At 41.0% G+C, this 105260-nt stretch overlaps 1 protein-coding gene across 3 annotated transcripts; it reads right to left on the bottom strand.

The window, feature by feature from the left end:
* Positions 1-31481: 31481 nt before the first annotated feature.
* LOC140272420 (paired box protein Pax-7-like) lies at positions 31482-99738 on the bottom strand. Of its 3 annotated transcripts, none has more exons than XM_072367866.1 (9): positions 99588-99738; positions 98829-99064; positions 98188-98341; positions 97822-97950; positions 79365-79564; positions 58482-58641; positions 57730-57929; positions 40798-41065; positions 31482-31717 (listed from the first exon to the last, which is right to left on the bottom strand). In XM_072367866.1, the coding sequence occupies exons 1-9, from the start codon at positions 99670-99672 to the stop codon at positions 31602-31604; spliced, it is 1548 nt and encodes a 515-aa protein (XP_072223967.1). In that variant the 5' UTR covers positions 99673-99738; the 3' UTR covers positions 31482-31601. The 3 variants fall into 3 exon arrangements, with proteins under 3 accessions (XP_072223967.1, XP_072223968.1, XP_072223969.1); XM_072367867.1 differs by having other exon boundaries at positions 98197-98341; XM_072367868.1 differs by having other exon boundaries at positions 98212-98341.
* Positions 99739-105260: the final 5522 nt, after the last annotated feature.

Raw genomic sequence — 105260 nt, 5'->3', positions numbered from 1 at the left:
CAACAGACAATGATCCTGAGCCCATGCAGTGATTTCCATGACACTTTGTCCCTATCACACAAAGTGGTGTTACGTGGCACTGTAAAAATCCTATTAATGGCTAAATTACAATAAGACTGAGTTATTAAGTTCATATATACACCTTAGTTTGATTAAAAATTGGACCGAATCGGGTAACTCGCGGTTGGATTAAGACCCAAGATAACTTGGTTGATAGTCACACTAAGCGTGCATGTAGACTGTGAAGCACGTGGTGAATTGGATCGAGCGTTCTGTGCAAGCTCAAGATTTTTTCCCGGGATCATCACCCGGAAGTCAAAGGAGAAAATATTACTGTTTCTGTCGGCACCGTCAGAAAGAAACAAACGACGCGATGGAGAATGCGCCGTTGTGCATCGTCTGTGCCATAACCAGCTTATCACAGATGTAGAGGGACGCAGCTTCATCTCGCTCTTCGTTCGCCATTTTTCTCGAATGACTGAGTTTGTTGTTGTTGGTGGTGAAGACGTCAACAGGAAGTGGCTCTATTAGCGATAGTTGAAATGGGTACAGCGCCACCTATCGTACCGGGATATGACATGCTTTGTGCCAGTGATTTCATTCATTCACCGCCATATATCCAAGGATAATTACCCTCAGATAAGGAGCTTAACTCAACTATAGCTATAATCCAGTTAATCTCATCATGTAGGCCCACTGACTGAGATGTCTCCAGATTCTGTGAATCTTTTGATGATGTTATGTACTGCAGATTTTAGAATATTCAGTCTTTGGAATGTCATTGTAGATTACTCTACCCAGCTTTATAGACTCTGATAGACTCTGCCTCTCTAAGATGCCCTTTTTAATACCACTACTTATCCATAATTTTGTTGCTCCTGTCCCAACTATTTTGTTTCTCATCAAATTCGAGATGAGCTGATATTTTTAATAGAAATTGTAAAATATCTCACTTTAAAAATCTGATACGTTCTTGTGTTTAGAATATTGGTTTATAAGATTTGCTAATCAAATTCTGTTTTTGTTCACATTTTATGGGGTTGTTACTTGGGGGTTGCCGCTGGGTACAGGAGGGGACTCCTGGGAGCAGTGGAGGGTCGTGTGCCTGTCGATTCTTTCTGTTGAAGACATCGAGGATCTTTACATATTCGGAAACATGATAACAGGCTTTCTGCTGATTGGATTAGGCATTGCCCTGGTGTATCGCAAAATTCGGAAGTCGGAGACATTAGTCACAGGCCCCAAGCTGTCCGGCATGTTTGAATCGGTGGGCAGAGCTGTTGGCGCTCAGACTGTGGTCATTAACCGCAATAACGAAAACATCTTGGAGAAGCTGGTGGCTTTGCAAAGTTGTATGGATCGTTTTTGTGACCAGAATGGACAAACAGAGTAAGTCGTGTCCATTGAAAATGACTACTCGCCCTAACCAACTATCATAATCTAATCTGCATTCCTGCTCTTCTGGCAACGGCCTTGGCCAAGGCCGTGCAGCTACTGCCTCTGACATCACAAAACCACTACCTGAGGTACTGGCAAAAAACCAAGGGGGGAAACAGGTGATTGCAGTGGACATCAGAGAGAGTCAGTCTGAAATCTTACAAAAAAGACATTGAGAAACTATTTGAGAGTCTTGATAAAGTGGCGATACCAACGTTTTTAACTGAGACATGGCGCGACAAAAACACAGCTGATGCAATCTTGGTTGAGTCTAGTCCACCTCACTTCAATTTTGTGTCTGAAACATGAGAAAACAGAGGGGTGGGGTGTTTGTGCCATGTTCAGGGACAATATACCCACCCACAAATTGTAATTTTGGGTTTTTTCATCATTTGAGTATGTGCCATTCAAAATGGAGATAAAACAATCTTCCATACTTTATCTCACCATTTACAAACCTCTGGAATCTCTGGTAGTGCTTTAAACTGTCCTATCTCGAGGACAGGAAGAATTTTGGTGAAATTGGTAACTCAGACCAAATAGCTATGACCTGTAGGGTTCCCCAGGGGTCCATCTTGTTTGATGTAATGATTTTATTTGCCTTCTTGTGATTTTATGTAACTGTAAAGCACTTTGGATTGCCTTGTGTACGAATTGTGCTCTACAAATAAACTTGCCTCGCCTTAATATACTGTTGAAATAAATAACAGTAGTTGCATTGTAAAATAACAGTGAAATACTGGCATCCCTACTACCAGTATTTCACTGTTATTTAACAGGGAAATTCTTTACAGTGAATACAATATAAAATACAATGTATCAAAGTTTTACAGCACATGAACTTAATTAGTCCAAATTAGTTTAATATATATTCTGAGACAAACAACACTTCTGTAACACTCACATATAACAACCTTTACGGTTTTATTGCTATCTATATTCTGGAAGTTGTTATACCGATGTTAATTTTTGGATTGTCTCTATGCAGTCAGAAGAAGAAATAGACAGTGTATGCAACTACTGAATTCACTGAATGGATCATGGCTACAAAGCAGGCCTGGAGTGGCTAATCGGGAGGACCGGGACAATTCCCGGTGGCCCGGTCTGATGTTGGGGCAGCAAGGTGTTCCCAATGAATTGTGTGGCATATAACGTAACGTTATATAATTTAAATAATAGTATGATGCAACGCCACATAACTGGGAAACTTTGTGCTGTAGTCCCTCAGAGCCTCAGCCATGAGCCCACAAATCCAGAGTGGGCAGGTAGGATAACTCACTGAGTGAATATTATTAGAATTGATATCGTGAAAGTATGGCGTAGACCTGCTCTATATGAAAAGTGCCCTGAGATGCTAGATGATTCAGCACTACATTAATGGAACTAATCAGAAGGCTTTGTAAAAAGGGGACATTTGTGCTGAGAATTGTGAGCATTTTAAAAATGTGATTTAGTGTCAGAAGCAGAGCCAGTAGTGATGATGGGACGGCTTCTGTCAGTATGGAAGGACCAGGTGAGCTGTTGTAACAGAGTGTGTGAACAAGCAATCATTAGTTCCAATATAACCACTTTCTATACTCAAACAATAGTAGTGACATTTTATTTTTTATCATTAAAAGTAAGATAGTAAATACACAAAGCCCACAACTGAAAGGGAATGGGATGAAAGTAATATGAAATAAACCTGCATATTTTGACATTGAAAATATCTTAAAATGTGTTTTCCATATCAAATGTAAGGTTATAATTACAGGATTTTAATAAGAGGTCATGATCTAAAGTGGGTCGGTCTGAGGCATGAAACTCCAGGGCTGAAAAGGAGTGCCGCTCCGGCCCAACTACAAAGAGATTGAAAAGTTACATTTCATTGTATATAAGAATGACAGTCATTTTTTAGTACATTTATTTACTATTCATCACCATTTCAGAGGACTCATATTGTCTATTACTGACGGAGCTGTAACTTCACATTCACAATAAGTGGTGGTGTTAGTAGTGTTAGTAGTGTTAGCAACTGCAGCTCTGCTAGCATTTGTAGAATGAACTTTTAAATTTAGGGACCCCTACTGCATCATTCACATTTGATCCACAGTCAGCTGCAACATCCAGTCATCATCTGGCTCTTGAATGTCCAGACCTGCAAACCTGCCAAAGATCAATATCAGTCATTTTGTAAATAAAAAAACAAAACAAGTATGACACAGAACAATTATATTCAATAGCTGAACATTCTGGCTTTGTGAAACTTTGTAAAATGCTTAAAAAAAATTCTATAGAATTGTACTTTTTTGCTTCGTGTTTCTCAGATGAAGATGAGGAAAAATAATATAGAATCACGAGCCAAAAGGTTAGAGTCAGTGGTTTGTTTCAGCTCCTCTGTCTTTTCTACCAGCTTGAATTCTTTGAGCAGTTCACTACAGAAAAAGTCAGGTTCCATTTTTCTTTGTACAGCAGCTGATAGATCAGCTCTGCATGGAGGCTTTTTTCAGTTTCCTCTAAAACTCTGAAGTCAGATGGAGATTCAGACTGTTTGCTGGCCATGTCATTCATGTCTGCAGTCACTATTTTTTAACGCACACTAATTTGCACACTTGTGTTGGTATTTGTCTTAGAAATACAAATTACAAATTTATTGCATCATTTTATTCTCAACAAAATATCAAAACATTTTTTAAAAATCAAATTTTTTAAAAATCTAATTAAAAGTTTTTTAGACATGTTTTACAAAGCCAGACTGATCATGTCTGTGTTTTGAGCAGTCATCGGGCGAGAGGCGGGGTACACCCTTCACAGGGCCACACAGAGACAAACAAGGCAAACGACCACACTCACTCATAAGCACTCCTAAGGACAATTTTAGAGTCAACACAGTCACCTAACATGCTGTGTTTGGATGGTGGGAAGGAAGCCGGAGTGCCAGAGAGAACCCACGCATACATGGGGAGAACATGCAAACTCACACAGAAAGGCACCAGCTGGGAGTTGATCCTGGAACCCTCTGTTGTGAGGTGACGGTGCTGACCACCACACCACCGTGTAGCCTTTGCAAATAATCATTATGTTTATATATACATTTTGGAATTCAGACGGTATGTTAATGATTATCTGTTCTAGATACTGTGCTCCTGCTCACCAGCAGATGGCTCTGTAAGCTCGTGAATAAGATAGACACTGCTGCTGACAGTTGAGAAGTAGAGTGGAAAAGGAGGGAAAGCAGCTGCTTGTCATTAAGCTAGAGTATCTCTTGGTTTTTCTCTCTTGCATCGTTTCCAGGTATCTTAGCTCTTAGCCCGTTTCCCCTCAGTCGGGAAAAGGACAGACAACTTTAAGGAGAAATTCAGCCTTACTTCCTCAGTCTCTGCTCTTCATGCAGCTTTCTCTCTCATCGCTCCATGAGGTCTATTTAGGGGCTGGAAAATCGCTGAGACTTCAGCAAAGAAATGTTTTCCGTCTGGCACACTTTTTTTATACTGATTTTATAATCCCAAAAATGCTCTTCAACAGAAAAGTTATGGGTGAAGAAACATAGGTTTATTCCATTTGGATGTATTTTGTTAAAAGTTGTGATGTCAAAATGCACAAGAAATTAAAAGTTTGTTCTTGCATTAAACTAATGCAATTGAAACAAAAATTTCTAAGAAGGCATATATGGCTCCTCTATCTTTCCATGTGTCTATATCACACTGTCACCTGACAGAACATGAAAATCACCAGTGCCCGTGCCAGATCTTGAACCAATTACAATGCTGATTGTTGTGTCTGGGTATTCGGTGAGGTAACTCAACAGTTTGTCTCCTCCTATGATTCAGTCACAACTTTAAATATGATGTAATATGTTCTGCCCATTTTCATTTTGGCATCCAACATTAGCTGAATATATCAACTAAAACCCCACAAAAATGGAATATTTAGAGTGGAATATGAACAAATGACTGCTATACTGATCAATAGTGATTTTTTTTCCCCCCGCTGGAATTAAATCAGACCTTTTCTTTTGTACACTGAATGAACCATTCATATGACTATGCAAAAGTGTTCAGAGGGCCACTATCTGATATTGACATTATTCGTTTTTCTTTTGGGATTAATATTTTGTCATCTAATTTGATTTTTATTTCATAAGTTTCAATCGGTTCAGTTCAGTTCAGAGCTTTATTGTCCCTCCAGGGGAAATTTGATTTGCAGGGACAGTGCAGCTAATACAACAACAATAAATGGACAAACAGTGACATAGAATAACTTGATATGAACAATCCTAAACTAAGTAAGAGTATAATTGTCAGAGAAGTATATCAGAGAGTAAAGTGTATAAAAGATGCCACAAAAACAGTGCATTTAAGGATTGTGCAAATTGAGTGCATTGATTGCACATGGAACAAAGGAAAATTTATACCTATTTGTTTGTGCCCGAGGTAGTTTATATCTCCATCCAGACGGCAGACGCCAGACGGATGAATTCCTCCAACAATGGGTGATCAAGGCTAGACAGGATGGACTGAGCCTTCTGTAAGACTTGTCTGTCAAAGATCTCTGCGAGAGAGAGCTGCTGCATGCCAATTATCTTAGCGTCTCTCACAATTTTGAGCAGACCAGTTTTGTTTTTAACCGACAGATTTCCACAAAATGAGATTAAGCAAAAGTTAAAACTGAAAAAAGATAAAAGATAAAAGATCTATAAAACAAAAACATTAAAGACTTATCAACATTAACAGAATTTAGTCTGCGCAGAAAGTATAATCTCTGCAGGCCCTTTTTGCAGATTGTTGGGGTATTTAGGTAAGTTTTTATCAATTATTGTCCACAAATATTTGTTTGAATCCACCTTCTCCACTGCTGCACCCTTAATAATGGTATGTGGTGTTTTTCCTGAGGTCAATGACCATGTCCTTAGTTTTTTGAACATTTAACTTGAAGAAATGGCCACACACCACTCCACAAAGTCAGTCATAACTGGCCCATTGTCAGCCTCTCCATCCTGGAGTAAACTGACTAAGACTGTGTCGCAAATTTCAAGAAATGCCTGTCAGTGTGGTGACTCCTGCAGTCATTTGTGTGTAGAATAAACAATAGAGGGGACAGAACACACCCCTGGGGTGAATCTGTAGAAGTCATCTTCTTTTGGGATAAGACATTATTTATCCTGACTAACTGAGGCCTACCTATTAAAAAGTATGTGAGCCATTTCACCATTCCAGGATCAAGACTAAAAAGGACACTAATTTATGGTATAAGATGAGTGACTGAATTGTATTAAAAGCTGAGGAAAAGTAAATAAAAGTAGTGGTAGCATCCTCCAGTCCTCTAGTTGACTGATAAGCAAACTACATCGGATCAAGCAACTCCTGTACTTTGTTCATCAGAAATTCCAATATCAATCGCTCAAAACTCTTCATAACCAATGAAGTGAGAGCTACTGGTCTAAAATCATTCAGCTCTTTAGGTGATGCACTCTTGGCCAGAGATACTACAATGGACTCCTTCCACAGAAAGGGGACCTTCACCTTAGTAAGAGATGCATTTGTTACCGGTACCAGACCTAGGGGAAATCTGGACCAGCAGCAAGGGTTACACAGGCTAGAGAGCACTGCGTAGCCAAGGTATACATGTACTAACTCTGTGAATTAAGAAGGAGAGGACGAGAGTTAGCGTTGCTCATGCTAGTTTATTTCTGAGCTGCGCATGAGCGGAGCCAGGTAGCTATTCTCCCTTGTGAAATCCACAGTAGCACTAGAGCACCACCTATGGCGTAACTATATACTACTTCGATGTATGTGAAGTGTATTAAATGTCAATTGCAAATACATGCATGAATAATTCAATTATTTACAAAAAAAATAAAGGGTGTGCCAGTTTACATAAAAACTAAATATAGCATTTTCCTACCTATTACACATTAAATATGTCACTGAAAACATAACATAGTTGATCTGTGCAGACTTTTAAGGGTTTTCCAGTGATCATCTGGCCCTGGGCTCTTCCTGGTATTGCATCTAAAGAGCACGGATCTTACATTAGAGGCAGTGATAGTAAATGGAGAAGTTAGACTACATTCATATGTATAATTGTTAAAATATATATATTGTCACCTAATCCAATAAAATCAATAATTAAACGTATTTGTAAATAGTACAGAATGTTGTAAGTGACTCTAGTGAGAATCAAATTTTGCTCTCTGCTAAAAACATATATTCTCTTTCAGGCAATCCCGTGGTTAGCGTCAAACCTTCTCTTTGATTAAATGGGTGCATGATGGGACAATGGAGATAAGAACTCCATTTTAACAGAAAGAAACCTTCAGCAGTACCAAACTCAAGAAGGACGGCCATCTGCCTTGACTGGTTGAGGGCTGCTGAGAAATATGACTTAAACCAGCCTAATGCAGTTCCTTTAATCCCAATAACATGTTCAAGTCTCTGTAACAGAATGCTGTGATCGATCGTATCAAATGCAGCACTGAGATCCAACAGGACAAGCACAGAAACAAGTCCACTATCAGAGGCTAAGAGGAGATCATTGGTAACTTTCACCAGTGCTGTTTCTGTGCTATGATGCACTCTGAATCCTGACTGAAACTCTTCAAACAGATTATTTCTATGTAAATGATCACAAAGTTGAGCTGCAACTATTTTTTCAAGAACTTTAGACAAAAAAGGGAGATTGGGTATAGGTCGATAATTAGCCAACACTTCTGAATCAAGAGTAGGTTTTTTAAGTAAAGGTTTAATTACAGCAACCTTAAAAGTCTGAGGTACATATCCTGTTAACAAAGATCGATTGATCAAATCCAATATGGAAGTGTCAATTAAGGGAAAAACCTCCTTGAACAGTGTGGTTGGGATTGAGTCTAAAATACAACACACAGACACAGAACTAATGTTTACACCACTGATTCTGCCGGAGTTTGCATCTATATGTAGCAACACGAGGCGTGATGTACGAGTGAGGGCAGTTTAAAGATTCTAATGTTGCCAGACAACGCCACCCTAGGAGTTTCACACAGGGACATATTTGAAATCTTCTCAACCCAAAAATAAGAGAAAGGGAAGCACTCAGGTTTGTTGCAAATGAGGCAGAGACACAGTTTAGAATACAAAATATGATTGCATTGATTCCAATCTACTTTTAAAAAGGGTAAAACCTTACTCACTCTGAGACGATTGAGGGGGGAAACCAATCACGGCTGAGACTTGCAATGATGGACCGTTCAAAGAGAAAGGGACCCAAGGAGCACCAAATGTGAAACAACTAAAATAAAACAAAATCAAACAACATGCAAAACACGGTTGTTGTCCGTATAAACGACACATTTGTGACCCAACAGGAACTCCATGAACTTTTCAGTCATCACCCACTTGAGCACCAAAAACTCAAATTTTATGGAGCTATAATTGCTCATGTTGAACTCAATGGGTGTCAAACCACCGCTAGCATAGGCTATGGGCCTTATCTTACCATTTTGCTCCTGGGACAACACTGCCCCAAGACCACCATAGAATGAATGGGAGGGTAAAATCAGCATATGCCAGCACAGGTGAAGAGATGAGTCTGGCTTTCAATGCCTCAAAGCTCTGGTGACACTCTGCTGTCCAACAACCAGAGACTGCTTTATCGACCCGCTCGGACTTATGGCCTGCCAGCTCTGCCACCAGCTTATGCAGGGGTGCAGCCAGCTTTGCAAAACCCTCCACAAAGTGGCGGTAATAGCTGGCAAAACTAAGAAATGAGCGCAGCTCTGAGAGAGTGGTAGGAGATGGCCAGCGAGAGACTGCATCAACCTTGCTGGGGTCTGTAGAGACACCTTGGTCGGAGACGACATGTCCCAAATAACACACTTCCCGCTGGAAAAAGGCATACTTATTGAGTTTCACCTATAGCCCTTCGTGCTGCAACCGCCCCAGCACCACACCCAACCTCTCCAGATGTTGCTCAATGATAGAGGAGAAAACTACAATGTTGTCAAGGTAGAGCAGCAAAGACTGACACTGCTGGTCACCAAACATCCGCTGCATCAACCTTTGGAAGGTGCTGGGCGCATTGCAAAGCCCAAAGGGCATGCAGTTCCACTCAAAAAGACCAAAGGGGGTAGAAAAAGCTATCTTGGAATGATCACACTCCGCCATGGGGACTTGATTATACCCACTAGCCAGGTCCATGGTGGAGAACCAACACGCTCCAGTCAGGACATCCAAGGACTCGTCAATGTGTGGCAATGGAAAGGCCACTTTCGGGTCTTGCCATTAAAGAGCCTATAATCCACACACATATGCAAACTACCGTCCTGCTTCTTAACCAGCACAATTGGAGAGGCGTAGGGGCTGCTGCTCTCCCTAATAATATGTGCTCTGAGCAGTTGATTAATCTGGTCTTTAACGACCTCATACTCTGACGGAGGAATCCGGCGATACCGTTGCCGCACCAGAACATCGTCCAAGATGGGACCAATCACTGCAGACTGCCACATATAGCAGAAGCAACAGAGCGGAGCAGATGTTGGCAACAGCAACAAACCGAAGCGAAGCATGATAGTATTTCACTCAACTGGACAACAAAGTCGAATGCACATTATGTGGGCTGAAGCTAGCTTATCATGGTTCTACCAGCACAATGAGGACTCACTCACAAAATTGTCACAAAAATGTTACACATCAAGAGCAAAAAGACCAGAGTGAAAGACAATGAAAAATTACTGGTTTATGCTGGATCCTATTCCAGCTGCCATTAGGTGAAATGCAGGATACATCCTTGATGGATAGCCAGTTCATTACAGGGCTTGTATGAAACAGCTATACAGAATTCTACAGAATCTCATAACATAGGAGGTCTTAGTTTGTCCTGGTGTGGGGAAAGAAGTTGGTGAGGATGTGTTAAGGTCCACGAATAAGGTGCAATGTGACAATCTGGCAGTGTGTCAGGGAAAATGTGTGTCCATGGAAGGTGTGGGGTGTATGTGACTAGAGGCAGGGGACGAGAATGTTGAGCATTGCTCTGGACTAAGCCTATTGAAAAACATGTGCAGCTCATTGGCTCTGTCCAGACTGATCAGTCTGATGCCCCTTCACCTTAATGCTTGTGACTTTTTTCATTCTCAGCCACACATCTCTCATGCTGTTCCACTGGAACTTGCTTTCTATCTTATTTCTCTACACCTCTTTGTGCTTTATTATCTTTTGTTACAGTTGTTTTTGAACACTCCTCAGCAATTCCTTGTCTCCATCCCTGAAGGCTTTGTTGTTCATGTTCAGCAGCTTTTTCATTTCACTCATAGGCTTCTTATTTGGGAAGTACCTCATTGTCCTTGTGGGGATGATAATCTCTACATAGAAGTCACATCAGTTCATGGCTTCAGGACCATCTCTGAACAATGGTTGTACAAGTGGGGGTGAAGAGGACCAGATTATGGTCCTATTTTCTTTACAGGGGATAGGCAGGAGAGCATTATGCATAATTTATGTTTGTATCACCATGAAAATGTTTGAGTGCTGTATTTGTAACCTGACATTGACTGAGCTGATGATGGAACACACAGTATTAGCAGTGCACTGTAAGGTACACTCCAACTACTCTGACACACATTTGTTCTCCAGATAATTTGGATAGAAAAAGTTTCATGTTCCATGCACATATCCACTCCTTCACAGCAACATGTACAGGATTATGCCATCTGTTGTTAACAAGCACTGCATTGCCTCCACCTCTGCTTTTGTCACTTCTGTTGTCTCTGTGTGCCCTAGTAGTCTGAAAAATGTGTAGAGAAGCGTTGAGAAGCAAAACACTTCATACTGCATTTCAAATGTTCTGCTTTTTCTTTAGTGCTCTAAGATCATCCATTTTTCTTTGCGAGTTGTCTCACTTTCCTCAAGATGAGCAATAAACTTCCCCCTCTTGATCCATTTTGTACCTGTCTTACATCCAGAGAATCCTTGGAAAAGACCTAAAGCTACATTGATATACAAGCTCTCATTTCTAATTGATATTATTTATATCAGTTAGAAGGCACATGTCAGGTTTACTAATAAGTCCTCATTACAGGATTTGTCATAGCTCTGTTGAATACTTTACTCTTAGTTCCTCTCATCTAAAGTGAAAATCACTAAAATTGTTGTGTTTTGTCAACCTCTCCTTCGTGTGAATTTTTATCTAAATTCTCAGATTTTTATGTCACTTGTTGCTGAGAGCAGATACAATCATTGTAGTGGATGACTTTAACGTTCATGTAGGTGAAAGTGACAGCCGTGATATTGTGTTTAATTCTATATTAGATTTTACAGGATTTTCTCATACCTCACACAGACCAATTCACTCTCTTAGTCAGGGCAGCTACCTAAAATTTACTCCTGCACAGAGCTTGACAGAACTTGACAGAGCTACAGCTTCAGTGTGTACTACACTTTACTATGTTGCCCCTCAGAAAAAGAAGGTAATCAGTCAAAAGAGCCTGTCGCCTTCATTTAATTTACAGCTGCATGTTAAGGCAGACAAGAAAACTGGAAAGACAATGGTGTTCAACTAAGAAATTTCCTTAGTCTAGAAATATACTTTAATAACATATCAGATAGCTCTAAGCAGAGCAAGACCTGCTTATTATCAATCATTGTTGGAGGAGAACAAGTTTCTTTTCAGCACTGTAGCCAGGCTGCCAGAGACTCCGAGTTTGAACCTTGTATTACTTTAACTCACAATAGTAACAAATCCATGAACATCTTTACACATAAAATTGTTTTGATTTAAGAGAAAATGTCACTTCTAGTAAAGCCAACGTATCGTGGACTCTAATGCAAACACCAATGGAGATGTTTAAAATGTAACAGATTTATTAGATAGATAAGTTTGAAATCCTGGGATTGGTCCAGTCACAGGGTCTGAGACTCTGGAGGAGAAGACAAGTGCACTATATTGCCAAAAATATTCACTCATACATCCAAATAATTAAATTCAGGTGTTACAGTCACTTCCATAGTCACATGTGTATAAATTCAAGCACATAGGCATGCAGACTGCTTCTACAAACATTTATGAAAGAATGGGTTGCTCTCAGGAGCTCAGTGAATTCCAGCGTGGTACCGTGATAGGATGCCACCTGTGCAACAAGTCCAGTCATGAAGTCAGCTGTCAGCGGTATTATAACAAAGTGGAAGGGTTAGGGAACGACGGCAACTCAGCCACAGAGTGGTCGGCCACGTAAAATGACAGAGTGGGGTCAGCAGATACTGAGGCGCATAGTGAGCAGAGGTCACCAACTTTCTGCAGAGTCAATCGCTACAGACCTCCAAACTTCATGTGGCCTTCAGATTAGCTCAAGAATAGTGCGTAGAGAGCCTCATGGAATGAGTTTCCATGGTAACTGCATCCAAGCCATACATCACCAAGTGCAATGCAAAGCGTCGGATGCAGTGTTGTAAAGCTGCCGCTACTGGTCTCTAGAGCAGTGGCTGCTCTAGACACAGGGTTATAGTGTGGGGTTGTTTTTCAGGAGCTGGGCTTGGCCCCTTAGTTCCAGTGAAAGGAACTCTGAATGCTTCAGCATACCAAGAGATTTTGGACAATTTCATGCTCCCAACTTTGTGGAAACGGTTTGGGGATGGCCCCTTCCTGTTCCGCATGAATGCGCACCAGTGCACAAAGCAAGGTTCATAAAGACATGGATGAGCCAGTTTGGTGTGGAAGAACCTGACTGGCCTGGTTCTGACCTCATAGAACACCTTTGGGATAAATTAGAGCGGAGACTGTGAGCCAACATCAGTGTCTGACCTCACAAATGCACTTCTGGAAGAATGGTCAAAAATTCCCATAAACATACTCCTAAACCTTGTGGAAAGCTTTCCCAGAACAGTTGAAGCTGTTATAACTGCAAAGGGGGGGCTGACGTCACATTAAAAGTGTGTGTGGGAGGGGGGCAGGCAGGCAAGTAGATGAGGTAAGTAATCCACAGAGAGTCTTTCATTGGAGCTGACTTGCATAAAAGAGACCAGTGGAAAGCACAGGTGAGCAAGCCACTTATTGACCAACAAGCAAATATTGGAAGCACAGGAGATAGTCTCTTAGCACAAGAGAATTCATTACAAAAGGAAGCGTTGTGAAGTGACCTGGTTTACGACACTGTAGAAGCTGACAATCTGGCGGAGACTGGGTGCAAAAGCTGGTCCTAAGAGCTACTTCAATGATGAGGCTTATGAATAACAGATGCAACAACTGGACAGAAGAAGCGCAGATTCCAACCAGGAGGACAAACTGACAGCCTGTCCAACCCAACCTACAGCTCAGACCAAACCAGTCCGGTTTAAGTCATAACCTTTGCATTTTCGAGTTTCTATCAAATCATCTGACCAAATATCTAATTAAAGAATTTATTTGCCAAAGTAAGCAGAAAGTGCAACTGAACTTGATCAAAAACAAAAAGTGCTGGGTTTGCACAACAAATATCAACCCAGGGCTACAAAAAATTTGAAATAGGGATTAAAAGCTTCCATGACTAAACTAGCAAGCTAGAAAATGTAAGACAAAGACAAAGACAGCCAGCTGCTCCTGCATGAGGAGGGGAGGTTAGCTCCCTCCTTTAGACACTCAGGACCGGGGTGTAGTTAGGTGTGATCACTATACAGCTCTGCAGATTGTCTCCACCTGGGAGTGACACAAAGCCTGGGGGAAAATCCGCTGATGATTTGCGGTAAGACGTATTGCATCACTTCCTGTTACCTTGATTGTGTTCTGTAAGGAATTTCTTGCTCCTCTTGGACTATTAAAAATCCCTCAAGTTCTCCTTTTTTCTCCACATTTTTTGCATAGTTAACTCTATCATATACTTGTTCTATTCAAACACTCATTCCTACAGATATTTGGAGTTTATTTTAAATTTTTAGTGGTTCTCTAGCTTAGCATGGTTACCAGTTCTCTTCCTCCATCTCTTGCTTTCACCTGCTCCATGTGTCAGATGTTTAGTTACTCCCCTGCCTCCTTTAGTGACAATGGTACATGTAACAAATGCAGCCTTTTTGTAGTTTTGGAGGCGAGGTTATCTGAACTGGAAGCTCGGCTCTGCATCGTTAAAAACCACCCAATAGCTAGCTAGGTCCCTCAGTATGGAGCCACCTACCGTAGCTAGTGTAGCTAGCCCCATTAGGCGCCCCTTAGCAGAACCCAAGCAGCTGGGACCCCAGACTGGCTGGGTGGCGGTCAGGAAGAGGAGACACGACCCTAAAGTCAAGCCTGTGGTTCACCATCAACCTGTCCACGTTTCACAGAGATTTTTCCCCACTCAGCAACACACCCGCTGAGGACAAAACCTTGGTAATTGGCAGCTTTATAGTCAGTGGCATTAGAGACACCAACGACCACAGTCAAATGTATTCCAGGGGCCAGAGCAGGCGACATAGAATCCTATTTAAAACTGCTGGCTAAGGATAAGAGTAAATACAGTAAAAAAATTATTATTCATGTCAGCGGTAATGACACCCGGTTACGCCAATCGGAGGTCACTAAAATTAATGTTGCATCGGTGTGTAATTTTGCCAAAACGATGTCAGACTCTGGACAATGACTCAATGAGTTTTCTCTGGACCCCTGCCAAATCTGACCAGTGATGACATGTTTAGCCGTATGTCCTCATTCAATCGCTGGTTGTCTAGATGGTGTCCAGCAAACAATGTGGGCTACATAGATAATTGGCAATCTTTCTGGAGAAAACCTGGTCTGATGTGGAGAGACGGCATCCATCCCACTTTGGAAGGAGCGGCTCTCATTTCTAGAAATATAGACGAATTTAATAGTCATCCAAAAACATGACAACCCAGGGTTGAGACCAGGATGCAGAGTTGTAGTTTACACACTTACAACCCTAACCCTCTGCAATGGAGGAGAAATTAATTATTACGGTCTCCGGTTTCACAGAGCTAAGCTAAGCCTATTTGTCTACAGAGACAATAAAAAATGATCCAGTCGGAAATAGCGCTGGAAACAAACATCATCGAAGTGAAGCTCCTGAATCAGCCGGTGAAATTCTCCGTGGAGAGGCCGATTTCTCAGGACGTTATGGACCCAGATGGACCAACAGCAATGGGTGCAACACAAAGAAGGCTGCCCAGAGTGCGATCCATGGTGAAAGAGGGAACCAATGTATATATGGATTATCATATATGCCTGCTGTTTGAAAGACCCGCTCCTTTGGTCGCTTCGGACGCTTTGTTCGCTTTGGTCCCTCAAGTTGCTTTTGGAGTGCAGTGACTGCAGGCGACACATTGGGAGCGACCTGAGCGACCACAGGCAATTATGTCACTTTTGGTGTGAGCGCCCAGATACAGAAACCTGACTGCAGCAGGAGGATCATGGTGGATTAATGAATAAACTTCCTCTGACTATTTAAATGTTCACTTTCCTCGTTACTAATCAGTCCTAGACCCAAGATTAGTTTTAGCTCTTTTTAATCTCTGATTCTCAGTTTTTCTCAAAGTGGAAATCACAAAAACCTCTTGTGTTTGTTGTTGTGTATCGTCCACCTGGCCCTTATTCTGAGTTTCTGTCTGAATTCTCAGAGTTTTTATCCCAGTTAGTGCTGAGTACAGATAAAGTCATTGAAGTTGGTGACTTTAATATTCATGTAGATGTTGAAAATGACAGCCTAAATATTAACTTTAATTCTATATTAGACTCTATTGGATTTTCTCAAAGTGTTCACAGACCTACTCACTGCCTTAATCATACCCTTGACCTTGTGCTGACTTATGGCATTGAGAGTGAACAGTTAACAGTGTTCCCTCATAACCCTGTCTTGTCTGACCATTTTTTAATAACTTTGAATTTACGTTACTTGACTACACGGTTTCTGAGAAGAATTTTACATATAGAAGGTGTCGGTCAGAGAATGCTGTAACCAGAGTTTAAGAGTTAATTTCATCATCCTTTTCTTCACTGCCATGTGCAGATATAACAGAGTACGGCTACTTAAACTTTACTCCAGTAGAACTTGACTCTCTTGTTGACAGCACTATAGCTTCAATGCGTACAACACTGGACAATGTTGCCCCTCTGAAAAGGAAGGTAATCAGTCAGAAGAGGTTGGCTCCTTGGTATAATTCACAGCTGCGTGCGTTAAAGCAGACTGCAAGAAAGCTGGAGAGACAGTGGCGTTCCTCGAATTTAGAAGACTCCAACAGAGTGATTTGTCTGTTGTCTCACTGTTGAGGGAGATGGGTGTAAGTGGACAGAGTGTGAGGAAAATAGTGAAGGAAGTGTCAGATGAAGCAATAAAGTCCAGTCAGTGGATTTGGATTAGAAGAAGAAATAGTAGCTAGGGGCCCAGCAGGGGGAGCACTTAGAGTAAACAGACACTTGGGAGAAGCAAGGAAGGAATACTGTATTTAAGTGAAGGGTGTGGCACGTGTGAACCTTTTGAAACCAGGCGGTGTAGGACTGTTGAGGCGAGTTTGTCTGCTGAATCTGCCAGAGTGTCTTGTCTAGCCCTCACCTCTGGCACCCTCTATACTTTCATTACCCCCTACCCGAACCAGGGTTTGAATCCCATTCCTATTTACCTTTACCTCTTCTATTTCTACCCTCTGTCCGAACCAGGGTTTGTATCCCCACCCCGCTATGACTGGTGTGCAGTTGGTGAGAGGCTGGGGTAGCTTGTGGTTGTTGAAGAAAAGATGGTTGTTGTGGTGTCAGGAGCAGTGATGGTTGGCATTAGGGGAGTGACTCTGGGGCACCAGTGATCACTGTCTAGCCTTCTGGGGGTCATGGGCCCAACTAGATGAAACACTGATGAAAGGAGGTTCCCACCTGATAACCCCAATGACATGTTGGCCAGCACTGCTCACTGGACTATATAGGGATTATAGGGATCAGGTGGTTCCTTATGAAGTACTGAGCTAGTGTTAGAAGGTTAATTGTTGAATTTAGGGAATTATTCAATGAGTATGGTCCATTTTCTTGTGTTTACTTTGAATTATTGTATTAGCTATTAAACACTTCATAAAACTACACCCATTGCTTTCAGAGGTTTTGGCGACATGTAAAACACAGGAGCATGTTGGACATGAATAGACAGGCTTACTGATAAGCTACCAGTGAACTATGAAATTTTTATCATTAAATTTTTATGAACCTTTTTATCAAACACATTTTTACTGAGGGCAGAACAATTAGAAACTTAAAAAAAAAAAACACATAAAGCTCAAAAGGCTCAAGTCTAACTGAATTCGCAAGTCATTAATATTAAAGTCTGCGTCGAGTTCAAGTCCTTTATGACTCTATCAAGTCAGAAGTCATTGAAGTTATGACCCGAGTCCACACCTCTGGATAATACCCAATACCAACCTGACTATTTACCACAGCTTTTAAGGTTTCTTTTAAGTGCTTGGGTTGGATATACATCACATGCATTCATGTAAAATACATCTTACCCAGCATTAGATGAATATTAACAATTATACAGGGTTGTAAATTATTCAAATAATTTATAATTTATTATTCAAATAAATTCAAGTTTGTTCCCTACTTGTCTACTCGTTGAGGTTCTTACTGAATGATACTGACCAAACTCCTAAAATACCTATTTTCTTGCTCAAAATAATATGGACCAGCTACCATAAAATGTCCTAGTGCCTGTCAACATACAAGGTGACACAGACACACTGCACCTTGAAATGCCTTGGGTACGAATTGTGCTCTACAAATAAACTTGCCTTGCCTGTTGTAGCTGCTTTCTGTTATTGGTGATCATTCTCCTCTTTCCAAGAGCCTTAATGTCATAAAGAGGATGCTTCATATATCTCTCAAATGACATCTCCTGTGTGTTTTTACATGATTCTCATAGAATCAACTAAAATTAAGGATGCAGATTAATAATAAAAATGTATTTCGGTATGTTAATTGCATTGTGGTGCTATGTGTGTATCAGTGACTCATGTTGTATTTTAACAATGTTCGGAGCAGCTGTCATATTGACTCAGAAGTAGTGAAGCATTTTCCATAATGAGGTGGCTTGATGATCGGATGTCAGAAAAGGGGTTAGTAAGACACTCGTCTTCATCCCAGCTTAATTTCAATGTGCTACAGAAGTGAAGAGATTAGAATAAGAGGAGTGCTGTGAGTGAGGAGGCAGGTTGTAAGAGCAGGGTGTGGAACAACAGAGGTTTTTACAGAGCTCAGTAATCATTCATCCAGGGGACTGCTATGATAAGACATAAAAGACATTAGACTTAAGAAAAGACTTGACAGTAAATGAAAGAGGATGGAGTTGATGGCAGCAGCAGCAATCAGTCAGGGTGGGGATAAACTAGTTAAAAAAAGATAATGTGTCACTTTCTTTTGTTATGAGGGAAAGCTTGAGCTAAATAAGATGGATTGGAAACAGCTGTCAGAGAGGAGGTAGAGAGGAATCTACCATTTATTCACTTTTATTCTTGCGTCTGATTCACACTGCGTAGTTACACTACTTACAAGCAGATATTGTTAGCCAATCATAACAATATGTCCCCTGTAAGCTTACTATAGAGGGGGCAATCTCCTTACTGTAGTGCTCAGACAGCTTTGGCCCAGGTACATATCTATCCTGAAATAATTACAAGATTTAAGAAAATATCAGGCTTTCATTGTGAGAGTTGAGAGCGTGACATAGTTCTACTCCAAGTGAACAGTAAGCCTGTGCTTCATCTGTATGGGTGGTTGAACATCTACAGGCAAGACTTTCAATCACTGCTCTCGTCATAGCAACGTCTTTCAGCCAGAGTAATACCCTTTTCTCTTTCTGCAAATGTCATTGTTGTCAACATTTTACCTTGGTCCTAGTGTTAAGATGTATTGCTAAAAAATTTTTTTTAAAAAAAGGGTTATTATTGTTATTCTGGGATGGACTGGCAAACCGTCCAGGGTGTACACCTTCTCTCACCCAATGACAGATGGGATGGTCTCCGGGCCCCCCCATGACCCTACTTTGGATAAGGTGGGTATAGAAAATGGATGGATGGATTATTGTTATTTGCTTAAATGCATTTAGATATCCTTTCTAAATAGTATTTTGCTCTTTTTTTTTTTAGAAAATACACACAGTTTTATGTGTACATCACATATATAGAATTTGTGATTTTTAAGTCAGAAAGAAATCGTGAACTAGAAAATTACATCATTTTAGAATTTGATTGAAGAATATTAAGATTGATCTGTTTTCCTAAACATAGCAAACATTGCAGAATAATACATGCAAGAATATGAGTCAGATAAGTCAAATGAACACAGATATATAAAACTTCAGAAAAAGGCTGGCAAAAAGACTAGAGGGTACATTCTCAGGTATTATGGGAGAATACTGTGAAGGCCTCAGGACACAGGACACAGATGCAGGGTCATGGTTAAGCTAGAACTAAGGAATAAATTACAAACAAAGGATATGCTAGTGTGAGCGTGTGTGGTTGTTTGTCTCGTTTGTCTCTATTTGGCCCTGTGATGGACTGGCGACCTGTCCAGGGTGTACCCCGCCTTTTGCCCGACGACTGCTGGGATAGGCTCCAGCCACCCCCCCTGCGACCCGACTGACGGATTGACGGTATAGAAAATGGATGGATGAAAGGATATGCTCTGCAGGGGGATCGCTACACTGCAAGCTCAAGGAATCGATAGCTGTGGATACTGTGGATCAAGGACGCTAGAGTGAGGCTCATAACAGAGTACAACACACTGGCACAAGACAAAGGAGACGCAGACTATTTGAACCCATGAGGAGCCATGGGGAACAGATGGAAACACTTTGGGAATCAGGGAAAACAATCAGACACTTGACACAAGAGGAAGGGCAAGGTACCTGAAATGAGAGGAGCAGTTAGTGTTTCAAAATAAAATAGGAAATGATGAGACAAGACATGAATAAAAGCATAAATCGTGACAGGTCGTGGTCAAATTATTCTTGGTAGTAACAGTCAGGGTCATGCCTGGAACCACAGTCGGGGTCGTGGCTGGAACCACAGTCGGGGTCGTGGCTTGAACCACAGCCGGGGTCGTGGCTGGAACCACAGTCTTGGTCATGGCGGCGTCAGCGGAGTGGTGGGGCAGGACTGTGGCAGCGGCCAGCTTGGAAGTGGCGGCTGGCTGTGCGGACAGCAACACAGGAGCAGAAACTGGGGAGGCAAAAGGAGAGGTGTAAATCTGGTGGAGCACAGCCTAGTCCAGGCCGAAAACATCCATCGCAGCCGCAAAATGGATGTGTCTCGCGGCCTCCCAGGTTTCCTGGAGTGTGGGGATCTCCATAACTAACCCCTCCTGGAATTCCTCCAGGAAGTCTCCGGACACTCTCCTCCGGGCGAAACTGTCGGCCCCCTCGGCCACGCACTTGTACAGGGCTGCGAGCCGGCTCTGGAGAGCCTGGAGAACTACTGGGTCCATTCTGGCAAAAACCCTCTCTGTGGGTGAGACTAGACCCTGCTGCGTCCTCACTTGCCAGTGTGTACTGTCAAGGCCTCAGGACACAGGACAAAGATGCAGGGTTGTGGATAAGCTAGAACTAAGGAATAAATTACAAACAAAGGATATGCTCTGCAGGAGGATCGCTACACTGCAAGCTCAAGGAATCGATGGCTATGGATACTGTGGATCAAGGACGCTAGAGTGAGGCTCATAACAGAGTACAACACACTGGCACAAGACAAGGGAGACGCAGACTATTTGAACCCATGAGGAGCCATGGGGAACAGGTGGAAACACTTTGGGAATCAGGGAAGACAATCAGACACTTGACACAGGAGGAAAAAAACAGGAAATGACGAGACAAGACATTAATCAAAGCATAAATCGTGACAAATACAAAAATGTTTTTACCTGAGTTGTCACCTTATCGTGGTGGGGGAGTTTACGTGCCCCAATGAGTCTGGGAGCTATGTTGCCCGGAGCTTTAAGCCCCTGGTAGGGTCACTCAAGGCAAACAGATCCTAGATGAGGGACCAGACAAAGAATAGCTCAAAAGACTCCTTATGATGAAAAATAAATTTGGACCTCGTCATCTCTTGCCCGGATGTGGGACACCGGGCCTCCCCCCTGGCAGCGAGCGCCTGGTGGCCGGGCCTGTGCCCATGGGGCTTGGTCGAAATCATGACGTGGGTCCCCCTTCCGACGGGCTCACCACCCGTGGGAGGGGCCAAGGGGGTCGGGTGCCTTGTGAGATGGGTAGCAGCCGAAAGCGGAGGCCTTGGCGGTCTGATCCTAGGCTACTGAAGCTAGCTCTTGGGACGTGGAATGTCACCTCTCTGTTGGGGAAGGAGCCGGAGCTGGTGCGCGAGGCTGAGCGGTTCCGGCTAGATATAGTCGGACTTACCTCGAGGCACGGCTTGGGCTCTGGAACCAGTCCTCTTGAGAGGGGTGGACTGTCTTCCACTCTGGAGTTGCCCGTGGTGAGAGGCGCAGAGCAGGTGTGGGCATACTTATTGCCCTCCGGCTGTGTGCCAGTACATTGTGGTTTACCCCAGTGAACGAGAGGGTAGCCTCCCTCCGCCTTCGGGTGGGGGGACGGGTCCTGACTGTTGTTTGTGCCTATGAGCCAAACAACAGTTCAGAGTACCCACCCTTTTTGGTCCCACGTCTCTGGGGGAGGCACTGGAGAATGCTCCTACCGGAGACTCCCTCGTTCTGCTGGGGGACTTCAATGCTCACGTGGGCAATGACAGTGAGACCTGGAAGGGTGTGATTGGGAGGAACGCCCCCCCGATCTGAATCAGAGTGGTGTTATGTTGTTGGACTTCTGTGTCAGTCATGGACTGTCCATAACGAACACCATGTTCAGGCATAAGGGGGTCCATATGTGCACTTGGCACCAGGACACCCTTGGCCGCAGTTCGATGATCGACTTTGTGGTTGTATCATCGGACTTGCGGCCGTACGTCCTGGACACTCGGGTGAAGAGAGGGGCGGAGCTGTCAACTGATCACCACCTGGTGGTGAGTTGGCTCCGCTGGTGGGGGAGGATGCCGATCAGACCTGGCAGGCCCAAACGTATTGTGAGGGTCTGCTGGGAGCGTTTATCAGAATCCCCCGTCAGAAGGAACTTTAACTCCCACCTCCGGCAGAGCTTCAACCATATCCCGGGGGAGGTGGGGGACATTGAGTCCAAATGGGCCATGTTCCGTGACTCACAGTCAACACTGTGTACGGTGGGGACGGGACTTTGCTGACCTCAACTAGGGATGTTGTGAGTCGGTGGGGGGAATACTTCGAGGAACTCCTCAATCCTACCAACACGTGCTCAGAAGAGGCAGAGTCGGAGAGCTCGGTGGCAAGGCCCCAGGGGTGGATGAGGTCCGTCCTGAGTTTCTCAAGGCTCTGGATGTTGTAGGGCTTTCTTGGCTGACACGCCTCTGCAGCATCGCGTGGACATCAGGGACAGTGCCTCTGGACTGGCAGATCGGGGTGGTGGTCCCCCTCTTTAAAAAGGGGACCGGAGGGTGTGTTCCAACTATAGGGGTATCACACTCCTCAGCCTCCCTGGTAAGGTCTATTCGGGGGTACTGGAGAGGAGGATCCGTCGGATAATCGAGCCTCGGATTCAGGAGGTGCAGTGTGGCTTTCGTCCTCGCCGTGGAACAGTGGACCAGCTCTATACCCTCGGCAGGATCCTGGAGGGTGCATGGGAGTTCGCCCAACCAATCTACATGTGTTTTGTGGACCTGGAGAAAGCGTTCGACCGTGTCCCTCGTGGAGTCCTGTGGGGGGTGCTCCGGGAATATGGAGTGCCGGACCCCTTGATAGGGGCCGTTCGGTCTCTGTATGACCGGTGTTAGAGTTTGGTCCGCATTGCCGGCAGTAAGTCGGATACGTTTCCGGTGAGAGTTGGACTCCGTCAGGGCTGCCCTTTGTCACCGATTCTGTTCCTAACTTTTATGGACAGAATTTCTAGGCGGAGCCAGGGCGTTGAAGGTGTCCGATTTGGCGACCTCAGAATCGGGTCTCTGCTTTTTGCAGATGATGTGGTGCTGTTAGCGTCGTCAGGCCGTGACCTTCAGCTCTCACTGGAGCGATTCGCAGCCAAGTGTGAAGCGGCTGGGATGAGAATCAGCGCCTCCAAATCCGAGATTATGGTTCTCAGCCGGAAAAGGGTGGAATGCTCTCTCCGGGTCGGGAATGAGATCCTTCCCCAAGTGGAGGAGTTCAAGTACCTCGGGGCCTCCGAGTGAGGGACGAATGGAGTGTGAGATTGACGGGCGGATCGGTGCGGCGTCTGCAGTATTGCGGGCTCTGCACCGACCCGTCGTTGTGAAGAAGGAGCTGAGCCAGAAGGCGAAGCTCTCTATTTACTGGTCAATCTACGTTCCCATCCTCATCTATGGTCACGAGTTGTGGGTAGTGACCGAAAGAACAAGATCGCGAATACAAGCGGCCGAAATGGGTTTCCTCCGCAGGGTGTGTGGGCTCTCTCTTAGAGATAGGGTGAGAAGCTCAGTCATCCGGGAGGGGCTCGGAGTAGAACCGCTGCTCCTCCACATTGAGAGGAGTCAGATGAGGTGGCTCGGGCATCTGGTTAGGATGCCCCGTGGACGCCTCCCTGGGGAGGTGTTCCGGGCACGTCCCACTGGGAGGAGACCCCGGGGAAGACCCAGGACACGTTGGAGAGACTATGTCTCTCGGCTGGCCTGGGAACGCCTCAGGGTCCCCCCGGAAGAGCTGGAGGAAGTGGCCGGGGACAGGGACGTCTGGGTTTCTCTGCTCAAGCTGCTGCCCCCGCAACCCGACCCCCGGATAAGCGGCAGATGATGGATGGATAGATGGATGGGTTTGAAAATAAACGCTAAAAGGACTCCATAATGTGGGGTGCATTCATAACATACTGCATAGCCAAAATTAAGAAAAAAGATACAGCAGATGCAGAGAAGGCCTTTGACAGGATGGAGTGAGCTTACCTTAGATGTGGCAAGATTCACCCTGATGTCTACTTTAGTACCCATTTTCTAATTCTAGTCTTTAAACCAGTCAGTAGTGATAAGATCAACTATGAGGATAAAAGGAACTGCAAATGGCAGCAGACAGACACATTTTATTCTTAAAACAATGAAATACCTCCATACCAGCATTGTTAGATCTAATCAGCCTGTTCGGAAGAATATCTGGAAGTAAATAACCGACCTGCATCTGGCTCTGTCTAAACCTTAATAACCAAGCTTGATTTTTGAAGGATGGGTTTAAAATAGGACATTTAAGGAGATACCTGGAAATATACATGTGAAAAATTTCAAACATCCACAATTTCTAATTTGATATTATTTAGATATAATCGGTTAGTGCAACTCCTTTCGAATTAAATAAATACAACAATAAAACACCAGAGACTTTAAATGCATGAGGCTCAATGAACATTTCTACATTGCACCTGGGAAATTGAGTAAATTAAAATGTTCTCAAAAGAGGTGATCATTAGAAAGAAGCTAATCTTTTCTGTGAATATTCCACTGGACTTCAAATGGATTTGCTTCTCTTGTATTCAACACACCTTAATCTGCAACCCTGTGAGCGTAAAATTTATTCATCTTTTATATTGCAAGCAAAAGGGTCTCAGCTGTGGAAAATTGTTTACTTGACTACTTGGTTTATTTCAGAGCTGTGTGCATTAAAGCAGACTTCAAGAAAGCAGGAAAGACAATGGTCTTGCACTAATTTAGAAGAATCTCACTCAGCCTGGAAAGAAAGTCTGATAACATATAAACCCTTCATAAAGCTAGAATTGCTTATTATTCATCATTGCTAGAAGAGAATAAGAATAATCCCAGGTTTCTTTTCAGCACTGTAGCCAGGCTGACAAAGAGTCCGAGCTCTGTTGAGCCATGTATTCCTTTAACTCTCAGCAGTGATGATTTCATGAGATTCTTTATCAATAAAATTGTTTCTATCAGAGAGAAGATTGATGGAATCCTTCCCACTATTATCACTGATGTATCATCAAGTAGAGCAGCTTTAGAAGTATCTTTAGAACCTGATTTGTATTTAGACGGCTTCTGCCCAGTTGATCTCTCTGAGCTAACAACAGCAATAGTCTCTTCTAAACCATCAACTTGTATTTTAGACCCAATCCCAACCAGACTGTTCAAGGAGATTTTCCCCTTAATTGACACTTCCATGTTGGATTTGATCAATCGGTCTGTGTTGACAGGATATTTACCTCAGACTTTTAAGGTTGCTGTAATTAAACCTTTACTTAAAAAACATACTCTTGATACAGAAGTGTTGGCTAATTATCGACCTATATCCAATCTCCCTTTTTTGCCTAAAGTTCTTGAAAAACTAGTTGCAGTTCAACTTTGTGATCATTTACATAGAAATAATCTGTTTGAAGAGTTTCAGTCAGGATTCAGAGTGCATCATAGCACAGAAACAGCACTGGTGAAAGTTACCAATGATCTCCTCTTAGCCTCTGATAGCGGACTTGTTTCTGTGCTTGTCCTGTTGGATCTCAGTGCTGCATTTGATACGATCGATCACAGCATTCTGTTACAGAGACTTGAACATGTTATTGGGATTAAAGGAACTGCATTAGGCTGGTTTAAGTCATATTTATCTGATAGATTCCAGTTTGTTCAATTCTTTTCATTTTATACATGCTTCAATTAGGTAACATTAGACAGAAAGGCATGAAGAAACTGTCTTGCTATATAGTTATTCTAGATGGTATTTCCTTGGCTTCTAATTCTACAGTGAGGAACCTTGGAGTTATTTTTGACCAGAATTTATTATTTGACGCACATATAAAACTGGTTTCTAGGACTGAATAGAATAGAATAGAAGAGAATAGAATAGAATTTAAGATTCTTCTCCTCACATATAAAGCTCTTAATGACCGAGCTCCATCATATCTTAAAGATCTCATTGTAAGATATTTTCCTAACAGAGCACTTTGCTCCCAAACTGCAGGTTTACTTGTTGTTCCCAGAGTTTCTAAAAGCAGAATGGGAGGCAGAGCCTTCAGTTATCAGGCCCCTCTCTGTGGAACCAGCTGCCAGTTTGGGTTCAGGAAGCAGACACCCTCTCTAAGACACCTGGCTCAGGTGATCCTGAAACTGCTGGGGGAGTTCCCATGATGCACCTCTCCTCCCTCTGCTCTCTTTACTCTCCATGAACATGTGACATTATTGTGGTTATTAACTTGTGTTTCCCTGTTCCAACAGGTATCCTTTGAATGGTGTTATGGTGTTTTTCCCCCCTCTTTTCCCTCTTTTCTGTCTTCTCAAACCCCAGCTGGTCGAGGTGGATGGCCACCCTTCCTGAGTCTGGCTCTGTCAATTAGTGTAGTATAAAATGGCCTTATCTGGATTTTTAATACTTTGACTTGTTTAGGTTATGATTACATTACAATTAACTGGACTGTAATTGGTTTAAGTTGGACTATATGTTTAAAGTGCGTTTAGATGACATTTGTTGTGATTTGGCACAACATGAATAAATCTGAATTGAATTGAATTAAATTGAATTGAATTGAATTGAATATTGTTAATACCACTTCTGTCTTTCCCTTCATCTATTCATCTGTTTTTTTCAGATTTCAAACTTCATATTCCATCTAATGTGTTTGGACTTCAATCAACACCACTCTCTTTTTTTTGTTTTTGGTCCATTTGTAGAGCTTTAATGAAAAGATCACACAACTGTTAGACATAGCAAGAGGCTGGATGGAATAAATGTCAATATACTTTTTTTTGCTAGACTAATACATAATAAATTAAACTATTATCAAATACACACATGCAAAACTTCCAAATTTATTCCAACACATCAAGCTTCAACAAATCAATTACAGAATGGAAAAAGTGGAGACGTAAAGCTGTAAATGGTATGTGTCTGGCAGGAGATGGGGATCAGTGTAATCTATACATTTGACCCTTAATGTTTCCTTCGGTTTGATTTGCTGTTACCGAAAAAAATATATACACAAGGTAGAAAGTTAGCACAGCTAGAACCTAAAGCATTTTCATGGCTATTGTTTCAATGCAGAAAAAAACCCATAAACATCACATTATTATGACAGTTATAACATCTGTACATGGACACCAGCATCCAGTGGCAATGCAAAAGAATTTATTAAGTTCAAACTGCTTGATTCCAATTCATTGCATCATCTTTTAAATTAAAATGAATACATAACACCAACTATCTCTCTGGAATAATAAAAGAGCACAGCAGCATGACAAGTAGAAAGAGACCTTTAACGATACAGACGCATTTTTGATTGTTTAAGTATTTGTATGTATGGAAAAATTCTGCATATTTTCCATTTATCCTCCAGCTCATGTGATCATACTGTTTCTTTCCTATGCAAGGTGTTTATTGATGATGAAGAGCTTACCCTCTGTTGAGTCTAAGTGAAGATAGTCAAGAAGGCAGACCTTGCTGACTGGGCAGCACATTCTTCATGCACCGGTAGTTTAATAGTTTATGAAACTTGTGCAGTTTGTGGTGTGGACATGTATGGCAAACCCTTTTCTCATTAATCAGGGTCATGTTTCAGCAATTTGTGACACTTGTATACATTCTGAGAAGTGATTTTTTTCTCATTGACATTATGAATTTTGATTACCTGATCCAAAAGATATATATCTTAAAAGATTTAAAGATATAAAAAGATTTAAATGAAAGTTGTTATTCAAAATATGGTGAAGTCTAAATACAGATTTCTTCAGAGCTATTTCTATTCCAGTTAACTTAAGGGGAATTTTTTAACAACGATGAAATGCATGTATTATCATGCTCTATCAAAAAAACTCTAATCAAAAAAACGCAAAAAATTTTAACACAAAAAAAGATAAAGCTGCACAGGTTGAACACTCGAAGTTCAAACATTCATTTAAAGATGTGGAAACTTTAAGTACTTCAGTATAGACAAATCAGAGTGTTCAGTATCAGTTTGGTCTCATCCATACTATAGTAACTTCTTGATAAAAGAGAGGTAATGTTGCTAATGTTGAGTTTGCTACCTTACAAAAATTGTGAAAAATAAGTGAGTAAAGCTGTTATAAGCTGTTATAAGCTGTTATAAGCTGTTATAAGCGGCGGTGCCACATACAAACTTGCCACAGTCAGTCACAGCAGGTCACTTGCTAGCAAGATAGCAAGATTTACATGCAATTTATGCAGTCCATCACTGTTGTTTCAGGAGAATGGTTTCAGGTAAGTCATGATAGAACTGGAGCAAAAACATGTTTGACTGTTGAGTGGTGAGAAGCTGAGATGAACGTTTGGTCAGGTCTGAAAGCTCATTCGAACTCTGACCAAACAATTGCACAGAGATCTGCCTGAAAACGTAGGTCTCAGTTTGCTTCCAGAGGGAAATGCAAACGCGACTATCCAGCGCACCAAAGAGAGAAAGTGACGTACTTGACCCGGTGTCTGTGTAACCACAGCAGCACGTCACAGTCGCTCGCTTGCTGCCTCGCCTGCAGCTCAAACCGGGCAGCTTCTTGTGAAAAAGCAATTAGGCTTGTACACCAAAGTAGAAAAAGAAACCCCAATATTGCATACATCTGGAGTTGTGAACAAGCTGGCTGAAGAGGAGGGGGGTGGGGGTTAAGGGTGATGGGAGAGGGGGGAGGGGGTATTAAAAACTTGATTTTTGTAAATGGTGACAATTCTAATAGAAACATACAACACGTAAAACATGAGACACAATTTGATCCTGAGGCAGCAGTAGGGTACAGGGTACTGGGGTACAGGGAGGATGGTTTACAGAAAAATGCTTCAAAATGTGTATGGGAAAATAACACAGCTATCAAAGTCTATCCTTCTAGTTAAAGCCAGTTTCAAATGGGCCTGATTCTTCCTGTAGTTGAGATCTGTAAATGTGTTGTCTTCACTGACAGATATAAGCAGCCAATTTAAGGACCTAAAGTTGTTGGAATGTCTGTAACACATTTTAACACATCAATGTCAGTTACTCCAAATGTAACAGCAGATACAACCCAGCTAACCCCCCTCTATTATGTAACAGATGATTGTGGACAGTTGATGTTGGCTGACCACTGTCACAACCAGTGCGTTTTGTTGCTGATAAGAGGGAAAGCAGAATTGAGTCATTTCTTCAGGAACGGCCTAATTAGTCCACATCAGTCTTCCACTCACATACATGCAAACATGGGAAAGAATTTTGGTTTAAATATTTGTTATATTTTCTCTCCTTTTAAACAATGTGCTTGCTGCTCAGCATCTACAGATCTATTCAGTGTGACCAGTCTGTCCATCTGAGCTAAGAGCTGCTCATCCTGTGATTTAAATTCTCAACACACGTGTGTGTATGGAATGAGCTAGCATTTGTGATCCATAAGTTATCTGAAATTACAGACTCAAATATTAATGACTGTGGCGGCGGCGTGGTGCATCAGCTGCAGGAGAGAGGCGTGGAGAGAGCTCAGGGGAGCAGGACACGGTGAGTGATAACTACACCGGCATTCACTTGTCTAATCACTCTTCTCTTTAAAAAACTCAGTGGCGTGCTGGACCAGCGGGTTGGAACAGAGACGAGAGAGAAGTGGAGTCGACAGCACGAACCGGGAGAGGGAAGGCCTGTGAACGACTCCACTTGAACAGATTGTCCGAGTACAAAATAAACACATGTCAAACCGTCGTCAGTCTCTGGAGCCTTGCTGAAAGAAGCCATAGTGGCATCAGGCAACGTCACAATGACAATTAATTATGGAGACAATGAGGTGACTTAGCTGAGGAAATGGGTTGCATTTACTGAAGATATTTTCTTATTTAAAGGAAATTTCCAATGTGAACAAATGTTTTTAATGGTGAAGGAGGGAGGGAAGAAGAATTAACTTCTTTTTTTTTTCTGCTGAAAAATGTCTTTGATAGGTAACAGGATACAAGGTACACCGTTGACTCGATACATCACTTTTATCTATAGAGTTACATTGTAAATTGATTGCTCCCAAAATCTGGTGCAAAAAATACTGAGAAATAATATTCACGACACTTAGAAATTCTGAAGGATTTGGTTGGTTCTATTGAGGAATGTTTAAAGCTTTTCGGCTGCATAATTCAGTCTGAAATCTTGGCTCCCCTTTAACTGAACTGTCTCCCAGCTTTACAAATTAATTAGATCATCGGCTTGATACTGTGTGAATCTGCTGATTTTACACATCAATACATTAGATACCAAAAAAAAAAATTTTGCCAGTGAGCGACCACTAAAAGTGTATAAAAAAATAGAAATTTCAAACTGTCCCCTCTCTATGCTCTCTTGAGGAAATTAAGGTCCAATGAATTACTTTTCAGTGCAATGATCCCAGAGCAGCGGTCCACATGAACACAATGCCTGGCAAATGAGGTCAAGGTTAACATGATCTCTGATTGTATGGCCACAGCTATGTCCAATGACTACTACGTGTTAAGCAGTCATTCTCCAAGCTGCCGCTCTGCACCAATAGAACCCTGATTTCATAACTGTGATGTCACCTGATTTGAGTACCATCCATGTTGGTTTAAAACAGTTTGATGAATTGGGCAAAATTTCTAACAAATGTAATCATTCAGAGAGAAAGTTCAGAAACGACAGAACATTTCAACCGGGGTGCTGTTTTCTCTGACATTACCGGTCCTATTGTGTGATCCAATTACAAATGGACTTTACTAAGGACATGTGTTCACATCTGACATTACAGTATATTCATATGTATTCTCAGTGATCTCAGTTAACTGATCTGCAAATAAACACGTGGCCTACGTCACACAGTCAGCTGTGAGCTGGACATCAGCAGGTCTACTGATGTTCCTGCAAAATCACTGATGCAGTCGCTGACTGATCTGGATCATTGTTCAGCTTCATTTAGTCACATTTATTGTGTAATTATTTACAAGAATTTCAGTAAGCTTGTTTATTGAACCGATAGGATACGAGAGAAGCAGAGGGCCATAAAATAAATTAATGAATGAATAAATGATTGAGCTAAAAAAAAGCCGCACACCGCTGCTAGAACAATCTGTGGATATTTTTTGTGCCCACACTTGAAATACACATTTTGGGGACATAAGAGGGGACAGGACATGATGTTGGATCTTTGAAAAAGCTAAGTAACAGCCCCACATACAGTGAGGTGGTGACACAAACACACACACACACACAGAAACACATGCTCTCCGTGAAATCTGTGTCGTAGCAGGAGGTATGGGTTGTGCTGGTGACTACGTCTCATGCTGTCTACTTATTCAATGTACTAGTAGGCCTGGCCAGTCTCAACTTGCAGCAGTCCCAGTACAGCTGAGTGATCAGCCAGCTTCATCCTGCGCTGATTGGAGAGGCTGACGTTTTTTGCCAAGTAATCCACAGCAGCTAGGAGAGGATGGAAGACAGAATGGAGTCAATGATTACTTCATCACATACTAATGACACACTCAAAATTGTGATGTGAACAAATTCTGTTGTTATGCCGATTAAACTCAAAAATAACTAGAAATGTTGGGTTAGTGTGTAAAATCTAATAATAAAACAGAGCATAGAAAATATCAAATGTTGAAAGAGAGACATTTTTCTATTTCATGAAAAAATGTGTTTTTGGAGTTGCAAGGACAATGTTGCACAAGGCAACGAATTCAATCACTCAGTCAATCAATCAATCAATCAATACCGAGTTGCTGTTAGTAATCATACTGGTGCACTTCCAAACCAGCCATATCACAGACCTGCTCTAGCTGCTCATTTATTTTGTCTTTTAATGTTTTGAGGCAAGTGAAATGAAGGCACTCTTCTTATACTGTCCTGTGCAGTAGCCTCTTTCACACAGTGGGCCTTAAAGCCAGAAAAGAGACATCTGCCACTGTTCCTCTGTGTTATTCACACATGCCAAACAGAGCAGCTCAGCTCAGCCCCATCGCTTTCTTATGTCAAGCTGAGTAATAACAGCACCTTTGGTTAGAGTGACGAGTTCTGTGATGCCAGCTTAATGTGTGTAAGCACACTCGAACATGTTTCAAATCTGTTACTATTTCCTCTGGTGGCTCAGAAACGTATCAGTGACGGACCAACTTTGACCCCACGGTGTGCCACTGTAAACATGAAACGATGCGCAACAAAGACACATCAGACACAGCTTTTTCCAGAAACCTTTTAGAAGTCCTTTCTTAAGCCCTCTTGCCACAACTGTACAGCAACTAAGCACTAAACAGAGTTCTCGGGGAGATATTTTACCCCAAAAATAGCAATGACAGGGAGGTAATGCTTTTGAAATCATGTGGAACGCAAGAGGTGGGGCTTGCTTACCTAACCATTTCTGACTGGTCAGGTATTCCCAGACTTATTTTTGCCTTTCAAAGTCCTCTCAGGTAATATCCACAATAGGTCTTAAAAACTGTTATCTTTAAGTTGTACTGCAGTAATAGCTGTTACAGTTTGTAAAGACAACATTCAGACCCAAGCCACGCTCCCACACTGCATCCCTCAAATCTTATAGAGATTTGTGAGAGTGGTGGCTTGTGAGAATGCAGATTTACGCTACATTTGCTGGACTTTGTGCTGAGATTTTCCATCCAGCCTCCTAGCCACATACAGATATATGCAGTTCTCACATCAACCCATTAAGGAACCTCATCTGTTCTCAACATGTTGAAGAGTAATACTGCATGCCCTACTGCCTCCTGCACTCTAGCCAGCAGTTCCCCTGCATTACCTTCAATCGCATTTTGAGCTAGGAGAGGGACTCCTCTGTAGAAAGCCACCTGCTGTGACGTGCTTGTATGAACAGCAACTGTGGAAAAAAGACAGGATCAAATTGTTTTTTTCTTTCTTTTCTTCTTTTTTTTCCTGAAAGCATCTGCTGTTCGTGTGTGAAAGCAGCTTTGCAGAAGATATGGAACATCTTGCTGCAAATATTGAAGGACCTAAGCGTCCTCAAGAAGCAGTCTGCCCCGTTCCTTCTTGTAGACCCCAGTGTTGCATTTCCAGTGTAGTATGTTGTCCAGAAAAACTCCCAGGTATCTATATTCATCCATCATTTCCAATTCTTTTCTGCTCACCACCTTCTCAGACACACAACCCTTCAGTATCACAAACTGTAGTCAGTTAACCAGGTGATTTTGGAGGTACCCACTGGTATTTTTTGCAGCTTCTTGCACAACAGTACAGGCTGAATCAAGGTAAAAGCACTGGAGAACTGACAGAACATTATCCTCATGCTGTTGCCCATTTTGAAGTAGATGATGGTATTTTCAACACCAACTCCAGAATGATAAGCCGCCTGTAGTGAGCCCTTAAAGGTGTTTACATCACTTTCATGATGTGGGATGTTTGGGGTAAGTCATCTGTAGTCACTGAGGGCAGATGGGTAAGATTTTTAGGTACAGGTACAAGTTAGGATGTCTTCCACAGCACTGGAACTTTCTCCTGGTTACGATTCAAGAGGTGTTGTAGAATCCCACATTGCTGTTCTGCCCAGGTCTTCAGGGCCCTGGGCTGACCCCATCTGGACCTGCAACCTCCAGCTGCTTCTTCACCTGACTGCTGAAAACAGACATGCTGGAGGGGGGGGCAGACATGGTCCAGGTGTGTCCTGATGTTGGGGGAGATGTTGGTGAGGCTGTGTGAAGATCCATGAATGAGGTATGAGATGACACTATAAGGGTGTGACAGGGAAGCTGTGGATCCAGGGAGGGTGTGAGGTCTGTGTAACTGGAAGCAGGAGAAAAAATGTTGACTGTCACCAACTTGTAGTCATACTGTTGCTACAGTATGGTGCCATCCCAACCCCACTCCTACTTTATTTTTTGTTAATCCTTGTATTGCAGTGGAATTTTGGCAATCATCCAGTATGAATATAATTCCTGTATTTCTGGAAAAATCCTTTGGGAAATTTATTTCAAGTTGTGTTTTCAGTTTTTCAATAATTTTCATGAGAAATAAGCGTTGTTAACTGAGATTTTCCTATTTATCTGTGTCTGATCTATAACTTTTGTGGTTTCGTTTGGCTTCTCATCCTCTCCTCACCCTCCCACCGACAGGTTTAACAGTTTACTGAAGAAATTTGACTTTTTTCTTGATCCAATGCAGGAAACGCCTGACAGATCAAAGTATATACTGGTGCAATAGCTGACATGTCTGTGCGTTTACTTGTATTTGTGCAAGTGGGTTAGGGTGTGTAATCAAGCTCTATCTCAGAGGCAAAGGACTCTCGATTTGAACACTCAACGGGGATTTAAGGTATAAACCTGGTTGACAGAAAAAACAGCTTCCTTTAAAGGGCCTCACTAAGCCCTTGTGAAACACAAACACACATACACACACTGCTCCCCCACTCGCTGTCTAGGTGACTGGCATCTTGACAGATGGACATGCCCACCCATAGGTGCTCTTATTTATTTTTCTCCTCAGCATAGATGTGACAGTTTCCTTTCTGTGCATATTAGCTTCTGAACTGACATACCATATTTATCTCCCCCCTGTAGCCGCAACATACACAAACCCTGTCACATCACCTCTGTCAGTCCAGTTGTCAAAGAAGTTATCGCCAGCTGAACCTGGGAGGGGAAGCAACTCTCGCATTAACACAAGCTTTCAGAGTTATTCCTGTGACTACTTGCTTCTCTGTCTATGTAAGCTTAAGTGTTGGCTGCTTTTGTCTGTCAAACATTGTCAGTCTGTGTTACTAGATGTAAAACAAATTGTTCTGTAACAACACATGTTCAAGGAGTCTGGAAATATTTTCTGTGTTTTCAGAACCACTTTGCACACACACACACGAACATTTTTTTTTGAGGTTCAGCATTTCCCCTGTTCCTTTTTCTAACCATCAACCCTGAATGCATTATCCTAATCCTCACCCTAAACTTAATCATAACCTGCTCTGACTCTAACCATGAAACCAAGTTTTGACCCACAGAATTCTCTTTAAACATGCAGGGCTCACCATTCGGTTTCCACAAAATCTGTTTGCCAAATATAGTAGGCTCTTTGATTTTGGATTTTATGAATATAGAAAAAATACACACACACATAAACAAACAAATGCCTGGTTATGAAATAGAGTGACTTGATAGTAAGTACTTAACTCTGAAATATATCCCAAATAATTCCAAATCAAAAGCTAGTAGATCATTCAAGCAGATTTTTCTGTTCTTAAGAGCATATATTTCTCTGACTCTGAATCCCTAAAAAAGAAAAAAAGAAATAAAACTTTGCATTTTAGCTCTTATTCTATGTCAATTCCAAAAAATTTAAAAAATATATTTTTAAAATGTAAATTAAAATTATTTGCAAATTTCATTGTCCATTTCTTTTTTTACAATAGAACACAGAAAACAAATGTTGAATGTGAGACATTTTACTGTTTCTAAGATAAAATATTAGGTCATCTTGAATGTGATGGCAGCAACATGTCTCAAAAAATCTGGGACAAAGACAACAAAAGGCTGGAAAAGTAAATGGTACTAAACAGAAACATGTAAAGGAACATGCATCCGGCTGTTGCAGCTTTCCAATCCTTGTATAGCCACTTGAGAGGATGAGAATAGGGCCTCTATGTGTTGGCTGACACACTGATGCTCAGTCAAACAAGCTGGGTCCAGGTAAGTTTCAGAGTATTTAATAATAAACAAAAGATTACGAGTGGCCTTCCAATTACATGCGCAATATTTGATGGATTAACGTGTACACCTTTTGCACTTGTATCAAAGCAACACTAAGCTAAAAGTGGTCAACAAAAATTACGGCTACCTAACTCGCCTCTCTCCTGTCTATTGCAGGTGATTCAGCAACTATTATAACCCATATGACCCAAACCCCACATATCACCGTGACAACCAGACCAAACAAATAAAAAACCCAAATAATGATAAGCAAAACAATATATGGCTCCTACACAGGTTAATTAGCAACAGGTCAGTAACTTGATCAGATATAAAAAGTGCTTCTTGAGGCAGATTCTCTGAGAAGAAAAGATGGACAGAGATTAAGCAATCTGCAGGAGAAAATGGATTAATCTGCACACCAAAGAGCTCCTGGAAAAATGTAACTACGTGACATAAGTATTCTTTTGAGCACCAGGCAAATCAATACAATTTCAGAATGAATTCCTCAATGAAAAATTGAATATTCCATCATCTACGGTACATAATATCAAAAGATTCAGAGAATCTGGAGACCTTTGTGAACAAGGAAATCAACTGAAAGTCAGTTCTGGATGTCTGTGACCTTCAGGCCCTCAGGCAGCTCTGTATTAAAAACAGACCGTATTCGGTCCTGGAAATCATTGCATATGCTCAGGAACACTTCCAGAAATAATTGTCTGAACATAGTTCACCGTAACATCCACAGATGCAGGTTAAAGCTCCAACGTTTTTTTTTTTAGACGTGCTGCAGTCATCAAATTGATGTTGGCTATAACTTTTCATGAAATGGTAAAACGTGTCACTGTTAATATTTCCTGTGTTTTTGATGTTTTGATGAAAAATAACAAAATAAGTGGTTTTCTGTATTAACGCTAATTTCATCCATTATTGCTGCACAGCGGTGTGATGGTTAGCACTGTCGCCTCACGGCAAGAAGGTTCCTGGTTCAAATGTCCGCTGGGTATGTTCTCTTCATGCATGTGGAGGTTTTACAATTCCAAAATCATGCACAGTTAGGTTAAATGGTGATCCTAAATTGACCCTAGGTGTGAGTGTGAGTGTCTATAGCTGTTTGTCTCATTTGTCTTTGTATTGGGCCCTGAGATAGATTGGTGACCTGTCAAGGCTCTACCCCACTTCTTGTCCAATGGCAACTGGGATACGCTTCAGTCGAAGGTTTGGATAGGGGACAGCCCTGAATACGCCTTGTTTGTTTGTGTAAACATGGTCAAGTGCATTGCTTCTGCATTTCTTAGTGGTGATATAGTGGTAGAACTTAGGCAGAATGTCCATCAGATTTACGTGGTTATGGGCCCCAAGGACCATATGAAGTTCCTTCAGGTGCCTGTTTTGGAGTGAGCTGATGTTGTGTAGCTACCTCGTGTAGCTTTAAGCTCAGGTGGAGCTATACTGTTAGAACTGTCCTTGATGTCTATGAGTTCAACTGGAGTGTATATTACAAGTTTGTTCAACACAACAAACCTGTGTTCTTTTCTACCACCTTTTTTCTTAGAAACTGTGTTTTGACAGGTACTGCTCTTCTATTGGCATCTCTGAGGTCCACTAGCTTAGCATTACTGCTTGCTCTCTCCCTCCATCTTCTGCTTTCACTTTATCACTTTGTCAGATATTTCTCTACTCCTCCACGTTTTTTGGCAATAATAGTGGGCATAACAAATGTGACTTATATAGCTTTAGAAACTACTCTCAGAACTATTGAAAACAACCCGGTAGCTAGCCAAGCCCCACAAGTCAGTGTGGAGCTACCTAGCATAACTAATGCTGTTAGCTCTCCTCCAACAGACTGTGCAGCCGGGACCCCAGGCTGGATGAGTGAGGAGGACGCATAGACTAAAGTGCTTGTCCATGTTTTCTAATAGATTTCAACCACCTTCTGAGAAAAAAGACCCATCATCAGAAACTCCATCGTCAGAAACGTGGCATTAGAGACACCAGCTACCATAGTCAAATGTATTTAAGGGGCCAGAGTGGGTGATATCAAATCCTATTTGAAACTGCTTGCTAACATGAGTGTGTAACTTTGCAAAAACAATTTCAAACTCTGGATAATTGTAAATCATTTCTCTGGACCTCTGCCAAATATGGCCACTGAAGACATGTTTAGCCACATGTCATCCATCAACCACTGGCTGTCCAGGTGGAGTCCAGGAAACAACAATGGACAATTGGCAAACTTTCTGGGGAAAACCTGGTCTGAGAGGAGACACGGCATCCATCCCACTTTGGATGGGTCAGCTCTCATTTCTAGAACTATGATGGAAATGATTAGTTATCCAAAAACGTGACAACCATGGAGCTGAGACAAGGACAAAGAGCTCCAGTCTTCTCTACAGATTTACACCTGCTGCTACTCCCCAGAAAACCTATGACTGTGTCTGCTCCCCAACCATTAGAATTAGAAAAAGAGGAACAAATCACAGAAACCTCATGAAATGTAATACTCCATTTTCAACATAACACCAACAACAACAACAAAAGTTTTTTATTAAGGTTAATTTGACATTAGATCTTTGATGGTATGTTTGGATAAGCCGGACCTGTTTGATGCTGTTTGACATTTAAATGGTCAGCATTGGGATATATAGCACCAGTAGGTTTATAGAAAACACATGACATGTCAACATGGCGGCAGTATGTCTGGACTTTCCTTATTGCACATGGGGAAAATAACACCTAAACACAGACGTGTTGTTCTGCACGTACCTTGGGATATAGATAGGACCTGGTCTTCCATTGTTTGAGGTCTTACCTCTGATGCATGCGAGCTGTATGGCCCTGTGTACACGATATTAAAGAATACTCTCCACTAAAGACTATAACTTCCAGTGTCATTGATTCCAGCCCCATCTTTTTTGACTCTTGGTCCTGATGACATCAGAACAGATGTCCAAAGAAGACCTCTTATCAATCTTTCTGTCTAAGTCTCTTTTAGAAAATAGGTTGATTGATGATAACCATCACCAGCATGGTTACTTGTTTTATTGAATCAGACTATGGTTACAGCTTAAAAGTGCCATTTAACTGGACCACCAGGGGACTGCCAGTTGACACATAGTCTTAATTGGCTGGTGTTTAGTCTTCTGACAGAAGAAACAGAAAAATGTGTATGAGAACAGCTTTATTGGAATTCAGCTGTATTTATTTACAATTATACTATATTGTTTATACAAAAGACGCATGAGATGGAATTTTGGAGCATCAGAACACACCTGGACCCTGTCTGCCTCCCCCCTGAATAGTCATTTAGAAGTCAGCTAGATTCAAATGTGCCTTGGCCTAGTTGTTTGTACACATTCAGAATAATTTGATCCCTAACTTCAATATCAGCATGTGTTTGTCCAGTTTTGAGAAGCTTGATTTACATTTCTGATCATGTTTATACACATTTTGTGTATGTGTCAATGAACATACTCACTGCTCCAGCATCGTAAGAGCAAACACATGATAAGAAATTGACTTGGCTTCAGACTTTCTAATTAGTTAATTGGCAAAACCAAGCTGTTTATGGGTCAAATTAGTTAAACAGCTTTCTGAAAATTGTGGGCCTGTGTCCTCCCTTGTCCCTGGGCCGGCTGTAGCTCAGGAGGAAGAGCAGTCACCCACCAATCGGAAGGTCGGTGGTCTGGCTTCCCCAGGATACATGTCGAAGCGTCCTTGGGCAAGACACTGAACCCCACGTTGCTCCCCCAGTGTATCATTGGGGGTATGAATGTGTGTGAATGCTTAGAAACCACTTAGTTATATCTTAAGACGTGCTGTATGAATGTGTGTGAGTGGTCAGCTAGACTAGAAAAGCGCTATACAAGTCCATTTACAATTTTGATGGGATACTCCAATGTCTCCATATAAATTGTTAATATTTGAATTAAAAAATGAAGGCTTGCAGAATCTTATCCTATGCTATTACAGTCACAAACAAAACATCAGCGTCAGGTCTGCCATTTTAGCAACCAAAGGAAAACACCCCCATCTCCACCTGCTTGAGTTAGCTTTTCATGTTAGTGTTAGTGTCCCACCCAGCCTCAGGATTGGTACCAACAATGTGATACGTAGAAAATTCAAGTTGTGTGATCTTGCTTCTTGGAGAGTAAGGGTGGTGCACTTTGAATGCTAATGACTGATTTTGCATGTGATATGTCTTCAAACATTTTTAAAAAATAACAAACGAACAAACAAAAAATATTTACTGTCAAGGTGACAAAGTTGATTTTCAGCACAGGGAGGCTTTAACACAATACAGTTTACATTCCACATATTTTTGGAATGCACATATTTCTTATTTAGCTTCTTTAGTAATGGTGTTCTCCTTTTAGAATGTCCTCTTGGCTTGCATTCTTTTGAATACTTTCTAATCTTGGTTGCAGTACCAATAAGAAAACCCAAAACCCACAGCATTTCTGGCTCAGATATTTTTTCTGATTCTATACTCCATGCAGTTTTTTCTCAAACTCACAGTCCGACAAGCACATCAGGGGCAGTCTGAGGTTTAGTGTCTTGCTTAAGGACACTGTAGGGCTGAGGATTAATCTGCTGATCTTGAAGGGTGACTGCGACCACTCTTTCTTCTAAGCCACTGCTGCTTCATCCATCCATCCATTCATCCATCCATCCATCCATTCATCCATCCATCCATCCATTCATCCATCCATCCATCCATCCATCCATCCATCCATCCATCTATCCATCCATCTATCTATCCATTTTTGCTCTTTACTTGGTTATTCATCGATGCCAGTTGTTAGTATTGTATTAAAATGTTGTTCCTTTTGATTAATCTGGACTAACAAGACTCACTCTGGCCATACTGACTGTACTGGTAGCCGGCAGCTGCCACAGCTGGATCCATGCCATAGCTGGTTGTGCTGTATGTGGGCGGGCAGTATGACTGGGATGAAGGTAGACTGTCCACTGTCTTAATGGAGGTCTCAGCTGAACGCTGGCTGCAGCTAGCTGAGATGCTATTGGATGATGAAGAATCCATTGGGTTTTGGAGTGGTGACACTGAGAAGTCATGTTGGGGCTGTGAGGAAACATTGCTGGGGTTACCCAGGATGCTCATAACCTGCAAACACAGAGGAGACTGCACATCAGGATTTTCCTTTGTTAAGCTAAATATCTTCACCCACAATTGACAATGATTCTTATCAATATTGCCTAAGGAAATGGAAAAAAAGCAAAGCAACATTTTTCATAGAGCTTTTTTTTCTCAGTGCAGAAACATTAAAGGGTTAAGAACTAATATTACTAATATAACTAATATAACTAATAACTTAATATTCATGACCAAAGTCTTTTAAAATGTAAGTTTTTATTATAGTGTCATTACTAAAATAATCTGTTATAATCTAATATATGCCTTGTTCATACATGTGTCCTTACATCATATACATTGTTCTTGGATGACTCTATTCGATACATGTTATTTAAGCTTTATTGATACAGTGGCCAATCATGACATCTGTTGGCGATCTGCCACCAGGGCTTGTTTATGATGGGCTTGTCAACCACAGGACCTGGGCACCTTGCAGACACTGCACATGCAAAAATAATTGTCAAAAGGATGAGCTTTCCCAGCATCTTTGTTTGTACTGCTAAATCAAATTCAGAAGATTTCATCGCTGAGTATCCAAAAAGAGATAGGTGGCAAACACATTAAACTTTACGACAAGGTTGGCTAATCTCAATTACACAAGCCAAAAGCAATTCCAGTGTTTCAATAGGTGTAATTAAGATTAATCAACTTTGTCCTGAAGTTGTAGATGTTTCCCAGGTAAACACAACCTAAGATCAACAAAAACACCAAGTTGTTATTTATCTAACAAAAACTAAGACAAAATCAAGAAACAGTGTGATAAAAATGTCATCAGTTACTGCTTTTCATAGGAATAAAGCAGCTGAATAGCAACAACGTGCTTCTAGTTTTGCTGGTCTGGAGAATTCAGGTGTATGTTAATACAATGATTTTTTCCAAACTATTTGGAGTCCATCATTCTATAGTTAGAAAGATGCTATGTTAAATTTTAAAGTTCATGACAGCACAGTTAGAAAAAGACTGAACAAGGATGGCTTGTTTGGAAGGGCTGCAGGAGAAAGCCTCTTCTCTCTAAAAAGAACATGGCAGCACAGCTTAGGTTTGCAAAGCTGCATCTGAACAAACCACAAGACTTCTGGAACAATGTCCTTTGGACAGACCAGACCAAAGTGTAGATGTTTGGTCATAATGCACAGCAGCACGTTTGGAGGAAACCAAACACAGCATATCAGCACAAACACCTCATACCAGCTGTCAAGCACGGTGGTGGAGGGCTGATGATCTGGGCTTGTTCTGCAGCCACAGGACCTGGGCACCTTTCAGTCATTGAGTCCCCCATGAACTCCTCTGGATACCAAAGTATTCTATAGTCAAATGTGAGGCCATCTGTCCCACAGCTAAAGCTGGGCTGAAACTGGCTCATCAACAGGACAATGATCCCAAACACAGCAGCAGATCTACAGCAGAATGTGTGAAAAAGAAAAGAATCAAGGTGTTGCAATGGTCCAGTCAGAGTCCAGACCTCAGCCTGACTGAGATGCTGTGGTGGGACCTTAAGAGAGCTGTGCAGAAACCAATGCTGCAAACCTCAATGAGCTGAAGCAACGCTGGAGAGAAGAGTGGGCCAAGATTCCTCCACAACCATGAGAGAGACTGATAACGTCACACAGGAAACCATTACTGCACCTCACTGCTGCAAAATGGGGTCAAATGGGTGCCAGCTATTTTGTAATCAGTTTTGGCATGCTCAGTCATTCACTAGAGGGAGAGCTGTATATAGAAACCAACCAACTTTGGTTGCCAGGCTCCTTTGATTCACTTATGATTCACAACTTATTGTTGGGGAAGCACCTCATCGTCCTGATGGTTATGATATTCTCCCTACAGAGGTTCTGTATTCTGTCACACACACACTCAGGGGCTGGAGCCTATCTCAGCAGTCATCGGGTGAGACGCGGGGTACACCCTGGACAGGTCGCCAGTCCATCATAGGGCTCTGTATTTTCAGCATTACTTCATTCTTATTGACTATTTCTGTCAGTTTATCAAATGATCCATCATGGTGATTATACACACAGTAGCTCTTAATTGTCTATTCTATAACAATGAGTGTGTCACAGTTTATGTTCATGTCCCAGCTTATGTTTTGTTTTCAGGTTATGTTCTGGTCATGTTTTTCCCCTGCCACCTAGTTTCACTCTCGTCACCTGCTTCATTCTTCACAGCTGCACCACATTCACTAATCACTCCCTCCACAGTATTTAGTCTCCTGGTTTCCTTTCATTCACTGCAGAATCCTCACCAACCCTTCATGCCTCAGTCGCTGAAGAGAAGTCTGATTTCCTGCCTCATAGCCATAGTCTTGTTATCACAGTCCTGTTCATAGTTATTTATTCATAGTCTTGTCACAGTTAATCATAGTCTTGTTTTGTATTTCATAGTCTTGTTTTTTTGTCAACATTTAAGTATTTTTGAATCCTGCTCTGCCGCGCTTCTTGTTCTTGCCTTTTGCTCCCTGTTTTTGGAAATAAACCTTTTTTTAATCCAAAGATCTGCATCTGGGTCCTACCTCACCACAGTTCCTGACAGAGTGAGAGACTGTATGACTCTCAAATGTATGTTAAGCATCACTGAAACACAGTAATATTAAAATTTAAGGTAATTTTCTACAATATTGAGGTAATACAAAACACACAAATTAAAGACACAATTATCATTGAACTATGTGACAACAAGTAATTCATTCTACTTTCATAAAGGGCTTCAAGTTTTATGTTTTAAAAAACATCACAATGTCAAACCACATAAAATGTTAAAAATCAAATGACTTGTAAAGAAATAATAGCAGTAAGATCACATTTGTTGTGTTAATATTTACCATCTCAGTCTCATAATAATAATGGATTTGTTTGAACTGGAATGTTACACTTCTACATATCACATTCCTGTGAGGAATCAACTTAAGAATAGCACACTTTCTATGAAACAGTCAAATATGGATTTATATTATAACCTCCACAACCTAACATCACTTTCTTATTCTATCAATGCACAAGTTATAAAATAAAGATTTCGTATTGTATGTGTATTCATCATGATGATCAAACAAGCAGAGTATAGCTTTGGATGTGCAGCCTATAAAACATACATGGACCATAAAATCCTTCTGCGTCACAAGGCTTAACAATTAAATAAACTATTTAAACACTAATTACCCTATTATTTAATGGCTGATTTGAGTACAAAATCAGGAATGGAAAAGACCAAATCTGATTTTTCAAAATATAGATCCAAATGAATAACAAAAAAAGTGTGATTCAAACATACCAAAGTAATCGCTCTCAGTCACGTTTTAAGACCCATGGACATTTGTGAAAATCTGTGCCCATGCCGAGACACAGTCCTCTACTGGTAATAATTTTTTCACTTATTATTTTCTAGTTGACATTTTGGGCTGCAGCCTTTGAGGAGAGAGTGTATAGTCACCAGCCAATGACAGCAATAAGCAGTGATGAGCATTCAGTTCAAATAACTACGCACACACACACACATTCACACTCCATCAGCAGAAAGGGTTCTGTGGAGTTGTGGGAATGTTTCTGTGTTTTAAAGTCTTGTTCAAATAACTTTTTGATTCTTCTGAAATTTGAATTATTTCAATATTGCATGGGGCAAGACTTTCTAACTTCATTCTCATTAAGTACATGGATAAACAGCCTGGATATACAGCTTATTCCAAGAAATGACGCTCTGAGTCACTTTGTCCCAGTTAACCAGGACTGGCAGCCATAGAGGTGAAGCTCAGCCAGTGGAGGGCTATCTGCCATTGGTGGTTGAGGAAGCTCAAACTTGGTGTAACAGATGCTCTGGCAAACTACTTGACAACTAAGAAAGAGAAAGCAGGGCCTGTTCCTGGTTGTGCTTGGCCTGGGTGGAGGACTGCTGACCCGAACTGAGGATATTGATGAGCGGTGGAGGGAACACTTTGTGGATCTCCTTAATCCTGCCAGCATGTCCTCCATGAAGGATTCAGAGTCTGAGGACTTGGGAGAAGATTCGCCCACTACTTTGGTAGAGATGGTTGAGTTATCTAAAAAGCTCTCTGCCAGTAAGGTGCTGAGGATGGACAAAATTCACTAAGAAATGTTGAATGCTCTGGAGATTGTGAGGCTGTCTTGACTAGACTCCAGTCCAAAAGTGTTTTGTGGATCTGGAGAAGCATTTGACTGAATTTCGAGAGATTCTCTAGGAGGGTTGTAGAAATTGTCGGGGTTTCCTTCCTGGACCTATTGCTCAATCTCAGATAAGAGGGAACTAACAGATGGAATCCAACTTTAGGATTGTGGGGGGCTGGAGCCTAACCCAGCCATTATGGGGCGAGAGGCAGGCAGGGTACACCCTGGACAGGTTGCCAGTCCATCACAGGGCCACACAGAGACACACAAGAGAAATGACCACACACACGCTCACACTCACTCCTAGGGACAATTTATAGTCACCAATTAACCTAACATTGAACATATAACCCTCTTACTGTGAGACGACGGTGCTAACACCATCATGCAGCCATATTAAAAAATAGTTCAATGTTAAAGCACCTGCAAAGAAGTTAAGCAAACCTTGAAACCATGTGGCTCTGACTTGTTTTGAAGTACAGTCAGTACATTGGCTGTTGTTATTCACATTCACAGGCCTGAAACTCAAGAGCACCTTGGGGCTGATATACTGCAGTTCACAACTTTGGTTTCCGGCCCTGCAACACACCATTTGCTTCATGGTTGCTTGTATTTTTGTGCACTATTGGTGGTGTCTTTGTGGTCTCCTCAACATGGCAACAACGTCACATGTACGTCACATGCATGGCTCACTCTGAGATTTGCTTTTATGGCAGTGGTGTTACACCTCACAATTGTAGTGGGAGCTAAAGAGGAAAACATTTGCAGGAACCTTTTCACAGAAGATATTTTGTGCCATAATCTGAAAAGAGCATTTTTAGTTTTAAATGCCCTGATTTTCTGCTTATTTATAGAAGAGGAACTACAATAACTGTGACTGGAGAAACAGCTGAGTGTGCATGTGAGTTTGTATGCATGCATGAATATGTTGAATATGTGTGAAAACTATGACACTCCTAGGGACAATTTAGAGACACCAATTAACCTAAAGCCTAGTTTATGCTTCTGCGTCAAGTCGACAGCATAGCTACGGTGTCGATGTGGCCCCCAACGCCATAGCCTGACATGCACCTCCAAAAAAAATCCTAACTACGCGTCAAGTTAACGTGGACCGTAAGGGCAGTGTTTTTCCTCATGGGGATCTTCCACATCGGGGACTATGCCTACTCGGTCTGTGGGGTTGTTGCTGTACGGATCGATCCTGCTCTGCAGCCCTGGCTGTGGTGTGGACGCCGGCCACACCACGTCATCTCTTGACTCAAAGGATGGGAGGTAGTGAAATATAAAAAACGCAAACACAGTGTGGTGGATAAGATGATGAAATTACATTTCAGACTGTCAGAAGTTTTTAACAGATGAAGAGATTAAATGAAAACACAGTGTGCAGATGTGATATGTTTATCTCGGTGACACACTGTACATCTCCTACATTTGCCTCTGTTCCTGTCCTACTTTAAAAGCCTATCCCCCACATCTATTTTTTTCCTTTTTTTATTTTAGCTTTCAGCTTGGTGCTTAGCTCAAAATAGTAGTTGAGGATAATTTAGGTATGTATGTTGAGGAATAACACGTTTTTTGTATTATGTGTCATTACATAACATTACTCTAGCCATTACACTTGCTTCCCCATGATGTTCCTCAAAGTGTCAGATTGAGCATCTGTTGTGGGCGGATAAAGCAACTGGGATTAAGAATGATACTGAGATGTTGTTTATATCAAATGTGATTCATCACTCGTCCTTTTCATCTCTTGTGTTTGGAATCAGAGGGGGAAGTAATTTCAAAGCTGTTTAAGCACATCGATGGGACTGCAGATTGACGCAATCATACGTAATTATTAAATCATTTTATGCTGCTTCACAACGGCAGTAATCCTGAAAATCCCAACTTCTCTATCAGCCATGAAGAAGAAATTAAATTCAATGTCATGATGAAATATTTCAATATTTTCTAAATAACTACACTCAGAACATGGCTGAACTGAAAGGCAAATTTCACCTTACACGATGACAGTGGCCTTGATGTGTGTCTTGTGATGTTAGCTTTGAAATGTGATGTCCCTAATTTTTACTCGTGAAACTGGCTGCCATTTCCATGTCTCATGTTGTCCCTTTTGGATATCCGCAGTACAACAACAAAGTTCTGTGTGTGCAGTTTAGTAATAAAAACAAAGGGTTTGTGGTGACAATCAGTCAAACAGAAACAAGCTCTTATGTTCTTTATTTCCTGTGAAGCTGCAGAGAGAAACCTTCAATAGGGAGAGAAGCCAGAATCTAAAATTGGAGAAAAGCTGATGCCAATCATATAAAAGCTAATATTAGTGTCCTGGTTTAAGTTTCATCATCTCTTCTTCTCTGTTTCATACACAACTATTCCTATGAACAAGGTATAACTCCTCTTTTCAGTGGCGTTAAAAACAGGATATATTCAATTAAATCCAATTCAATAATCCTTTATTATTCTCCAAAGGGATATTATTATCATTATTATTCTGCAGTATAACTCATTATTAAAGAGAGGCTATTGTTGTAGATATATAACAAACTAAATTGAAATAAATACCATTTGACAAACAGTTAGACCGTTGAAGTGTAGTAGAAATCTTCATAGATCACCATGTGTTAAGTTGTTTCAGTGAAACAAATATTGCCTTCCTGATATTTCTGCTGGTGCCTTGTAAGCAGTCTAAGCTCATCCAATTCATCTGTCAGTGACAATCAAGAGAAGAAATGGTTCAAACTTCCCCTTTTCTCTACATTTTGTTCCTGCTCTACATCCCTCTTTAACTCAACTGGATTTGGGGTTTGAGCTTTGAAAAGCTCAGTTTGCTGCTCCAGCGTGCGAACAATTTTCAAATCACTTTGGCCACGTATCATGACAGATGTTAAAAAAACATTGCCAGAATTATCAAATCAAAAGAAAGCATCAAAACCAGCAAAGGAACTTGTTTCAAAAGTCTGTGTTTCCATATAAAAAAGCTATGCAAAGAAAGACTGCAAAGAAGCTTCTGCAGTAGGCTGCCACGAGTGCAGCACTATTGTAGAACTGCTGATAATTACTCACTTAATGGTCACATGTAAAGAATCCATGAATAGTGTAATATTTATGTATTATTCTGTAGTTTGCATCGGACACATTATGAACAAATCTAAATTTACTTGAGCCAATGTGTTTATGTACATTTAAATTTTGATTAATTTATCATTAATTTATTTCCACAATGTTATTGTATATCAAAGTTGCCAGATGGGAAATAAGTACACCTACCTTTCAATGTTGTAGGCTGCATGTCTGAAGATGAGTGCTGATAAATGCTGGAAAACTGTGCAACGTTATTATTGTATCTTTTATGTCTGGAAAAGTGTGCACTAATAAATATTGAAGAATTGTGTCTCTGACGTTTGAAAGTGTGAGCTGATAAATAAAGAAAAATGGTGCCTTAAGAGGTTTTTTCATGCACTGAAAAAAAGTGTAACATGCAGTTTGCCATTGATTTTGTGTCTTATGTGAGAAAGCAAAGTAAAAGAAACAGAACTCTTTCTCTGTCCTCATTGAACAAATGAATTGAAAGCCTTTATGTCTGGATCTCGTATTGGATCGATTTCAGCTTCATCTGCTGGATGAAACTGGAACAGAACAACTACGTAACGCGTTCATGAACAGAGTGGTGCGCACCGTGCTGTGTGTGTGTGTATTAAGATGGCCTGTAGTAACCTGCGAGCCAGCACTTTACGAGGGGGAGAACCTCAGCGGCACTTAGTTGCACCTAGCTAAGGGAGCTGTAGCCATTTAAGGCTATGTTATATTGGGCTTTGAGTGAGTGTTTTGAATTTGGTCGTTTGAGGGTCAACACTGCGTCTGGAAAGCAACATTTAATTTAATTCAATTACAGTTCAGATTTGATAGAGCCTGTGTATAGGCCTACTAACATGTGTGTTTGTCCTGGTTCATTTGCTTGCATTTCTTAAAGATCATTACAGTTTATATCAGTTTCATATGTTAAAGATGAATAAATACATTTAAGGTAATCTGTTGGCTAAGTGTCTTTTTATTGAGTTTATAAAATGGGAAAAGCAAATTATTTTTTAAGTAAAGTCAAATTCTAGTTTGGTTGTATGTAAATGAATTAACTGGTGTCAATGCAAACATTCATGTTAATTTAGTTAAAAGTAAATACATTCGGTTGGTTCAACAGCTGACACGTTCAGAAAATCATTTGGCTCAAGGTGAAGATTTAAAGGGGAACTCCGGTATTTTTAAACCTAGACCTTATTTCTGGCATGAAATACGTTCATCTACTCACCAAGAACTTCAGAAGATATTTAGATAACTCACTTTCGGCATATATCCATATAATGGAGTGAACAGGGCAGGGATGATGCAGCCACTAAATAAGGCATTATCTGTCTTTATTTCACCAGTACTTTAAGAAGAATGAATGAATGAACGTGTACTATAGCTCTGTTAGCTCATAGCTGCTGTTATGTGGCTACTTGCAGCTATAGGAGAGCTAACGGAGGGATTTCTACACAGGCACTCTACTGGGACCACTTCATCCACACATCGGTGAGTAGATAAACGTATTTTATGGCAGAAATAAGGTTTAAGGTTTAAATAAATAGGTTTAAAAATACTGGAGTTCCCTTTAAGGTTGGGTCAAGTGCAGTCTTATTGCTAACATGAACATAAAATAATCAGGTCTTAGCAAGTGACTCAATTTCGATTCTGTCAAGTCAAATATTTTAGATGCGATATCTCGACATCTTTTTTTTTTTATTTGAGGTTATAAAAAGGTTATACTTTTTTCAGTGTGTTGTCTTATTTTCAAAGTCCCAAAGTAGGCGAACTGTGTTAAAGCCAGCTAAGCTTAAGTTTTAATCAAGTGTCACTGATGTGCAGTAGATGAATAATGTTTAATCGAGAAAGAAGAAGAGTGCACCACTGTGCTTTGACTGAGACTGAACATGACCATGAAACTTCAATGAAGCGTCAATTATTCCAGAAAAATATAAAAATGAATGGTGTTGCGAACCACTACAATAACAGAGTATGAAAATGTAGTCAGAAAAAAACAGTTCATCTTGAACATAAAAGAGACTTCGATGTGAAGTATAGAAGCAAAAGCAAAGATGAAGTCTTCCTCTTTCTTTCTTTAGGAAATAATCAGCCAAAAAACTCCTCATTTGAACTATTTTATGAAAAATGTGAACTCATCTTAAATTAGCAACCCATCCCATAAAAAGCTTGACAGATACAACAGAAGGCATTAGGTCAATGACATGATTGGGTATAAAAGGAGCACCTTAGAGAGAGAGTCTCTGAGGTATAGATGGGCAGAGGTTCATAATTTCAGAATAATGTTCCTCAAGATAGAATTGTGAAGATATGAAGAATATTGCAGCTCTACGATACATAATATCATAAACATATTCAGAGAATCTGGAGACTTCTCTGAGTGCAAAAAATCGTTGAAAATCAGGAGTCGATGTTCAGTTCAAAAGCCTGCACCTCTGGTGGTGTCAGGGTCTATTAGACATTTACATAGATTGTATTTGTAGCTGTGTTTGGTGGTGTTCTTTAACCACTTCTAGCTGGCAAAAATATCAAATAAAATGTCAAGAGTTCTGTTTTCCAGGTTAAAAAGAGATTAGTTATAAATCCTTCTAACATAATCTATGTTACTATAACACAAATAGGTCGTTGTCACGGTCTCACAGATTCTCACGCTAGAGTTGTGTTCAACACATCAGCTTCAGTAACTGACCTAATATATTGCACCCCTTGACATGTACCATAGTAACAACATGACTTATGTCATTATGTCCCGTGCCAAAAGACGAATAGATGAATGAACTAAAATATATAAAAGAAACTCTTTTTATTTTGTAGACTAAAGCAAATTGTGTTTTTACCTGAGATTAACTTCCACTGCAGACATTGTAAAGGCCACTTTTTTGTTTTCTGGACTTGATTCTTTAATCATTGTAACTAACATTACTTTGGTATAAGCAGGTAAAAAAGCTGAAGACTTGATCATTAGCTTAGCATGAAAATGTCTCAGGTAGGGCGCTAACTAATGGTTCCTAAATATCAACTTGCCACCAATGATGACCAAGTCTTCTCTGTCCAAACACTGCAACTGAGATATGAAGATATGTGAAATATGCAATGCTATCTGTAACTAATCAGTATCAACCATTCTATTTGGTTTAGGGTTTGGTAAAATCAACAAATGAATTAGTTCATTAAGACTTCACATCAATGTGGAGCCCATGAGAGTCTCAGGCTTTAGATGTAGTGAGATGTACTGCTGCATCACATCGCTTTCTGTTGTAAAGAAATCCCAGCAATGATTTTCTGACCACACAGCCAGATTGTACCCTGGGCTCTGTTTAATTTTCACTGAAGGAGGAATGTGAGGAGAGTATTCTAACAAATAGAGAAAAGTCTTTCCAACAAACCTTCCATAAGTGGGTATAATTTCAATTCCTCTGCTTTTTTTGGCAGCTTTCTCTTGTAGGACGTATTTTTACTTATTTAATGTAAAGCTCCTTGCTTTGCTTTCTGCCAAATGTAAGCAGAATATTCTTTTTTTTTAGGCTATTTCTAATTAACATCAGCCCCCCTCTATTCCTCATTATGGGAATGATGTAAATATATGTGTTCATCCTGTTTGATACGTTGACATGGAATCATTCCAGTTGACAGTATGCCCAGTCAAAGGGCTTAGTGTTGCAAAATTTAATAGCAGTAGAGAATAATACGACCCTCATTGACAGTGAGGGGCACACAGATGTTTGTACAGGCTGTTGACTGGGGGCTGAAGATGGATGGGCACAAAAATGTAGTGTTTTTATTTGATTCGGAGGTCCAACTACCCTCATGTCTCTTGAATTTTACTCATCCTATTTCCTCACTTATTTTTAAAGTGTTCATTATTAAGTAGAATAATATGTGGTAGAGTTGCATCGTGAGGAGCATGTTGGGGGTGGGGGTTGTGGAAGAGGCCCCCCTCATCCCCCATTCCACCTCCTTATCTCAGGCCGACAGTTGTCAGGAATCACGAGCAGGGGCCTGAGTTAGCGAGGCAGGCAGGCAGGCCTGGGGATATGGATCAAAGAGACAGAGCTGGTGAACCAAAGAAGCTCTGATCCCCCAACACTGAAACCCACTCTACTCTATCCCTACTCACTGGCTCTCTCTCTATCTCTCACTCCAACATCAAATAGTGAGTCCAAGAGCTCCACTATTCAAAGGCAGGCTAAACCTTCCTCTCACAACAAACCAAAGAGGAAATGTGAGCATGACAGGAGAAATGTGTTCTTCTCTGCTCTTGTGATGCATTAATAGCTTGGAGTCACATCTGAGGTGATAGTTTGGTCTTTAGTGGCAGGTCACTGAGTTGTCTGACCTGACAAAAAGGGTCTGGAATCACTCAGTATCTGACAGAAGAGGAAAACTCTTCACCTCCTGAAGGTTCTAAAGCAAAACTGATTAATGGGGATTTTTTTTAAGTATTAAAAAAAGGCTTTATTTTCTGCAGGATGTTTTTAAGCTGTTATAACAACTCCAAAGCACAGCAGCGAAAAGGTTTCTATTTATAAAAGCAATGCTGACAGAAACGACATTTCATTCCATCCTTCTGTCAGTAAAACTTGGAATTGGCTTCAGACTCCATCTCTACATGAAAGTCAACCTCAAAATTATTCCCATTCAATTTGGGAAGACGAAGCAGAGAAAGGGCTCGTGTGAATTACATTTCAAATGCAATAAAGCTGTTTCAAATTGAATTATTGGCTGTCAGACCTTCAGCAACCTCCCTGCCATTTTGAAGAGGGATCTTATGAAATTCACTTTACATTGTTATCACATGTAAATGCCTGCTAACATGATGAAAGGGTCAACCTCAGTGAACTCATAATGGAAAAGCTTCAGCTGGGACTCAGAATAGACTCATAAGACTGTAAACACTGAAAGCAGTGCCATTTACGCAGACACATTCCATGTTAGGAATGAGTGCCACTTCAATCAAATTAATTTTCTCAGGCTGGTTAGACGTAAATCTGATGGAGTTTATGCCACAGTAAACTTGGCATAACAATGAAAATGATAAACACAGGCAGTCCAAACAGTCATCTGAAAATAACAAAAAAAGAGCAGAAGATAAGAAAATACAACACATGAAGAACAATAATCTTATTCTATATATTCAAAGCAGACAGGACCCAACTGTTGCTATGGTTGCATCTGAAGATTTTCATTTTCATATTTCAATAACATAGCTCCATCTTTTCCACACAAGTCACACGTCTGTTAAATAAGTTGAGTTTGAGACAACGTTATTGTCCAGTGGTGTATACCACAGATGCCTTCGGCAGTGATACCTGGATTGGATTACTAGTTGGTTAGACCTTTACTGCCCGTCATTCTGCTCCTCTTTCCTATATGTCTTATCTCTACCATGATATTATACTGATTCATTTAGTGACATCCCAATTCAAAGGGATTTACAAGTGAGAAGCTTATCTGGAGCAATGCAGGGTCCAGTATTTTGCCTAGAAGTCTTTTACAGAGATGGGGAAAGATGGGAATCAAACAAGCAACATATAGTTTGTTGGATTACCACTCTCCCTTATGGAGCCAGTGCCATAAGGAATAAATGTAAAGTTGTGTGCTTTATTGTTTGGGTAATAATTAAGAGGGCAAGAAATGATAAGAGATGGAGTCTGGCTTACAGCTCTATTCAAAGAGAGGCTGTTTTAAGCAGTATTATCATGTACCACAGACTGGTTTAAAGTGAAGCCTTGTTTGTACACAGAACATGCTGGGAAGGTCCGACTACAGGCAGTGTTCAGGCTAACATCATCCCTGTCAACCCTGAGGCCAGATAAGAACATCAGCACTGGATGATCTCTGTAACAGTTTGGATGACATTTGTAATCTTTTTTTTAAATTATTACTATACTGTATATTTGAAGTCTGCAGAATCTTCTTAACTGTTCTATATGAAAACTGGAAAGAATGATATAGTTTTCGTCATAGTTTTCACACATATTCAACATATATTCTTTCAGCTGTTTCCACAGTGACAGTTATTGTAGTTCCTCTTCTATAAATAAGCAGAAAATCAGGGCATCTAAAACTAAAAATGCTCTTTTCAGATTATGGCACAAAATATCTTCTGTGAAAAGGTTCCTGCAAATGTTTTCCTCTTTAGCTCCCACTACAATTGTGAGGTGTAACATTACTGCCATAAAAGCAAATCTCAGAGTGAGCCATGCATGTGACGTACATGTGACGTTGTTGCCATGTTGAGGAGACCACAAAGACACCACCAATAGTGCACAAAAATACAAGCAACCATGAAGCAAATGGTGTGTTGCAGGGCCGGAAACCAAAGTTGTGAACTGCAGTATCTCAGCCCCAAGGTGCTCTTGAGTTTCAAGCCAATGTACTGACTGTACTTCAAAACAAGTCAGAGCCACATGGTTTCAAGGTTTGCTTAACTTCTTTGCAGGTTTAACTGTTTTTTTTATATGGCTGCATGATGGTGTTAGCACCGTCGTCTCACAGTGAGAGGGTTCGATCCCCACCAAGGTCCAAAAATGATGGAGGTTAATTGGTGACTGTAAATTGTCCCTAGGAGTGAGTGTGAGTGTGCATGGTTGTGCGTCTCTGTGTGGCCCTGTGATGGACTGGCGACCAATGACAGCTGGGATAGGCTCCAGCCCCCTTGGCACCCGAAATTGGATTAAGCAGGTACAGAAAATGGATGGAATAACACGAAGAAGCAGAGGACTGGTGTAACAAAGCAAGGGTATGCAGACAAGCCACAGAGATCTCTTGACAAGAATAAGATCTCCATTAATAGTCTTATCACACCCAGACTCTCTGCCAGTGTTTTGTAAATTCATGGCAACTTGGTCCAAAGGGAAGCAAAATAACTCAGCTGTTTAAGCTCAACTTGTTAGGTGCTGAAGCTGAGCCTGATGGAGCTGATGAAACACGTGAAAACTCGACTGAAACCAGAAGCTTGTTGCCCAAACTGATTACAAACTGATGGAGATAGGATGTTGGCTGCTCAACAGTCCTGGTACTTTGTTGTATTTTGTGTTTTATGATGCTCCGAATGGTTTCACTTGGGGAAAGGTCTGGTCTGCAGGCAGATGAGAAGATTTTTTTTCTCTTCTTTTTAAACACAAAAGACTCCTGTATTTAACCCATCTGTCAATCATGTTACATAAGAGGAACAATAAGCAAAAACAAAAGACTGCAGGAAGTGACCACTTCTTGGTGTGTTTTACTTCACTTGAGTGTGAGGACAGCATAACGGTGCTGTCTGATTTAGTATATTGCATAGAAACTTGAGAGTAAACATGACATTTCTTTCCAATCCTACCCTAAAAGTCAACTCTACAAACAAGAAACGTGCTATTTAGCTAAACTGTAATCTCTGACTGAGAATAGAACATTTAATACATGGATTAGCTGTGTTGCATGAACCTGTTTGGCCTACTGACTCCAGTCAAATTAGAAAGTGTTTCTGAGTTGACAGGCAGCCTGTTAGTCCACTTGTGGGTGAGCACTGAGATAAGATGTTGGTAAAGAAACCGAGTCAAAGTCTGCTCTATGAAGTGTTGTAAAAGTGCTGTCATGTCTGTCTCTGACCAACAGTCAGATGCAAGACAGGAGAAAGCCATGCACAACATGTGCAGTGAAGGTGGGGAATATCCACAGCTTTATAATAACTAATTTATTCACCAACTCAAACTAATCAAGTAGCAAACAGCTGTCTGGTAATATGTACACATATGTAGGTGTGTGAGCCACATCAGGAGCCCTGTAACAGATAACAACTGTAACAGCTGATAAGAGAGGTTCTGGATTTCTGTCACCATGAAACATTCATATGATTCATAATGACAGCTTGTGGGTTAGTCGGCTGCGATTATGCAGAATCTTGAACGTAAGCACATTGAATATGAAACCAAGTGATACAACACAGTAATCATTATTTCCAATCTGAAACAGTAACAAGCCTAAAAAACAAACAATAGTTCAGTATAGTTGATTTTAAAAAAAGACTCTTTAGTTAGTGGAAATCCAATTATATTCTCCAGGATCAGTTATCTTTGAGCAGTGTGTTTTTCTGTCTGTTTCACTTCAGAACATTAAAACAAAAAAAGATCAGGGTTAACCTTATAATATGTTACAAAACACCAACAGTGAATATTCAAGTGCTCTTCAGCAATGTTTCTTTGACAAGTGATGGAAATATGATGAAAATTCAGGATAACTGAACTGAACTGAACTAATCGAAGCAAAGTAAGGGTGATGTCAAAAGTCAGTTTGGCTACTCTGTGTCCATTTCAGCATGTGTTTAAATCATCAAATCGTTTTTTCTGTGTAAAGAGTGTAATTTTCCTGAAGTGAATTGTGCTACCTGCACGCAAACGAATGTCCATCTCTATCCAAAGTTGGGTCCACTGTGATGAAAATGAATTATCATAATTATTCATTGTACGATGTCCTTCCCCGGTCTAACTCAGGAGGATTGTGGAAAACAGTCCTTTAAGGTTTGGGGAGAAAAAGAATTACAATATACAAAAATGTAAAAATGAAATGAGCTAACATCGGATTCTGATGGTAAAATGAACAGGTGGGTTTGGAATTTAATAGTTGTTGGAGGTCAAGTCATCCACTCAGATTGTTAGTACTTTGTTAGATTTATTAGACTTTGAAGCTGATCCTGGTGTTGGAGTGTAGAGAAAACAGCCTTAGTTTTAACTACATTTATCCAAATCTGCACGTGATAAACTGTTTGTGATTACTTCTAGGTTTTCACGACATTCTTAATCTTTACTGCTCTGGACTAATGTAATTAGCTGATTCTTTTACAAGCCAACGTGTCCGGTGCTTTATAAATTAAATAAATCTGTTTTAAATCCTAAATGTTGGGAGTATGAGGACCCCAGACAATCAAGTATCTTCCCAAGTTTGCGCCCCCATTTTAAAATATAACCAGGCTCCCATGCTGGTAATTATGGTTTCACCTTGAACAAAATGTAAAAATACAGTACCAGTACGGTATATAGCACAGATGTTACTATGTTCATGTGTTGGTACCAGAATGGAAAAGCCCCAAAACTTCTCTAAGAACCCTCTCAGGTTTCTGCCCACAGTGTAACTTAATGTGTCCATGGCAACAATATATTTCTGTCCATACAAATGTTAACTTCTAACATTACATTTTGAGCACAAGAAAAAAACATAAGCAACAAAACAATAAAAAATCTCTCAATGTTTAGGCAACTGCAAACATAGCAAGTGGAACACAAAAAGATTGAGTATCAAATCAAGATTTAATCTGAGAGCCATTTTTTAAATTTTGACTGAGCATAAATCTCTGTGTTTGATTTATAACTGACCACAAATGCATTTTTTTAGACTAATTTTGTCTTTACGGAACCAGCACATGCTCATGCATCACGGTCAGGACAATCCCTGACAGTGTCTTACCTGCGGGGAAAGGCCATTGCTGACAGGGTTGACGTGGTTGCTCGGTGCCGCAGAGCTCATGAAGCTGTCGCTGTAGCTGGAAAAGCTATGGCGGTTGGAGGACAGACCATAGGCAGAGCTGCTGTCAGGACTGGACAAACCACTCTGGTGCATGGTGGATGGAGGAAGTGGCTGTGGACGATGAACGGTACTACCTCCATCTGCGGAGCATCACACAACAGTTTATGACTGAGAAGCAAGGTTGTATCGAGGAGACTGAAACGTGAGTGTTTTCTGATCTTGATCATTGTTTTTACACTGATGCTGGATAGCTTGTGAACCCTTTAGAATTTTCTATTGCTTAAAACATTATCAGCTTTACACATCACTCCCATAGATAGATTAAAAAAAAAATCAAAGCATTATATCTGGTCATTTATTGACATGAATAATTTAGCATTGGAAATCTTTAAGGGACAAAATGATGTGAGCCTCAGCTGAAGCTCTGCTCTCAGAGTGGGGTGGGACCTAGTTGTACAGCAATAATATAGCTGCACAAACACTCAAGGACAACTCAAGCAGTTACTATGACTCAGCTACCACTGAATCCATATGCATATAAGAAAACAGTATTATACTATCAGTACAATCTATCTTTTTCTTTTTTTTGCTATAAATGAAATGAGACACAGTAGTGGAAGACCAGGAACACAGAAAGTTTCTGGAAACTTTGACACTGTAATATTAGATTCAACAGATGTTGTCTGCTCTACCTTGGGATAGAGTGGGGTAGCTGGTCTCTGGAAGCTGGTATGTAGGAAGTGTTGGCATCCCTGTGGGAGGAAATCCACTGGGCAGCAGGTGGTTGAATGTTGCTAGCTGATTGGCTCCAGCTTGCTTTCGCCACCTGGCTCTTCGATTGCTAAACCAAACCTTAAGAAATAGATTAAAGTCCACAAACATCTGTTTATTATCCAGTGAATTAATTTCTAGAGTCTTCGGATTCAATTTCATTCAATAAGAAGTTGGCTGGAAACTTGTTCCTCTGCAGTGTCTCAATTGATGCATTGTTGCTAATTTGTCTCAGAGTAGAGTACATTACTTTTATACATATCTGTGCAACAGTGAATCGGAGGCTATATTACATATATTTCAATTATTATTTTCAGAAATAAATGCATTTATGTCACTTACATTTGTGACATTTGTCATATTTTAACTTGCCCTCACCAGTTTACTCAGTCATTTTGTGTAAATGGTAACTATCATGTTGTACTTCTACACACCAGAAGAGAAGAACACAGAAAAGCCAGACATAAAACAGGTCTTCGGTTTTTTGTTGATTAAACTAGCGGCTCTCTTTTTTTTTTTTTCAGAGCTTAGGAGTATTGGATTTTCCCAGCAAGGATAGGAAGTCAAGTGCACTGTCACAGATGACAAACAGACTGAGTCATTGTATCATACAACTTCTACACAGGTATTGCTGTGAGGAGAAATGCTTACAAATAGTTATTTGATAGTAATTGAACTGAATGTAGAAAAGCAATTCTTAAATCACCCTCAATACAAAGTTATTTTCTACTCAGGCAGCATGTAGCTCTTGGTGGGGTATTTGGAGCTGTTTTCAGCCGCTACATGAGAACTTTCCATCACCAACCATATTTGAACTCTTTCATCGTTGATCCCGACTCTTAAAGCCATTTGTTGCTCTTCAGCTCCCCCAACATCCAAAAACCCACCAACCCACAAAATAAAAACATGCATTAATTGTGAGCGTGTGTGTGGTTGTTTGTCTCTGTATGGCCTTGTGATGGACTGGCGACCTGTTCAGGGTGTACCCCTCCCCTCGCCCAATGACAGCTGAGGTAGGCTCTAGGCCCCCTGCAACCCTGAGTTGGATTAAGCGGGTATAGAAAATGAATGGATGGATAATTCACACAACATATGGTACACTACCATGTACTGCAAAAAGTTTTGGAAGGTTGCAAAAACTGACCAAATATTTTTACTTGAGAAGAATTTGTTTCCATGTTAGTCTGAAACAGAAGTGAGGTGCTAACTAACTTCATCTGGCATTAATGTTAAGGTTGTGACTTAAGAAATGTATATCTCAGACAAACTGCATACACAGATGAAGACACTACTGTTATAATGTTGTGTATTTCCTGTTTTTTATGATATACTAAAGTAACTATCTATATAGTATTTATAGTATCTATAAACATGTTTTATTAGTTTTATTACAGGAATCAACCACAGCTTCAATCTCCTCAGAGAGCAGAGGAAGAAATGATGATGATTCTATGAGTTTCAAGAATTGACATCATCACACTGATAACTTTACCGACAGAGCCAAGCAAGGCAAAACCAACATAACAAGAGAGCTGATCAGTTATTACTGACTGATTACTAACAACAATTATTGATTTATTAAATGAAATTACTGACAACAATGACGCTAACTCTGCATCTGCCTGTCATGCTGTTTTTTCTCTGAACTCTCTCCAGCAGTAAAATGCAATTTTGCCCATTTTATCCCTGGTTCTGGTGCTTGAGTCTGTCCCTGGTGCCATCAGATGACAGTTAGTGTAATACAGGGGAAATACTTGTTTAAACTTCCTCCTCTTTTTCTATCTCTTTTGTTGCTGCTCTGCATCCTAGACATCTCCTCTTCTGCTCATCAGGATTTTGGGTCTTAGTCCAGCTGTTAGTATGATTTGAAAAAACTAAATTAGCTGTTGCTACATGCAAATCAATGTTTCGAATTTCTTTTTTTTTATAGGAAGAAGCTGTTCAGAAAAATCTCAAGAAGATGCAAAGAAAGTCAAATCCAGAGCTACAGTAGCAGACTAGAGCGCTGCCATTCTAGAATCAATGTAGGAATGTGCATAACAAAGATTGATGTATTTCTAAATGACATAATAACATAATTTTAAGGTTCACAAAATGCTCTAGTGTTGCTTTAAGTATGCAACAGCACTGCAGGCTTCAGAGAAGATGAGCCGTCAGAGAAAATGGTTAAACAAGGTTGCTGGTAGAAACATCAGATGCGTAAAACTGTAGTCGTGTGATGTTCTGTAATGATGTTCACTCTCCCATACCTGAGAGAAAGAGAGGGGCTCATCAATAATGTGCTCATCCCATTCTCTTTTCTTCCTCCAGAATTCTTTATCCAGGGCATTGGCAAACATTGTACAGTATAAAGAATAATGTAACCAAGTGGACCATACTGACTCACCAATACATGGTTGACATACCTCAAGGTGGGTTTAGTAGCTGAGACTGCACTAGTGTGTCAGAGTTGTAGTGTCACAGTGGACCAAGCAAGGATTCTTGCAGGTCCGTTTTGTTAGCCATTAACCATAACTTAAATCCTGTTGACTTTTTATCTTTCGGTAGGTGAGAGATGACTGCAGGGTTTTTACTGGCCTACTATCTTATTTCAAAGCCTCCGTTAGTGATGAGTGCTCTCATCTTGCTCATGAGATGTCTTGTTCCTGAGAAACCAAAGCTATTGGCAATTGTCTTCATAAAACACAGAACAGAAATAAATGCATCTTTGTTGCACTGTGTTTCTTTACACAAAGCTGTAGCGCCGCTGATGTAGTGCAACATGAATTATTGGTGGTCCCAAAAGGCATTACACACCAATAGTAGACATCTGGGCTGTACTTTTCTCTCCTCACATCACAGGAAGCAAAGTGGCAGCTAATTCTCAAGGAGAAGACACACCTGTTGAAACATGGCGTCGGTATCCCCACTGATAGCAGCAGCATAGTCCCAGAATCTCAGCAATATACCAAGCAGTATTGACTCCAGGGTACGGCCAGGAAGCAGATTGTTGTTAAGCTAAGCTTGTTGGTAATAAATGTGCAGTTCAAGACAACACTGGCTTTATTGTTATATGAAATACAATGAGGTGGGGGATAAACCATGTCTCTGAGTCAATCACACCATCAGTGCTGATCTTCTCTGCATATCGAGCATTCTGCAACTCATTAATTTAATTTTTATTAATATGTAATTACTCAAGGCTGTTACACAGTGGTGCTTTGTAGCTCCATGGAGTGTCATCATAGCAGTAGGAGTACATTAGGTCCTCACTCCTTTACTGTTATAGAAGAGTTGTGTATTATGCTGCCAAAGTATCTAAGTCTGGCATCAAGCAAAACATGTAACATTAATATACTTAACTGAAGTGACATGATATGCACTTACTGTTCAAATTCTAATAAGCTACATGTTATCGGATGGCCAACACAACAAAAACTTTGTTTGTTTTAATTTCTCAAGATCTTTTGTTTAGCTTTAAGATATGCCTTTACATTATTTGCATAATTAACTGCACCTCCACCTCAGCAGCAGCTTCCACCACCAGGCATCCTGGGCCCAGCTGCACCTCCACCTCGGTAGCAACTCCCACCACCAGGCCTCCTGAACCCAGCTGCACCCCCACCCTCATCTCTATGATTGATAGCAACATCACTCCTGTCGCCATCCCTCCGCTACAACCTCTGTGTCGAACCATAGAGGAGGTTGGAGCTGAGCTCAGGAGACTTCAGTCAGGCAGAGCTGCACGCCCAGATGGAGTCTGTCCAAGGCTTCTGAGGGACTGTGCTGGTCAACTAGTAGTCCCTCTTCAGAGGCTCTTTAATATGAGCCTTCAGATCGAAAAGGTCCCGGTACTGTGGAAAACTTCTTGTCTCATACTGGTGCCCAAATTAGGGCAACCGGTGGTGCTGAATGACTACAGACCGATGGGTTTGACATCTCATATCATGAAGACCTTGGAGAGACTCCTTGTTCGCCGCATGAGATTGCAGGTTGCTGAGGATCTTGACCCCCTCCAGTTTTCCTACCAGAAACACATAGGAGTGGAAGACGTGATTCTGTACATGCTGCACCGGGCATATGCTTATCTGGATGTGCCTGGTTCATATGTGAGAATCATGTTCTTTGAGCCGTCTCGTCTTCCTGAGATTGTTCAGGTCCTTCAATGTCTGTAGTGATATGATGTGCATGTTTGATCACACTATCATTGAGAGTGTTCTGTTCTATCCTGTTGTCTGCTGGGGGAGTTGCACTACAGACAAAAACTGTAGGTGCCTGGACAAACTGGTGAAAAAGACTGGTTCTGTAGTAGACAGGAGGCTAGACCCTCTCAGCTGCTGCAGTGAGAGGCTCATCTCACTGCGCTGCAGGACTGAGAGGTTCAGGAGGTCCTTTGTCCCCACAGCCATAAGGCTTTTTAACAGTGACTGCTGACATGTTCTTCTCAAATTTATTTATCTATTTTTTTTATTATTATTATTATTGTGCTAGAGGAACTTAAAGCAGCATTGAAAGACATTAAAAAGGGACAAACACCAGGGTTAGATTGGATGACATTGTAACTATTATTACAATACTTTGATATACTTGGGCCTACAATTTTACAAGCTCTAACATTAGCAATAGAGAAGGGTACTTTTCACCAACAGACAAACAACACATAATTTCTCTCATACCCAAAAAATATCCTACCAATTGTTGTAATTACAGACCTACATGTCTTTTTGGAACTGATATAAAGCTTTTCTCCAAAATCTTGCCACTTCCATCCTAACCAAGCAGACTTTATAACAAAGTGCTATGCAGCAAATAGTGTAGGGAGGTACTTGCATGTAACACAAGAAGCAAGGTGTTTGACCACGTAGAGCGGAACTATTTGTGGCAAGTATTGAAGACATTTGGTCTTGGGTTTATTGGCTTGGTACTACTCTGTTTACAGATCCTACAACTATAGTCTCAACCAATGGTTTGTATTCGTAGGCGTTTCCCATTGAACGGGGACCTTGACAGGGATGCCCACTGTCACGCATGCTGTTTGCAATTTCTATGAGCTAAGCTATAAGGCATGAAATGTGTAACATCCCTTGCAAATCAAGCAATAGCTCAATATCATTGTTTGCAGATGACATCTTATTGTACATCTCTGACCTTCAGGACTCAATCCCAAAAATTCTAAAGATCTCTAGGGAATTTGGCTCAATTTCTGGTTATGAAATCAACTGGCATAAGTCTAGTATGCTCAGATTTAAAAACAAGCCATCAAAATTACCAAATGATACAAATTCAAAGCAAAGACAGAGCCGTGTTGAAAAGATTGAGGAATTACTGAGCAAAGTTTGAAATGGCTTTATATTTTATATAATAATTAAAACCATTTCTGTTTCAACAGGGTGGGGCTTTGGTGTTGAAACAATTTCACTTGTGGTTGTGTTCCATATGAGACTGTGATCAACAGTGACAGCCTGTGGTGATCCTGACTGGATGGGTTGACATACACATGAAATCCAACTGATTACATATCAACAACAGAAGAAACACAAAATACAAGCTTGAGCAACAACATAATGTACTATTTTACCACAACAATATTATTAAAAAAACAACTTCATAGAATAGAATAGAAAAACACTATTCATGGCAAATACTCTTGCACACACACAAAGCCTGCAAAGTCAAGCAAGTTTCAATAGGATTCCACAATAGAACATGTTCCAACTGCGATAAGTGCAACTGATTCATCACAACTGCTTTGTTGCACCAAACATACAGTATGTCCATATGAAAACAATAAGTAATGACAGTAAAAATAATAATAATTATAAAGGTCAAGGAAATTGACATTGTGACTATGCGCTGACATTTCCCTGTAAGATGTACTGCATCACTTCCTGTAACCTCGTTTTTGTTCTGTGTAACTTTTCGCTTCTCTCGAATTACTAATTACCATTTAATATCTTCTCATAGGTGACACATTTTTGCATTGTAAACCCTATCACACACACTTATATACACACACTCATTTATATAGCTTTGGTGTTTTGACATGTTTTCACTTTTCTAGCAGCGTGTCTGGTTCTCTAGTTTAGCATGGGTACCAGCTCTCTTCCTTCATCTCCTGCCTTCTCTTGGTCCATGTGTCAGATACAGTGAGGAACCTTGGAGTTATTTTTGACCAGAATGTATCATTTGACGCACATATAAAACTGGTTTCTAGGACTGCCTTCTTTCACCTTCGTAATATTGCTAAAATCAGGAACATCCTGTCTCAGGGTGATGCAGAGAAACTAGTTCATGCATTTGTTACTTCAAGATTGGACTACTGTAATTCCTTATTATTGGGCTGTCCCACATTTTCTCTGAAAAGCCTCCAGCTGATCCAAAATGCTGCAGCCAGAGTTCTGATGAGAACTAACAGCAGAGATCATGTTTCTCCAGTTTTAGCTTCTCTTCAGTGGCTCCCTGTTCACTACTCTGCAATGTACCACAAGCAATAGAGGTATAGTGACCCCCAACTTTGGGTCCCTAAGACTGCAGGACTTAGTTTTTGCAAGTATTGTCTAAAAAAAAATGTATGTTAACCTATGGCTGTATTATCAGAAAGCATAGCAGCTTATAGTTAGGGCTACACTAATAAGTGGCACAGGCATACCCCTTTAGGTCACAACTTGCACTTGATGTCTGGTCATAAACCCTTTGTTTGCAGGCAGTGAAGTGATGAGGAGTTTACACTCTAGAGTAGCTATTCAGTAAAAAAGGTTTGAGCTTTGAGGACCTCTGAGCTAGTTTTTATTTCCCCAACACATATTTTTACATCGATCTGTGCTTAAGATCAGAATTTAAATGTTATGGAGTACCATAGGGAAAAGTCCTATGGGGTTCATCCAGTCATTTTGATTTCCCCAAAAGAGGACTGGTATCTTTGATTTACATAATGTCAATGTAGGCATCCACAGGTGAACTCCCAATAATTAAGACATGGGAATGAAATCTAAATGTTGAGCGGAACATAATTATTGGGATAATAACAGATTATAAATACATACATTACAAAGCCATTCCCAATCCGTATTGGACCTTCGGTGACCTTGAACAAACTGGGACCTTCTGGCACATGGTCTGGGAATACAGAAAGGTACATGATTTTTTGGATGAAATAGCAGTAACAGTATCTGACCTGACTGGCTGCTCAATCACTGTTCATCCTATCATCTGGTTACTAAATGATGACTCTAAAGTTTGACCTGAGTGACAGACAGAAAAATCTGGCTGGCTGGCCCAACAGCAGCTAAGAAAATGATAGCCTAACAGTGGCTTCCTCCTCATTCACTTTCTATTCAGCAGTAACTGGCATACTTTCTGGATATAGTGAAACTTGAACTTTCTATAGCAAGAATTAAAAAACTATCAATCTCTGGAAGGATTCAGCAGAACTGATTTTTAACATGATGACCTCGTCCTCACAGGAGCCAGAGAGGCCTCCAGTAGAGGATTCGGCAAGAGGGTGGGTGAGAGACTGTACCTTGTTCTGTTTTTTTCTTTTTAGACACTGTGAGAATGAGAAGTACTCTGAACACCAGTATTTATGCACCTGTTTTTGCAACACCATTTTATGAGCAAGTTGTACATTCTTGTTTTATGCCTGAATGTCATAAATGGGATTATTAAAAAGTTTATCACAAAAATAACATAAGTAGGTTCTGTTTTCTTCTGTATTTAAAGGTTTAAATCAAGCAAAAGTGTTGAAACTACAGCAGTTTCAGCTACAACTACAACAAATATGTTTGAAAAACAAAGCATGTGTTTTAATGCATACTTTTAAGTTTTGATTTATTTTCAGACACTAACATTACTTTAAGTTTTAATACAGACTGTGATATGACAAAGATTTTGTATTTTATAAAAGTAAAATATGCTCTTTCAACTTAGCAATGTACTTTAGTATTTATTTGCATGAATTATTGTTTATGCAAAATATTTCCATTCTGTACATTTTTTGTTTCATACATGTCCATGTACATGGATAGCATGGATTTAGGTTTTCAACTGCAAAAACCTTGACATGATAATAATGTTCAGTGCAATGCCAAAACATTCAACTTAGTCAAAAGTTTAGCCTGCCTCTAACTACTCTTCACTGCTGTCACCTCTCTCTGTGGAATTTCACCAGTAAAAAAAAATGAAACAAATAAAACAAAATCCTTCCCAAGCATTCGATTTCTGCTCTCCCAAAATAAATTAAAAATCAAAAGAAATAAATGAAAAACAAAAAGGAAATGTCTACCTTTTTCCTGCTCTTGAGCTATGTCAGGTGACCCTCGTCTTTAACAGCATCTGGGCCTGGACATTTCCACAGTCACATGTGTTACTTTCTTCTAAACATTCTTTTTCTTGCTGCCATCCTCCTCTTTCAACTAAGATATCTTGGAGGCCTTTCTCCCATATTCTGTAGAGATGTAGATAAACTCCCTGACACTGACATGATGGAATTAATCTACTAAATATATTAGGTTTCAAAAACTGGAAGTTACAGTCTCATGAGATAAATGAATTGATTTAAAGGGGAAAAGTTATTTTACTGAAATATAACAATGTAAGATGTCCAACAGCATGGTTGGATGCCGAGTCATTATTTCTGCCTTCAGTTGAATTAGTACTTGTATTGCTCTTTAGATGTTTGATGTTAAAGATTTAATGTTGAGATTGAAAAAACAGAAAATAAAGAAAATCCTTGAAAGACCTTAAACTAAAATAATTTTCAAGATATTCCTGAGCTGTATGGCGTACCTGGCATTACATCAGTCATCTTGGGTTTGAGAAATTAATGGTACACTACATTGATAAGTCAATGGGTGGCAGTGTGTGTGAAATGACACACTAACATCCACTGAGGTGGCTAAAGTGCCACTATTACCCTCCTAACCCATGCATATGCCAGAAAAAAGCTTAAAGATTAAAAAACACTATGCATGAAAACCACCTGTCAATCAGAAAGTAAGACGCTAAGGTTTCGTCTCTTCCTCACATACTGTCCCACATACATACTCTTCCTCACATACTGTCCCACATACTCTTCCTCACATACTGTCCCACATACATACTCTTCCCCACATACTGTCCCACATACATACTCTTCCCCACATACTGTCCCACATACATACTCTTCCTCACATACTGTCCCACATACTGTCCCACATAGGACAGTTAGGTAACTGAAATAGATTTTGCCATTTAGATTATTCAAACAGTAGAATTCTGACAACTTAATATATGTGTACACATCACACATGCCCGCTCATAAAAACATATACAAAGCTGCAGAAGGAACTATACCATGTCTCCAGCTTTCCACCCACCCACTTTCCAAGAAATCCTCCCTCAGTTAGCAAAAAAATGAAAAGTTGAAAAGTTAATTTCGACTTATTTTTCTGTTGAAGAGAAAAACAATTGGAACAGGTGTGGCCTATCCACAGTATTGGCAAGGTTCTGCCAGAGTAATGCCCTTGGTTTTGATGTGGAAGTGCCTTCAAACAGATATAATAATTTTTTTTGTATAGCACTTTAGAAAAAGGTTTTAAACTCATAAAAAGACCACATTTCATTAATAAGAACAGATTAATCAATAAATAACTGTAAAATACAGGATAACGTGACTAAATAAAAGTCTTTTGAAAAAATGTTTTTTTAATACACAGGTACAGTTCGTCTAATTCTCAGTATGCCACCATTGTGAGCTACTGCAAACTGGGTTAGTGCAAATGTTCTATCACCCTCTGTCTGCAACAGCTGAACATCAGATCTGAAAGCAGGAGCAGGGGTGTGCAGGGTTAGAAGCACAATAATGACCTGTCAATCATGTAAAAATGTGGGACATTTTAATTTACTCGTAATACCACCATGGCAGCAGGACTACTTTAGGGACAATTTTTAAATTAGTAGTGCATATTTTTTTAGGCCTGTAGGTTTTACTTGTCTGGGTTTGTCAATGAGGTCGGAGGCTCGGAGTTTAATGAACTCCCCTGTTAGCATGTATGTTTGGCAGAGCCTCTTGAAGAGGGTGACGTGGGGAATTGTTTGGCCTAATGGGATGTAATATTGTGGTGTACAGGTGATAGCTATCTGAAATATTAACTGCCCCGTGGGGTGGAAGGGTGTTTACTAGTTGGATCAGTTTTAAGTAATTTTTCTGTGTTTAATAAAGATTGTTATTCCCTTTATTGGCTGTTTCTGGTAGTTATTGAAGGACTCTGACTTTGAGGCGAGGACTCTTGTCTGCAGTGAAACTGTAGTTTATTTTTTCTTGTCGGAACCCTTGCTGTTACAACAGTGATGTAATGTTTTTCATAGTTTGTTTGGGAAATACAATGTGGTGAATATGATTTTTTAATTTATTTATTTATATATTTCTATTGGTTCCTTGTGCTGGCTGGTTTTCTTTGTTTGTTGCAGGCTGGGTGGGGCGGCTTGGAGGAGCGCTCTCACACCTTTCGCACCTGTGGCTTGTTCGCACCGAGCACCGGTTAAAGCCTGCTCTCTCCTGTGCCAGATGATTGCCTCTCTTCAGTGTGTAACGTATGCCTGCTCTTGCGCCCAGCCTGAAATCAGTTTTCCGCTCAGCCTTCCACCGAAACCAGCCAGCAGCCCACCTCCGAGCCCCTCTTCACGAGAACCTGCACGGAATCCCCTGGACACGAGACCCACACCACCCGGATCACGGACCCGGACACGGAACCTCCTTGCCTGCTGACCCAGACCCTGAATCCATTCCAAGCTACCTGATATCCCAACTCCACCTTCCCTAAATAAACCCATTTTTGACCTCTGCCTTACAGATTCCAGTTGGCTTCTGGATCCAGTCTTCTCCTGCTTTAACATACAACACTTAAAACTTGGTGTGACCATCTATCCTATCATATTTCTTTTCACAGCAGAACTGTCAGTATAGAAACACTTTATATATTATGTCAATAATATATGGTAAAGCATAGGACTAGCACACAGGAAAGAAAGAAAAAACATTGAACAGGCTGTGTAGCTCGCTTGCTCACCACTGCCGTTAATGCGATTTTCTTTCAATATGGCAACCAACTGCAAAAGTAACAGTGTATAAAATTACTTTACTACTCAAAAGTTACCTGATACCTGAGACCGCCACTTCTCAGGTATCACCTTCCCAGAACCTACAATGCGGCATTGTTTCTCCTCCCAGGCAGTCTCACAATCATTCACATCTTGGATCCTGTGACCAGATAGACAGATCGATAGATTCAAGTATTCAAAGTATTCAGCAGCTACCTGTACATAGATGCCCGAAGGCAGGTTAGTATCAGCAGCAAACAAAAACTCAGTAACAACATACAGTAGGATATAAGTATATATAAAAAATAAATATTAAAAACTAGCAAAACTCGACCAAAACTAGCTCCTTCAGACAGGTAGACAAATCAGAGGTGATAATGACTCTAACAACATGCACATTGGTCAGAGGGTTCAGTGACATGTGACTGTAACGACCCTCTCTGCTTATAAGATGATACACCCCACCATCTAGTTCACAACTGAAGAAACCTTTAAGATGAAAGGTGAAACGTCTTCATCAATATACCTTCTTGGGATTAATAAAATGTTTAATTATAATTTTTTTTAAAAACGAAAGATATGGGCAAGAGTTAAAGCTCCACACACACGTAGGTAACAATAACTCAAAAAATTTTGCTGCAACTATGAGACCTTACACTATCCAGTAGCTATATTTCCCTTTATTCTGACCATTAAAGAAAAGGGATATTGATACAGTGGGCTATCAGGCGTCTGTGTTTTAAACTAAACGCTTGCTGCAGATATCAAAGCAGGAGACTCCTTGTGGTCTGCCTGTGCTGCATATCCTTGATGCATATATGAAGACAGCACAGGATTCCTCATTTTGCTGAGAAGACTCCATAACAAATGTTTGAACATGCAGCAAAAATATCTTTTCAAGTGACTTGAGTAATGATTCAAGTTACCATTAACAGCCAATTCGCCCTATTAATACTTTCTTTGAAAAAGGAACAAAGCTATACTTTCAGTATTTGAGACTATGAGGTTACCACTTAAAAAAGGAAACTTTTGTGACAGAGGATTTTTTTCCGCTAAATAAGAATTAAACTGGTCTCTGAGCTGCTCAGGCAGAACACTGCACAAGCAAAACACTGCACAGGCAGAACACTCCACAGGCAGAACACTGCACAGGCAAAACACTGCACAGGCAGAACACTGCACAGGCAGAACACTGCACAGGCAGAACATTCCACAGGCAAAACACTGCACAGGCAGAACACTTCACAGGCAGAACACTGCACAGGCAGAACACTGCAAAGGCAGAACACTGCACAGGCAGAACACTGCACAGGCAGAACATTCCACAGGCAAAACACTGCACAGGCAGAACACTTCACAGACAGAACACTTCACAGGCAGAACACTGCACAGACAGAACACTTCACAGGCAGAACACTGCACAGACAGAACACTGCAAAGGCAGAACACTGCACAAACAGAACACTGCACCGGCAGATCACTCCACAGGCAGAACACTGCACAGGCAGATCACTCCACAGGCAGAACACTCCACAGACAGAACACTGCACAGACAGAACACTGCACAGGCAAAACACTGCACAGGCAGAACACTGCAAAGGCAGAACACTCCACAGACAGAACACTCCACAGACAGAACACTGCACAGGCAGAACACTGCACAAGCAGAACACTCCACAGACAGAACACTGTACAGGCAGAACACTGCACAGACAGAACACTGCACAGGCAAAACACTGCACAGGCAGAACACTGCAAAGGCAGAACACTCCACAGACAGAACACTCCACAGACAGAACACTGCACAGACAGAACACTGCACAGGCAAAACACTGTACAGGCAGAACACTGCACAGGCAGAACACTGCAAAGGCAGAACACTCAACAGACAGAACACTCCACAGGCAGAACACTGCACAGGCAGAACACTGCACAAGCAGAACACTCCACAGACAGAACACTGTACAGGCAGAATACTGCACAGGCAGAACACTGCACAGGCAGATCACTCCACAGGCAGAACACTGCACAGACAGTACACTGCACAAGCACAACACTGCACAGGCCGAACACTCCACTGACAGAACACTGTACGGGCAGAACACTGTACAGGCAAAACACTGCACAGGCAGAACACTGCACAGGCAGAACACTCCACAGATAGAACACTGCACAGGCAGAACACTCCACAGATAGAACACTGCACAGGCAGAACACTGCACAGGCAGAACACTGCACAGGCAGAACACTGCACAGGTAGAACACTGCACAGGCAGAACACTGCAAAGGCAGAACACTGCACAGACAGAACACTCCACAGACAGAACACTGCACAGGCAGAACACTGCACAGGCAGAACACTGCACAGACAGCACACTGCAAAGGCAGAACACTGCACCGGCAGATCACTCCACAGGCAGAACACTGCACAGGCAGATCACTCCACAGGCAGAACACTCCACAGACAGAACACTGCACAGACAGAACACTGTACAGGCAAAACACTGCACAGGCAGAACACTGCAAAGGCAGAACACTCCACAGACAGAACACTCCACAGACAGAACACTGCACAGGCAGAACACTGCACAGACAGAACACTGTACAGGCAAAACACTGCACAGGCAGAACACTGTACAGGCAAAACACTGCACAGGCAGAACACTGCAAAGGCAGAACACTCAACAGACAGAACACTCCACAGACAGAACACTGCACAGGCAGAACACTGCACAAGCAGAACACTCCACAGACAGAACACTGTACAGGCAGAATACTGCACAGGCAGAACACTGCACAGGCAGATCACTCCACAGGCAGAACACTGCACAGACAGTACACTGTACGGGCAAAACACTGCACAGGCAGAACACTGCACAGGCAGAACACTCCACAGATAGAACACTGCACAGGCAGAACACTGCACAGACAGAACACTCCACAGACAGAACACTGCACAGGCAGAACACTGCACAGGCAGAACACTGCACAGGTAGAACACTGCACAGGCAGAACACTGCAAAGGCAGAACACTGCACAGGCAGAACACTGCACAGGCAGAACACTCCACAGGCAAAACACTGCACAGGCAGAACACTGCACAGGCAGAACACTGCAAAGGCAGAACACTGCACAGGCAGAACACTGCACAGGCAGAACACTGCACAGACAGAACACTGCACAGGCAGAACACTGCACAGGCAGAACACTGCACAGAAACAGCCTGTTACCCAGCCTGGCTAATCAGTGACCAGATTGCCCTAAGTGCCTGAGGAACATCTTTCAGGGAATGTGACAGCTCATCACACATAACTGGGCAGTAGCCTGGTAATAGTATGCAACCCTAGGCATATGAATGGTCAATTTGGATCAATGTAAATATTTGAATTTCTTTTAATTGAGTTTGTTCTTGTCGTCAAGTTTGATTGTTAAATCATTGGAAAGTTTGTTGTCTGATGTAGCGCACTTTCACACCAACTGCTTTCGGTGTTTGCGGGTCACTCACATGACAACAAACATGGCGGACAACGGAAGGTTTGTGTGGACGGAGGAAGAAGTAGTGGCGTTTTTAACTTTAATTAAGGAGAAACAATTAACCGCTTTCCTTGACAGCAAACAGCAGAGAAATGCCAGCATATATCAAGAGCTCCGCATGGAAATGTGCCGAGGCTTTGATGAAATAAACGGAAAAGTTAGAAAACTCGGGCGAGTTAGTAGTTTTCACCAAAGTCCGTACTTTTAAAGGAAACACACATGATTCGAATTTCTTTTAATGCGCATTTCCCAATGATTCAAATCACTTTTGGATGGAAACGTGACTACTGACAGATACAGATGTGTTCTGAGAAGCATTGGCTCTTCGCTGTAGGGTTTGGAATTTCTGCATTTGGCATTCTTTACTCTTCTCGTATTGTGAAAGTTGTGCCTTTTCAGCTGTAGACCTCCTCTGTGATTGTATTAAGTAGAATTGCTGTCAGGTTTTGCATCTTATGAATAAGTGTATCAATGGTAAAATGGATCTGTCTTATTGTTTCATTGAAAAGCTGGTTTTGAGCCTTCAACAGTATCTGTTCTGCTGTGTGACCTCTGATATTAGAGACTTAGACTTAGACTCAACTTTATTTACCCCTTGGGATGACTCCTTCAGGGAAATTCAAATCTCCAGCAGCTTATACAAAAAAAACGCAAAAAATATAAAGGATCAGCACACATTAGAATATAAAATATACTATATAAAGTATGCAAGATACAGAAAATAGCTAAATATAAACTCTGAACTAAATATAGACTAAATTAAATTAGGTTATTGCACTGTAGTTGAATGAAAAGCGTTATTGCACATAGCAGTTGGATATTCCTCTTCCTCTGTCCCTGTTACCTCCTCCCCCCAAGTGAGGAGTTATGCAGTCTGATGGCCTGAGAGACAAAGGAGTTCTTAAGTCTGTTGGTCCTGCACTTTGGAAGGAGCAGTCTCCCACTGAACAGGCTCCTCTGGTTTTTGATGACAGTGTGCAGAGGGTGGCTGCATTGTCCATAATGTCCAACAGTTTGTTTAGAGTCCTTGTCTCTGCCACCATCACCAGAGGGTCCAGCTTCATGCCGATCACAGAGCCGGCACACCTGATGAGTTTATCCAGTCTGGATGTGTCCTTCTTTGATGTGCTGCCTCCCCAGCACACCACAGTGTAGAAGAGGACACTGGCAACCGCAGACTGGTAAAACATCCACAGCAGTTTGCTGCAGATGTTGAAAGACCGCAGTCTCCTTAGGAAGTACATCCTGCTTTGTGCCTTCCCATACAGGTGGCTGGTGTGTGTTGACCAGTCCAGTTTATTGTCCACCCACAGCCCGAGGAATTTGTAGGAGTCCACACTCTCCACCTCAGCTCCCTCTAGTGGGACTGGTCTCGGCTTCGGTCTGGTCCTCCCAAAGTCTATGACCAGCTCCTTTGTCTTAGAGGTGTTGAGCGGCACCAAACAGCAAAGTCCCCCACCAGACTCTGATAGTCCTCCTCTCTGTCGTCCCTGATGCATCCAACGCTGGCTGTGTCATTGGCGTACTTCTGTATGTGACACAGCTCTGAGTTGTAGCAGAAGTCCGAGGTGTACAGGGTGAAGAGAAGAGGGGCCAGCACTGTGCCCTGGGGGGCTCCAGTGCTGCTGACCACAGTGTCAGACGTGGTGTCCTTCAGTCTGAGATACTGTGGCCTGTCTGTGAGATAGCTGGAGATCCAGGCCACCAGGTGGGGGTTCACTCCCATCCTGTTCAATTTATCTTAAAGCATAGGGGGCTGAATGGTAGACACTGGAGAAGTCCAAGAAGAGAATCCTTGCTGTGCCTCTTCCCTTATCCAGATGGGAGTAGAGCTAAGCCGTACACTGATGGGGATGACTCTGTGTTGTCTGCATTTTAAATTAAAATACTTCTTAGGGAAGCTAAGGTCCTTCAATGTCTGCACAAAGCTGTTGCATATCTTCTGCAAGTCTGTGGTGGAGGGTGCAATCTGCTTTGCAGCCATCTGTTGGGGCAGCAGAATCATATCTGCATAAGGGCTCTGTGCTCAGAATTGCTCTGGAGCTGATTATGAAAAGAAGAATGTGCCACAAGCTTTTGAACATAGACAATAGACAATACCGCACACCTTCTACACAAAAGTGTCAATGACAAGAATCATTAGCTCCTCTGAAACAACTACAGTACACAAGATCATTCCTGCCAACAACAGAAGCCATATGCACAGATATATGAGAATTAATCATTCTGATTTGATTACTAATGAAAACAGAATTACAAACTGCAACAGTATCATTTCTCCATGAGATTGTTAACACATTTATTCATTTAATTTTATTCAATCAAATTCTTCAGATTCAGCTGGGAGGTCAATGCTTTGCCCTCTCCTTTTCTGTTCTATAGCAAAAGAACAATTTTGAGGGGTAAAATATTTGTCTGCTGCTTTGTTAGAGTCGGATTGTTTAGGGGAGATGGGGATAGTTAGTTAGTTTAACTAAAACCATCCAAAAGTCAAAATCTCCTGCAGAAATTTCTTATTGTTGAAATGTAGCTTTAATTGCTGCAATTAGCTCCTGTTTGTTGTATGACTGGCTTCACATTAGATGTATGCCAGCCAAGTTTAATGGGATTGAGGTTTAATTAAAAGAAAACTACAATACAGTATTCAATGGAAAAACAAAGAGAGAATCCTGTTTTATTTTAGAAAATGAGTCATGTTGTAAACCAGCCTATGCTAAATGAACTTCTGTAAGTGTTTTTTCTTGCCTTTGCTGACATGCACTTACTTTCCTGGCAGCAACTCAACATACCCATGTTGATGTCTGGATGAACACCCTGTTGGTTGTCTTTAAATAGTTACAACAGCAGTCCTACAAGTTCAGGCCTAATAACATTAGTTATTACTTTTAAAGCTGCCCAAGTCTAAGAACTCTCTTTGATTAACCCTAGAACACTAACACCCCCCCATGTGATGTAAAATGTGAACAAAGTTCACATTTTAACCAGCCTGCATCGATTTTTTTATGAATCTCGTTAACAATTCAATATTTTTTTTCCTATTTTAGAGCCTTTTTATACGGTCTCCACCATGGTACCTTTTTTTTATGAGGCGTTGCATAGCTGGAAATAAAAGAAAAGTACTTCAATTTGTCATGTATTGTTGTTTTAATATATTTTTATGAAAAGTATTTTTGGAGGGTCCATTTTGGTTAAAATACATTTAACAGTAGTGAAAGTGTTGCAAAAATGTACGTTAATGTCCTCGTGCTAATCACCATCTACATTAGTGGTGGGCACTAAATTAGCATCTAATCTGCTTTTCAGAGGAATCATTCAGATTGCATCATTAATACCAACAATCCTAAATATCTGAAAAAGCAAATAGCATAACCATTTGCCACATGTGAACAGTAAAATGGCAATCTCACTCATCAAGCAACTATCATACAGCTGGCCAGGCTCTGATTCATCAGGGCTTGTGCCAGATGGAACTTTCAAGACAAAATGTGGAAGACTGCGGGCCAGATCTGAGGCCATTCCTCTTAAACCGTAAACTCACCAAATGAGCCTGACGCAGACACACCCGAAACATGTGACACACCCGATCCTCGTTCAAACAACCCAGATAAAAACACTGACTGGATCATAATGATTAGCATGAGTTCTTTTTTTCAGTAATGTTGGAATCCCAGACAGCCATTTGTCTCCCAAGGACTCTCTTTAACAATGACATGTGATCCATTTGTCATGAGTAATTGGAAAGACAACAGGGTCCAGAAATGTTAAGGACCTGTTGTCGGGATTTAAAATCTTTGGGAGCATAGCTGAGCTTAGAAATCTTTAGAATTCACCAAATTTATTTATTCCAAATGAACACATTGTACACCAATCAGCTAATATCAAACATAAACTACCAATGCTTCATGTTTGGTACTGGCTGCTCAATCCTGGTTTAATTTAACTTAATAACTAAGTGCTCTTGGGTTGAAATGAATGCATGATGAAAATAGTTCAATTTATTTACGGTCAGTCCAGTATAGTATTAGATCATGTTAGATTTCAGCCACTTTTTTCTCTTCTTTATCCAAAATCAGACAAAATGCAGGAAAAACTGGGGTGGTCGGTGACTTAGTGGGTTAAGCAGACATCCCATATACAGAGGCTAGTACTCGATGCAGTTGGCCCCTGTTCGAGTCCCGAACGGGATGGCCATTTGCTGCAGGAAAAAGTCAGAGGGAGTTGTAAAATTCTTGGCAATTTTATAAATTTGCTTGCCATACATTCATCACTTTTTCTCAAACATGCACATGCTATCATCCACACTGATGAGCTTATTAGGAGCAATGTGGAGTCCAGTGTCTCTCTCAAGGACACTTTGAGAAACGTAGGGGCTCAAACCACTGATTCAATTTCTGATTGAACAAAGTCCATTCAGTCGCTCGACCACAGCTTCCTGACACTGATTATAGCTTCGTAAAACATTTTTCTTAACAGTCTGACAGCCATAGCTTTAAGCCATCTTTAAAAAAAAGTGAAATAACACAGAATAGAGTGGTGAGCAAGTGTGCTTGGACTCGTAAAAATATCAAACTTGAAACTCTTTGGAGGCTTTGCTCTGTGTGGTAACCAGTACTGTTAGCAGCTTACTGGATAGCCTGTCTCCAGGCTTGCTCTGGAGCACTTTAGCAAAAATGGTCTTAATTAGCAGATTGACATAGTTCCCTCGTCATGGAACCACAGCTGTTCAAACTTTATATACAATGGATTTTTTTTGAGAAAGCTGACACTTAATAAGTCAACATGGATGAGAAACTTATGATAGCATCAAAAACTTGCTTTGAAGCCAGAGTAAGCAAATGTTGAATGAAGTATGACGCTAAAGTCCACAAATAATGCTGAGGACAGCGGGTACACAAGAAAAGCGGCAGCCAGTGGACTGGTTTCCATGCAACTCTGGCTTCTCACTGTCTCAGTTTTGATTGATCCATGTCACCTTTGTGGCTCCACGAGAAACCAGACTTCCATGATCTGCTGTGAATTTTACAAAAAGGGACAAGCTCAAAAGTGGTGGGAAAAACAAATTCCAGCCAAGAAGCTCATGAGTGAGACATGCATGAGAATGCAACCCCCACCCCCCACTCCTACCCCTGCCTCTGCCTCTGCTGAGCACCCAACAGCTGTTGCAAGAGCTTTACAGAATTTTCTCCACAAAAACTGGGTTACTGTGAAGCTATCAAAACCCAGCAGTGATCAAAAGCATGTTCTCCAGCAGAGATGTGAACAGCAGAGATGTCTCCAGCAATAAACTCTATACTCCATCCATCCATTTTCCTGCTTAATCCAACTCAGGGTAGCAGAGGGGCTGGAACCTATCCCAGCTGTTACTGGGTGAGAGGTGGGGTATATCACAGACAAAATATGAAACAAATACTGTATGTCCTCATTTAAATAACAGGATTCAATTCAAAGACCAGGCCCAAATACTGGCCAGGGCCTACCCTTCCAGGTAGGAAGGAAGAGAGTACGTAACACATACCTGTCATTAAAATGTGCATAACAAAGGTGACACATTTCAGTTATGGTATCAAAGAAATAACAATGCTGTTATAAACACGTTGGTGTACTGTATAAAGCAGTTGTCTGAGTTGGAGCTTGATTCCCTGAAACCACATTTGTTTAGTGTGCTCAGCTGTAGCATTTGGTTTGGATTCACATCTCCCACCATAAAAGCTCTGCTAAAAACATGGGTGTTTCTATTATATCACATCAGAAATGTTTTTAATTCAACAGGGTGCAGGAAGAGCAAAGTGTGCAGTCACAACCCTTCAAGCTAGTAGTTCATTAACCTGCTCACTATTTAATTCATTCAAACTTTTGGTATACAGTGTGATCTTGCCACAATCCACCACAAAAGTTCAACTTTTTATCTCCTAAAGGCCCAAAATTAAATAAATCAATAAACACAAGAGGAGCAAATCCACAAAACCTCGAAAAGATGAAGACAAAAACTTTACCTGAACAAAAACATCAAACTATTAAATGTGGTTTGCTGAATATTAGATCTCTCCTTTCCAAGTCTCTGTTAGTGAATGATCACAGATCAAATAATTCATTTGCTCCTCTTGTGTTTATCAGTGGGAAAATTCTACTTATGTATGTGTGTGGGGAGAAGAAACAGGGTTAGAGTATCGATGGACAAATGAGCAGATGGACAGACAGTGATGTCTGTGTATTACCTGGACTCTGGCCTCTGTTAGTTTAGTCCGTTGGGCTAGTTCCTCTCTGGTGTAAATGTCAGGGTAGTGAGTTCTTTCAAAAGCCTTCTCCAGCTCCTCCAGTTGCTCCGCTGTGAATGTAGTCCGACTCCTGCGCTGCTTCCTCTTTAGGGGAAGGTCAGGTTCTGATTCCACATCTGACACTTCATCCATCCGGCAACCTAGATCCATGGAGGTAACTCATTAGGTCTGACTTAATGTTCACATGTGAATGTGTACAACTAATAAGACAAAGATATAATCCAAGTGTCCCAGACGAGCTCTGGGAGAGGCTCTTTGAGATTAGATGCTAATCTAATCTTCAACCAAGATGTAAGCAGCAGCCTGGTTGATTTCTGTCTGTATTGTAAGATGTTGAGGTAAACCACTCTCTTATTTACATTTCTACACAAAACATAGAATGATGCAGCAAATAGAATATTGTGATATTTTATCAATCCCATCTGGGAAGTTCTAAGGTTACAGTGTCATCAGAAGCCATCTTCTAACTCTGCTCATCCACCACCAGCATCTAGGTTCCAGGGGTGTCCTATCCTGTCCCTTTTTCTTCAGTCATTTCACCCGTCCATCTTTTTATGCATCCCTTAAAACATCAATGAATTTATCTCTCTTAAGTGAACTTTTTAAAAATGTTCTGATTGTCTTGGTTAACACAAGAGACATATGGTGGTCCCAGTTCTTTTAACAATAAAAGCATGTTGGGGTGTCACACTTCCCTCACAGCGGACCAGCTCTTTACGCTATCACAGATTATCACAGAGTCTTTGGGCCATGCTAGTATAGTCTGGGTAAACCTGGGTACTTGTTTTAAACATTTACTCTGTACAACCAGCTTGGTAGAGCCCACAGAGTTGACTCAGGTCTGGGGGACAGCTGCTCGCAGCTGGCCTGTGAGGAGCTGCAGATCCAACGAGACGAACTGGAGATACTAGCTAAAGACAGTAAAGACTGGACATCTCTGCTTTCCCTGTTGCTTCCTTCAGCCTGAATTTAACTAAGCAGTTCATTTAAGTATATTTAAATTCTGTGTCTCTGAAAACAATCTTGATCATATATAGAGTCAAAATAACAACTGCTAATTAGTGCAGCACAAAACCGATCTCACTTTGAGCTGAAGAGCGACAGAGATGCAGAAACAGCATCGTGTGAGCAGCTCAGTGGCAGACCGACAGCTTTAACAGCAGTTAAACGCACTGTAGAGACGTTCAACATATATACCAGTACATACACAATCGCTGTGGCTGTAAAGTAAAACTCAAAAAGATATATTTGATAAATAAAAATGCATCTTTAGAGACATTTACTGTCATATACCTTGAGACAAAGGTAATCATTTATATGGCCATGGTAGGCACTTAACAGCCTAACAGCCTACAACACACCTGCTATCACAGACATTGGGATAGAGGCTTGTTTATCATACAGTGTATTGTAACTGATTGTTCTGTGTGGTTACTGTCCACGGGTTAGTGATGTGTCTAACTGAACATTTGTGAAAAATGTATGTGCAGAAGATGGTCATGTACTTTTGAAGTACGAAAGAAAAGGTTAATTAAACTGGTTTAGACAACTACAGGGTCCACTCTGTAGTTTAATTAAACAAGGAATTATGGGATTATTGTGAGGCTCCTATTACACGCCACTGGAAGAATCTCATGGTGAATATCTCATTGTTTTCCCCCAGCCACCCTCTATGAAAGCTGCCAGTAGTATTCGCAATGGAATACACGTGGCCTCAGGACATGCTGTTGTAGTAATTAAATCAATTCTTTTAAAATTTAGTTCCTGCAAAAATTTGGATTCCTAAAAACCAATGTGGAGAACAAATGTCTTCAGACACACCAGACAGCCTCAGTGTAGAGTATATGTCTTGTTTTTTGCTGGGAGGTTGTGGACAGATGGGGCTGGGGGATTGTTGCAAAGCAATTTTCCTCTAATGCAGCGTGACAACACTTGAGGCTGTTGCAGTGGGCTGGGATCAGTTTCCAAAAGGCACCTCAGAGTCCTCAGGGTGCTACTGCAAAAGGATGGACTCTATTTGTTTTCTCTCCAGAAGCTGCTGGATTTAGGGCAGGAGCGAGGGGCAGCGGTTGGAGCAAAGGAGGGAAGGAAATTAAATGAGGCTTCCTCCCCTCACATTATTTTCTCTCTCTGACACTTCCTCTCAGTCTGTAATGCATAAATTTGGCTTCTGTCTCAGATATGTTGCCATGAGGCTTATTATTTTTTGCTATTCTTTTGAATCACCTTACTACCAGTAACCTTACCCCACCCCCACCCAGTATTTTACAGTTGATAATTTTATCTACGGCAGAGAAAGTGGAAAGTTTGTATGTGGACAATAGTTTCAGAATTTTACATTTTTCAAGAATATAATTAATGCAACATTTCAAGCACTAGTTCAATCATCAGTAAGAGATGGTCGACAAGACAATAAATACGCTAAGAAAATAACCAATTATTTCAGCCAAGCAAATATACTTTTGACTAAGATTTGTGACTCAATTGTGGTTTTGTTCCGTATGAAATATATGATATGGGTAAAGCACTGAAATATAAGACGATTCAACAGAAGTGTAAAAAAGACTCCAGGCAGCTGCTGTAAGATTCTGAACAGCGGTGGTTCTGCACTGCCTGCCAGCAGTAGCTGTGCGCTCACTTTGGAAGGTAGCAACATGAGGACACCCAGGATGGAAGGAAATAAAGTTTGAAAGACTGCTGGAGCGGGGGTGTCGCCTCCGCTCTCCAGCTGATAATGGAAAGTGGAGATTATGGTAATGAAACAGACGTTACAGCTGATAGAGGGGCTCAACCTGGACTTCATCTTTGTCTCCACTAGATCTCTCGAAAGGCATCTTTTATCAGGAGGGTGAGAGCATGATGCAGCTCCTCAGACAGAGGCCAAACACAGACACACTCAAGAAAAAAAGATAATCTAGAAAAGAAATAATCATGGCCCTCCTCAAACCAAAACCGTGGGTTTGTTGCTGCTGTAAAATGGGTCCTTCTAATGACTTCATAATAATAGCTGTTTTTCCAGTTCCATGTTCTGGGCCAGTATCGTTGAATTAATACCCACACTGCTTTTCTAAAGTATTCATCCCCTCTTAGCATTTTTTTCCCTGTTTAGTGGCATTTCAGCCTGTAATTAGATGGAAGTGTTTTGGTATTTCATGTAATTAGAATTAGTAAAGTGAAATTAAAAGGCAAAATGCTGTTTGCAAGCAGATTTATGGCACCAAAGCAAAGCTGCCAAGAAAGGGCCGACCACCATAAATTCTGTTTGGCATGAAGAAGAAGGATGTCAGACAATGTTAACAATGTCAAGATTTCAAAATGAACTTTTATTGAATTAGTAGCTTAATGTGAATTAGAGACGAGAAAGCAGCGATAACACGAGTCACATTTGCTTTGCTGTCCCTGTGTGTGTGTGTCAGGACTTACAAAATGTGAAAGTGGCAGATGTCTATCGTGTTTGAGGAGCTAAAAGACTGTTTGATGTTCTTACTTTAGCCCACTGAACAGTTAACCTGAAACCATTGTTTGTCAGAGTGCTCAGTGACATAGGTCACGGGCTGACTGAAGGACATGAAGTCTGCAGTGTGTAAAAAGTGGGTTGTTTTGTAAAATTCTTATGACACTGTTTCAAACTTTGAGCAAGGCATAGGATCAAGACTGACACAGCTCTGGGGAGCTGCATGAAACTTATTACGCATCATTCTGAAAATCATATTAGTTCCAGTACAGTTCCATTCAGTGTCTGCTTTCAGTTCTGCTCAGTAGGCTCTGACCTTTGAATAGACTGCTTTGGCTAAACAGCTGATGAAATTATTAGGTTAATTGTTGATGCTTAAGTTGTGTTGATAGCTCATGTGACTGCTTGAGGGAGCCGAAAGAGGGAGAAAATTTGCGTGATGCACCTCTCCTCCCTCCATGTACATGTGACATCATTGTTGTCATTAACTTGTGTTTCTCTCTCTCAGCAGGTATCTCTGGCCTGGTGTTACGGTGCTTGTGTAACGGGTTGGCTGTTGATTCCACTTCCACAGTAACTACCGATCATATTCACCTTTACTCATGTATCATGGATGCTCACTGGTTGGCAGGGCTCTCCTCAGCACATAAATATGGGCTGTGATGCAGGTGTAGCGCCAGTACACGAGGACTGAGCCCACGGTAAGTTTGTTACACAAAGCACAGCATTATACTGAAACTATGTAATGTAATGTAATAATATAGTTAGCAGGGTATTATGCTCAGTAAGATGGCAACAGAATTGCATTTATTTAAATGTGTTAAAAAGGTTTTATTTTGAAAGGATAATATAATGTTTATTGTTAGCGATCTTAGCTCAAAGGCTAAGCTAAATTTGGTGACTTTCTTTCATGAAGCTGTGCAGAACGAGTGCTGTGCTTGACCATGAGCTCACCCATCGGTTTCCATATTGTTATTCAGGCAATAAAAGTCCATTTCTGAAACTGAAATAGTGTCGGCTCTTCTTAAAAAAACACAGACAACGGTTGTCCCCTCTTTCCTGTCCTCTCAACCCCCAGCTGGTCGAGGCAGATTTGGTATTATATACAAAGAACTGAACTGAATTGAAGCAGGTCCCCCATGACTGGAGGCTGCAGTCCTCTTCACAGCAGGCCCCGATGTGACCTCTGTGCCACTTTGCTGCATGTCATGGCCCCTTCTCTCTAATAGTTGAATTTCTTTCTCACTTTGCTGAATAAATGCTAAATGCTGCAAAAGCCTCATCACAGCTGTGATTACCTGACAGAGTCATTGTTGTCTAAACCTGGCCAAGGCATTTACAGCATACGCCTAACCAAATAGTTGTGAAATCCAAAGATTAAAAAGAATACTTTTCATTCCAATTAACTGTTCAATTAATTGAAAAAAAGGTCCAGCACTGTCCTAACTCAGAAGAAGTCCCAGGAGTGATTTCTGGATCCTTTCATCTGCTGAATCTTTGTCCCCTTTTGATAAATGGGAATACTGGGGTGCTTGTAGTTGTTAAGCTTGGGAAAGTTGTTTGAACATCATTATGCGACTTAATTCTGAAAGGATATTTGAAGATGTCATTTTGAGCTGCTGGGTTTGAAGCACAAAGAAAGTGTTACACTAAGTGTGCCCATAGAACCATTTTGATGGCTGAATGAATGATATTGCACAAGATCCTCTCATGCTTTCATAATTCAAACAGACATACTCAGAAATGACACAAAATCCATTGTGACATCCCATTTATAACCAGTGTATTGTTGCAGATATCTCAGACACGTTTCTGACACTGGATTAAGTGTTAAGATAGTTACTGTTATGAAGTCAAGTTTAGGAATGGCTCAGGTAATCCTGAAACATCCAATAGTTAAGCTGCTATAGGCTTAGACTGCTGGGGGACCTCATCTGTCACACCTTTCCTCACTTTGCTCTCTTTTTCCCCCTGTTTAATTTCTCAAATGATTTTATGTACATGTGACATTATTGCGGTTATTAACTTGTGTTTCCCTGTTCCAACAGGTTTCCTTTGAATGGTGTTATGGTGTTTTTCCCCCCTCTTTTCCCTCTTTTCTGTCTTCTCAAACCCCAGCTGGTCGAGGCGGATGGCCACCCTTCCTGAGTCTGGTTCTGCCAGAGGTTTCTTCCTGTTAAAAGGGAGTCATTCCTTTCCACAGTCGCCACAGGCACGCTCAGGACGGGAGATTGGACTGAAGACAAGTTTCGGTGCAATCTGTTGGTTTCCTTAGCTAGGATATGTTTTTGAATTGGCTCTATATGAATGAATTGGATTACTCAATTAATTGGATTTGATCGGATTATGATTACAATTCATTGAATTCCAATTGGCTTGAATTGGACTATATTATTTAAGTGCCTTGACATGACATTTGTTGTAATTTGGCTCTATATAAATAAAAATGAATTGAATTGAATTAAAGTTTAGCAGACATTGTAACTAATAAATTGATGCATATTTACCATATACATAGCAGGCCGCATTCAAGAGATTGTGTTGACAGAGAGAGGGTATAAACCCCCAGGAGTAAGAGGAATATCACATCTTCCTCTTAGCGTTTGCTCATCCTAAGCAGCTAAAGAGTTTTGGTTGGAGGTGTTTGAATAGATGAGGATAGAATGAAGAGGAGAGGTGCTGGCTCTGGATCTTTTACATATCTTGTCATGCCTTTGAGGGCTCTTTACAGGCCTCTCTCTGGTCAGCTGGTCATACAAAGTGGGCTCATCTTAAACAACAGAGGCCCAGAAGCCTCCCAGTGCCTTTGAGGGTTAAAAGAGGCAGACCTTTCAGGGGGGCGCTGGGCATGAAAGAGCACAAGCATGCCTTGTCACACACTCTGTAAAACTTCAGTAAACACATACAGAGTGAGTCACTAAAGCTGAGCAGCCAGGCAGAGTGCCGCCGCATATTTACGAATTAAAGAGGTCAAATGGTGCTGAGGCATGAGTGGAGCAGAGGGATGGGGGAGGTCATTGTCACATATTGTCACAGCAACTGACAGAATTTGCCAGCAAGATTGGCATTTAATCTAATGCATGATTACTGGTATGAATATCCTTTGCACTTGCCCTTGCAAATCATCAATTTAAGAACATCTGCCACTGATTGAAATATGAGTAGTTTTGTATCAATAATACCAAATGTCCTCTACGGAGGAAAAGCTCTCTGTTGCTCCTGAAGGTTTTAATCAAATGATTACATATTTAGAGACACAATTTTGCTGTACCATCTGCCACAGGATCATTAAATGTACACTGGAATGATTTGGGATTGACTTTAAGGTTATTATGCCCGTACCAAGGCCTTGCTTGCAAGTCTAAACACTCAACTAATTGAAGCCAATGCCAAAATTTTAAAAAGCATCCAGAGAACACAAAAGAAAGTAAATCTGCCAGTTGGCATTAGGACCCATACAGTCAACAAAGGCCTGAAATGCTGGCACAGAAGAGCAAAACTGAGCCGAAGCAGAGACCAGCCCTGCATCGCTGCAACTGCCTCTGCTCTGCTCACACTCCCATTCACACACTTCAGTATTGTTCCTGTCTTTGTTCCGATTCTGCTCCAACACAATAGTATTTAGTCACCATAAATGCATAAAAAGTGTATAATAAGCAGCATATGTGGAGTGCAGTGTAGGCAGTTTTTAAGTTGTGAGTGAAATATTTGCCAAAAGCTTTAGAAACTCTGCACAGTGTTGAAATAAATTAGTTGAAAGATTGAAAATTGAGTTGTTTCTCAAAAAAAAAAAAAAAAAACATAACTGCATCTATGAACACAAGGTCTCAGAGAAAGCTATAGGAGCGGTTACAGACAAGCTGCATGCTCTCATACACACTATGCACAACTGGCACTGAACACAATCCAGCTCACAACAGATGCTAGCTTTATCAGCGCATTATGTCTTAGCAAACTGCTAATAATGTAAAGTCTTTATCTTCTTTCCGCCCTAGGCATTGGAATGGATGTGTCTATTTTAGAAGATAAAAAATAGCCATAAACAAAAATTGCCCACTGTCAATATAAATACTGATAGAGATTAGAGGAGGGAGCAAATATAATAATAAAAGGCATTCTTAAGATATACTTGACACAGCAAAGCCCTCGGTGGACAGCCGCAGGCTTAAATAAACCAATTGAAGAAAGTTTTTAAGACCAATGGTATAATCTTTTTGTGGAAGAAAGTAGATTAAAAATAAGAGCAGTGAAAAAAATGAAGTGATTTGTGCTTGTTTCCCTGCTTTACCGATTCTGGTCGAAGGCAGTGAAATGCACTCTGCTGAGTCTGTGAGAGATGGAGAAATAGGTGAGCTTTTCATCTGCTGCTCAACACTCAGGAAGGATGTCAATGACACATTCTTGTTTGTATTTTTCTCACGAACTATGCCTTTTTTTGGGCCTCTTTCATATGTCAAACACATCATACATCTTATTGTGACGAACATGTCTTATTTGAAATGACTATAATTGATAGAAAAAAGCTACACATACATTCATGTCTTTTCAGATGGGACTGTGACTGATCAGTATGTGACACCCTGACACATATACAATAAATATATGACTGCGACACCAACAGAGCCCCTGAATAAATAGATTGTTATCAACAAATTCCCCTTTGCTTCTTTCATACACATAACAACCTTCATAAACAAAACATAAAAAACATCAAAGCGATTTTGATTTAAAATCGCTTTGATGTTTTTTATGTTTTACATTAAAATCAGAAACATCAAACAAAAAACGATGATTCACATTGAACACTGTCATTTACTAAATGTTGCCTTCAATATAACACTGGTACGTTTTTGCACCGTGAACAAAAGCAGCTGTGGCATGTTCTACAGTGAAAGTGGGCTGCGTTATTGGTGAGACAGATTTAATGGTGGACTGAGGTGGATGTTGGATATTGGGGTGAATGTAGCATCCAAGAGCCAGTGGATGAATGATCACAGTGGCTTCTAATAAAAACTCTGCTGGTTGAAACTGGGTGTTTATTCTTCCAGCTGGACTCTACCCCAGAATCAAATCACAGCTAGAAAAATTTCAGGATAAAGAGCTTAAAATGGAAGATTTTATATTTAAGTGCCACTAGCTGTTTTGGGGTTGTTTTTTCTGCTTTGGTGTCAGTTACTAAGTAGATTTTAAACATCATCATCTTATGTCATACCAATATCATGACTCTGGCCAAAATTAAAGGTAAAAATGTGCGGTAAATGTTAGTCATAAATTTGGTTAGGATGAGAAGACAACAGAATTAACTCAACTCTGGAAGGAAGGAAAGAGTTTTGTATCAATTTGTGAAACCTAGATATACCAATATCCAACCGGCACCCTAACCAAAACCTTGGACTTGCCAGTCCAACCACAGAAAGCTCCACATACATTCAGTGTCAGACATTTGCTATCAAGTAAATTGCATTAGGCTGGTTTAAGTCATATTTATCTGATAGATTCCAGTTTGTTCTTGTAAATGAAGAATCTTCCTCACACACCAGAGTTATTCATGAAGTTCCTCAGGGTTCTGTGCTTGGACCAATTATTTTCACTTTATACATGCTTCCATTAGGTAACATTATTAGACAGCAAGGCATAAATTTCCATTGTTATGCTGATGATACTCAGTTGTACTTATCTATGAAACCAGATGAAACCAATAGGTTGGTCAGACTACAAGCCTATCTTTAAGACATAGAGACCTGGATGACTCAGAACTGTCTGCTTCTAAATTCAGATAAAAATTAAGTTGTTATCTTTGGACCTGAGCCAGGCACGTCACCAGACATTTTTTACCGGGGCACGTGCCCCTGTAAACATTCCCATATGCATCCTTCCTTATATAGTTACTCTAGATGGTATTTCCTTGGCTTCTAGTTCTACAGTGAGGAACCTTGGAGTTATTTTTGACCAGAATTCATCATTTGACTCACATATATAACTTCTAGGACTGCCTTCTTTCACCTTCGTAATATTGCTAAAATCAGGAACATCCTGTCTCAGGGTGATGCATAGAAACTAAATTAAATTAAATTCATAACAGAATTTAAGATTCTTCTCCTCACATATAAAACTCTTAATGACCGAGCTCCATTATATCTTAAAGATCTCATAGTTGGATATTTTCCCAACAGATCACTTTGCTCTCAGGCTGCACGTTTCCTTGTGGTTCCCAGAGTTTCTAAAAGCAGAATGGGAGGCAGAGCCTTCAGTTATCAGGCTCCTCTCTGTGGAACCAGCTGCCAGTTTGGGTTCAGGAAGCAGACACCCTCTCTACCTTTAAGATCAGGCTGAAACTTTCCTTTCTGATAAAGCTTATAGTTAGGGATGGCTCAGGTGAGCCTGAAACATCCCATAGTTCTGCTGCTATAGGCCCAGCCTGCTGGGGGAGCTCCCATGATGCACCTCTCCTCCCTCCATGTACATATGACATCATTGTTGTCATTAACTTGTGTTTCTCTCTCTCAGCAGGTATCTCTGGTCTGGTGTTATGGTGCTTGTTGTCCCCTCTTTCCTGTCCTCTCAGCCCCAGCTGGTCCAGGCAGATGGATCCTTCCTGGTTCTGGTTCTGATGGAGGTTTCTTCATGTTAAAGGGAGTTTTTTCTCTCCACAGTCGCCTCGTGCACGCTCAGATTAGACTGAAGAGAAGTGTTAATGCAATTTGTTGGTTTCCTTAGCTAGGCTACTTTATTTGTTCATTGTATGTAGGAAACTGGATTAATTTGGAATTCAATTAATTGGATTTGATTGGATTATGATTGTATTACAATTAATGTGGCTTGAATTGGGCTGTATCTTTGAAGTGCCCTGAGATGACATTTGTTATAATTTGGCGCTACATGAATTAAAATTAAATTGAATTGAATTGAATTGAATTGAATTGAATTGAATTGAATTGAATTGAATTGAATTCTCAGAAATGTTCCATTGATGTGAGGGTGTGTGGAATGAGCTGCTTCAGCTTACAGACACTCCCTCCTTCACATAACTTTAAAGCTATTCTACAAACTGCCTGAAGTAAACCTGTGGCCATTTTACATACTCCTTAGCTGGAGATGAAATGGGTTTTTGGACATAGTTGGTATGACCTGTTTATCTCGCTGTTCTTCTTTGGTGTTGTAACTCACATTTAATATAAATATTTGATGTAACTCTTTCATAAAACTGTTTTGCTACCATCTTGAGCCAGACCTCCTGGACGATCTTGCATCTTAGAGACATTTTTCATAGCAAACTAAAAACAATTCAGTTTCAAGTATTTATTTTAATTTACCTTAAAAACACTATCAATCGTACAACTGGAATTAAAAATGAAATAATACTTTATACACAGAATTATTTGTCATAAGCAGTTGTCAAATGTGGTTATAGCTGCTGGTTGAAATTAACTCCTTTACTGTTCTTCTTTGCAGAGGAGCTGGAGAAGCCTCTGACTGAACGCACCATCTCAACGTCACATAGCCACAAAGATTTATCACAAAGTAAACGTTACAAGTAACCAGAGAAGCCCTGCTTACTACTGGGCACGTTCCTCACATCAGCTCAACATAAAAAGCTAGTAATATGACAGAGTAATATTACTGCACATATATTTGTGCGATCAAAGAAAGGTGAGGTGCTTAACTCCTAAATACAGAGGTACTGCACTACCACTTATTAAACTATGAACACATGTTGTGTAGGTCCTGGTAGGTTAGGGTGGAAAATGAGACATGAGTGATGAAAAAATTGCTAAATGGTTAATATTTTGGAATGTTTTAAGATTCAACTAAGACATCTGAATATTCCTTAGCCTACAAAGTGGAACACATGACACGTGTGTGGTAGCACTTTTCCCGGGCAACGGTGAACCCCGCTCCTCACCCAATGACAGTTGGGATAAGCTCCCCGCGAACTAAGATGGAGTTCGTGGGTATAGAAAAAACGGATGGATGAATGTGGATGCAGTCAGGGTCTCTGTATCACTTCACCCCACTTTATGCTTCTGGTGCAATAAAGGTGCAGAGCTGTGTATTTGTTTTCAGAAAAATAATGAAATTTTTTTCAGAAGATACCATGGTCTGTAACCCTCAGAGACTCTTCTGGCCTTCTTACTAAAAAAAATAAATATATCCCATCTGGTTTGAAAGCTCATATTATTTCCATGTTTCCCTGTTGTTCAGCGAATAGATTTTTTTTTTCAAATTAAATAATTCAAAACCATGTAATCAATAGGGAAAAAGTTATTTTACACATGGTTTGAAAGCTGTTCTTTTAAATTATTTTCCCTGTCGTAACAAAACACCTGCTGCTTGGATAAATGTAGAATGCACAAGGTTTTGCTTCAACGGCGATAACAAAAAAAGACAGTGGACCACAGTAACACATCCCAGTGCAGTTGCATTCAGAGCAGGAACATTACAAATGCCGATCAACCAAGGCAGCTCAGAAGAGAAGCTTTCCTTTCAGCATTTAGCTGTTGTCTGGTTCAATCGTGTCACTTTGAGGGAGTCTATTCAGAGGTATTCATGCATCTGCCTTAAGGCTACAATGGCCGGCACTTTATAAACTGTCAGCCTGCCTGCCTCAAGCCTTTGGTTCATATTGTTTCCTTTCTTTATAAAAAACCTGGAGGAGTTCATCAACTCTCTCAATGGCAAAAGTAAGCACAAAATCACCAACTAGCCTCCATTTTCTTCTTTTTTTTCTCCTTTTTTTGTGTTTGCAACTGTTTGTGTATCAGTCAGAAGAACCACGTCTGACAGCAGACCTTTTTTTTCTCTGCTCATACTTGGACTGCAAAAACTTTCAAACCAACTGACTTTAGGAAGAGCCTTTGTAAGAAGTGATACATTTTCAAACCAGGCATTATGTTCAGGTTTTAAATATACGTCTCTTATAAATCCCTGCTAATATAAAATAAAATGCAAATATGATTACATCATATCTGAAAACAGAAACAAAGCTCCTTGGGTCCACAGGTTTTTCATCAAAATCATATCTAAAAGGTCATTTCATCTGGAAAAGTGTGACATTGTAAATATCAAAAATAAAAATAAATCTTATATACATGATACAGATAAACCTCACACACTGCTCCATTTTACTAAGGACATCCACAATCTTTTTTTTTACAACACAGCAATCTGTGTAACTAGATTTGTATCATAGACACATCGGTGCCATATGGACATTTGGTCGACAAAATAAAGAACACGTATAATGAGGGAGGTTCTTTCAGCTGGAAGTATGGTGGCCATAAAAGCAGTGGAGTGTATGTTGAAATCTTTCTGCAGTGTTTTACTTAAAGGGTTTTTTTGTTTCTGGAAGATTGTTAGCCATAAATGCTCTTCTTACCACTTCTGTGTATGGACCACATAGATCCAAAAGAAAAACAAAAGAAAACAGAAGGATCAGCTCAACAGTCAGAGCGTAGTCCCTCATCTATTTTCTTTAGGTTGCCGAGGGAACTGTGCTCAGTTCCTATCACGACTGGAGTGTGTGTTCACCATGTGGCTCAAATTAGGCGAATGCACTGACAGAAAAATGGGCATTAATCCACTTATATACCTTTCAGTAGCATATACATTTTATTCTACACCCCAATCCAGCCCAAAATTGCTGGGCTTTTATTCCGCACTAATCTCTGTATATTTAAGGTCATTTTCTAGCCAATTACACTGGATGGCTGCATTTGGTGAATGTGATTTCCTTCATGGACTGATGAGGAAAACCATGAATAAGCCATCTAATAGATCGAGACACACAGGAAATTTTAAACAGGATTTTAGTGTTGCATCTACTCATAAATAATAATAATTCTTGCAGCCATTTCCCAGCGCTCACACTTTGCATTCACTGCTAATATGAATAATCAGTTATACACACTTCAGCTTTGCTTTCACAGTCGTTTTTTTTTAGCCCTTTCACAGATTCTCCTCTCAAAAATGTAACCAAGCAGAAGAAAGTCATGACATTTACAAAAAAATACAATATCCAAGAGTCTTTTTCACAACTATAGCAGTCTTAAAATTCCCAGCAGTTGTGATGCATGTTTCCAGGGTGATTGCAGAATTGTTTTACCTTAGACTCATAGCAGAGATGTTTCCCTGTTCCTGCCAGCTGCTCACATTTCTATTTACATTGTTGTCTGACTGGGCCCAGTTATTTCTGATTCTCAGTAGTTATCCCCCCACCATTAAAGACTAGATCATGTTTTCATGATTAAAGGCAAGAAAATGCCAATTTCTGATGTTCAAATTATTTCATTCACAGTTTAATCAAGAGACAGATCATTTTGCTCCCTCTAATTTAAAAATGTGCAGTTATACAGCAGATGGAGGAACAGCCCTAAAGCCAGTGACATATAAACCAGTCGAGTATTTGGTTAAAGGAGGATTTTGGCAGAAAGCGGCAGGTTTAAAGACGACGGTGTTTGATACTGTTAGCCTTGAGAGAACTGAGGTGGAGAAGGAAACCTCTTTGCCTCGCTGTGTGTAATGGACTGTGCTTTGCCTGGCAGTTAAACGGGTCAGCTCAGAGCAGACCTTTCCCTGCCAAGTCCTGACAGAAGCAGCTTACAACCCAAAAAAGTGTCAGTTAAATATTAGAACCATGACTTGTTTTTAAAGCATTTAGCTTTCCACATATTCACACAAATATTTGGTGTATTTAAAAAATTTGAAAATCAAGATTTATAGATTTGGGTTGCCTGATAAATAAATGGACTTGTTGAAAGCCTGTTTATGAACATTACCTGTGAAACTAGAGTGTACTGGAACACCATGAGTGTTCCAAACAAACTGGAGTTGCATATCTGTAGTGCACGAGTGCTCCGACTCTGGGGGTTGTGCACATGGCTCAACAAGGGCTCAATTAAAGACCAACCAGAGTTGACAGTCGCTGTGTTGTTGTCATATTGTTTGTGTATTTGTTGTGGTTTCTCTGTTTGCCATTGTCTTGTGTGTATCCTTTACAAATAGGCTGCTAATGGGATGCCAGAGGCTTCTGACTCCCCCAACCCCATTTTGCCTGTTTGCTCTTTGTGCACCGTTCCTCTTTTGTTGAGTGATCAGCTTCCTATTGGGTCGCAAGACAAGATTCTTGGCATTTGTCGGCAAAATGAAAGAGGGATTAAGGAATGGCTACTGAATACTCCAAGGCCAAAGAAGTGGGCTGCTATTCTCCGATTAAAAGCCCCCACCCAGTTCAGCAACTCCTCCATATATATATTTGTTTTATCACAGATACCATTGAAAAGTTACAAGTCCTACAAGAAATAAAGGAAAGTTTGTTTTCTCTGTAAAAGCCCCTGAGACGACTTTTGTTGTAAAGCGGAGGTGTCCACATAAAAAATAAACCTGAACAAGTGGGTCAGCCCCTGATGAACTGCAAAGTGAGCCACTTTGAATTCATTAGTTTGTCTCATTAGCAAGAGGAAAAGGACCAGAAAGCTAACATCTATATCAGGCAACAAGAAAGTGATATTTCTATTTCATGGGTCTGTATATTGCTTTTCTTTAGCCTGCCTCTCTGTGCCTCTTCAGTGACCCAGTTTCCATTCCAGCCACTGAACAGCCTGATCCAACCATTAGCTTCTTCATTTTACAAAAGGCAAGAGAGGCCTAAAGGAGCAGGGCTGATGCTTGAATTAATCAAACTATAGGAACGTTTACTTCATATTAAACATGTTTTTGGACAGCTGGTAAAGAGCGATTAGGAGCTGACAATATTACTAATATAGAAAGTGTTAAGATTTGATCTCCATTGTCTTAAAGCAAATGAAATAATTTGATGGAGAGGAAATGGAGCGTCTCACCTGAAACACAGCAGTGGTGTTGGGGGCCCCAACAGGCCTTGAATAACTTAAAAGCAAGCAAGAATCAGTGCTGGCAGCAGCTCATATGATGAACTCTCACTGTGGCAGTGTCACTGCAAATGTTTCTGATAAGCACGAGCGCCAGAGGATCAGCGCTTCTAAGCCTCTGTTTTTTGTTTTTTGGCATAAACAGCTCCCTCTTTCCTCCTTTTTCCTCCTCCACTGTAAAAGTCTAAAAAGCAGAATGGATAGTGTTCTCAGGTCAGCACAGCGCCACAGCCGCTGCTGTCAACATCAGAGGAGAAAAAGCCAACATGTGTAACATATACCAGCACACAGACCTCCCTGGCTGAGGACACCAACAACTGAGGAAAATGTTCCTGTCGTTACAGAGAAGGCCTTCTGGTTAATGAAACCAAAGGGAAAAGACATATATCCATATATGTATATATCAAATCCTTCACAAACTCTGAGCCTCTGAGTTCACAATCAACCCCCTTTTGAGGGATGAGAGGCGCTCATATCAGCCACATTTATTTAATGACTTCATTAAAGGAGAACCTGACTTGATTTTGGACACAGTCTAATTTGTAAGGAATTATTCATAAAAACATGATATATATCATTTATTAGAAATATTTTTTCTAACTATACAAAAGGATAACTTATAAATCTTTTCCTGCACATTTTTCCATCAGTATTGATCCCTTCAGTTTTACTGATTGGAAATGATTGATTGGACCACATTATAGCAATATTACATTATATGAGCCTGTGTCAGAGCATCAGTTTATCTTCAATATTTATGTTTAGTATGTTTTTCTCACCAGTTTCACCGTCTTTACTGAATGTAGCACAACGGTTCAACTGAAATATTTTCTGATACATTCTGATAAAGCAATATAAAATTATTCAGAATACTTCATTACATACAGACACACCAGTTCAGTCATGGATAGGTGTGTCCAGACCTTTGACTGGTACTGTGGATTATGCATTTTGGTTGGGTTGTTTCTAAACGATTGAATTAAATTGTTCAGTCATATTCTGCAGATCATGTTCATTTAAAATGATGGACTTTCATCATCTTTATCTTTATTATTTTTCACATCAAAGTTACAGTATGAAGAAAGCATATAAACATGAAACTGCTCATGTTGTTGGGCCCACTGTTAGTGCCATCTGGAGCCCACACACAGACAGAAAAAGCTGTTTTTCGTTAGATCCCAGAACAGAAGTTCATTTCAATGCAAAGATGGTAATGATAGCTGCTATTATTAGCCCTGATCCAGTTCCTCCAGGTTTCACACTGCCTTCCAGAACATTGTTGTCTTTAACATGTGCTTGAAAAATGTGATTTCTTTTTTTGCTGTGAGCCAGCAGGGGAGAAAGGGAAGGTTAATCCCAGTTTAATAAAGTGATGCACAGCCCCAGACCGAGGCTGGGATGATTGTGTTATCTCCCACCAACATTTGGGTCTCCCTCAATTTCAACCTGAAAATGACTGTGAGAAAGTGAAGATGGCGAGGAGTAAGAGCGGACGCCCGGGGAAAATGATTATTAATAGCAGCTACGTCCCATGGCCTGTGCTCTCTGTAAAGCAGCATTTCATCACCTCTGTTGCATTTTTTTAATTCCATGCACCCTTTTTTCTTTTCTTAAGCAGGCTGGAACGTCCTCCTAAGTGAATTCTTATTCTCTTTGGTAAACAGCATATTGACTGAAAAACTGAAGAACTGGAAATTTGTCTTTGGTCCATCAGACCACATTCATGTAACCTGCCCTAAAGAAATGAATAATATATTGTGTTTTTAATGCATCTGCAAAAGAGATTCTGGAAAAGCTGAAACACTAATTGCAGTCACTTGTGGAAAAAGGCGGTTTGTCACTGTGAGCTCTCCCTGTGTTCCAAACCAGAAGGATTGAGCTGTAAATCTCTCAGGTTTGTGTTTGCAAAACCAAAATCAAACCAAATCATCCCTTCCACAAGAGTATTTTAGTCCTACCACATCATGTAAAAAATGCATGAGATGGAAACAACGGTGAGTTGTATTTTTAGTGCGTTTAGTGGCATCCAGTCAGACCTCTGTCAGCATGCCACCAAAAATCTCAGAAAAACATGTGAAATTCGTGTTAAGAATCCAATCTAAAAATCAGGAAAGGAAACCTTAAATCTCATGCATTTATGCTGTGGGCCTCACACCATGTCGTGAGCCACTGGGAGATGAAAGTGAAAAGAAATAAAAGGCTCAATTTAATCTCCTTTAAAGCTCTTGAAGAGAAAGTGTGTGCCTGGAACTGTGAGAGTGAGGGCTGATAGGGGATAAATATATTTCTTACTATGCCTTTGAGCTATTACACCCTTCTCCAACACAAACGCCTATTCATCAAACACCACTTTCATTACCAGTTGTAATAGGCTCACTCCTCAAATTATCAAGTGCCAGGCCGGATGACAGGGAGACAGAAAGGCTGATCCTCAGAAGAGCATGCAAAGGAGGACGATGACAGTGTTGAAAGAAAAAATGGCACCAAGGGTCAGAAAGCACACACTCACACACACACTCACAAAAGAAGTCACTCATTTCCTGTTCATGTCATTTAAATGTTACCATCAGAAATATCATGGCTTTGAGTTAAATGACAATATTTTGGGGTCTCTCTGTTTTCTTAATTCCGTCAATTCTCACCAAATCATTTCGACTCGGATGAGTTTAACTCCGTCCTCCCTTTATCTGCTGCTGTAATTATTGCCCTGCTTCGATGTGAGTCCATTCAGAAGCCGGGAGAATCGGACGTCCACGGGGCCTGCTGGCCCCTCGCTCCTGTGTCAGCGGTGACACTGTAAGGCTTCCTGTAATTGATATCGACTGGCACATCGCTCATCCGTCAGGGTCGCTTTCAACGGAGCATTTAAGACGCACCACAGGGGCCCGATCCACTCCAACACCCCCCTGATATAAATAATTAAGCTGCTTGAGTCTCTGCTGGGAGACGGTAACCCCAAAGCGCCAAAAACCCATTTAGACCCAATTTGTAGGCAATTTATCACTTAGACAAGAGCCTCAACAGCAGCTGACAGCAGTCTGCGTGCGTGTTATCTTACCTTTGTCGCCGAGGATGCCGTCGATGCTGTGTTTGGTTTTCTTTTCTCCATCTTCATCCTTTTTGTCACAGTCCTCATCATCATCCTTCTTTCCAAATCGAGCTCGAAGGACACGGCTGATGGAACTCACTGCAGATACACAGAAAGCTCGGTAACAGGCGGACTGACGGCGGTCAGAAGAATTATTTGTACTATTTATTTCATTTACATTTTTTATTGTTGTTATCATATTTTCCGAGCAACAACATTTGACTAAATTTTCAACACTATTTTCATTCATTGCATTCGAAAAACTAACTTTTTAAAAGACGAAAACACACACACACAGAGACACGTATATGCATTTACGTATGAACTCAGTTAAACGCAGCTTACCAGAAGAGGCCTCACCTGAAGGGACAGTACTTCTGTCACACACCCCGTCCTTCAGCAGCTTATCCCGGATCTCCCAGCTGAACATGCCGGGGTTGTCCCGCTTGTACTCCTCTATCCGCTTCTCCACATCCAGAGTCGCTACCTGCTGCAGGTGGGAAGGACACCGTCAAGTGTGGCCTGAAGGCCGCCGGTGGAAATAATAACAACAACAACAACAATAATAATAATAATAATAATAATAATAATAATAATAATAATAATAATAATAATAATAATAATAATAATAATATAATGATGGTGATGATAATAATAATGATAACAATAATGTAATGATAATAATGACAATAAAAATAATAATAATATAATGATAATAATGATACAATAATAATAATATAATAATGATAACAATAATGTAATGATAATAATGACAATAATAATAATATAATGATAATAATAATGATATAATAATAATAATGATAATTATTATTATTATTATTATTATTATTGTTGTTGTTGCTATTATTATTATTATTATTATTATACACACACACGTGTGTGAAGTTAACAGGATCTACATATCCACACATATTTTTTCTTGCTGCGCTGAACCAGGCCTGTCCGCCTCTTCTCACCCTGGGCTTGCTGCCACCAATCGCTCCAGGCCGGATGGAGCCGGTCTCCTGGTAGCGGCAGAGGATCTTGGAGACGCAGCCGTGGGAGACCCGCAGCTGCCGGGAGATGACACAGGGCCGGACCCCGTGATGGGCCATCTCCACTATCTTGTGTCGGATGTGATTGGGCAGCGGCCGACCGTTAATGAAGACCCCTCCGAGCTGGTTGACCCGTCCCTGTCCCAGAGGAGTGGATACTGTGGACGACACGGTGTCACACTCAGGTTTACTCTGCTGTGGATGTAATTAAGGCCTCCCGGCACCGGTTACTGAACACATTTCTGTGGACAGTACCGGAACAATTAGCAGATGACCAGGAAGTAACAACAGTCGCCAGTTCCATCCGAAACTAAAGCGGAGACAGAACCTCTTTGTCCAAATTCACCCAGTTATCTGCTTCATAGCACCGTTTTGTGACTTTAAAGCTTAGCAGGCTATTTCCGACATTTCCTTAGATTTTGGATTCATTTGGAATTTTGAAACAGTCACCGATAAAGTCTCGCGGACCTTTATCTGACTATTTGGCAAAATGAGCTAGTTTTCAGAAGAAAGGCCTTGACTGTCTGTGAAGTCATGCCAGATCAGTTTGCCTGATTAAAGCTCCTTCTTTCATGTACATTTCGTTTATTTCATTTCTTAACCTGCTCATAAAATCATCATCATCGACCCTGCGCGCGTCTGCCGGCCTGGCAGGCTGCTGTGGAGCCGGCTCACACCTACCTTCAAGGGGGAATCCAGTGCGGGCATAGTTCTGTCCGGGGGCCGGGCGCATCATACGCGGCAAACTTCCTTGTAAAGATGACATTGTACCATTGAAAAAGAAAGAAAGAAAAAATGTGGGGGGAGAAAGACACAAAAAGAAAACCCACAAAGACAGATATCCAGTTCAAGTGTTGACTTGCAGGTGTTTGTAGGAGGAAAATGTCTCGAAGATGAGCTGAGAAGACAAAACGGAGTCTAACTGGAGTGAATGTCTGCATGGAGACATTCAGGCGCTGTTTGGATCGGAGGGAGTCCTCACACTGTCACTGTGCTCATGAAGCTGATCTGACTGACATGAGATGAGATTCCTCAGCCAGCGTGAAGGCTGAGCCACTCTGACGGTGCCCGTCAGACTCTGGACCGGGCGGGCTCAGCAAGAGGGTGCGGGTCGCTAGCACTCATAGGTTCTTGGAGCTTTCTTTTATTCGAGCGGGAAAAGCTCCAACAAGTTTCAGCAGCCAATGAGAATAAAGGGATCAGAATGAATACACACACACACACACGCACGCACACTTTGACTGGGAGTCACGCAGCCTCACCTCCCGCACACCGACCTGTGCTCTGGCTCCTCTGCGGGGACACCGGGTTTGTTCGGGCTGTGGTGGACGCGGTGACGTTGCTGTCTGATGAGCTTCTGTTCAATGAGACAGATGCACCAGGAAACAGAAAGAAATGCATTAACTCCTGCACGAACCTGTCAGTCCTGCCGCTTAGGCTGTTTAACTCTGACTAACGGGCTAAATTCCTTTTAGTAAACCTCTGCCCAGCTGCCAAAGGAGCAGAGCTACACACAGAGAAGCTTGTGTGGCCCCGGCAGCATGTTGGCTCCGTCGGTTCTGCCTCTTCATGAAATCTGACCGACTGAAGGCGAAATTATAAAATTATTATTTTTCTGTGTAGAAAAATGTTAAAAGGCCGTCTTTGTACCATGTTAAAAAAACACTGCCAGGCTGGATGGTGGAAAATAGAAAGATTCGTTTAATAAATAAATTTTATGTCCCTTTGTCTGAGTCCGACATGCATGTTCATACAGTGAATTCAGTGACAAGCAAACAGTGAAACACACGAATTAAAACATAAGAAAGTGCATTTACGGTGTGCACACCGACACGCACACTCATGGGTTCTGTGTGAAAGATCAATAATGTCTGAGAGGCACCGATTCTTGTAGAAGGCAGAGCCTTCCACGATGTGGAAACAGGTGAGGCCAGCATCATAATGCTGGCTGTTTCAACCTTTTTAGCTCTGGGTTTTATTTAAATTGGTTAAGTTGCTGAATGTAAAAATGGCTGATGTAACTAATGAAGAATATGGAAAGGAACAGAAGCTGGCACAGTCTGTTGAAATGTACTGTCCAATGTGCATTTTCAAGTTCACACACACATAGAAATAGTTATAGATGTCTCTGTACTTTTTTGATTTTACATCTGCCCTTTATAGCTCTGATATTGACATGGTCCAGTGCTTATGAGCACAGAAAAAACGTGGTTTAGATCCAAACTAACCGTGCATTAGTGCATAAAGCAGCAGACCCTGTGGCATACATAACAAGAGCCACGCTTTTCCTCTGCTCTTTTTTGTTCCACACTTCCCTGTTACGGCCTTTCAGGACGTATCACCTGGTCTGTAGCATTTCAGCGGTTAGCTATTCTATCTAAATGAACTGTAAATGTATCATTTGAAAATAACACCTTGTTACAAATAACTGCCATGTGTTGTATTCACCGCTTTAGGGGTCCAGCTTTGACTGGTAAATTTCAGTAAAAGCAAGGTCACGTGCGTGGGAAGTTAGCCCATCTGGCAGTATGCTGCACTAGAGATCATTTAAAGGAAGAGGCTCAATTCTAACAGCCTCATGCTGGTGCTGAGTCAGTTATTGTAGTGGAATTTCCAATCCAAAAAAAGCTTGTATTATTTATATTTCTAAGGCTCTGGCAACCCTGTTGCTAAAGAAAGAAGTTACACATTTGATATTTGTTCAGAACACAGAAGTTTTCATCATTTCTGAACCAAAAACACATTTTGTATCAGTAATTCTATGTGTTTGTGGCCTTAAACATCTTATTCTGGTGACTGGGCTTTTAAATAAAACAACAAGAATTTCTGTTTCTTTGCACATGTTAGGCTCTTTGTTGGAATCAAGACTTCAAAGGAACAAACCCAGTATAAGGAAAACTGCAAACCGACAGACTCAAATGACTGAAACTGTTCAGCAGACACACACATCACAGTATCTCTGCTTCTCTATTAATGTTCAAAAACATACATACTTCCCATAACCGTCCCAAGGTTTTATGTGTACACTGTAGCATATCCATAGATGCTATTATTATATTAGCTATGATATATGGAAAAAAATCTGAAGTGTATTAGAGGTGCATTTCGTTTTTTTTTTCCTTTCTAGGATCTTCAAAGCACGAAGCCCTTCTCTGCCCCTGAGAGGCCAGAGTTTGTTGCCTTTATTGGACTCAAATCTCCTTCAACTTATATCCCCTGCACTGTTTTTTTTTTCAAATAATGATGAAACAAAATGTGTTCTTTGTAAGAGTTTATGAAAAAAAATTAGAAGAGGACTAAAACTGATGTAACTTTACTGTATTTCATAATAGTTAGAACTTTGTGTTGAAGTTGCATGTAAATCGACAGGTAATGCCATCAGGTAAAGACTCATATAAGTGTTTGCCTGCTCCTTTTTGCGTTGTTGCCATTTTAACAAAGTAGAAATGATGAGCAGCAAGTGAGGGGTACATCTCTTGCATGGAGGGAAAACAGAGATGATTTGTCAGAGCGATCAAGTTTCATTGTGTCGTTAACTGATCACAAGATGAATCTGCCTCAGAGAAAAAGCTGGAGCAGCAATCATGGGCTGTCATGACAATGTGGAAGAATATTGCCAAAGCTCTCCTCATTAAAATGTATGTTATTGTATCTATATCTCAGCATCGTATCCTCGTTACCTTCATCAAATTGTTTAAAGTATTAAATGACAGAGCATAAGTGAATACATGTCTGTCTTGTATTTTTGATGTGTGTTGCGTTGTCTGTATTGTTGGAGTCTGTCAATGTTTTTTTCCGCCAATACTTCATTTTTGCAGTGGTTCTCTCTTTTTGGGATGTTTTTTCCTGAGCCGCAGGTTGAGTTGGGCAGGATTACATGTTCCTTCTCCTGGGTGGAGTCTGGGCTGCTGCTCTCCTGTTACTGCACCTTTATCTGGTCAGCTTCATTACCGGAGCTGTTCATAAGAACCAGGGGGTGCACCCAGTCTGAAGCAGATTGTCTGCCTCCTAATAGTGGTGATCAGGCCACCCCTTAAAGAAATGTTTCCCTTTGTGTTAATCCTCCTCCGTCTTCTGTGCTCACCAGTTTGCTCCTTGAGTTCCTCGAGAGGTTTATACCTCAGTGCTCCATGCCATTCTTCTTCATGCAAACCAGTTCACCTGAAAACTTACCTGTGGATTACTCCTTCACGCAGCTCCAGCTCCAGCTCCAGCTCCAAAGGACAACCAGTGGCTCCCCTCCAAATCTCCCTGAAAACCCGACAGTAAGACAGCTTGGGAAACTCACCAGAACCTGGAAATAACCAACCGCTCCTTTTCTCAAACCACTTGTCTGGACTGGACCTCAAACCCTCTGTCAACCTTACTCCTCTCACAGTTCTGAATAAATCATTTTTTGTTTGTTTCAGCATCCGCACTGAATTAGTTCTACAAAGCGTAACAAATACACCATGTAGAGTTGGTATCCGGCCTGTCAGTGAGATGGATCTTTCTGACTGACTGCTCACCATAGTTGGAAAATCCATGATTTCACCCACTTAGTGTGGTTTCTCCTTATTCATCGTCTCTGTTGCTTTTTATCATCTTGCACAACCAACAGAGCAAGCGTGGTCAATGCCAACCGCCCCAAATTCTCACAAACCATATTCTCAATCTACACAAAAAGGTTCTATAGTGAAGAACAATGATGGGATAAGAAGCAAACACTGCACTGTTTACATTTTTTAGCAACCTGGTCAAATGTTTCACCTTACTGATTACTGTGCATAGGCTGAAGCTATGCCATCAGTCGCAGATGGTACGCACTAACCTTCAGCTGGACTTGTCTTTTGTGGTGGGTGTTACGAGCCATGGTCTAGTCATATCAGTTTTATTTTCTGCTGTGCAGCAGCCCGTCCAGGATTGGCTGGTCCTCTGTAGCTGTGCGCTTACCCTTTCAGGATTAACTGAATTTTGCTACCTTTAAAGAGGTCCTCGGTTTGCCACCAATCAGAAAGCCAGTTAATCATATTCAAACCATTGGTTTCCTGTGTTTCAGTGGACAGCTGATGGGCTTTGTATAAGCAGCTGGCTCCTTGTGTCTCACTTGGTTTGTATCTGTCTATAGACAGTTTGGCTTAGAAAGTAAATGGTGTTTATTGGTGTGTGTGAGGGCACCTAACATGTGTGTGGGGCGGCTGTAGCTCAGGAGGAAGAGCAGTCACCCACCAATCGGAAGGTCGGTGTTTCGACTCTGGCTTCCCCAGGCTACATGTCTAAGCGTCCTTGGGAAAGACACTGAACCCCACGTTGCCTCCCAGTGTATCACTGGGGTATGAATGTGTGTATGAATGATTAAAAAAGCACGTAGTTAAGTATCTTAAGACATGCTGTATGAATGTGTGTGAGTGGGGTGAATGTGACATGTAGTGAAGCGCTTTGAGTGGTCAGTTAGACTAGAAAAGCGCTATACAAGTCCATTTACCATTACCACCTGGTGAAAACATTATCATTGTTCTTTGTTTCTTAGTTTGGTTGTAAATGACTACGTTGTGAGTTTCACCGAGATTAGTTTCCTTTTCTTTTTCTATTTGACTTTCTCTGTAGAGTAGCATCCTTTAGCTTCAGTACTTTATTTTGTTGTGTTACAGGTTGTTGTCACTTCGAATCGATTATATTACGTCATATATATTACATCCAGAAAAACTTCAGCCCAGCTGTAAAGGTGAGAGCTTAGCGGAGAGCGGGGCGGGGCGGGGCAGGGCGGGGCGAAAGCAGACAATGGTGGACGCAGACGACTCCAAACCACCGGAATTAAGACCTGCACCCATACATTTTAAATCCAATGTATGGATACACTTTGGCTTTAATACAATTCCAGGAGAGACGGAGCTAGATATGACCAAAGCTGTATGCAAACTTTGTCACGGACAGGTATCGTACTGCGGTAATATGACTAACATGAGTGCTCATCTTGTGCGCCACCACCCAGAAATGAAAATGGACCAAGCCAAATGACCGACAGCAGCAAGCCAGCGGACACTGGTGGGATCACTGAACAAACTCCCAAACACGTCAGATAAAGCTAAACGAATAGCAACGTAAATTTTATTTGCAAAGGCCTCCGCCCATATAGCGTTGTTCAAAATACAGGATTTCGGAATATGGTCTACAATTTGGAGCCGTGCTACATTATACCGTCAAGGAAGTTTTTTTCAGAGACTGTCATTCCTAAACTCTACCACGACGTGAAGTCAGGTGTCAAAAAAAAGCTGAGCAGAGCTGAACAAGATACCTGCGACACCTGGACCTCACGGGCAACAGAGTCATATGTCACCTTCACAGCCCACTACATCGCAGAAGATTGGTCATTGT

This window comes from Leuresthes tenuis, unplaced genomic scaffold, assembly GCF_036924035.1.
Source record: "Leuresthes tenuis unplaced genomic scaffold, fLeuTen1.0.hap1 SCAF_16, whole genome shotgun sequence".
Lineage (NCBI taxonomy): Eukaryota > Metazoa > Chordata > Actinopteri > Atheriniformes > Atherinopsidae > Leuresthes > Leuresthes tenuis.
Note: the sequence above shows the minus strand (reverse complement) of the source record. Positions and strands in the feature narration are given on the sequence as shown.

Coding starts and splice junctions, on each gene's coding strand:
- LOC140272420 (XM_072367866.1), bottom strand. CDS start 99,672: ATGTCATCTTTACAAGGAAGTTTGCCGCGTATGATGCGCCCGGCCCCC. Junction 57,930..58,481: donor CTACCCCACTCTATCCCAAG/GTAGAGCAGACA, acceptor GATGCTCCGCAG/ATGGAGGTAGTACCGTTCAT. Junction 41,066..57,729: donor GCAATGGCCTTTCCCCGCAG/GTAAGACACTGT, acceptor CTGTGTTTGCAG/GTTATGAGCATCCTGGGTAA.